Consider the following 142,780-nt stretch of genomic DNA (forward strand, 5'->3'; position numbering starts at 1 on the left):
CTTAGAGACTATTATACATGTTGTCGAAGAGATACAATAGCCTTCGAAACGATTTTCGCATAAATTTAGCAACCCTAATTAAGATTGACTGAAATTCTAGCTATTAATGGTTTTTTGTTCGTAATGTACACATATTACTATCTTCTTCATGTGATCTTAAAAGTGTTTTATATAACACATGCCATGAATAAATTAGGATTTGGAATAAAATTTTGATTTTAAATGCAGTGCTACTAGTTTCACAAATGAGGTTACATAAACACTTAATCAAAGTATCAATACACTTAACACAGATCAATAAATTGGGAAACATTCGAGACCATTTTCATATAAAACCCAATTTAGTATAAATATTAGATTGACTGGAAATTTTAGACTTAGAGTTAATTTTTTTATACTAATTAATGTGCATAATGTTACAAATTTTTGAAATAATATAGAGTACATACATATGTTAGGGCAAACAGATTAAAGTCATATTTTAAGAAAAACCGTTTTGAAAATTGTGTATTGTTCTCATAGTTTTCCAACGTAATCTATCATTTTACGTGTGTTTTGCGTGTGTGCATGTGTCATTAGCCCATTGCTCACCACCTCACTTCCATTTGTTTAATTGATCAAAAACAAAAATCGCCATAACACTTGATTTTTAATAATCTAGAGCTCTTGTGATTGCATTGGAAATGTACTTATAAATGTTAAAAATCTCGGAAACTAAGAAACTTTTGTCATTTCTATTTTCTAACAATCTAATTTAACCCATTACAAACTTAAGACAATTTTCTAAGAATGGAAAACCTTATACTTCCTAAATATAGAGAGAAAGCATAGGAAATAGCACCTGAAAAATATGACTATTTAAGTATAAAAATCATATTTGCATAACATAAAATGCTAAAATATTGCTTGGTATAAAGAGAACTTTAAATTATATAATATAATTTAGAACCCAAGAAGTTTTATATTTAAGAAAATTCTTATGTATAAATGAAGTATACACTGCATTTAGTCCACCGGCCCACTGTCACTGTTGCCACTATGTCTCTACTGTTGGAACTCAATTCAACACCATTCAAATTAAACTTAAAGATTTTCTTAAATACTACGTATTAAATTGAATTTAATGGCTGATTTAAACTTGTGATACATAAAATTTTGTAGCTGTTATCCACGGGCGAGATCGGAGCAATTTAGGAGGTGTCCAAATTCGGTGTCAGAAATTCACGAGACACTACCGCGTGCATCACAGGGTTATATAATATTGTTTCGACCCATATATGGCCATTATTTGGCTACGTAAAGGCCCGTGGAAGCTTATAGCCAATACAACAAGCATGTACGAAAATGGTTAAATTAAATGCTTAAAGGCAAATTGGATGGGTCCACCTACCCAAATGGACTCCCGAAGGGTATTAGGGTCCACGCAATCATCTCGGCAATTTTTATTTCCGGCCCAAAAAAAAAATCAAAAATTGACAAAAATGAAGGCTATTATCCACGTTTTTTGAAGAATTTTGAAGGTTACGGAGCCCGGTGGCGAAAAGTGTTGAGATCATAGGGGATACATCTCAGGGTCATATAATGTCGTTGGGAACCATATATGACCATTATATATATGTTGTCATAAATGTCCGTGGTGTAACTTGATTTTATGAAATCAGTGCAAGTTGTAATCGGGTAAATTGATTGTTTAAAGGCATATTGGATTGTTTTATCCACCCAAACGGGCTCCCAGAGGGTATTAGGGACCATGGTAAACATCTCGATAATTTTTATTTTCGGGCGAAAAAAGGTTAAAAAAATTCCAAAATTGAAGGCTATTATCCACACTTTTTGAGAAATTTTGAAGGTTACGAGGTCCGGTGGTAAAAAGTGTTGAGATCCTAGGGGATACATCTTAGGGTCATATACTGCCGTTTGGAACCATATATGACCATTTTATGTTGTCATAAATGTCCGTGGTGTAACTTGATTTTATGAAATCAGTGTAAGTTATAATCGGGTAAATTAACTATAAAGGCATTTTGGATGGTTTAATCCACCCAAATGGGACCCCGGAGGATATTAGGGACCATGGTAAACATCTCGGCAATTTTTATTTCCGAGGGTAAAAAGGTCAAAAAAATCCAAAATTGAAGGTAATAATCCATGCTTTTTGAGGATTTTGGAGGTTACGAGTCCTGGTGGCGAAAAGTGTTGAGATCATAGAGGATACATCTCAGGGTCATATAATGCCGTTAGGAACCATATATGATCATTATATGTTGTCATAAATGTCCGTGGTGTAGCTTGATTTTATAAAATCAATGCAAGTTGTAATCAGGTGAATTAACTGTTTAAAAGCATATTGGATGTTTTTATCCACCCAAATGGGCTCCCAGAGGGTATTAGGGACCATGGTAAACATCTCGAAATTTTTTATTTCCGGGCGAAAAAAGGTCAAAAAATTCCAAAATTGAAGGCAATTATCCACGCTTTTTGAGGAATTTTGGAGGTTACGGGGCCCGGTGGCAAAAAGTGTTGAGATCCTAGGGGATACATCTATGGGCCATATAATGCTGTTAGGAGGCTCGAGAGACCTTTCCGACAAAACATCGTGTCTTGCCGCTGGGTAAAGGCAGTTCCCCTGTGGTTAAACAAAAAACTTCCTCTTCACTGGTCCCTATACCCCAACCGGCATAAGCACTCGTAACTACTTTATTTTTAACATAAACAAGACTTTTGAACCATATATGACCATTATATGTTGTCATAAATGTCCGTGGTGTAGCTTGATTTTATGAAATCAGTGCAAGTTATAATCGGGTAAATTAACTGTAAAGGCATTTTGGATGGTTTTATCCACCCAAATAGGACCCCGGAGGATATTAGGGACCATGGTAAACATCTCGACAAATTTTATTTCCGGGAGTAAAAAGGTCAAAAAAGTTCCAAAATTGAAGGCTATTATCCACGCTTTTTAAGGGATTATGAAGGTTATGGGGCCCGGTGGCGAAAAGTGTTGAGATCTTAGGGGATACATCTCAGGGTCATATAATGCCTTTTGTAACCATGTATCACCATTATAGTTGTGATACATAAAATTTTGTAGCTAATTAAATAAGTTCTATATTAAGTAATCTTGGGTAGTGAGAGGTTTCATAGAGCTCAATGAATAATACAAGCACTTGTATAACTTGCAGTGGTTAATTTACAAGTTACTAAAAAACGAAAGAATCATTATAAGTTTTGTGGTTGCATTTTTTATATCCTATAAATCATGCCATAACAAATAAGGTGTTGTTCTCTTTAACTTGTAGACAATTAAGTTCAATAATAAAAACTACGGAGTAGTAGTTTTGAGAAAGACACTAGTGAATAGGCACAAAACAAAATTGTTTCTTAGTAGTTATAAGTATCAATTCTGAACAACAAATTTCATATTTAATAGGTTTCAATTGATATAATTCAACAAAAATCAATAAGTAACAATCGATTTAATTCAATAAAAATCAGTTCAATGACATGATCACATGCCTAATCCCCCAAACATTGATAAAGGAGGGTCCATTGAATTAAGGAAAAAAAAGGCTTGACTTCATATAGTTGGACCATAGCATGAAATACCAACATTTCATTTTCCATAATTAAACCTAGTTGCATTTGACAAGGACAAGAGTTTACCAGATTCATGCACTTACTTTCTTTCTTTCTTTCTTTATTTATTATTTTTTTTTTAATTTTTTTTTTTAGAGATTTTAACATTGATTTCTTCTTTGTTTTGTGAAATTGTGGAAGTCAGAATTTTCTTTTGTTGAGAGAAGTCTAGCTGGTAAAGGGACCAGCACTCAAGCCCAAAAAATATATGTACTCGGCTGGTCCGCCGGCTGTGAATGACAATCCAATGGGCCGAACTCAAGTCTAGCCCGCTATAGACCCATCATTGCACCACCCTTTGCCTGGTCTGTGGTGAATACATGGGTCTTTGTTGAGTAGTCATATACTCCTAGGCTCCTACTGTAGCAGATAGTAGTGTATAGTTTATAGCGCATGCACCTCATACGCAAGCACACGACATATTGCACTGATAACACGCACCTCACAAGGTTCACATAGTATACGTAAAGCACGCAAAGTTGCCAGGAGATGGGAAAGAGAAGAAGGATTAGTTACGAAGGTTGGATAGCATCAAGTAACCATGAGTTGTGGAGAAGAGCGAGATTACTTTAATAGTCTTAGAAAGGCTAATCGTGTTGCAGATATTTACTCCCTAAATATAAAATGTATATTTTTGTAATAAATTTGAAATACTGTTAAAGTTTAAACTCCCATTCCTCAGTCTCTTTAATGTGAGACCAAAAGTATTCTGTTTTGCTGCAAGAAGCCTAGTAAAGCCCCGAGCAGTTTCACCCAAAAAGAATAGATATAACCCCATACCTAGTAATAAACGACAGTACAATGATCAAACTCAAGTCCGGCACACTGCACAGTGGAGACCCTTCATTATGCTATGTTCGGTGTCTATGGTGATAGATAGGCATATGACTCCTGTAAGTAAGTCGTCATATCTTGCTCCCAAAAACACATACTCCTAACGGAGCATTCTCTACTATCTACTAGAGTATACCAGTGCACGCCTTAAAAGACCCTTCAAAAAGATTTGTCAATACAATACTTCCTCAGTTTGATCTCAAACTAAAATCATTGAATTTATAGTAAGTTACAAAAATGATATTGAGATATGGAAGTATGCAATATTTGCTCAGTAATTGGGAGCCACCCTGTGTAATGCAAAGACCGTAACCTAAACAAGAAATCTGCTCTCCACAAGCATGCCTAAAAAGCCGTTGAATGCTTAAGCATTGTAAAGCAAACAGAACAATGCATAGCGAACATCAAGATTCTATATTACACATATATACACAGTAATCCTTAATCAAGAACAAGCTCATCACAACAGCTAATGAAATTTCGGTGAAATAATTACTGACAAACCCCTATCTGACTAGAAACTAACATGTACTATACAAACCAAAATTTAATGATGGCATACTTAATAAAAGATTTACGATCAAAAGAATACCTGATCTACATGATGGACAAGGATTTTCTAAAGCAAATGGCCTAGCTCTTAATACTAAACAAAGAATATAGCAGTAGCAAATGTTGTCTCACTTTTTCTTTTTGCCTGCAGCCCCTTCACGTTGAGTACGGAAATGACTTAGAAGCTGCTGAGCCTGCAAATCCATATTCAAAACCTTGCATTATACTTTCAACGATTCATGTAACTCAATGAAAGTAGAATTCCTTGTAAGCACTTAAAACTTTCAAATAGCAGCTATTTAAAAACACCAATGCCAAGCTCTTTTCAAGTGATACAGGAAAGATGATAATTAAAATACTTGGCACATAGGCAATTTTGCAAAATTCGATTAATCTGCAACATTTAAGTTCAAAATCTACCACCCACGTGCATTTTACCCAGCACCAAAAAAAAAAAAAAAAAAAAACAGTAGCAGCAAAAATATGAGAAAGAAGTTACGAAATAGAATAATATCACTTACTTTCTCCTTAGCTCTAGGGGTTCCCGACTGAGATAGAGCAACAAGTGGAGGAACAGCACCTTCTTGGAGTACCAAGTTGCAAAACTTGGGACTATTGAGACACAATTGCAGCAGCACGGAAGCAGCATTTTCCTTTCCTCTTTGTGACCCTGACTCGACAATCTCAACAATCAACGGTATACCACCTTCCTTAGCAATTGCCATACGCCCTTCTGAGATTGTGGATAGATTTGCGAGAAGGGCTACAGATTTGTCAACCATTCCTGTGGGAGGGTCTAAAAGCTCAATAAGATGTTTCACTGCTCCAGCTTGAACTATTCGAGCTTTATTTTCATGACAGATAGATAGATTAAACAAAGCAGTTGCAGCATCCTTTTTCCCTCTGACAGTCCCCCTAGCAAGAAGATCGACCAGCACTTTGCTTGCTCCTGAGCGCCCAATCTTTGACTTATAATCTTCAAGAAGAGAGAGACTAAAAAGTGCTGCAGCTGAGTTTTCTTTAGCTGTATCAGTTCCTGTCTTAAGAACATGTATCAATGGTTCAATTACTCCTGCTTCTGCAATCCTTGCTTTGATTTCTTCATTAAGTGAAAGGTTTAGAAGGGCAGTCACAGCATGCTCTTGGGTTATCTTAACATCAGAGTGTAAAAGTGAGATTAAAGGGCCAACGGCCCCACACTTCCCAGCAATGATTCGATTATCCATGTTGTGCTTAGCAAGAAGTCGTAGCTCAGCTGCAGCTGCAGTTTGCAGTGCATTGGATGGACTTTTTAGATTTTCGACCAATTCATCAACATGGGATAGTGTAGTTGTTTCATCATGTCCTGACTCAGAGAATGAAAGTGAGTTAACTCTGGAATAATTATTGCTCCCATTCTCAGAACTTGTCTTTGCACTTTGAGATCCTCTTCCTGATAAAGAATTACATGTAGAACGCTCTGACATGATCTCGCCTACAATTTCATGTCTGTCAGATATCCTTGATATTTCAGTTGTTGATGAAGGCATGTAGTCACAGCTGGAAACAGCACTTGTTGCAGAGTGGCTCCTACTATGAGCATATGAGTGTTCAGGGGAACGGTTGTTGGACTTCTTGGCTTCCAAACCTTGGCACATGCTGGAGCTCACCTCATCAGATACAGAAGGACCATCGATATTTAGCCTTCCAACTGCATCTCCAACCTCTAAGGAGGACCTAGACATAGAGTCACTGCTATGAACTGAGCAACGGAAACTATCAGTACGGATTACATCTTGAGCACTGGTGCTGTCATCGGCATTAGTGCTGTCAGAGCTATTTGGAGGCTTCAGATTATTTTCCTGAAACCAATTTGCTATCAGTGCCTTGACAGTGTAATTTGGTATGATATTCGTGTGTGAAAGATATTGACGGGTTTTGGGGCAAGTGTTTAGCCCATGATCAAGCCATCTTTGGATGGACGACCTCTCAAATGTTTGGCCAGAAGCTACAATGACTGGATCTAACATAAAATCTAATGACAAAGGGCAGCGGAAGTATGAAGGGATAGGAACACCATCCATTGTTCCAAAGCATCCGTTTGATAGCATATAATCACGAATAAGAGCCAGGAGATCCACAATTTGGTTGATCTGATCCACTTTTTCTGTGCACTTGTTCACATAAACTTTCACCCTTTCCTTTTCAACAGCAATACTCTCTTTAAGTAATTCCTGATTTGATGCTAGGCTCAGAGACTCCACGATTTCTGCCAAGTGTTCACTGCAAGAAATCAGGCTATCATTTTTACTTTTTAGAGCTTGTTCAATGTGTACTGAGATTCGCTCCGGCTGCCAGCTTTGAAGTTCCTGGACACAATGCTAAAACGTCCTACAGAAGTTAGAGACTAGCCAAGAGCTTGAAAGTAGAATTAAATAATAAGATAAGGGGATATCTCAAGCTACCATTATCTCGGTACATACTTGCACACCAGCGAAACTAGATGAAGACGATGATGTCCGTAATAACCTACATAATATACCACATATCTCAAGGGAAGAACTCCTGATTCTTTTCAGCAATTGCTCACTTTGTGAAACCTGACAGTTTGAAATTGGTTATAAGATATTAAGGTATATTCAAAAGATGAAGAATGTCAGCATCTAGCACATAAATCAAATATACACCCCAGAAACACCAAAAAAAAAAAAAAAAAAGTAAATATACAACCCATAAAAAAAATAAAAAAAATTGCAGAAAAAACTAGAGCAGCATAAAAGGACAGAGAGCACACCCTTTATAACGAAAAAGACTAACCAATTACAAAATACAGTAGCCCACAAACAACAGAAATGTGCAGCTTATAATAAATAGTTCAAGTACACAAAAAAGTACATGTGATTAGAAACAAGTAACAAACGCCTAGATTCTGGAGAAATGAAGCTAACAAGGGAGTAATTACAGCCTAAACCATTACAATTTGGAACATCACTACAGCACCTATTGCAAAGATAGCAGCACCTTTAGCATATCTTAACTATAATGCACTGAAACTCTATAGATGGTCACATTTTCTGGAAACTCCCAAAACTTGAAGAAGCTCAGGGGAACCTCTTCCTTTATATACCAGTAACTTTCCTTCTTATAAATGTAACATCCATGTCAAAAACATATGCAAACTAACAATTACTAGTAAGAAATACTGTTCATAAAACACAAAACTTCATATCTCTAAGCAAGATAATTGATCTATGGTTTAAGATTTCTTGTTTTTTCAATGAAAACTGCATCTTCATGATTCTCGGTTGGGGAAAAGGGGGGTATTTTCTGAGCAAGATGATTGATTTATGGTAAAGGTTTCATGTGTTTTCTATCTTTCAATGAAAACTGCATCTTCATGTCTCTCTTTTTTTCTTTTTTTTTTTTTTTTTGGTGGTGGGGGGGGGGGGGGGGGGGAGCAGAAGGAATTCATTGACTCACAGTTAAAAGTTTACTCATTTTCGGTGACCATCGTTCCATAAATTCTCTTGCAGAATTGATGTAAGCATCCAAATCTTCACACTCCTTCCATAAATTTCCTTCTGAAGATATCTTGTCATCATCATTGATTTCATCAAGGACAGGTTTCAAATGTTTAAGCATAATAGCCAAACTCTCGAAATCATTTTGAGTAGGCATGGCCTTTGATGTCTGACATGACATTAAATGAATGAATCGAGAAATACTGTTGTTCAGACATCTCATATATGTAGTCTCCATTTCACCTGCATCAATACAAGAAATGATAGTTAGAATACTTAAAAGCCAATTAAAAGTAACAGTGACCATATTTTTTATGAACAGAAATCTAATTCTCAACCTAACAAGAATATTGAATACAAGAATCACAACATGATTATGATGAAGAGGTAACTAGACATACTGATATGCTAATAATTCATAAGCTAAAGACATCTTTCAACACAGTAGATCTGTTCAATTCTCTATTGTTAAAAGAAAGGCAGGCACTTACCCTACGAGTCAATTCGGAAAGCATTCTATTTAATGCATAGAGCTCCAAGCTAAAAAAGGACATATTAAGGAAAGGCTCAATCTAATAAAGTTAGGAACATAAACTTTGACACCAATGACAAACAGACTAGATTCTGCAGAGAATCAAAGTTTCGTAAGCTCAGCAAGAAGGGAAACAGAATTTCATATTGCTTCTGTACTGTGAGGTCCTGACAGCAATGACATACAGATGGAACTTTTGTGTCCAAAATATAGATCATAGAAAGCTCCTACAGACATCAATCTACCACAGCATACATGCCATCTCAATACAGAATAATAAGGATTACATCTAAAGCAAGCTTAATCAGACCAAGTTCCTAAGCTTCGAGCACTTGACAATAACAGCCTTCAGCTAATAATTCAAAGTTTTCCTTCTCATCAATTTGACGTTCAATAACCACACATATCTCAGCCCGATAGGTACAAACGAATGAGAAAACCATAAAAGCAGGAAAAGAGAAAAACTGAAAGAAACAGAAAATCTAACTCCAAATCTCTTATTAAAGTCAAGTTTAGTCTACAAGGCAATCATGTAAAAATAGTTTATGACAGCTTTTTACTGTAGCCCCTGCTTATGTCCCTTGAGTAAGTGTGGGGTAATGGCCTAAAAGGTTAGAACATGCGCTTTAAAAGATGTAGATGACCTTACAATTACAAAGCTAAATTATGTTTTGCACCTTTATGACCAGAAAATTCACTGTGTTCTTGTACGAATCCATAAAGTTCAGTAACAATAATTCTTTTCCATAGAGCTATACATGAAGCCACTTGGAAAATATATTCCAAACGTGGTTATATAAGGCATTCAGCCACTTCAAATAGAAGAAAGGCGATACGAATCCCAGAAACAGCTGGCTCCAACCCTTGAAGCCACTCCCATCCCGTAACTACTGCACACTGTTCCCAACTCACACTAGTATAGACTATAAATACAGATTACAAATCAATTTCAAATATACATTAGGAGGTGTATAGAATAATGAAGATCCGGGTTCAACAGCCCACCCCTCCCTCCTTTAGGGTCAATCAACAACAAGAGTATTATAACTAAGAATAAAAGAGAATTGTCAAACAGCATATAATGTGCATATTAAAAGATTCAGAAAAAGGCAACAAGACAAATTGGTGGTCAAATCTCAAATAATTTAGCATTGTTACTAAACTGATGTGTAACATCTTACCTACATCAATTTGAAAAGCATAAGCCTCGATCAATATGTAACCAACAACTCATCCATCCAGGATCAAACATTTATACAATGTAGTACAACTTAAATCAAATCTACATTCTACTTTATAACCAAAACAAGCAACGCGATTCGCTCAAACAGAAAGGTAAGCCCTTTCTCAAATAGATAATGATTACAATTGCCCGAAACTAACGGTCCAATTCATCAAAAACACCTGTTACTGACCTTTAACATCTAGGAAATCAGCTAGGTTCAGAAAAAGAGTTATTTCTTCACTTGAGGTAACAAAATTAGATGATTTCAGAGCATTTCTCATCAAATAAAACTTCACAATCTAAATTTCCTCTCAAACAACACAAAAAAGCTACATAATTATGAATAAATTGACACCAAATACATGCAACACCTATTTTCATAACACAAACATCATCAAGTTTCAATCTTTTTGAGATTCCCAGCTGTAAAACATCAAGAACAACAAAACCCATTTAAATTCTAATCCAAACAAATTTAGCTAACAACATTTTTAACAACCCAAATCATATCAATGGCAAAATAGTGAAATACCCATTAATAATCACAATATTGCAATCCCAAAATCATGAAATTATTTACAAAAAATTGAACAAAATTAAAAACCCAGAAAATTAAAAGGGGGGAAGGTCAAATGCAAGAAATGGTTGTACCTGATGCAGGGGAAGCTAGTAGGTGAAGGCATTAACAGACCCAGAAATGGTAAGTTCTGTTAGCATGAAATAACAAAATTTGTTGAGTCTGAAATTATATATAAAAAAATTTATATATTTAGCAATTTTCCCTAAAAAAATTCCTACTTCTGGAAAACCCTCTCATATGTACCTTGTTTACAACGCTTTCATGGTAATCAGAAAATTGAGAAAATTGTTAGAGGGGTGAGTGTATTTTTGTGTTTTTTGATTAAAGGAGTTGGAGGAAGCCCTTTTTTCTTTTGTTTTTCTGTTTTAGGGCAAATTTACAGATTGGCCCACATTGTATTGGACATGACACATGAGTGAATATTTTTTATACTTTATCTGTTTATCAATGGATGTACATGGGCCTGTTCACATTTACTTAATTTCAGTTCAGTTCAGCTCTAATCAGTTCAGTTCAGGTCCAATTAGTACAGTTCAGTTCAGCTCCAATCAGTTCAGTTCAGTTCAGCTCTGTTCGGTATATGTGAACAGGCCCTTCATTTCAAAACAAATGCATCAATTTGATGTTTAATGCTTGTAATTTGGTGGTTTTAATGTATAATTTCTTGATATTAAGTTTTTACGGGTGTCATTTATACTTATTGATAATTTCATACATAATTGGCCGAATTTCCATAGTCAAAGTGGAAATTTGATTTGGATTTGAAAAAAAAAATCCAATTTTAAATTGGATGGCAATCTTAAGAGAAAGAAATTCACCTAATTCCATGTGGATCTTATTTTTCATAATTAAAAAAAAAATGAAGTTTAAGTATTAATATTGACCACAATTATTTATTAATATATACTCATGAGATAGATGTCATCACTTTAATTGTTCATTTTGGGTAATCTAAGTGAGAGTATTCCATTAAAAAAAAAAAAAAAGTGAGTATATTGTTTAGATATCAAGATTAGTTTAGTTGGGTCATTCATGTAATTTTTCCATGTTAACAAAATTATGGATAACTAGGTAAAACCTTTAATTAATTAAACAAGCGTAAACAATAATTTCTACAATTTTTTATTTTCTACTATTTTTGTAATTTTACTTTTCTATAGATCTCTATCTCCACCCTACTCGAATAAAAACAATAAAACAAAATTGCATATAACCTAGAATAGTGTCATTGCGCATTTTGATAACCTACTAAAAATAGTTAGAACTATAATTCATTCTATCATTGTATGTTAACTCCATAGTTTGGATGTATTAATATATTTGTCCACAATGATATTTATACTACATTTTATTCTTTGGCCTATATGTACCAAATCAACTTTAGATAGTTGGAGTTGCCCTAACAATGAAAAAACGACAGATAAAATGTCACCAATTCTAAGTATTTTTTAATTAAAATAAGAGGAAGCATAAATATATGATTAACTAGGTTAGCAATTAGCCAATTATAAGGCTTTATCAGCAAGTGATATTATTATTATCTTATCCACAAAATTGTCACCACATTATCCAGTTGTCTTCCCTTTATTTGGTCAAATGCTTAACAATTCCGCTTATTTTTCATTTACAGATAATTAGAAGTAGTTGCCTTTGACATAATTATTGTCTGGACTTTTTATTTTTATCTAAAAAACAAATAAATAAAAATTATTCTCTCAACTTTTTTGCTAATAAAATGCTACTAGACAAAATATATGCATCCTTTGGAAAGACATTCCACTCTTGATATGACTCCATATGAGTAGTAAGCTACCAAAGTAATCAGAAAAATTCAAAATTTGTGCCTGAATTTTTTTTTTGTTGTAATCAAATATTTATAAACTTAGAATAGAGATTAAAGAATTAGAAGATTAGAAAATTCAGAAATTTGGGGTTTTTAGGGTTTAGATTGATTTTGGCTCCGATACCATGACAATATTAGAGAGAATAGAAAGAATAGAGTAGTGTGTATTCATTAGCATATGCACATGTGTATATATATACAACCTAGAGAGTAGGGCACATAACATAATATCGGCCCAATAGAGCTAAATACATCATATGGCCTAATATATCATTTTACAAAGAATACAGTACATACATGTACAAATAAATAAAAATCGGATAATAAAACGAATATATCTTTACTAGACTAAAAGCTCAGAGCTTAAAAAGTGAAAAGGTATATTGTCTTTTACTCTTTGTAATTTTGCGAAAATCAATCTACCATTTGATGATATTTGAAAAGTTGATAGTAAAAGTTAAGACAAGACTATTATTAGACGGAGGTTGTATAATGGTCAACCTCCTTACCATCTAACAATCAATCATAGGTTAAATATGCCGAAATTTATTTGTTAGTTGGTTTCGAATTTATAAGTAGACAATATAATATCACCAAGTTAAATGAGGTTGTACCTTTATATTCCTAATGACTCTATGACAGGCTTGCAATGATTTTTGGCTTCAAAATATTAAGATCCCATTTTCATATAATAATCAAAGTGGGTTCAAGGTTGGAGCTTGGTAAGCATGTAGGTACCACATACATTTATGTAGGTCCAAAACCATTTTTTTTTTTTTTTTTTTTTACTAATAATAATAAAAGAAAATAAAGATTGAATCATGTTTAACATTTGTTATGGGAATAGTGAAAATTTGCACACCACAAAGATGAAATTGGCTTGAAAGTTGATACGAAAAATCATTATTGTTTTTATAAGTACAATAATTGAAATCCACTACTAAACCAAACCCTTGGAAATATAATGTAAGTAGTGCTCAATATATATATTAAAAACAATTATCTCTACATTTGAACAATCATTTACAATTAATTTAATCTAATATGATTAGTTGAGTTAGTTGTGCTTTGACTTCTTATTACGAATACACAATTGTAGATGAAGTCATTTTATTCACCTTATCTCGATTTAATTAGATTATTAAGTAAAAAAATATCTTGAAATAGGTATATTGAACTATAAAAATATTCATTTATAACATGGTTATTATTATTAAAAACATGTCACCTCCAATTGTATAAAAGTAAAATTTTAATATATGAAGTATATATTATATTCATCGATTTTGGTGGATGACTATATCGATTGTATACAAATGCACATTTCTACAAGCATATAACTCGTATCTTTTAAGCAAGGACATACTTCCTATATCCGTACTTGTATTTGTTTTTCCTACTTTGACTATTATCACGAGTTCGAAATTTCGAATGTGAGTAGAAATGAAGGGCATTTTCAACCACATCTTTGTAGGAGTGTAGGACTAAGTCCATGGTACTGCCTAGCACTTCCTGGTTGCACTCTAATAAGTTAGTGGATATCGTAAAATCACAAAGAAAGATGGGGTCCATGATAAATATTGACTGCCGTTTACGCCATCCTGCCTCCAAAAGGGGAGCTCCAATAAATGAAAGGGGTGCACCTCCCATGTGGACTTTCTTGGAGAAAAGATACAGTCCTTCTCAACATTTTGATCTTCTATATATTCAATTATACTTTTATAATATAAAGTAGATCTTGTGTATTTATATACTAGAATTTTAATTTAAGATAATGACAAATATTGATATAAATTATAGCTAATAAGTGCTCATCATTCATAGGAAAGATTTGTATGGAGTATTTTAAAAGCATTAGTATGTAAGATTGAATCTCATTATCAGCACTTTGAAATTAGGAGTTACATATCATTCTCATTCACTCTTAAAACGTTTATCCAATTACCTCGAGTCGGGTTAACTAGTGAGAGATTTTAATGTGTTGAATTCTTTTCTTTATCTATAAAAAAAGACAAAAAAAGATGTATATAATGTCTCACATAATTCTAAAGGATTTCAAGTCAACTAGATAAATGATGAATAGATGTTCAAAGCTTTGAGATGGAAAAGTTCATGTGATATTTGACATATTTCTCCTATCTACTTATGTTTTATAAAAAAAACCTCACTTGACTTTGAACGTGGGTAGCCTCTTTTCTTGTACGCTTAGGGCCTGTTCTCATTTACTGATTGGAGCTTAACTGAACTGAATATAACTGAAATAAATATTTTATGAGAGAAGAAAATTAGGAGCTGAACTGAACTGAACTGATTGGAGCTGAACTGCACTGAATGTAATTGAAATTAAGTTGAAGTGAACAGGCCCTAAGGCTCAACAACTATGATATAACCTTTTGTTTCCAATATAATTGATCAGCACAGTCAAAATTACAGGCGTTGCAAAGTTAGTAGTTCAGAGAGAGAATTTGTATGTGCATTACGCTATGATGATCCAGAGAAACGTGTGGTTTCCGGTGATAGGCCTGCGTTGGCACATAAAATAAAGACTTTCCAACCCGACCATTTATTACTACCTCCGTTTCATATTATTTGCAATGATTAGAAAATTTCCACCCACACTTTATGTCAAATAGTTGCAAATAATATAAAACGATAATATTTCAAAATTAGTACTTGTTAGTTGTTATATTCTATTTTTAAGGTTAACAAATCAATTATGTTCAATGATAAATGACATGGTTTTCCACATACATATAGACTTGCATTTGAGCAAAAGCCCAATGTTCACTGGCCAAAAACACACATGTAAGATTTGGGCCTTAAACTCTTTCTTCAATCTTTTTCAGACAACATGCAAAAATGTAATTAACGTTACAAAAAAAAAAAAAAAAAGAAGACAATTATTTTTTCTTTCCCCTGAAAATTGAAAATGGCTTTAAACTCAATTTGCTTTTTTCTACCGTTGCGTTGATTTTGGTTGCTGCTCTTTCTCTCTCCTCTGACCCGCGTTTTTGAGCAGCTGGGGTTCTTTGAATCTCCAGATTTCAGTTCTCTTGATTTCATATTATAAACGTAAGTTATTCTGAATTGTTACTTTTTATTAGATGTTGTGAAATTGATTGGGATTTGGATTTTGGATTTATGGAGTTGAATTTGTAATTTTTGCTTGATTGATGTACAAATTTTATGGTTAATTCTTATCTTAGCTCTATTTTGTTGATTGATTTATGATTGGGGGTTTGTTAATTGAATTGGGTTTTGGGTTTAGGGTTCTAACTTCTAAATTTTAATATAATTTTGGTATGGGGATTACTTGATTTGTTTATTCAATTGGGTTTCCCACTAATCGAATTGGGGATTACAAAAAGTTGATTTATTTATCGAATCATAGTATATTTGTTAATTTTTTTTGGGGACTTTCCTTTGTCTCACTAATTAATTGAGGTGCCATTGATTTAAGCTTGAATTGACATTGCTTGGTTATGGTATTAGCCTACTATGTCTTCATCCTGTCTCTGCTTTTAATGATAGAAAATAGAAATTCGTGGTTTTCGAGAGGATTATTCTTCATGTAGAGATACTTAGTTCATAACTAACAGCTTACCACATGGGTGTTTTAGGACCCTTGACTTATAGCTGTGGATTTATATCACCTTTTTGAAGATTGAAATTCACATAAATGTTTTATTTCATCTTAATTAAGCTGTCAGATACTGAATGAATGCATTTGAAGATGGCTCTTTTTGGTTGGGTCTTGGGAGAAATACAGTGAAAATTTTCATTCTAGTGTTGATTGTTTATTTAACTGTCTGTATAGAGATTGACTGTATAGTCAATCTAGTGCTCTACCAAGGTGGATTATTGAACTATTGGTTATGTGCACTGAAATTGTGAAAGATTAAAACGAGCGATCGTGTTGCTATATTTAGTTAGTCAGAGTCTTAAGCAAGAAGATTTTAATGAATTTTGTCGATCTTACTTTGATATTTGATTCTCCTTAATTGCAATTGTGTTGCAGGCTTTGGTTTATAATATAACCCTTTAATGTCAGAACAAAACCATGACAATGGACCTTTTCTCCCTGGGTCCAGTGGCCGCCCTCCTGGCCTTGCTCAGGGACGGGCCTGGAAGGGGGTTTTGGAGAATTCGAACCAGGAGGAGAAATGGGTGGAGAGGGATTTTCTACAGTTGAGCAACAGTGATGGTGGTACTTCAAAACGAGAAGCTCAGGAGGATGTGAAGAGAGAGGAAGATGGTTGGAAGAAGCCTAAGCTTGAGACCCAGACACTTGACCTGTCTCTAGCTCTGCCTGATGTCTCTCTTTCTCTCTCTGCATCAAATGCCGCACCACCAAATTGTGATGCTGTTGTGCGTCCTAAGCCATCTAGGAGTGTGCAGTCTTTGGCACTTTCAAATAATAATAACAATAGTAATAATAATAACAATATCAATAATAATACTCAAGTAACATGCTCTGATGACTTTACAGCTGCTTCGTTATCGTACTCTTACTCTCACCCATTTTCACATAACCCTAGTTGTTCGTTAACTCAGAATTCTACTGAATATTATGAGAATTCGGTTGGTAGTTGTAGGAGGGATTGGAATTGTGGTGAAGGAACCAATGGATCTGTTCATAGTCGTTTTAAGCCAATTGGAGATGGAGTCTCTTTATCAAATCATGGTGGTGGTGTAGCTTATACTTTGTTGAACAGATCTCGTACCTTTAATAGGGATCCAGGTAACAGTCTGTATAGGGCGGCTGCCTCAGATACTAGTTCCTTCTTTCCCTCGGAATTGCCTGCCAAGCCAAGATCTGATTTGTGCTCTGTTGACTCCATGAGTAAATCTTTGGACCAGGGGCTGAATAATTTGGAGGATATGAGAGGACACAAGTTCTCCAGAGGAGAAAGGATTGTTCGTGATGTCATTACGGAACACACCACTGTTATGTCACAATTATCTCGTGAGCTTCCTACTGAAGCTATCGAATCAGCTAAGGAGTACTTGAACTGTCTAATGGCATCACCTGAGAGAAAAGATGAGTTAGTTTATCTGCAAAATTTGCTCGAAAAAAGGTCAGACCTTACAATGGAAACTCTTTCTAAGTCTGACAGACTACAATTGGAGATTCTGGTTGCAGTAAAATTTGGGCTTAATGAATTTGTTTCAGGGAAAGCACACCTCCCAACCAGTGAATTGGCTGAAATTTTCTTCTTCCAGAGATGTAGAAATATAAACTGTAAATCCTCACTGCCTGTGGATGACTGTGACTGTAAGATTTGCTCGACAAAGAAGGGATTTTGCAGCCAGTGTATGTGTTCTTTGTGTTATAACTATGATTGTGCCAACAATACCTGTAGTTGGGTTGGATGTGATGCTTGCTCTCATTGGTGTCATGCTGCCTGTGGTGCTGAAAATAATCTAATAAGACCTGGCCCTAGCTTGAAGGGGTCCTCTGGCAAAACTGAGATGCAGTTCTATTGTCTTGGATGTGGTCATGCTTCAGAAATGTTTGGATTTGTCAAAGATGTGTTTATCTTTTGTGCTAAAGATTGGGGTATACAAACACTGATTAAGGAGCTTGATTGTGTTAGAAGAATCTTTAAAGGAAGTGAAGATCTGAAAGGCAAAGAGCTATATCTTAAAGCTGCTGAATTGCTCACAAGGCTTGAAAGAAGGGCTATATCTCCGTCAGATGCCTGTCAAGTTATTATTCACTTCTTCACCACCAAGTCTGGTAAAAGTTCTAACAAATTTCTATTCATAAACTAATTTGTTTTAATTTGTTTACCCTTTGTTTTCATCAATGTCTTCTGGTTGTCCCATTCTCAATTTGTATTTAAGATGGCATACTTGTTAGTCTCATGCCTACCAAGTGCTAGGAATAGTTATTTTTGCTATTTTACTTAAATAACTTAAAGTTATTTTCCACTGGCATGTGAGCAATGTTTGATTAAGGAATTCGTTGGGCTCTGTTAATTGGTTTGTGTACGTGTATAATTAGAAGAGAAATTCATCACTAAATAGGGTGGTTTGTCTCTGGTTAGCAAAGCACTTTGCACTATTACATGACGTAGGGCTACAAAATTGACAGTAAGACCTATGTAGACGTCATTGTATGCACTGGTTATGGTTTTTGGGTGGAAATCCTATCTATATGCCAATATGGTTGGAAACTACTAAATTATGGTGAGTAGGATGTATGAGACCACTGTAGTCTGTGTTGGAGTGTATGTACAAGAGACTACCAACTTCATGTTCGTTGGTAAGAAGATAATCCATTTTGACAAAGTAATGTAGTCATAGGAGATAAAGATGACTATCACTGCCAAGCAAGTTGATGAGAAGTGTGTTTTATATTGAGAGAGGGTTCCATTAGTCGTACACACAAATTTGTGAAATACGGATGGTCTTCTTAGGATTTTTTGTTTTTTTATATGATTTTATGGATATAGGTAATTGACCATTCGACCTGATTATAACACTCTTATTTTGTGTTAAGTACCTTTCTTTGCCAACATTGATGATATCTGACTTCTGGTAAATGTTATATTATAACATAGGGCTTGAATAATAATTGATTTACAGAAGTTTATTGACTTGTTGGCAATCATGAACAAAAGATTACCAGCATACTTTGTTTGATGGGTGGCTCTTGGCCCTGTACCACTAGCTAAAAGATTGAATTCATCATAACTTCTGTGCTTGACAGAGGCAACATTGTTTGCTGATTGAAACTAATATGAAACTTGTCTTATATACTGATTATGTAACTTGTCTATATGTTGATTATGAAACTTGTCTACGCGTTGATAGTTTTTGTCCAACTGGTTACTTAAATGCTCATGGATTTCTTTTGTCACAGACAAGGACGACACAGCAGATTTTGCTGCTACTGGTGTTGGGGCAAACGAACTTACAGCCAGTCAAGGGCGTCGTCTAGATGGCGTGTTCCCTTCTCCATCCTCCAATTTGGCTCAAAAGTCTAGCTTCATTAACTCTGCTACCATGCTGCAAGGTTTGCGTTCTTATGATTTCCATCAAAGCAGTCCCAAGCTGAATTTATCAAGTGAGCGACAACTGGCTATCGAGTTGTCTGGGAAATTGTCGAACAAGGATGGATTTGACAGCTTGGAAAGTATCATCCGCTTGAAGGAAACAGAAGCCAGGATGTTCCAGAATCGAGCAGATGAAGCAAGAAAAGAGGTGAATACATATCGTCAATTGGTTGAGACAAAAACCGCGAAGCTTGATGTAGAGTATAGTGAGAAGCTTGCAAAGTTGTGCTTACAAGAGGCTGAAGAAAGGAGAAGAAAGAGATTAGAGGAGCTTAGAATTCTTGAGAATACGCACTCTGATTACTACAAGATGAAGATTCGAATGCAAGCTGAAATCAGCGTTTTAGTTGAAAGAATGGAGGCCACAAAGCAGCTGTGGGTCTAATAATCTTATAATCTATTTCTATGGCGCTTTCTTTTGACATATTTAAGTAATGGCGATGGTTGCCTATAAGGGTGATTACTTTGATTAGCAATTTTTTCTTTGTTTATTGTTTTCGAAGAGAGTCATTTGTTTCTCGACTGTTTCAAAGTGTACGATTTAACCAGGTGAAGAGACAAGTGAATCTATGTCGAATATACTTGTATATGTACTCTGTGATCTGTATTATGTAATGTTGAGTTGTTGATCATTGTTAGCAGTTCACTTAATTCAACCCATAGCTGTTCTTAGATTTGGACCATCTGTTGTTTAAGAAACATAACTACTACTCGTACTATTTTTGTATTTACTCGTAATCTTTTTGTTTTATGGTTTATGCTATTTTTGAAATGCCTAAAAGATTTATTATGCATCATTCGTTAATGATTTTAAAATTAGAGTGATTACGTTCAACATAGCGTTTCTTTTCCTACGCATATTTGTCAAGAGGATGTTGCAATTTATATTTTCTTACATATTTATACACAATTAATTAGTTGAAAACTGATGACATGTACACAAATTAATACGGACTATGCAGTATTGTTTTTATTTTGGTGTTTAGAGAGCCACAAAGACGGGATGAAAATCGATCCCACGACCTCTTAAAACCAGGAGGGAGCTCTAACTACTTGAGCTATTCTACGCAGTACTGTCGCTATTATTGTCAATCGTATTCAGACAACATTAACGTTACCAAAAAAAAAAAAAAAAAAAAAAAGAAAAAGAAAGAAAAAACAAAATTAAGTCTTGTCTCTCCTGAAAATTGAAAATGGCTTGCGTTGAATTTAATTGCTGCTCTTTCTCTCTCCGCTGACCCTCGTTTTTGACCAGCTGGGTTTTTCTGATTTCATCTGCTCTGTCTTGTATCTCTCGATTTCATCTCTCTTGATTTCATGTCATATACGTAAGTTTTTCTGATTTTTTAATTTTAATTTTATTTTTGATTAAATGTTGTGAAATTGATTGGGGTTTGAAATTTGGATTTATGGAAGTTTTTTGTTGATTTAGTAAGTTCATCGTTACTTCTTATCTTAGGTCTATTTTGTTGATTGTGGGTTCGTGCAATTGAATTGGGTTTTGGGTTTAGGGTTCTAATTTCTAATATAATTTTAGTATGGGATCACTTGATGAATTTATTGAATTGGGTTATCCATTATTCGAATTGGGTATTACAAAAAGTTGATTCATTTATCGAATTATAGTATATTTGTTTGTTAAATTTGGGGACTTTCCTTTGTCTTACTAATGTATTGAGGTGCCATTGGTTTAAGCTTGAATTGGCATTGCTTGGTTATGGTATTAGCCTACTATATCTTTGTCCAGTTTCTGCTATTAATGACAGAACATAGAAATTCGTCGTTTTCGAGGGTCAGCAATAGATTATTCTTCATATAGAGATACTTAGTTCACAACTAAAAGCTTACCACATAGGTGTATTGGGAATCTTGACTTATTACTGTGCATTTCCATGTTGTATAGCAAATTATTAGTATCGCCTTTTAGGAAATTGAAATTCACATAAATGTTGTAGTTCATCTTAATTAAGCTTTGAGATACTAGGTGAATGCATTTGAGGATGAACTAAATTTGAGCTCTCTTTGGTTTGGAATTGGGAGAAATACAGTGGAAGTATTGCAGTGGATTCAAGTTCCTCTATAGTTGGCCTAAGATTTGGGTTGGGCACTTTGCTCATTTGCATATCTTTTGGCTTGTGAGTGGGCGACTGGGCGGTGAAGTATATGGGAGTTTTGTCCTTTTGATATTTCAAGAATAGCTTATATCAAGAGTTCCACCTTCTTTGATTGATCTTTTTTTCAACTCTTATATATGTTATCCTCTTTAATGTCAAAAATGTTTCCGGTGTATGATTGGAAGCGATTTGGATGACTTCATTATATCTTTTCAATATTGACTAGTTCACCTCTTTGTATGTTATGTCTGAGAATAACAATGAAGTCTATCTCCAATTTCCCCATTTGTTATTTTAGTTGGTTGACTATGACTACACAACATTCTTCTTTTTAAAAAAAGTAGTGCTTGTAAGCTTAGATGTCGAGATGTTTACCATGGTCCCTAATACCCTCCGTGAACACATTTGGGTGAATAAAACCATCCAATATGCCTTTAAACACTCGGTTTCCCCTATTACAACTTGCACTGATTTCATAAAATCACGCTAGACCACGGACATTTATGACAACATATAATGGTCATATATGGTTCCAAACGTCATTATATGACCCTGAGATGTATCCCCTAAGATCTCAACACTTTTCTGCACCGGGCCCGTAACCTCCAAAATTTCTCAAAAAGCGTAGATAAAATAGCCTTTAATTTTGGAATTTTTAGACCTTTTTTCGCCCGGAAATAAAAACTGCCGAGATGTTTACCATGGTCCCTAATACCCTCTGGGAGCCCATTTGGGTAGATAAAACCATCCAATGTACCTTTAAACAATCAGTTTACTCGATTACAACTTGCACTGATTTCATAAAATCAAGCTACACCACGAACATTTATGACAACATATAATGGTCATATATGGTTCCAAATGACATTATAAGACCTTGAGATGTATCCCCTAGGATCTCAACACTTTTCAATACCGAACCCCGTAACCTCCAAAATTCCTCAAAAAGCGTGGATAATAGACTTTAATATTGGAACTTTTTGACCTTTTTTCCCCCGAAAATAAAAATTGCCGAGATGTTTACCATAATCCCTTATACCCTCCGGGAGTCATTTGGGTGGATAAAACATTCCAAGATGCCTTTAAACAGTCAAATTACCCGATTACAACATGCACTGATTTCATAAAATCAAGCTACACCACGGACATTTATGACAACATATATAATGGTCATATATGGTTCCAACCTGAGATGTATCTCCTAGGATCTCAACACTTTTCGGCACCGGGCCCCGTAATTTCCAAAATTCCTCAAAATGCGTGGATAATAGCCTTTAATATTGGAACTCTTTGACCTTTTTTCGCCCGGTAATAAATATTGCAGAGATGTTTACCTTGGTCCCTAATACCCTCCGGGAGCCATTTGGGTGGATAAAACCATCCAATATGACCTTTAACAGTTAGCTTACCCGATTACAACTTGCATTGATATCATAAAATCAAGCTACACTACGGACATTTATGACAACATCTAATGACCATACATGGTTCCAAACGACATTATATGACCCTAAGATGTATCTCTTTGAATCTCAACACTTTTCGGCACCAGGCCCCGTAACCTCCAAAATTTCTCAAAAAGCGTGGATAATAGCTTTCAATATTGGAACTTTTTTACCTTTTTTCGCCCGTAAATAAAAATTGTCGAGATGTTTACCATGGTCCCTTATACCCTCAGGGAGCCCATTTGGGTGGATCAAACAATCCAATATGCCCTTAAACAGTCTAATTACCCGATTAGAACTTGCACTGATTTCATAAAATGAAGGTACACCACAGACATTTATGACAACATATATAATGGTCATATATGGTCCAAACGGCATTATATGACCCTAAGATGTATACCCTAGGATCTCAACACTTTTCGGCACCGGGTCACGTAACCTCCAAAATTCCTCAAAATGCGTGGATAATAACCTTCTATATTATAACTTTTTGACCTTTTTTTGCCCCCAAATAAAAATTGCCGAGATGTTTACCATGGTCCCTAATACCCTCTAGTGCCCATTTAGGTGGATAAAACCATTCAATATGCCTTTAAACAGTGAATTTACCCGTTTACAGTTTGCATTGATTTCATAAAATCAAGCTACACCACGGACATTTATGACGACATAAAATCGTCATATATGGTTCCAAACGACATTATATGACCCTGAGATGTATCCCCTAGTATCTCAACATTTTTAGACACCGGGCCCCGTAACCTCCAAAATTCCTCAAAAAGCGTGGGTAATATACTTTAATTTTGGAATTTTTTGACCTTTTTTCGTTCGGAAATAAAAATTGCCAAGATGTTTCCCATGGTTCCTAATATCCTCCGGGTGCCCATTTGGGTGGATAAAACCATCCAATATGCCTTTAAATAGTCGGTTTACCCGATTAAAACTTGCACTGATTTTATAAAATCAAGTTACGCCACGAGCATTTTTGACAACATATAATGGTCATATATGATTCTAAACGGTATTATATTACCCTGAGGTGTTTCCCCTAGGATCTCAACACTTTTCAGCATCGGGCCCCGTAACCTCCATAATTCCTCAAAAATCGTGGATAAAACCATCCAATATACTTTTAAACAGTCAGTTTACTCGGTTACAACTTGTACTGATTTCATAAAATCAAGCTACACCACGGACATTTATGATAACATTTAATGGTCATATATGATTCCAAATGTCATTATATGACCCTTAGGTGTATCCCCTAGTATCTCAACACTTATGAAAACCGGGCCCCGTAACCTCCAAAATTCCTCAAAAAGCGTGGATAAGCCTTCAATTTTTGAACTTTTTGACCTTTTTCGCGTGGTAATAATAATTGCTGAGATGTTTACCATGGTCCTAATATCCTCCGGGAGCCCATTTGGGTGGATAAAACAATCCAATATGCCTTGAAACAGTCAATTTACCTAATTTCAACTTGCAATTTGCACTGATTTCATAAAATCAAGCTACACCACGGACATTTATGACAACATATATAATGGTCATATATGGTTCCAAACGACATCATATGACCTTGAGATATATTTTATAGGATCTCAACACTTTTCGGCACCGGGCCTTGTAACCTCCAAAATTTCTCAAAAAGCGTGGATAATAGCCTTCAATATTGGAACTTTTTGACCTTTTTTCGCCCGGAAATAAAAATTGCCGAGATGTTTACCATGGTCCTTAATACCCGTCGGGATCCCATTTGGGTGGATAAAACCATCCAATTTTCCTTTAAACAATCAGTTTACCCGATTACAACTTGCATTGATTTCATAAATTCAAGCTACACCATGGATATTTATGACAACCTATAATAGTCGTATATGGTTCTAAACGGCATTATATGACCCTGAAGTGTATCCACTAGGATCTCAACACTTTTCTGCACCGGGCCTCGTAACCTCCAAAATTCCTCAAAAAGCGTGGATAATAGCATTTAATTTTGGAACTTTTTGACCTTTTTTCGCCCGGAAATAAAAATTGCCGAGATGTTTACCATGGTCCCTAATACACTCCGGGAGCCCATTTGGGTGGATAAAACCGTCCAATATGCCTTTTAACAGTGAGTTTACACGATTACAACTTGCATTGCTTTCATAAAATCAAGCTACACCACGGACATTTTTGACAACATATAATGACCATATATGGTTCCAAACGACATTATATGACCCTAAGATGTGTCCCCTAGAATTTCAACACTTTTTGGCTCCGGGTTCCATTATCTCCAATATTCCTGAAAAAGGGTTGATAGCCTTCAATTTTGGAATTTTTTGACCTTTTTTCACCCGGAAATAAAAATTGTCGAGATATTTACCATGGTCGGGCTACATTTCCAAATCAAAGGAGTAAATGAAAATGAGGAGTACATTTGCACTTCTTAAAATAAGTAGTTAAGGGCTATGTTACTTGGACTTGGTGAAGGGAGTAAAAAAAAAACCGGTTAACCAACCTTAGTCAATTGGTCTTGGACCGGACCAACATCTTGTTTAATTTTTCCCTTGTTTTTTTGTTGATTGCACCATTTTCTTTTTAGGGAACTTGCATATCAATTGCACTATTTTTATAATGGGAATATTTTCATAATTTTTTTTTGTGCTCGCACACCAAATACCTATTTTACCCTTACTCACATTTGATTTTTACCTTTGTTACCTCACTTTTACTTTCTCTCCTTTGTTTGTAGTCACGTGGTTATTTATTTATTTATTTTATACCTTTGTTAAATTTTGTGCTCAACTCAAATGGTGCAATTATAACCTCTAGAATGTTTACATTTTACTTCAATATGTTAGGAAATGTCTTTGAATTTAATTTTCCAGTCCTTACTCCACTGAATAGCCCTAAGTCCCTAATAGCATTGCATTCTTCTGGTTGGACGACGTAACTAGAAGTTCTCCCTGATTTTAGATTGATTAGATATATATCTTTTTGGTAGGAAGATTATAATAATATATGTGCTATATGATTTCATGAATAATAGTGTACTGTTTAGGGTTCTTAATATGTTACTGGCATATCCTTCTGATTATTTGAGTAGCTCCTAATTTAAGTGATCAAGTATATGGCAATGTATTATTTTGATGTTTTAATTTCATCCTACCAAGTCTGGTGTTCAGATACCGTCACCATCATCTTCTGAATGCTTGTGTTCTGAAACTTCTGATTGTATTAATGAGCATGGTATATAGGTGGAGTTGGGGTCTTGTTTGGTTTTCTTTGTTTCTTGGTCCATGCTGCTAGATTTACTAGCAGTTTGGTGTCAAAGTTTGTGCATGTGAGGGATTGTTTAAGTGGGTGTGCATGTGGATATGTAAGTACAGCAAGTTCAAAGCTACCTCAATGTTGGGGTTGCTATTGTTGTTAATAATGTCTGCAGTGTACTATGTGTGCTCATGAGAGTGTTGTTGATGCACAGGGGTTTGAGTGGTGTCGGTGTCCTGGAACTTAAATTCATTATGATAATCGAATTATACCCTAATTCAAAACTAGAGTAATTGATAATACTTCCATTTATGCATGTTCTAGTTGTCTATTCAATATGATTCCCTTCATATTGTTATTGCCATAATTTATGACGTCATTAGTTATTGTTTAATTTGTTTTTATGTTTGCCTTGAAGAATGTCTTTTTCCTTAGCAATCAATTTTGTTATTGTTTTCAATTTGTCACATTTATTTTTTAATTTTTCCAGTTGAGTGTACTCTGAATTTTCCTTTGAAGCGGCTTGTGAGCTTTCTCTCCTCATTTCCTCAATTGAACAGCTACTGAGGCAATACTTTTGTTTTCTTTTTCTTTTGATAATCATTGAATATCAAGTTCACAAGCTAATGTTTATTGTTTATTTAAATGTCAATATAGAGTTTATAGTCAATTTAGGGTTCTCCCGAGGTGGATTATTGAACTATTGGTTATATGTACTGAAATTGTAAAAGATTAAAATGACCGATCTCGTTGCTATATTGTGCTGTTCATATCCTTAAGTAAATTTTCGATCCTACTTTGGTTTTTGATTCTTCTTAATTGCTAATGTGTGCAGGCTTTGGTTTATGATATAACCCTTTAATGTCAGAACAAAACCATGAAAATAGACCTTTTCTTCCTGGGCCCAGTGGCTGCCCTCCTGCCCTTGCTCAGGAGGAAAATACAAATCAGGAGGAAAAATGGGTGGAGAGGGATTTTCTACAGTTGAGCAACAGTGATGGCGGTACGTCAAAACGAGAAGCTCAGGAGGATGGCAGGAGAAAGGGAGATGGCTGGAAGAAGCCTAAGCTTGAGACACAGACACTTGACCTGTCTCTAGCTCTGCCTAATGTTTCTCTTTCACTTTCTGCATCAAATGCCGCACCACCAAATTGTGATGCTGCTGTGCGTTCTATGCCGTGTAGGAGTGTACAGTCTTTGACACTTTCAAATAATAATAACAATAACAATAATAATACCCAAGTAACATGCTCTGATGATTTTACAGCTGCTTCGTTATCATACTCTTACTCTCACCCATTTTCACATAACCCTAGCTGCTCGTTAACTCACAATTCTACTGAATATTATGAGAATTCGGTTGGTAGTCGTAGGAGGGAGACTGATCAAATTTGGAATTGTGGTGAAGGAACCAATGGTTCGGTTCATAGTCGTTTTAAGCCAATTGGAGATGGGGTCTCTTTATCAAATCATGGTGGTGGTGGTGGTGTAGCTTATACTTTGTTGAACAGATCCCGTACCTTTAATAGGGATCCAGGCAACAGTCTGCATAGGGCAGCTGCCTCAGATACTAGTTCTTTCTTTCCCTCAGAATTGCCTGCCAAGCCAAGAACTGATTTGTGCTCTGTTGACTCCATGAGTAAATCAATGGACCAGGGGCTGAATAATTTGGATGATATGAGAGGACACAAGCTTTCCAGAGGCGAAAGGATTGTTCGTGATGTCATTACGGAACATACCACTGTTATGTCACAATTATCTCGTGAGCTTCCTGCTGAAGCTATTGAATCAGCTAAGGAGTACTTGAACTGTCTAATGGCATCACCTGAGAGAAAAGATGAGTTAGTTTATCTGCAAAATTTGCTCGAAAAAAGGTCAGACCTTACAATGGAAACAATTTCTAAGTCTGACAGACTACAATTGGAGATCCTGGTTGCAGTAAAATTTGGGCTTAATGAATTTGTTTCAGGGAAAGCACGTCTCCCAACCAGTGAATTGGCAGAAATTTTCTTCTTCCAGAGATGTAGAAATATTAACTGTAAATCCTCGCTGCCTGTGGATGACTGTGACTGTAAGATTTGCTCGACAAAGAAGGGATTTTGCAGCCAGTGTATGTGTTCTGTGTGTCATAACTATGATTGTGCCAACAATACCTGTAGTTGGGTTGGATGCGATACTTGCTCTCATTGGTGTCATGCTGCCTGTGGTGCTGAGAATAACCTAATAAGACCTGGCGCTAGCTTGAAGGGGTCCTCTGGCAAAACTGAGATGCAGTTCTATTGTCTTGGATGTGGTCATGCTTCAGAAATGTTTGGATTTGTCAAAGATGTGTTTATCTTTTGTGCTAAAGATTGGGGTATACAAACACTGATTAAGGAGCTTGATTGTGTTAGAAGAATCTTTAAAGGAAGTGAAGATTTAAAAGGCAAAGAGCTACATCTTAAAGCTGCTGAATTGCTCACAAGGCTTGAAAGAAGGGCTATATCTTCGTTAGATGCCTGCGATGTCATTATTCACTTCTTCACCACCAAGTCTGGTAAAAGTCTTAACTAATTTCTTTTTAAAAACTAACTTGTTTTAGTTTGTGAACCCTTTGTATCATCAATGTCTTCTGCTTGTCCCATTCTCAATTTGTATTTAAGATGGCATACTTGTTAGTCTCTTGACTACCAAGTGCTGGGAATAGTCATTTTCTATAGGCTATTCTACTTGCATAAATAGCTTAAAGTTATTTTCCACTGGCATCAGTGGCATGTGAGCAATGGTTTGGATATGGGATCCGTTGTTTTGGATTTGGGAATTTGTGAAAGAACTGGATCAATGTTAATGTGGTCTCTGTTAATTGGTTTTTTATGTGTAAAATCGAGTAGTGAAAAAATCACTAAAATAGGTTGATTTATCGCTGGTAAGCAAAGATGACTATTGCTGCCAAGTAATTTGATTATCTAGAGAGGCTATAATAAGGGATGAGAAGGGTGTTTTAAATTGGGAGAGGTTCCATTAGTCTTGTCATATCAATTGGTACAATTGTTAGCAGGAATTTAAAACTCATTAATTCAGGAGTCGACGTTCATCTTTGAATGCACAATATGTGAAATACTGATGGTTCTTCTTTAAATTTTTTTTTTTTTTTTTTGTTTTTTTTTTATATAAGAATCTTCATGGGATTTTATGGATATAGTTCCATTGAGGGAGTAAATCAACCTTCCGATTATATTACTGTTATTCCGTGTTTAGGACCATTCTTTGCCAACGTTGATGATGTCTGACTTCTGGTTAATGTAATTTTATAGCTAGGGCTTGAATAATTGATGTTGTATATAAGTTTATTCTCTTCTTGGCAAAATAAACAAAACATTGCCAGCATACTTTTTCTGATGGGTGGCTCTTGGCCCTGTACCACTAGCGAAAGGTTTGAATTCATCATAACTTCTGTGCTTGACTGAGGTTACATTGTTAACTGCTTTGGATCAAATCTATGCAAGCTAATATGAAACTTGTCTATACGTTGATGATTTTTGTCCAACTGGTTACTTTTGCTCATGGATTTCTTTTGTCACAGACAAGGACACAGCAGATTTTGCTGCTACAGGTGTTGGGGCAAACGAACTTACAGCCAGTCAAGGGCGTCGTCGGGATGATGTGTTCCCTTCTCCATCCTCCAATTTGGCTCAAAAGTCTAGCTTCATTAACTCTGCTGCCATGCTGCAAGATTTGCATTCTTATGATTTCCATCAAAGCAGTCCCAAGCCAAATCTATCAAGTGAGCGACAACTAGCTATTGAGTGGTCTGGGAAATTGAAAAACAAGGATGGATTTGACAGCATGGAAAGTATCATCCGCTTGAAGGAAACAGAAGCCAGGATGTTCCAGAATCGAGCAGATGAAGCAAGAAAAGAGGTTGATACATATCGTCAAATGGTAGAGAAAAAAACTGTGAAGCTGGATGAAGAGTATAATGAGAAGCTTGCAAAGTTGTGCTTGCAAGAAGTTGAAGAAAGGAGAAGAAAGAAATTAGAGGAGCTAAGAATTATTGAGAATACACACTCTGATTATTACAAAATGAAGATTCGAATGCAAGCTGAAATTAGTAGTTTAGTTGAAAGAATGGAGGCCACAAAGCAGCTGTGGGTCTGATAATCTTGTAATCTATTTTTATGGCGCTTTCTTCTGATTAGCATGTCTTCTTTCTAATTTGTTTGTTGTTTGTGAAGAGTTCTTTGTTTCTCATTTGAAGTGAAAGATTAACCAGTTGAAGTGATTAGGGAAGATGAAGAGACAAGTGAATGCTATACCGAATATACTTGTATATGTACTCTGTATTATGTAATGTTGAGTTGTTCATTATTGTTAGCAGTTTACTTAAATCAACCCATAAATGTTGTTAGATTTGGACCATCTGGTGTTTTAGAAAAACTATTTTCGTTTATATACGATCCTTCCAAGTATAAAATTTTCATAAAAACCATTGCTGTTTCTGGTATGTAACCTCAACCACAGGGCACAAACTGTAGCCAGGCATTAACAGCAACTCCGCAATCAAGTATTTGCTGAATTATTATAAGGAATTTAACAAGTTTTACCAAGCAGTTAAGAGCATAATAATTTAATAAAAAAAAATTAAATAAAAAAAAAACTCTAGCATTGTATGCTCTTAAATTCCTAAATGCAATATACTTGTATGTACTTGTGATGATGATATATTGATCTATTCCTTTACGGACATTATGGTATTTATCAATATATCTGTGGTGTTGAGAGAATCATAAAGACAATGATGTAGACGAGATTCGATTTCAGATCTTGGATATTACCCCCTAAGACTTTAACTAATTAAGTTAGTTGATATCCACATGTTATCAATTATATATAGGACCAACAATATTTTGTTACATTTTATTGCATAATTTGAGATAACAAGATCACCAGGAGAGAACACCCCCCCCCCCCCCCCCCCCCCCCCCCCCCCCCCCCCCCCCACAAAAAAAAAAATAAGAATATCCAATGATCCACTCAAGTCTTATGTACAAAATCCTACCTCTTTTTCTATATATCTCCCTTTAACTTTAGATACCATAGAGTTTTACAATCTGATCAATCTCAGCTCTGCAAACGGGACAAATCCCATCATCGTCCTTAATCTTATTCAAGCAAGACATACACGAAGACACGTGCCCACAAGGGACACACGCTCCCTCAACTGGAGCTTCCCAGCATACTACACACACTGTCGATTCAGTAACAACAGGTTTTTGACCTGCAGATTCAGCAGCTGGTTTGGAAATTTCATCGATATCAGTAGTAAAATTATTGATTGGGGGAGCTGAGGGGATCGGAGGAGAAGCTACTGCCACTGCAGGGAATCTATCAGGTGTCTGCAAGGGTACAGGATTCAACTGTGTAGCACCCCAGTGGTTGCCACCATAGTGATTTCTGCGCCTTGGTGATTCGTGCACCCAAACATTGTTGTGGGGTGTCATGGGAGGCGATAAATTTCTGGGTGTTCTCCATGCAGGACTACTGATTTGGGATGCTGTATGCATTGGTGAACCAATAGCATCAGAGATCATTTGGGCCGAGGCTGGCATAACCTGCATACATGTCATTCGGAAAATGAAGCATTAAGTGTTCATGTTGAAGCTTGTCAATCCTTTGCACTTAATTTTGCTTAAGTAAGCTAAAATAAGCAATATCTAGTTGAAAAGAGGTCAACTAAGAGATGATTGAAAATGTCAGCACACAAGTTTCACCTAAGCTACTGAGCTCAAATCATACAGGGGGTTGTCAAGCTTATAGCTAGATAATATAAAACATGTCAGTCCAAGGAATACCTGGGAGATTCCTTTACAGGCATTGTACAACCGTCGAAGTTGCTGCTTGTCGCTGTAGGTAACTGATGAGAATTTATATTCTGAACAAGAAAACAAAGATCAGTATAAGCTGAAGTCCTACTTTTTTACCAATTGCTTCTTCACCTCGATTTAAACTCATTATATATGAACTTACTGGTCTGGTTGTTGACAATTGTCAAAGAAGGACTTGGTTGATCGAATCTTGGTGCTTTTATACTAGACCGTCTAAGAGAGATAATTTTACGAGGCTCAGCATCCTGCTCAACAGATTAAGAAGTGACACTAATATGTTAAAATTGCAACAATTGAATGGCACAAGCAGATTACAGTGCTTAACTGACAGTAGTAAAGTTGATCTATAACTGTAAAACCAATGCATATAAGGCAATATTTAGCAATTAGCATGAATGTGGGAACAATGCAGTCTAATTCCACCAACAAGCACCCAAAGAAATCCTGAAGAACATTTTTGAGAAGCCACTAAAAGAGGGAATAAAAATATGTTTCAAACCTGAAAATCGAGCTTGACAGACCCAAACCTCACCCTACAAGGCCTACATGATAATTATACCTCAAACTTGCATATTTGCACCTCAACCCGAAACTCAACCTGACCCAATCTGAGTGAACACATTGAAAGATCACACTAAACAATGATGCAAAAATGCACTTGAATTTCAAAAATACAGACTAAATGACACAAATCTGCCTTCTTTGGCACATAGTTACAAATTTGAGTGATACTAGTAGTGTATGCTAGTAATTAAAAGGGTTTTTCTAAGCTATACCCCTAAGATAGTTGAGTTTCTAAGGTGTACCCATGCTTTTTCAAGTTTCTAAGCCATGCCCTTCAACTTCTTATTAATACTAAAATGTAACCTTATTAGTTATTTAAAAGCTAATTAAGAGTGTGATTTCGTGGCTTCAGTTTTCGTTATTAGGGTTGTTGTGGTTAAGATTCCTTTCTCGTATCATTTCCTTACCTTTTATCATCTTTTTATTAAATTTATAGTTAACTTTAGGTGCCGCGGAAGTCCCAAGGAGGGTATCATTCATTAGTGGTAGTGAGTTGAGGGGCACAACTTAGAAATTTGAAAAAGTATGGGTACACCTTAGAAACTCAACTACCTTAGGGGCATAGCTTAGAAAAACCCTAATTAAAAATTTGAACAGTTGAAGAAAAATCATACTTCAGCAGTTGAGTAGATAACAAGCTCTATTTTCGGAGGTCTTGGAGGATTATGAGGACTGCGAGGTACTACAACAACCCAACTGCACAAGAACAAGACGACAAGATATAGTTTGATGTAAATATCACATTTGAGCAGAACATGCAAAGAAAGAATCTTAGTAAACAAAAAATCAGGCTCAAGTAAGATTACTGACATTATTCTAGATGAAGATGGTTGTGGAGCTGGTACATCAGACAATCCTGGGCCCAAATGTTCGCGTATTGGACCAGCAAAATAGCAAATACGGCTCTAAAAAGGGAAAAGAATTGATCAAGAACATTGAGGATCAAAAAGTATTAATTAACACACCTTAACTATGACAGTATTGTAGCAAGAACAACAAGAAAGAGAAGCAAGTCTAACCTCAATCTCTCTAACAACATGACTACGACCATTCTTCCTAGCAACATCCAGTGGAGTTTGATGCTCTCGATTCTTGACAAAAGGATTGGCTGTGCATTCATACAAGAGAATTAGTCTGTTGTTATAATGTGAATTGCCAATGATCTGAGATTTCTTATGATCAGTACTGATGGACTGTCAAGAACTTTCAGTACTGATGGACTGTCAAAAACTTTCAGTACTGATGGACTGTCAAAAACTAGCATTACTGATGATCAACTGTCAACCTAGGCTGGTTTGGAATCTCAAAAGTACACTAAAATCGGTACAAAAATACTTCAAACCCCGGATAAAGAAATAGGTTCACGAACCTAAACCCAACTCGACTGACTAATTTGACATATCCTGTACTCAGTAGTACATTTCGAAGTACTTCTAAAAATAGACATACCTCCATGTGTAAGAAGTAATGCAACAGTGCTATCAAGTCCTTCCTTTGCTGCATAATGTAGTGGAGTCCCTCCATGACTACCTATGATGAAAAACAAACCCGGATTTTAAGTAATTTTCTTGACCATCAAACTCTTGTAAAAAATGTCTAACATTTGATGAGCATATTTTTTAGACATGGGAAAATCCATGTAATTAATATTTGACTTTTTTTTTTTTCATTTTTATAAGTTTAGTAAAACCCCTAAAAATATGAACTTAGAAAAAAAAAAAAGAAAAAAAAAAAAGAGATTACCTTTACAATAAGCATTAACATTGGCACCCAATTCAATGAGAGTTTTGGCAATATCATACAAACCAGGATCCTTGGCTGCCACAATTAGAGAAGTTTTCCCTTCTTTATCTTTCCACTATCAAATTCACCAACAATTAAAATAAAAAAAAAATAAAAATAAAAAAAATCAGCATTAAATCTATGTTACATATAAATAGGCTACACGTAACATAAATAATACACGATCACACTAGATAATATAAGTCATCCTATCAAAATACAAGTAACAATTATATGCATAACACACCTACACGGCTACACCAATACTTTAGTATGCACCGTGCACAGTGCTCATCGTGCACCTGATTAAAAACGATATGTTATTGTATACGAAGAATAAGTTACAGTAGATAAATTACCTCTAGACCAGCGCCTTGTTTGGAGAGAAATTGAATACCACCAACATCTCCATTAACAACATAATGATACATCAACTTATCTCTTGATTGTTTTTGCCCCATTTTCACTTCTCTCAAAACAAATGAAAATTAATAACAAAAAACCAAAGAAAAAGAAATAAAAATTACATAAAAAAAAGGGAAGAAATAAAAAGAAAAACCCTTTAAAAAATGGGGTGTAAGAATATTAATAATGTAGGAGTAGTAACAGAGTTAAGGTATGAAAGCAGAGAATAATTCGCAGGTAAAGACAGAGTGATTGTATTGAATAAAGAAAGAGTCAGAAAAATATTAGAGATTGAGAAACAGGTGGGTTTTTTTTAGTCAAAAGGTTGACAATTCAAGCTTTATTTTATTTATGAAAATAATTTTGGGTTGGAAAAAAATATGGTTTATGAAAATGAAAGTTTTTATACTTCATTTTTAAAATTTTGTGAAGTTTCGACAATGTTTTTATGTTCCATCATAAGGTGTATGATAGAATAATTATACAAATTTTCTATTATCCGAATTTATTTTTTAACTATATGTGTGAAAAAAGAATAAAAAAAAAATAGATTTTGTTATGGATGAGAAGCTTAAGAGGAGAGAAATATTATAATATCAAATGTATTGTAGGTGTTCGCTAAAAAAAAAGTTTAACACTTTAAAAAAGGCCGCAATTGAAAAGTATAACACCTTTAAAAAAAAATGAAGGGAGTAAGAACATTATTTCATTAGTAAAAATAAATGGATGAATGTTTCAAAAAAAAAAAATAAATGGATGAATGTGATGATGGTTTATGACTTTACGGATAATAATTTTAGTTTTTTTTCATATGAGGTCTATGTCACTATGTATATGTAGGAAAATTCATAATTTCAAGGTCAAGGGTACACCATAACACCAAAATTTTAAATGTATGTCAACCAAATTATTGTATCTAGAAGTTACATTACATAAAGTATAACAGTTATTCTCTAATAATAAATAAACAAAATTAATTAATAAACAAAAGAGTTAGTAGTTGTTTAGGTATGAACTTGCTTGGTGTGTTGATGTACTAATTTCCAAGTTTGTGCAAAACTTAAATTTAAAGATCGAGGAACTTGCGTTTTTGTACAATATGTCAATATATCAAAATTCTAAGCGTTGAAAGACTTGTGCACTTAACCAAGAAAGACTTGTGGTACAAACCTTCTGTTAATTCCCGTCGTATATGCATTGAGTTGCTCGATCAATTTTTTTGGGTGTGTTATCCGGTTCACCCTTTTGGCTAATCCGGATTCAAGGATCAGTTCAATGAATGCTATCACATATATTAAACAATAATTCCTACTATTCTACATTACTTAAATCCAGGTAAAGGTAATTTATTTTTATTTTTTTGGGAAAAACCAGTTAAAGGTAATAAATGTAAATGGTTTTTGAGAAAATAAAAAATAAAAAATGAAACTTGAAAGGCGGTAATTGGCAAATTGATTGTATAAAAGGTAATAATTAACAAATTTTGCGAAGTATATGACTTGGTAGATATCTACAGCACATCTATAACTCTCTCTCTGTAAACATTCTGAATTCTGACTATACAATATATAGACAGACTAGCATAACTTTATGCAACTCATTGCACAAGTATAAAATAAAAATTGCATAATCTGGCCAAAAAAAAAACATCAAAAAAATGTCAAGCCCCCTTTCAAACAGCATATAGCCTGATAACCTGATCAATCTTGGTTCGGCACACCGGACAAAGCCCTTTCTTGGATTTGATTTCTGATAAGCAAGACATACAGCCAGCCATATGACCACAAGGAATGCAAGCCCCCTCAACTGGGGCTTCCCAACATATCACGCAACAGGGCTCTTCTGTTTTACCATTTGCTTCGCTGCTGGTAGCAGACAAGTCAACAGGGTCCGTATCGATTGCTGGATAGTGAATAGGCCCATCAACTACACCGTCCATGGGTAAGGGAGGAGCTGATGGAGTTGAAGGGATAGGTGCTGATGGGTAAGGGATAGGAGCTGATGGAGTTGAAGGGATAGGTGCTGAGGCGACAGTTGTAGGATTGACTGGGGGCATGGATGGACCTGAATTAGCATCAGCCCATCCATTTAATTCTTGTGCTGTGGGTTCATCGGCCCATCCATTTAATACTTGTGCTGCGGGTTCTTCAGCCCATCCATTGCAGCTTGCCTTAGTGGGAGGTGGGACACTAGATTGGCCCCATTCACTATGAGTCACATTGCTATCAAGGTCACCCCAACCATTTGTAGCAGAACTTGATTGAGAGTTCGAGCCTGCTGAAAGTTCTGGCTGATTGCTTGTGTTAACTTCGGGTTGTGAAGAGCTTTCGGCGCTGAACAGCTGAGGGGAAGGCATAACCTAGATAGCCAATTTCAGAGGTGGTCAGAATCCCAAGAATTAAGGATGCAAAAGATCTACTGAAGAGAAATAAAGAAAAGCATGCAGTGCTATTCAAAAAAAAAAAAAAAAAAAAAAAGAAAAGCATGCAGTGCAATTCAGAAGATAGATCTTGGTACTACTCCAAAGGGTGCCTCAAGGCTGGCTATAGCATAGATTCTATCCTACAACGACCGATGTTAGATATTTGAGATACATAGATTTGTTTTCTTCGATGGGTTCTGGATCTGTAAGCTACCGCTCAGCTGGTATTTACAGGCAACTCATGAGCAGCCTGGAGTTCTGATGAGTCTGATCTAGCCATCGGGTCTGATGTATAGCCTGGAGAATCAATACTTTTTGATGCACAAGCTACTGTCTTTATCCTATGAATATGAACTGTGGGCTGCATGCTCTGAAACTTCAACCAAGGAGAAACTCTGAGCACCCAAGCTAGAGGCTACATCATCTCAGAGTTACAACAGTTTGATGTAAGCTCAATGAGACCATCAGAGATTCAGAGGCCATGGCAGTACAATCTAGATGACAGGCCAACCACCCTAAGATATAAAGGCATTAAGTTTGGTACTCATAGGATTCAGAACTAGGACATGCAGGTCCATTTTCTGGAGCCGCTCCAGAGATATCCCAATCCAAGGGGTGAGATGTGGCAAGAGGTAATTATGTATAGAGAGAAAGCTTGGTTTGTGGTTTCAGTGTTCAGTGTAATGGCTTAAGGGAATGAAAAGCTATTTCAAAGACAATGGAAACAAAGGGGTAAGAATAAAATTCAGCTCCATCCATCATTACAAGCCAAACTTTTCTTCTCTTTTTTAGTCGGTACACGTTGTTTCAGTATAAGCAGTGGGGAGAACCGGAGAAGTTAAATGAAAAATCTCCAAAGCATACTTATTACTCTAAAACTTTGAGCAAATTGATCTTCAATACAAATTTTGCAAGAAGATTACTTGTATAAGTTATCCAAACATAATTATAACAAAAAGTCATGAAGTCACCAAAGCAGAAAAACTTTGGGTATGCCAGAGCACAAAAGTCACAAGGCATAGATCGATCCCAAATAAATACTAGATTACTTAGTACATACCTTAAGCAAACCTTTGCAAGCATTGTGTAACTGACCAAGTTGCTGTTTGTCTCCCTCAATGGCAGATAAAAATTTATAACGGGACCCTGAAAAGCACAGGAAGAGAAATTATGTACGAGAGACCCAGCAAAGAATTGGACAGGGGTGACAATCCAATACCAAAACTTCATCAGATTATTAATACACATACAGTACAAGCATACAGCTATCACAGGCAAACATAGAGCAGCCATGCAAAAAAGAAGTGAGTTTGGCCAAAAAAAATTAATAGTGATGAGCTTACCAGTTGACTCATTGATTGTCAAGGAGGGATCTGACTCATGAAACTTTGGTTCCACAATGTTGGACTTCCAAAGAGGAATGACAGTACGAGGCTGGGGATCCTGTTCATTAAAACCCTTTTTTAGATGATATAATAGGTCATTTATAAGGTAATAAGATGAATGATTTACAAAAAAACAATGTACATGTATAGCAACAGTACACACACACACATGACATAAAGGTACAAAAGTATTTGTTTAAAGAGCAAAATTCAAATCACAGTCCTTGAGGGCTTGAGTTCCTACGGATGGACAAAATTGAATATGACAATATTCAGAAGTGGAAACCTATAGTTTCAAACAATAATTCAGGTCACACTTAGGGTTTGTTCTCTTCACTTAAAATATAGTGTTCAAGTCTGAATTTTCTTAAGTGTGGTCTGGTCTGATCTGCATCATTCTAATCTGATTGTACTGATTTGACTAAACTTTGACCTTAATTGAAAGTCAATGTAAAAGAAGATGTCAATAAGCAATCAGAATTAAGAAGACTTGATCTGGTCTGGTCTGAATATTTTGATCCGGTCTGATTTGATTTAATATTAACAAGATTAAGTTATAAGTAATGAGTATAAGCTGAAGAGAACAAAGCCTTGGTCAATACATACCTGCGCACTAGAATACACAACAAGCTCCAATTTTAGAGGCCCTCTTGTATTTGGGAGACTGCAAGGAACAACCACCACCCAACACTTCCTGGAAAAGAAAGCAAAAAGGTAAGAGAAAGAACTTTGAAAAATACGTTCAACTCTCGGTCCCCTTCAACAAATTAGATAGAGACAACAACTCTAGATGAAACATGCAAAGTGCAAACAATGACAGAAGCATTACCTTGAGCTTTTTCTCGCTAATCGATGAGGCACCAAAGAACCTAGGATGCCTGGCACCACCAGAACCTCACGCATATCGCCAGAGAAATAGCATATATGTGCCTGAAGGGGAGAAAAGTTCCAAGGAGAAAAAGAGCATAAAACAAAAACCATATTTAGCTGTATATCTTCAAATTATGAATGTATACTTCATCAAGATCAAGCAAAAAGTAAGAACCTCAATTGCACGGACAACATTGCAGTAACCCTTTGTTCTTGCTACATCTAACGGTGTTTGACAATCATCATTTCTCGCAAAAGGGTTTGCTGCAAATTTATTCAACAGAGCCTATCATACATTAAAACATGTCTGACAATCCAAAATCTTTACTCAATTTAAGTCTCAAATAATGACTATCTCAAATGGATAATCTAGAAAAATCAGTGATAGCTATGAAATTCACCTCCATGCAAGAGAAGTAACTTAACAGTGTGGTCCAGGCCTCTCTTCACAGCATGATGCAAAGGTGTACCCGCATGAACCCCTGACATGAAGATGGAAATGATTTAAGATCACTGATGAGATAGAATTTCTGGCAATAAATTCTAAATTCATAAGAAAACACTTCATGCTTCTACGCGGTATATATAATATAAGATGTATATATTTTAGAAATATATTCCAAAACTTTGAATTACGAATGCTTTTGTATTGAATCAACTTTCTCTTCAAAATCTTATAGTAAATGCACTTCTATGAATACATATTCAGAGGGTACTTGTATACAGCCTAGAACTGTGTGCATTAGTATCATTACTATAAAAGACATTAACTTTTGATACCAAAGGAAGCATAATTTCTATAGATCTTTACTCAATCTTCATAATATATCTATTTACTCCCAAACTAAGTACATGCTTCCATTTATTCTACAGTTCCCATCAGAATATGAAGGGAAAGCTAGGGGGTCACGATGTCACGTTACATCAAACCACTCCCAAGTCCCAAACATCTATGTATATTATTGGCCAATAAGCAAACCACTCCCAAACATCTATGTACATTATTGGTCAACAAGCAAACCACTCCCAAACATCTATATTGGTCAACAAACAACCTACTGTTATTCAGCCAAATCAAGTAACAATTTTTGTGATTATAGACCTGCTAACACTTTGGAATAAATTAATCAATACATAAAAGAACACCACCCAATGACCCAATGAGTACCATAATCAAAGTTGAGCAAAAATACACTATTATAAAATGCCAAGTAGCTTAGTTGGTTAAAGTATCGAGGGTGGCACACAAGACCCGAGATCGAATCCCGCCTTAAGTAGCTATCTTTGCACCAATAAACTGATTCTAGCAAAGCTAAAGCAATTCTAAAGTGCAAACAAATAAAGGGTCCAATTGAAAAACATACCAGGGCGATAAGCATTAACATTTGCACCAAGTTCAATCAAAGTCTTGGCCACAATATAAAGTCTAGGATCCATACAAGCAACAATCAATGGAGTTTTCCCTTCTTTATCAATCCACTATAAATCAAACCCAGAAAATGGTAATCATAACATCAAAAAAAATTAAAATTTAATCATCAATTCACAAAAAATTAAAATTACAAAATTACAACCCAGAAAATTATAAGTATAGGATTGATGAAGAGAGATACCTCAAGTCGAGCTCCTTCAGTGCAAAGAGCTTTAATGGAATCAATATTGCCTTCAATTACTTGCTGATAAACCAGTTCATCTTTTGAAATTTTTTGACCCATTTTTCAATATTTTTTATTAATAACTTAGATGAAATACCCAGAAAAATATATCCAAGAATTCAGCTTTTTTCGAAGTGCCCTCAATCTTAACGATGAAGGAATTGAGTAACACTGGGAAATGGGGATGAGTGTGGACTTAGACAATTATCTGCGCGGGGTTGTTTGGTTTGATTTGGTTGAAAAAGTTTGGAAATTCTGGGATTTTTTTTATATTCCGAGGTTGATTTCTTTGTTTTTATTTATTTATTTATTTTTTTATTTTGGGAGCTTGTCACTTTTTTTTTTTTTTTTTTTCACCATGCCTCATAAGCTCTCATAAAAAAATAGGCTCATAATGGGAAAAAAACCAAAAAAAAAAAAATGAAGGGAGTAATTGGTATAAGCTAGGGATGTCTCGGTTTGGCGGGTGGTGGGGTAGGGATGGGGATAAAAAACATCAAAGTCATAATATCAATTTTGCAAAATATGTTGCCTTTACTATATCAACGCACGCACCACGGGCATATAGCGCTGGTTTTAAAAGAAGTGAAGACCTATTTCATGAATAGATTTAACGATGATTAGTTTTTAACACTTTTTAGATTCCATATTTCCCTTAGTGCTTTTTTCGAGGTTTGGGACCGGGACCAAGAATATGGTAATTTACCCCCAAAACAGGGTGATTGGGAGACAATTTGGGTTGTTGGTGATTGTTTACATGAGATAAGATATGACACTTACATTACAAGCATGAATAGTTTGTTCAAATATATCAATCATATCACATCACATCAAATCAAATAACACACATGTGAATAGTTACATGGTTATTCGTAGAACTATAGTTAAATCAAGCATCATATCATATAATGTGTTCATTTCCATTACTATTGTCAAATCACATCACAATTACCCTTAAACATTACATCACTATATTACCCATATTACATCACTTATATACTTTTATGACATCACTATTGTATATTTTCATGACATCATTATAGTCAAGTCACATCACTTCAATATACTTATATGACATCATTATATATATATGACATCATTATTATTAAGTCACATCACTTCAATATACTTACTACCTCCGTTACATATTAGTTGTAACTTTGGGCAATATTTGTGAGAGATATAATATTTGTGAGAGATATAATATTCCAAAGTTGCAACTAATATGTAACAGAGGTAGTATATGACATCATTATAAATATATGACATTATTATAGTCAAGTTACATCACATTATTACACTTATATGACATCACTATATTTCATGAATTTCAAAATAGAGTCAAAACTCATTGTTGGTACTATATGGACATTTTTATCGGTGTCTTATGGTTTCAAACCTTCTTATATGACCCCAGGAGTTATCCAACACATTCAGTTCATTTTTTGAAAAACTGTCAAAAAGTAACCCAAAATTGTGTATTATGGCCATTAATTTTAGCCAATTTTCCACTTATTTTGACAATAAAATAAAAATTACCGAGATGCTTACCATGGACCCTAATACACCCCGAGAGTCTATTTGGGTGGGTGCAACCATCTATTATGCCTTCTAACGGTCAATTTACCCGTTCGCATCTTGCACCGATTTCATGAACTCAAGCCTACCACATACATTTATGACAACATATAATGGTCATATATGGTTCCAAACGACATTATATGACCCTGATATGTATCCCCTAGGATCTCAACACTTTTCTACACAGGGCCCCATAACCTCCAAAATTCCTCAAAAAGCGTGGATAATAACCTTCAATTTTGGAATTTTTTTACCTTTTTTCGCCCGGAAATAAAAATTGCCGAGATGTTTGTCATAGTCTCTAATATCCTTCGGTAGCCCATTTGGGAGGATAAACCCATCCAATATGCCTTTAAACAGTCAATTTACACGATTACAACTTGCACTGATTTCATTAAATCATCAAATTACACCACGGACATTTATGACAACATATAATGGTCATATATGGTTCTAAACAACATTATATGACCTTGGGATGTATCCCCTAGGATCTCAACAATTTTCGGCACTGGGGCCCGTAACCTCCAAAATTCCTCAAAAAGCGTGAATAATAGCCTTCAATTTTGGAATTTTTTGACCTTTTTTCGCCAGGAAATAAAAATTGCCGAGATGTTTGCCATCGTCTCCAATACCCTTCGGGAGCCCATTTGGGTGGACAAAAGCATCCAATATGTCTTTAAACAATCAATTTACTTGATTACAACTTGCACTGATTTCATAAAATCAAGCTACACCACGGCCTTTTATGACAACACATAATGGTCATATATGGTTCCAAACGACATTATATGACCCTGAGATGTATCCCCTAAGATTGCAACACTTTTCGCCACCAGGCCCCGTAACTTCCCAAATTCCTCAAAAAACGTGGATAATAGCCTTCAATTTTAGAATTTTTTGACCATTTTTTGCCCGAAATTAAATATTGCCGAGATGTTTACCATGGTCCTTATTACACTTCGGGATCCCATTTGGGTGGATAAAACCATCCAATACGCATTTAAACAGTCAGTTTACCTGATTAAAACTTGCACTAATTTCATAAAATCAAACTACACCACGGTCATTTATGACAACATGTATTGGTCATATATGGTTCCAAACGGCATTATATGAACCTAAGATGTATCCCCCAAGATTTCAACACTTTTCGCCACTGCGCCCCGTAACCTCCAAAATTCCTCAAAAAACATGGATAATAGCCTTCAATTTTGGAATATTTTGACCTGTTTTGGCCCAGAAAAAAAAATTACCGAGATGTTTACTATAGTCCCTAATATCCTCCGGGATCCCATTTGGGTGGATAAAACCATCTTATATGCCTTTAAACAGTCAATTTACCTGATTACAAATTGCAATGATTTGTTAAAATCAGGCTACACCATGGACATTTATGACAACATATAATGGTCATATATGGTTCCAAATGGCATTATATGACCCTAAGATGTATCCTCTAGGATCTCAGCACTTTTCACTACCGGGCCCCGAAACCTCCAAAATTTCTTAAAAATCGTAGATAATAGACTTCAATTTCGGAATTTTTTGACCTTTTTGAGCTCGGAAATAAAAATTGCCGAGATGTTTACCATGGTCCCTAATACCCTCTTGGAGCCTATTTGGGTGGATAAAACTATCTAATATGGCTTTAAATAGTCAATTTACCTAATTACAACTTGCACTGATTTTATAAAATCAATATACACCACAAACATTTATGACAACTTATAATGGTTATATATGGTTCCAAACGGCATTATATGACCATGAGATGTATCCCCTAGGATTTCAACACTTTTCGCCACCGGGCCCCGTAACCTCCAAAAATTTTTAAAAAGCGTGGATAATAGACTTCAATTTTGGAATTTTTTTACCTGTTTTGGCCTGGAAATAAAAATTGATGAAATGTTTACCATGGTCCCTATAACTCCGAGAGCCCATTTGGGTGGATAAAACCAACCAATATGCCTTTAAACAATTAATTTACCCGATTACAACTTGCACCGATTTTATAAAATCTAGCTGCACCACGGACATTTATGACAACATATAATGGTCATATATGGTTCCAAACGACATTATATGACCCTAAAGATGTCTCCCCCTAAGATCTCAACAATTTTCGGCACCGGGCCTCGTAAACTAAAAAATTTATCAAAACATGTGGATAATAGACTTTTATTTGGAATTTTTTTGACCTGTTTTGGCCTAGAAATAAAATTACCGAGATGCTTACCATGTCCCTAGTATCATTCGGGAGCTCATTTAGGTGGATAAAACCATCCAATATTCCTTTAAGCAGTAAATTTACTCGATTACAACTTGCACCGATTTCATAAAATCAAGTACACCACGGACATTTATGACAATATATAATGGTCATATATGGTTTCAAACGACATTATATGACCCTGAGATGTATCTCCTAAGATCTCAACAATTTTCGGCACCGGTCCCCGTAACCTCCAAAATTTCTTAAAAAGCATGGATAATAGCCTTTAATTTTGGAATTTTTTTACCTTTTTTCGCTCGGAAATAAAAATTGCCTAGATGATTACCATGGTATCAAATATCCTTTGGGAGCCCATTTGGGTGATTAAAACCATCCAATATGCCTTTAAACAGTCAATTTACCTGATTACAACTTGCAATGATTTCTTAAAATCAGGCAACACCACGGACATTTATGACAACATATAATGGTCATATATGGTTCCAAATGGCACTATATGACCTTGAGATTTATCCCCTAGGATCTCAGCACTTTTCACCACCGGGCCCCGTAACCTCCAAAGTTTCTCAAAAACCGTGGATAATAAACTTCAATTTTGAAATTTTTTGACCTGTTTTGGCCCGTAAATAAAAATTGACGAGATGTTTACCATGGTCCCTTATACCCTCCGAGAGCCCATTTGGGTGGATTAAACTATCCAATATGCCTTTAAACAGTCAATTTACCTGATTACAACTTGCACTGATTTCTTAAAATCACGCTACACCACGGACATTTATGACAACATATAATGGTCATGTATGGTTCCAAACGGCTTTATATGATCCAAAGATGTATCCCCTAGGATCTCAGCACTTTTCACCACCGGGCCCCGTAACCTCCAAAATTTCTCAAAAGCCGTGAATAATATGCTTCAATTTCGGAATTTTTTAAGCTTTTGAGGCTGGAAATAAAAATTGTCAAGATGTTTACCATGGTCCCTAATACCTTCTTGGAGCCTATTTGGGTGGATAAAACTATCCAATATGCCTTTTAAATAGTCAATTTACCCAATTACAACTTGCACTGATTTTATAAAATTAATGTACACCACAGACATTTATGACAACCTATAATGGTCATATATGACCATAAGATGTATTTCCTAGGATCTCAACACTTTTCACCACCGGGCCCCGTAACCTCCAAAATTTCTCAAAAAGCGTGGAATTTTGGAATTTTTTGACCTGTTTTGGCCCGGAAGAGATGTTTACCATGGTCCCTTATACCCTCCGAGAGCTCATTCGGGTGGATAAAACTATCCAATATGCATTAAAACAGTCAATTTATTCGATTACAACTTGCACTTATTTCATAAAATCAAGATACACCACGGACATCTATGGCAACTGATAATGGTCATATATGGTTCCAAACGATATTATATGACCTTGAGATGTATCACCTAGGATCTTAACACTTTTCGGCACCGGGCCTCGTAAACTAAAAAATTTCTCAAAAAGCGTGGATAATAGACTTCAATTTTGAATTTTTTGACCTTTTTTGGCCTAGAAATAAAAATTATTAAGATGTTTACTATAGGGGAATATTTCAAGCACTATAACCCCAAGCTTGAACCCCACTGTGATCATACCCTAAAGTATGGTGGCGTTCCAAAGGGAAGAAAGCTAGAGCAAAAGAGTCGCCAACAAGTTTTAGGAACTTGTAAACCAATCACGAGGTGAAGGTTACACCCCTTAAACGATCCAGCAGATCGTCAACTCCATAAGGTCTTGAACCAAATAGGGTTCGGGGATGAGGGTACGAATCCAATCTACAAAAGAAAGGACCCGCCCTATAAAATAGGCCTCTACTTTGTTCTACTCGTATTCATGTGCGCTTTCTGACTAACATGCAAACATTATATTAATCCTAAACCTGTTTAATCTATGTTGGTTTAATATTAATGCACAGATATAACTATTATTGGCGATCACTTGAATTAAAATCATATTAGCCTAAACCAAATTATTAATTATCTTATTAAGCGTGATTTCAAGTACAAATTCCCTTTAACAAGCATAAAAGGTGTGATCAAGCAATAATAATAATATAAATATCAAGCAACATAATAATAATAATAATCAAGAGCATGTTAATAATAAAGCTTAATAATAATAACAAGATCCTAGGCATGATACTAACAAGATTAATAACAAATCCTAACATGTCACTAAACAATAAAAGATCAAAGCTTTAAACCTAACATGGCACTAACATGCTATTAGAAAAGAGTAAAAAACATCCTAAACATGATACTAGAAAGCATTAAAAACATCCTAACATGATATTAGGAATTAATAAATAATAAACATGCTTTCTACAAGAATAGAGCAATAAGATTACATACTTTGATGCCTCGTATCTCTTTCTAATAACAAAATACACGCGTTAGTAAACTTCAATGAAAATAATAAATCAAAGAATTAAATTAAAGAGTTGAAAGAAAGAGTTATAGAGTTTATACTGGATTTGGGACCAAACCCTCAGAAATTATCAACCTTTCACGTCTAGGGCGAAGGCAACTTCGAACTTGGCTAGATGATTCTAAATCTTGTGTATGCGGAATTGTGTTTATGAAAAGCTAGTTTAGTTTGAGAGAAAGAAAGCATATATTGCTCAAGAGAGAATAGAGAGAATTAAGATGATTGTTGATGAGAGTTGATTTGAAAAAGGGGAGATATGACCTCTATTTATAGGAAAAAAAGAGGGTCGAAGAATTAAGAAAAGAATCCGAATTCGAATCGAAATCAAACTCGTAGAAAGCAGTTTTTGCGAATTTTGTTTTTATCATATCTTTTGATCCAGAAGTCCAAATAAGACATATAATATTTCGTTGGAAAGGTCTTGAAGTCTACTTTCTAATGCAATTAGAATCAGATTAAAATCTTTTGTAGATAAAAAGATATGGCCGAAATAGTAGAACGGTGTTAGTTTTGGATAGAGTTTCGTATATCTTTCATATCTTTTTCGTTATAGCTCGGATTTATTATTATAATATATCATTGGAAAGATAATTTCAAGATATATCCAACCATATAAAATTTGGATAAAAAATATGAGGCACGAAAATAATATCTGATTGTCTTTGAACATGTTTAAATTCGAATAGAAAAAGGAAAGTTTTAAAAAAGGAAAGTTTATATTTAAATCAAATTCCTTAATCTTATCTTTTCAAAAAAGGATAATTAAGATATTTTAGAAACTTATAGAAGATTCTAATCAATCCTAATTAGTTTAGGAATAGGATTAAACCTTTGAACCCTCCTTATGATCATTGGGTCGTAGGTAAAATCCGGTTTGGGCCCAATTTAGTATTTTGGCCATAACTTCCTCATTATTCATCAGAATTGGGCTTATAATATATCGTTGGAAAGGTCTTTTCAAGCCCCATCCAACTACACCATTATTGGACCCTTATCATGGACCAAAATAAATTGGATTGGATGTTTTCATAAAATAGAGTGGGTTTTCGAAAACAGAAAGAAGGATTTTTAATAAAAACTAACCGCAACACTTTACTTTCCACACTTTCACCTCATTCGATTATGTTTCAACATGACAGGTATTCATCACTGAGTTTGGTTTTGGGGAGACACAAATGGGTGTCTACATTTACCATGTCCCTAACTCCATTCGGGAGCCCATTTGGGAGGATAAAAGCATCCAATATGCCTTTAAACAGTCAATTTACCCGATTACAAGTTGCCCTGATTTCATAAAATCAAGTTACACCACGGACATTTATGACAACATATAATAGTCATATATGGTTCCAAACGACATTATATGACCCTGAGATGTATCCCCAGGATCTCAACAATTTTCGGCACCTGGCCCCGTAACTTTAAAAATTTCTCAAAAAGCATGGATAATAGCCTTAAATTTTGGAATTTTTTTACCTTTTTTTCGCCCGGAAATAAAAATTGCCGAGATGTTTGCCATAGTCTCTAATATCCTTCGGGAGCCCATTTGGGTGGATAAAAGCATCAACATGTCTTTAAACAGTCAATTTATCCGATTACAACTTGCACTGATTTCATAAAATCAAGCTACACCACGGACTTTTATGACAACATATAATGGTCATATATGGTTCCAAACGAAATTATATGACCCTAAGATGTATCCCCTAGGATCTCAACACTTTTCGCCACCAAGCTCCGTAACCTCTAAAATTCCTCAAAAACGTGGATACAACTTTTTGACTTTTTTTGGGCCGGAAATAAAAATTGCCGAGATGATTACCATGAACCTTAATGCTCTCCGGGAGTCCATTTGGATGGGTGAAAACATTCAATTTGCCTTTAAGCATCCAATTTTACCATTTTCGTACATGGCTCTTGTATTGGCTATAAGCTTTTACAGGGCCTTTACATAGCCGAATAATGGTCATATATGGGTCGAAACAATATAATATAACACTGTGATGCATGCCTTATGTAGTGTTCCGTGAATTTTTGACATCGGGTTCCGGACACCTCCTAAATTGTTTCAATCTCGTGTACTATAGTCTTCATATTTGGCTTTCGTACATCATTTTTTCACCCGACAAGATTATGCATCCAAGTACTTCCATGGGTTCCTAAAAGGCCTTGAGAGTCATACATAGTGCCCGAAACCATCTCATTCATCCTTAATCATTGTGTCTTAAGGGCCTTGGGAGTCGTAAGTAGTGCCCGATACCAAGTATGCCTTGTCCTTGGGTGGTAAGATATGCATTTTGGGATCACAAAATGTTGTTTAAGAGTATTAAGACCATACAGAGTATATACATATATACTAGTCAGTAGTTAAATAAGTAGTGAAATTTTATGGACATAATTAAGTGAATAGAACTCACCATCAGATAATAATTTCAGTTCACCAAATATAATTTAAGTTCAACAAAAGTTAGGTGAAGACTCAGAAGCAACCGGGACCTAAATGGTTTCAAAGATAATTTTCAAAAACTATAAATTAAAAAATAAAAACAAAATGGTAGCAAGTGGCAAATTTGATTATTTACTCATTGAAGAATTTTCAAAATAGTATGCCTTGGTAGATATCTACATCACAGCTCTACTCTCCTCCTGTAAACATTCTGATTTCTGACTATACAACAGATAGACTAGAAAATGTTCACAAAAAACTGAATAGCATGACCACTCTACTCATTGCACAAGTATAGAATAAAATTCCACACTGGCAAACATCAAACCCAAAAAAAAAAAAAAAAAACAAAAAAAATGTCAAGCCTCTTTCAAACAGCATACAGCCTGAGAACCTTATCAATCTTGGTTCGGCAAACTGGACAAAGCCCTTTCTTGGATTTGATTTCTGATAAGCAAGACATACAGCCAGCCATATGACCACAAGGAACACAAGCCCCCTCAACTGGAGCTTCCCAGCATATCACGCAACGAGGTGCTGCTGTTTTACCATTTGCTTTGCTACTTGTAACAGACAAGTCAACAGGGTCCATATTAATTGCTGCATGATGTATAGGCCCATCAACTACACCATGCATGGGTAAGGGAGGAGCTGATGGAGCTGAAAGGACAGCTGCTGAGATGACAGTTGTAGAATTGACTGGCTGATTGCTTGTGTTAGCTTCGGGTTGTGCAGAATTTCCGGCGCTGGACAGCTGAGGGGAAGGCCCTACCTAGATTGCCAATTTCAGAGTTGGTCAGAATCCAAAGAGTTAAGGTTGCAGAATATCTACTGAAGAGATGCAGTGCAATTCATAACATAGTTGCATAAAAAACTCCACTAGCATGTATCTTTAACTCTATATTCTTTATACCTTGTATTTTATTAAAATGGCTGCTACTAGTACAAATTTTTGCTCCTAAAGTTTGGAAAAAACTCCAAAATATGTTCTCCTGATATGTCTTTATGTCAAATCCCTCATACTTTGCAGTAGAATGTGTCAAATCTCTTAATAAATATATGAGATAACCATTAGGGCATTAGAGTCGCATAATATAGTTTGTCCAAGTAGTGAGTTATAGTTTAAAAAAAAAAAAAAACCTCAGTGAAGGAGAAGCTGCAAATTAGGAGAATCAGAATTCCTCCAAAATATAAGTCAAGGAGATTCCCAAGTACATTCATCGTGAACTTGTGCTTAAAGAGAGGCTAGAAATTACTTTTTTAGCCACATACAGAGTTGAGTAGACTCCAGATCCTAGCTACGTTTGAAATTATTATCAAATTAAACCTACTCCGTAGTTAATAGTGAGCTATTTTCAGGATCTTGTCACACAATCAGAAGTTATAGGCTTCAGCTGAAGCCTTGGTAATCTCATAACCCAACCTACCATGAATGCAGGCTTCAACTTCAGTAATTCTAGAACAATAGTCATTCATCAATCATCACTGTGTATTATTGGGAGGCATAAAGAGAGTTGGGAGCCACAGCTCACTAGTAGCTAGAGTACATATTTTGGTACTATTCCAAAGGGTACCTCAAGGCTTTCCGGAATCATCAAATTATGTATCATACAACACTGTTCGGGATTGAGCTGGCTATAGCAAAATAGCATTGATTCTGCCCTACAACAACCGATGTTGAATATTTAAGATACATAAGTGAATTGTTTTCTACTTTTCTTTGATGTGTTCTGGATCAGTAAGCAAATGCTCAGCTGGGATTTACAGGCAAATAATTCATGAGCAGCCTGGATCTTTGATGAATCTGATCTATAATCAATACTTTTAAATGCACAAGCTACTGTCTTTCTCCAATGCATTTGAATCGTGGGCTGCATGCTCTAAAACAAACTTCAACCAAGGAGAACCTCTGAACACCCGAGCAGTAGGCTACATCATCTCAGGGTTACAATAATTTGATGTAAGCTCCATGAGACCATCAGAGATTCAGAGACCATGGAATGTACACTCTAGAGTCTAGATGACAAGCTGACCACCTAAGATTCATAGGCATTAAGTTTGGTACTCATAATCGTCGTAGGATTCAGAACTAGGACATGCAGGTCCAAATTTTCCAATAGGTGAGAGATAGCAAGAGGTAATTATGTATGGAAAGGAAGCTTGGTTTATGGTTTCAGATTTCAGTGTAAGGGTTAGGGGACTGAAAGCTATTTTTATTTACAATTTCTATTAACCCAACCTAATATTTTATTTATTTACATTTTTTACATACCAAAAATTCTTTTGTGGTGCCATTACAGAAGTTAGATGAAAATCTCCAAATCAGTTACCACTCTAAATTTGAGCAAATTAAATCTTTCAGATAAATATTTTTAAAAAGATCATGAGTTATTCAAACAATATAAAATATGAATTCAGTCACCAAAGCAAAAATGAAAAGAAAAAAAAACAAAAAAAAGAAGGGGGGGGGGGGGGGGTTGGGGTTATGCCAGCCAGAGTGCAAAAGCCACAAGAGAGAAATTATTGATCCCAAAGATATACTAGGCATCTAGGCTACTTAGGGCATACCTTAAGAAACCCTTTGCAAGCACTGTGTAACTGACCAAGTTGCTGCTTGTCTCCCTTAATGGCAGATAAAAATCTAAACCGGGACCCTGAAAACCGTCAGAACAGAAAGTGTGTAAGAGAGACCTTAGCAAAAAATGGAATAGGGGTGACAATTCAATACAAAAATCTTCATGAGATTATTGATTCACATACAGTACAACCATAGAACTACCACAAAGATAGTGCTAATCATTGATTATATTTCACCAACAAACCCGATAAACTTAATGATTAAAGATTTCCAAATATATAGAACCCAAAGCACATTATCTCTGATAGAAGGATGCAGCCAATATTAATGTGACCACTGACAGAAATTACAGACATTTTATGCCGCTTTTCTAGTTCTAACATTAAATTTACAAGCTTTTGAACAAGCATGACATAATCATGCATGGTACTCCTCCCCAGTCTTTTGCTTGTATTATAATTTATAGCTACCAGTATGAGGCATAACCTTATATCGATTAACAATTTAGAAGTAAAAACTACCCTTCATCACAGGACAACATAGAGCAGGCATGCAAAAAAGTGAGTTCGGCCAAATAGCAATTAATAATTTAATAGTAATGAGCTTACCAGTGGACTCGTTGAAGATTGTCAAGGAGGGATCTGACTTACGAAATTTTGGTTCCACGATGTTGGACTTCCAAAGAGGAATGACAGTACGAGGTTGAGTATCCTGTTCATTAAAACCTTTTTTAGAAGGTGTAAAAGGTCATTTATATAGTAATAAAATGAATGTTATACAAAAACATGTACATGCATGGCAACATTATTTAAGGTCAAGTCAGGTTAACACCACTCAAGCCCTTAATGTCATTTGTTCTTGAGTTTCAAGCAGAAGGACTAAACAAGACAGGCTCTTATGACAAAAACACACACTTAGTTCCTACAGACGGGCAAAATATATAGTTTCAAACAATAATTCAGGTCACACTTAGTCATAATGTTACATACCTGAGCACTAGAATACACAGAAAGCTCCAATCTTAGAGGTCCCCCTGTATTGGGGAGGCTGCGAGGAACCACCACCACCCAACTCTTCCTAGAAAAGATAGGAAAAAGGTAAGAGAGCTATAGCTACTTCAAAGAATACATTCAACTCCCAATCCTCTTCAACAAAATAGATAGAGACACCAGCTCTAAATGAAACATGCAAAGTGCAAATGATGACAGAGGCATTACTTTGAGCGTTTTCTAGCTAATCGATGAGGCACCAAAGAACCAAGGATCCTTGGCACCGGCAGAACTTCACGTATTTCACCAGAGAAGTAGCATATATGTGCCTGTGATGAAGGGGATAAAAATTCCAAGGAGAAAAGGAGGGCATAAAGAGAGAACTGTATTTAGCTGTATATCTTCAAATAATGAATGTATTCTTAATGAAGATCAAGCAAAAAGAAAAAACCTCAATTGCACGGACAACGTTGCAGTAATCCTTTGTTCTTGCTACTTCTAATGGTGTTTCACAATTATCATTACTCGCAAAAGGGTTTGCTGCAAGTTTATTCAACAGAGCCTATCATTTATGTCTGGAAATCCAAAATCTTAACTCAATTTATGTCTCAAATAACGCTACATCAGAAGGTATGCTATGATATTCACCTCCATGCAAGAGAAGCAAGTTAACAGTGTGGTCCAGGCCTCTTTTCGCAGCATGATGCAAAGGCGTACCCGCATGAATCCCTAGCATGCCAATGGAAATTATAAAGATCAACGAAGAGACAGAATTTTTGACAGAAATGTTCTTAAGAGAGTACTTTGATGCTTCTATGCAGTATATGTTATTTTAAATGAAAGTCATGTAACCATTCTTTAGTAAATTTTTTAAATAAAGTGCCATTTTAGAATTTCTATCCAAAATTTGAGTTGCGTATGCTAATGCACTAGACCAACTTTCTCTCCATAATCTTGTAGCAAATGAATTCTATGAATACATAATGCAGAAGGTTACATGTATAAAGACCAGACTAGTGTGCATTAGACATTGGTAGCATTACTATAAAAGACACTAATTAATTTATCAAAGGAAGCATAATTCTATTTATCTTTGCTCCATATTCATGATATATCAATTTACTCCCAAACCAGTCACGCTTCCATAGATTCACCCGTTGTTCCCATCAGATTATGAATTGGAAGGGGGCGCAGTAAGTAAAACCACTCCAAAACATTGTAGTGCAGTATTGGTGAACAAGCAAACCACTCCCAAACATCTATGTGACTATGTACATTATTGGTCAGCAAACAACCTACTGTGGTTCAGCCAAATTAAGTAACAAATTTAATCAAAACATACAAGAACATCCAATGAGTCCCATAATCCAGAATAGCAAAAGATACTACTCGTATAATAAATTGTCAACTAGCTCAGTTGGTTAAAGTATCGATGATGGTACACATGACCCGAGACCGAATTCAACCTTATGTAGCTATCTTTGCACCCATAAACTGATTCTAGCAAACTAAAAGCAATTCTTAAGTGCAATTAAATAAAGAGTCCAAATAAAAAAACATACCAGGGCGATAAGCATTAACATTTGCACCAAGTTCAATCAAAGTCTTGGCCACCATATAAAGTCTAGGATCCATACAAGCCACAATCAATGGAGTTTTCCCTTCTTTATCAATCCACTATAACAAACCCAGAAAATTATGATCATAACAGAAAATAAAAAAATAAAATTTTTTATTTTATCTAATAAAAATCAAAATAACAACCCAGAAAACGATGAATATAAGATTAAAAAAGAGGGATACCTCGAGTCGAGCACCTTCAGTGTAAAGAGTTTTAATGGCATTAATATTGCCTTCAATCACTTGCTGATAAACCAGTTCATCTTTTGATTCATCTTTTGAGATTTTTTGACCCATTTTCAATATTTTTTCATTAAAAACTTTGATGAAATACCCAGAAAAATAAATTCAAGAATTCAGATTTATTCAATTGCCCTCAATCTTAACGATGAAGGATTTGAAGGGCACTAGAAAATAGGGATGAGTGTGGGCTTACACATTTATCTGCGCGGGTTCGTTTGGTTTTATATGGTTAAAATTTTAAATTCGGGGTCTCGTTTTATTCCAAGGTTTTTTTTTTAATTTTTTAATTTTTTATTTTTTGTGTAAAGTTACAATGTGGATATTTCGTACGAAATTATATCGGCAAACACCAAACCTTAAAACCGAGCATGTGTAAATTGTATTGTGACAAATTGTTATTAAACCAATGTATACTACCTCCGTTTTTTTTAGTTGACACGTTTCTTTAGTCACGTTTGCCAATGCACAAATCAAAACGTTAATATCTTTAATTACCGATACGTAAAAATTATAAAAAGTTGATATTTTGAAAATATATTCCGTGACGAATCTAACAAGATCCCACATGACTATATTTTTCATTACGTATAAATCACAAAACATGGTCAAAGGGGAGTGTGTGAATAGTGAGTGCTAAAATCAAAACGTGTCAACTAATAAAAAACAGAGGAAGTATGATGAATTAGTTTATGTTTTCACATTACTTGGGGAAATTGCTCTGATATGATACGTAGTGGAACAACTAAACAAGAATCCAAACACCGAAGATATTATTGATCAATGAACCATCCCGGATTGGAATATTAGATAGTTACATAAACAAGATTTAATTGATTACTACCTCTGTTTCTTTTTAGTTGACACGTATTCCTTTTTAGGAAGTTTCTTTTTAGTTGACACGTTTCCTTTTGGGGTAAATTTTTACTTTGTATTTACAAGCTACCCCACTTGCTTTTTCATTCTCTCTCACTCTCTCTCCTCTCCTTAATATATGTGCCTAAATCAAACGCGTCAACTAAATAGAAACGGAGGAAGTATATTTTAGTAACATGGATTAATGTTCCAAGATCCTCATCTTATAATGTTAACTTTATAAAGCTACAAATCCAGCCCATGGTCGCTGGCTAGAACCCAGCAGCACAGGTGAATAACAAGGCTTGTTGCTACATTATATCCCTTACTACTACGTTTACAACGGGCAGGAGACGCTTCTGATTCATAAAACCTCAGACGGCCTGCCCAAGAAAACAAATACAAATATAAAAGAAAAGCAAAGCAGTAAATATAGCTACAAAGTACAAACTATCTATGACTGTTCGTTTGATCGCCAATAAACCAGAAATGTAAGAGTTAAGGGCCCTAAAGAGGATAGGACAAAACTGTATAGGTACTGTACAGCAAACAGATCCGCATGGTTGAAGCTCCATCAGAAGTTACCATTAAGTCTATATCCATGGCCTTTCACTCAGCTGCAGGATCACCATGCATTTTGTCGTAGAGTTTATAAATTATAGTGGACTTTGCCATTTGGGGTTCTTTTTCCAGCACAGAAATCACGTCCTTGACGGAGATACGTGGAGTTACTCTAGGAGGTGGCACGGCGACTTGGTTTCTACCACCTTGTTTCCCCACTCCTACAGCAATAAACCAGGTTTCATATTCAAACAATTATTTATTTTACCTCCAGAAGTTGACCTGGGGGTGTAAGTAGGGATGGTAATAGAGATAAAAAGGTACAAGGGTAAGTGAGAATTAAATTTCCATTATCGGGTATTAACAAAGTGTGTGTGTGTGTGTGTGTGTGTGTGTTACCTGATGCAGAGAGAGCAGCTGCCGTATCCCTTTTTCCCATTCCTCGAGTTTCCCTAACATTCCCGACAGAGGTTGTGAGTTGCTTATTAGTTGCATCTTTACCCGCCTGGGAGCTAGTTGGAATTTCAGGTCCACCATCACGCTTTTGGCGAGCCTGCTGTGCCATAAGCTGCCATTTGGACAGCATGTCATCACCTCCAACAGCAGCTCTGGCAGCAACATTTGCTGCTGTAGTGCGCAATTTGTCATCCTCCTCTTTGTTCACTGGCATCTGTACAAAAAATTATATAAGACTTAACTCTTCAATGGTATATTGGTAAATGTTAAAATTATGTAGTTATACCTTCAGTGACTTTGCACGCCCATCATCTTTTTCCTTGTCAACATCAACTATAGCACTGCTATCTGGCTGCTATGACCATATATATATATACATTAACTTTAATCATGAATTCCAATTACATCATTGGGAAAAAAAAAAAAAAAAAAAAAAAAGGTAATCTTAATGCAAGCATAGTAAGATGCACACTTCATTTTGTTTCCGAAGCTTCTCATCTTCAGCTTGTTTCTTCTCCCATTCTTCTCTGGCTTTTCGGTTAATCTCTAAAATTTGTTCTCGGACGTCAGAAGTGACAACAGTAGCGTGCCTTGACTTCTCAGAGTCAGCCCGCTGTTAGAACCAAAATTTTTTATTTAACTCAGGATGCAGGCAAAGAAAGAAAAAAAAGATTACTTTGACAAAAAAGAAGAGAGACAATACCTGTTTTGACACTCTGATCAGATTGCTTATCAAGGCACGTAGTCTTTCCTCTACACACTAAAGAGGAACTGATTAAAGGATACTGAAAGCATGGGAGAAGCAGAAGGATGAAGCAGTGAAAATCTTACTAGTGAGAGGCACCGCTCCACATCATTGCTCAAGTTCTTTAACCCACATTTTGTCACTGTCAGACACAGTAAAAAAAGTTAATAAGCAACAAGACATCTTTACCCCTACTAAACTATCATCCAGCAAAGTTACAGAATTATAAAAACAAAGATGATTGAATATTAACTTATTTCTGCTAACTTCTTCTGGAGTGGAATCTTTTGCAGAAGTAGTCTATCTTCTTCTTCTTGAACAGCCTTACGAGAAGCCTCTGATACTCTACTATCACCCTTGGGAACGGAAAATAACTGTTCCTCCTCTTCCTATCAAATCACACCATATAAGATATTGGGTTGAGGGTCCAGGCAAAACCAATTGCTAAATCAGCTACAGGTGCTGGGATAAGTAGCAGCAACGGAGATAAACGCCATACCCTCATATTAATTCCACTAACAGCAGCAACGTCATTAAGTTGTTCAATGCTTTGATCAGAGAATGCCCCAGAAGCTTTCTGCTTCTTACTGCAAGGTCATGAATCACGTTGGAAATTTTTTTTTCTTAGGATTTAAAAAAAACACTTGATAACCAGATCTGTAAATCCAGTCTCAAATCTAAAGCTCACCTGGGTAGAGGTGGTGAAGAATCAATTGCGTCAAGTGGCTTCTTCTGACCACTAGATGGCTTTTTAGCTGATACCTTGGAATTGCTCCCAATCCCGCCCAATGGGCTAGCAGCAATAGTCTGAGACCCTACCTAATAATCATAAAATATATAAAGCAGGTGTTCTACTTGTTAGATCCAAAGAATAAGGAATACATGGCATAGTATACAAACAAGTATAAGCCAACTTAGCGAAGGGACTGATTACTAAAATGCAAGGGACAAGATCAAATGTATGAAATGTATCATTACTAGACAGAAACGAAAACTAAGGAGCAACGAACAGAAATACTCTTCAAATATGGCGGAGAAATCAAAAGTAGTAAATAGAAGTCAGAGATACACAGAAAAGAAAAGCTGAAGCTTGTTGGCTTGATTAACAGTTCTTTTCTTCTACCTTAAATTCATTAAGTATAAGTTAAACATCAGATAAAGTAGCGAGAAAATGAAACATATTTGTTCAAAGTTGCAGTCCACAACTGCATTCTGTACATAATCTAGATGATGCCTGTCAATAACAGTGCATGCCCCACATTAAGTCCAAACCCTTCATCCTTCCATTTTAGAATGGAAATAAACTAATTAAACCACCAACACCACCCCCAGACAGTCCACATCCTTTATCCTTCCATATTAGAAAGAAAAATCTAGCTACAAACTACATACATATGCTCTTTCCAGAAATGAACCAGTTACCTTTGGACAGCAAACGACAAACAACAAAACCAAAGCAATATTCTGAAAATGATGGGGTCAGCTACATGTACCAAGAAGCTATCTTCTGTGGTCACAAAAATCTTTTTCCTCCATTTGCTTCACTCAGTGCACTACATGCTCTTGAGAACCCAGTTTTCCGTGTCACTTTTAATTCCCTCTATCCAAGTCATCTTTATTAGCATCCTACAATCAATTTCTCACATGTCCATAACAACGTACAAAATTCTCCCATATTTAACCTCAACATCCACAACTCCAACTTTCTTAAAGTGTCCCAACACAGCTACCAATCCATCAGAACATAGAAACCATATAACAAAGCCAGAATAATTGTCACTCTATATAATTACGCCTTTAACCTTACCAGTACGCAATGATTTCACAACAAGGCAAGCTGACTACTACCAACCAGTCAATTCTCCATCATGAATTACATCATTATATATCTCCATTCTTCTATATATCAATCCAAGCCTCCAAGGTATTTAAAATATCTACTCAAGGGTTGCTCCTTACAGACTTGTGTCACATCTTCGCTCCTTCTCCTTCCCAGCACTAAAATGACATTCCAAGTACTTGATTTTACTCCGTCTTGCCCTGAAAGTAGCTATCTTTTGTCTACATCACTCCACCTTAGCATAAACCTAGCTCTAGTCTCATCTACCAATACAATAACATCTACAAAAAACATATACCACAATATCTCAGAGGCAAAGAACAAAAAAAAAATGTAAGAATAAAAATAAAAAATAAAAATACAAGAAAAAAAATAGGTAATCCATTCTTGGTGCAATCCAACCGTAATGAGAAAATCCTTAAATACTCATCCCTAAAAGTGTGTTTGGATAAAGGAAAGGGAAGGAAAAGCAGGGGAGGGAAAAATGACGAGTTTTCTTTCCAAATCTCTCCATATCGCCTTACAATTTAATCCCTCCATTTCTCTTCCCTACAATTCCTTTCCTTCCTCATTTATTTAAGTTTGGCTCAACAAGATTAAAATTTTTGTTCGACCCTGTTCATCAAATCCACAAGCACGTTTCGACTGAGCAAGTTCACAAGCAATTCATGAGCTTATCATACTATCAGTTCATGCATTCCTAACAACAGTAATGGTAGTCCTAATTGGAAATTGCCAAGTGGAACAAGGCAGTGGATTGTGAATCCACCATGCGCGGGTTCAATTCCCGTTGTTCGTCTGTAATTGTATGTCAAGGCATCTATAAACCACTAGAATCATGCCAAAAGTTACCTGGAAGTCAGTATCCATGCGGGATGGAACAGAACCCATTGTTGGCATAGTTGCAATCCTCGATGAAGATTGAAAAGCGATTCCAGGATTATGTCTCTCTGACAACTCATCATTTGAGGCCACTGGAAGTGATTCTCCTTGATCAGCTAATACAGCGCCTGAAAAGGTAGGCCCCTGGGATGAAGAAACTTGGGGCTTTGGTTGTCTCTCAAGAGCCTGCTCAGAGGGCTCCTGTTTCACATAGCTTATGTTTGGAGAAGTTCCAATTTTCTGCTCTTTACTTACCTGCCATGGCACGGAAGTATGTTGTGTTACAGGAGTGGGCATGTTGGCCATGGTTACACCAGGAACTATTTTGGGATCATTAATAGAGTTCTGCCTCTCAACTTTAGGAGTAGTCATCACATTCATGGCCTGGCTGGTACCATCCCCATAAGCAGCAACAAATCCTTGATGAAGCTGACCTTGCCTTACTTGGGGGTCATGAGATTGAGGTTTAGCTAATGTTGAGGGTGTACTGACATTTGTGTTAGTGAAGGGAAGATAGCTACTGGCTCCATACATGGGAAAGGAACCCTGTGGAAAGTGCAAATGCTGTTGTTGCTGCTTTGAAAGGCCCTGTATTGAAATTGCTGAGCGGTCAGATGTTTGATTTGCTTGCACTCCATGAGAATCTGTCAACTTTTCCATCTCTCTTGATTTGAGCGAATTGCTGTCAGCCATTTGATGTCCCGAATCTTTAACTGGTTGCAAAACTGGAGCAGGAGTTCGTGTCACAGTAGGAGTGCTATGGCTCTTCTGATGTAGCTGTCCAAATGAATAAGGATCAGAGACCTGAGCTGCAGTACCAGTAGGAGGTCTCAATTGTGGCTGCTGACCGGGATTCTGAGACTGCAGCTGAAATTAATTAGGTCCTCATACCCTGAATAATAACTGCCTCTCTGGAAGCAAGAAGCTGGCAGCAGGCAGCAGACATTAGAATCAAAAGTCAACATACCTTTGCCTGCATCTTTACTACAGCCAACCTCAGCATTTGGTCCCCCACAATGCCTCTCATAAGCCTGACAAATGTTTCCTTCGGTATCTCATTTCTCTAGTAATCATCCAAAGAAAGCTTAGATAAACAAGAAAAGATACAATTTACATAGCATTGATGTACTGACACAGTTTTTTTGGGGGGGAAAAAAAAAAAAAAAGGACCCAAAAGGTAGAAGCAAACCCGTAATTTTCCATACAGAGTTTGGAGTTGCATGGCCCGGTCCTTGTCTAATTCAGGTAAAATGATTGGAAGCAAACTGCCGAAAGGGATTTGCTTTGACCGATTAGATGAGGTGCCAGCCTGCTCTGGTGCTGAAACTGGCTGATTACTAAATCTCTGCATATTTGAGAATTGAGGTTCACTGCTTGAATTCAGAATTCTGCTTGTTTCATGAGCCTGAGTGTGACTTGACCCAGATACTTGTGGTTGCATAGGCGTTGATGGCTGAGAATATTCTCCAGACTTAGGCTCCACAGGGTGTTCCTGACCATCAACTTGCACAGGCCTATGTAATTGCGACTGAGAAGCACTAGGTGCCTGAGTTTTATTGACTTCTTGCTGAATCTCCATATTAGATCCATGTTCTTTCATCTCCACGTCAGATGACTGTTGCTCTTGACTCCTTAAGCCTTGCTGCTGGGATTGGCTGCCGCTGTTTTCATCTTGGCTAGAAGGCTGCCATTGCGTATACATCTGACTTGAAGTTTGACTGTTCTCTTGAGAAAATGCTGCAGTCATTTCACCAGTATATAAATGTGGTAATTAAATGAAGACAAAAAGAAGAGATAACTAACGCTCAAATATAATTGAAAGAAAATACAAGAAACTCAGTTAGCAGGGATATCAATTATTAAAATAGTAAGACATAATATATGAAAATTTATCATCTAGTTATGATAGTCTGTATTAATTAGTTACTAACTCCGCCAGTGGGTTTCCCGCTGCCAGTCCCAAGCCTGGATAAAGGAGGAGGGTTACGGTAGGCCAGTGACAGCCAGTATAAAACTTCGTCACATCCCATGACATGAGCCAAACAATTCACAAAATGGAAAACAATAATGATCATTTTTCAATTAAATACAAGAAACAACCAAACAAATTCAAATTATAAATCTTGACCATGTAGCTTTCATCAAGGCTGCAATTATTCATAGATTCTAAATATCCAACATAGTGGTATTTTAAAGAGGGGAAAACTTACAAATATCTGGATGAACAGACCGAGAACTGGATGAGTCACCTTCTATATCTCTATTTAGAGCAGCAGTAAATGCCTCAACATCTGCTCCAGAATGCATCGATTCGTCCTAGCATTCATTCCCCCGGATAATAATGTCGACAATCGTTAGACATTTAAAACACAAAGCAACATACTTAGAAATCACTGGCAAGAGAGGATAGAATACCTCATCCTCCTCAAGTAGCTTCATGATAGAAGGATCCATTGCACAATTAAATACTTAATCAAAACTTCTACCAACTGTTAATCAAAATACCAAAAATTAACTCGAATCGTCGAACAAAGTGTCATAAACAGCCACAAATAATCAATAATAAACTGAAATTGGTGCATCCCAAGATTTCTCTTATAATTTCATTTCCTAACTAAATTCCCCAACAGTGCTCTTCAAGGTGGTAACTTTGACAATCATGGCTACACAATTCACCAATTTAACCCCCTATTCGATTCGGAACCCGGAAATAAATATGGGTATAAATTCATAACTTCTAATTCATCAGTAAAAATTCGTAATCAGCAAATCAACAATTCTAAATTTCTTAACCTAATTCTGTTCAAATTAGATACCGGACTCAACCATAAATTAAAAATTTTCGCCAATTACAATTAGAAGCATAATTAAGAACACCCAAATCGTAAAATTTCATTGAGCTTTCCAAAGTAAAAACAATTATATAAAATTCAACAAAAATTCGAAAAAATTGAGCAATTTGTAAGAAAATAAGAGAACGATGATTTACCTAACGTGTAAATGAGTTCGAATTTCTGGAAAACTTGGAATATGCCCTAATGTTTTGCTGCAAAATTGTGAATATGATCTTAAGCTCTTTTATTTTGGAGGAAGACGAAGCCTTTGGCCGAGCTCATAACTTGTACAAAACGAGTTATTTATTGGAAATTGTTTGGAGAGTTTTTTTAAATAATCCGTAATTTTTTTTTCATGCTAATGAATTGTATTTAGGGGGCGTTTGGTTCAAACAATGGTATGGGTTTGGAATAAGGAATGAAATTTGGGTGGTATGGGGTTGGAGCTTGATACTTGATTTCACGTGTTTGGTTTTTATCTAGGAATGATAGTTTTCCTTTTAATTTTAAACCTAAAGGTATGGGTATGAGTCATACCCACATCCCCCTTGGGTTTCAAAAACCCATACCTTGGGGGTTTGAGGTATGGGTTTGAAAAATGAAATTTCAAGAAACAAACACAAGGTATGGGTTTTGGTCATTCCAAACCCATACCTTATACCTAATATGCTTGAACCAAACACCCCCTTATACTTTATGAATAAACGAGTTTTGGTCCCCAATACTTACATATACGGACTAATAAAGTGTTGGCTCATTTAGTAAAATTTTTAGTTCTTAGCTTAGATTTTAGAGTTTAGGTTCGAATCCTACCAAGTAAGGGTGCTTAGGGGTAGGGATTCCCTTACTTTCCCCTGTATCTCCAAGTGTGTGGCTCGCAAAGAATTAGTTAGAAACATCTTTAATCACATAATGACACATTATTTGAGATTATAAGTTTATTTTGTTGACATGTACTTTTACTTTATGAACTATCTAATATATATATATATAAAGGGGAGTTTTTTCCCGAGATTTTAGAGAGCCATGTAGGATCTAATTTTCACAGCGCGCCATGTAGGATTATAAATCTTAGTAGTAGCCAATTAAATAAGAGATTATTAATTTCTTTTAGAATTAAATAATTCAAATGCCATGTAAGCAAAATTGGCGAATGAGATTTTTAAGTTTAAATTAATTAAATATGAAATATTATCTTTTAATATTAGGAATTTTATCTAAATATACAACAAATTTTAGCTCATAAAAAAAAAAAAAAAAAAAAAAAAAAAAAAAAAAACAAACAAACAAACAAACCGTGCGTTGCACGGGCTTCATCTAGTAATGTTATAAATAATACTTGAGATCTTCTATAGACTTTTAGTTGCATGATGACAACTTATTACGAAGGTGATAGATTATATACTTGTTCACTAAGATTATAGCCTTTTAATTTTTTAAATCTTTATCTTGAAAGTTTATTATTTTGAAATTAGGCTTATTTGGTTTATATTGATAACAGATTACTTTAGTATACTATACATAGTGAGCCGAGCCGAGAATAGATGGGGCTTGGCATGTTAAGATCTCATTTCTTGCAAGAAAGTTTGAATTATGATAAGGGCGGCTATCATATTCTTTTGATAAGTTCTATTAAGTTCAATTTGCAAACAAGTATGCATAACAAGAAAAATTCCGTCACAAATCCCGAATTTCCTTCCTAACCCAACAAAAAAACCAACAAAAATGGCAAGTTTAACCAAATACAAATTGGTCTCCAGATTCAAACATTTTGATAGGAGGGAGGGAAATAATTTATCAGAGCCTAACCTAAAGAACAAATAGCTCATTTCACCTAACTGAACACTGAAATTCAAAGCCAAAAAGGAGAAATCTCGTTAAACTGTAGACGGGTAAAAGTGCATTACTCATCAAGGATTACGTGGAATCGTTGCTGAGCAGACCAACAAGCTCAGACTTCTTCAACTTCAAGAACCCTTTCATGCCTCGAGATTTTGCAAGCGCCCATCAAGGATTACATGGAATCGTCGCTGAGCAGACCAACAAGCTCAGACTTCTTCAACTTCGAGAACCCTTTCATGCCTCGAGATTTTGCAAGCGCCCTCAACTCCGTTAGCTTCATAGCATTCAAGTCTTCAGTATGCTCCTTTTCTGCATCTTCCTCGTCAATAACATCTTCTTCGGCATCTAAAAGCTCAGCCTCTGACAATTTACTGACTGTAGGTCTTTCCACAAATTCAGCTTCTGCCTCCAAATCTACCTCAGCCTCCTCCTCTCTCTCCTCTTCATGTTCTAGCTCTAGCCCTGACTCCAGATCCATATCCGGCTCCAGATCAGAATCTGATTCAGCCTCAGGGTCAAGTTCACTAAGTGTCTCTTCATCCGTCCTTGCATCAAGATCTGAATGTGAGACGATTGGCTCATACTTGATCCTAGGAACTGGAGATCTTCGCCGGAATTCAGATGGTGGGCGTGTAAATGAAGGCTTATTAGTTTCTTGAGGCTCTTCCCTAACAATACTACTGGAACTGAAAAAGCTTTTGCTCTTATCCTCGTTGGATTGCCCACTCTGTCTTGGATGATCAAAACTGAAATCATTTGCACCACCACCATTCACTTTTCTTCTACCTTGCTCGACTGAATGCTTCCTCAAAAGCTTAAGTAAAGAATCAACTGTTTCACTCTCTTTATTTTGCCCTTTGACAGCTTCAAGTTTCTTCTCTTCCTTGACAACTGCTCTTTGTCGAAGTTGAGCCTGAACCTTCTTAAAGAGTTCAACTATTTCCCTTTCTCTTGGTCCTGGGGTAGCAGTAGCCTGGGACTTTGGGCTATTAGAAAGAGAAAGTAATGGCCCATTTTTAGTTGATAAGAACTCAGAGTCATCAAGGTTCTCAGAGCTGTCCTTCTCTTCATTAACCCGGTTCCTATTTCGGGAGTATCCAGACCTGTTATGCCTAGGGAAGTCTGGATTTCTTCTATAACCACCATTATTTGCCTGGCAGATAAAAGACTTATGTTTCAAAGAACATTTTGATGACATTATTTTCACTTGAGCAATTTTATATTCATTTCGGGGACAAGTTGATACACTGACTGCCCTTCCAGAAACTCCCAAGCACGGGAGAGAGGTGCTCTCAGATGGTCCATAGCCTACAAAATGGAGAAAAAAAAGGTAATAACACATGACTTCTGTAAACCAAATTTAACCAGACAAAAAGGGTAAAAGGAAACCTAATAACTAACCAGCACTATAGCACAAAAATCAGATCATAAGCTCAAACCAAATCTGTGGTCAAAACTCACTAGTATCTCCAAAAGCATTTATCAGTAAAACACTTTGGAATTTAGGATTTGACTCCTTTTCATTCATGGCTCTTCCCACACATCTTTAGCAAAAAAAAATTCCCCTTTTAGCCCAATTAATCAATCTTCTATGAGTACTGTGTATACGGATGCCCGCATCTTCAAAAACCTTTTGCACCCCCAATAACCCAACAAGTTGCTCCTAACCTCCTTGAGTCCTTGGCTCCAACCACTTCAAACGAAGACAGAAGTTAAACTATGGTATGGTCAGAGAAGCTGATTTGTTTGTAATAAACTTCACTGTCCATTACAACTAAAATCTAAACTTGTTGATGCATTACTCTCATCTTTCTCTTCATCAATTTCTCTTGACTTGGTAAGAATTATGAGTCAAAGATCTCTATTGACAATACTCCCATCTCTTCCTTCATCTATGCATAAGGTCTTAGACTTGTAATGTCATTTCCAAAAGTTTGTCGAAATCACACAGACACCCATCTAAGAACTGCTATTACAATTACAAAAAAAAACACTACTTTTGAGTTTTGAGCGGTTGATGCCATATCTCCACCAACGCAATTGCAATAAGCCATCCTTACTCATTAATATTTCTCATTGCAATAAGCCCCATATGAGCTATAAAAAATTCTACTTTACCATGTAAGCAGCCCTGAATACACCTAATTTTATCTAGGTTAATATAATGGCCCCAAAATTATCAAATAGCCCACTTTAACCAGGACTTAGACTACAGAAAATTAATGTCATTTCATCAAACACTTGGTGGGCAACATCTGTAACTCCCAAACACACCTAAATTCACTACTAAAAACCACATTTCAACGAAAAACAGCACCTTCCCACAAATCAGATAAACAATAAATGAAAACTCAGATGCCCATTTGACGAAATTCTAGCTACATAAGCATTAACCAAGAAGAAAATCCCAGAAATTAACACAAAAACCAGAATTTTTTTTTTTTTTTTTTTTCAAGAACATAAAAATTGAACAACAAGAAGAGGAAATATCGGAAATAGTACACAAGTAAAACAATTAGCAATTGAATTGAAGCTTGATGATCATAGACGATATATATAGACAATTTAGAGGGGATACTAGATTACTAGACGAAAATTGTGAATATAATCAAATAAAGAGAGTCGAAAAGTAATTGTATTGTTAGAAAGGTTAAAGAAAGTACCTTGAACGTTGTTGGAGATGAAATTTAGGGTTGGAGACATGACCTTGAAATGAGTATTTCAATGGCGGTTTTTTGGCATTTGTATACGATTAGGAGGTCTGCTTCAATTGAAAGCAAATTGACGGCAGAATACTAACTATATATCCGGTTATAAATGAAAACTAAATTAACTATATATCCGATTTTTTATTTCTATTTGGGGCAATTGGGAGTTTTCCTATGGACTTAAACTAAGGGCATGTTCTCTTACGTTGAAATTCAGTTCAATTCAGTTCAATTCAGTTCAGTTCAGTTCAGCTCAATTCAGTTCAGTTCAGTTCAGCTCCTAATTTCCTTCTCTTATAAAATATTCATTTCAGTTCAGTTCAGTTCAGTTCAGCTGAGTTCAGTTCAGTTCAGTTCAGCTGAGTTCAGTTCAGTTCAGTTCAGCTGAGTTCAGTTCAGTTCAGCTCAGTTCAGTTCAGTTCAGTTCAGTTCAGTTCAGCTGAGTTCAGTCAATAAGAACAGGCCCTAAGGGTATGTGACTATGTTCCGATTATAACTGAAGTGAACTAATTAAGGTTGAATTGAACTAAATAGAGCTAAAATGAATTATTTATGTTAGAAGTAAATTAGGAACTGAACTGATAAGAGTTAAACTGAACTGAACTGGACTAAAATTAAACTGAACAGAACAAGCCTTAAAATGTCTTTTGCGTATATTTAATCTGTTTACCAACTTTACTCAGTCGATCCACCTCAAATTAAATGTAACATTCTTTACAACACACAAGGTGTTACAAAGAACTTATTACAACCAATCTTTTTTTTTTTTTCCTTACAATAACCAACCTTGTTGCCACCCTTAAAATAATAGATTACGCAATAGCTCTTAATAAAATACCTCTAAAAATAATTCTATATTTTGAATTTGTATATTCATAAAAAATCATACAGTTTATAGCCTTCAATTTTGGACAATTTTCCACTTATTTTGACACGGAAATAAAAATCGCCGAGATACTTACCATGGACCTTAATACACCTCGGGAGTCTATTTAGGTGAGTGCAACCATCCAATATGCCTTTAAATGGTCAATTTATATGTTTGCAATTTGCACTTATTGCGTGAACTCAAGCCTACCAGTCTACCACGGACATTTATGACAACATATAATGGTCATATATGGTTCCAAACGGCATTATATGACCCTGAGATATATTCCCTAGGGTCTCAAGACTTTTTGCCACCGGGCCCCGTAACCTCCGAAATTCCTCAAAAAGCGTGGATAATAGCCTTCAATTTTGGAATTTTTTGACCTTTTTTTCACCCGAAAATAAAAATTGTCGAGATGTTTACCATGGTCCCTAATACCCTCCGGGAGTCCAATTGGGTGGATGGAACCATCCAATTTGCCTTAAAATGGTCAATTTACTCATTTTCGTACACGCCTCTTGTATTGGCTATAAGCTTTCACGAGGTCTGTACATAGCCGGATAATGGTCATATATGGGTCGAAACAATATTATATGACCCCAGGATGCATCCCGTAATGTTCCATGAAATTCCGACCCCGGGTCCCGACACCTCCTAAATTGCTCCAATTTTGTGTATATGATCACTTACAAATTAAGTTATCAGTAACATTTCTATGTTTCCAATATATAATTTCACGACGTAAGGGACTAATTTTATTTTTATTTTTTTATTGGCATTCATTTGAAGTTGATTTCATTAGCTGTTAATAAAGTATTTATCTGATATACTAAGATACTAGTTTGATTTTTTAATTTGCTTTAGTTGTTCACATCATAGTGTCTTTAAAGAGATATTCTGAAGCTTATAGAGTTATAGGCATTACTAGAGGTCCTTCGAGCTTAGAGCAGAAGAAGTTGAAGGCTTCTGCCTCAGTAGAAACAATACAATGCAAGCAGAAGCTACATGGTATGTCTATTATGGAGTCTGCAATATTCCATTTGGCTACAAAGGAACCATACGATTTTTAGGAACTCTTCAATTCGCCTTTATTATTCATGTTGGATTCTTAACATTTGGACATAAATATGGACACTTACCACTTCGTTACGAGCCAAAAGCCCAAAATCTAATATATATATATATATATAAAAGGGAGTTTTTTCCCGAGTTTTTAGAGCGCCACGTACTATTTAATTTTCTTAGAGCGTCACGTAGGATTATAAATTTTTGTTGTAGCCAATCAAATAAGAGATTATGAATTTCTTTTATAATTAAATAATTCAAATGCCACGTAAGCAAAATTGACGAATGATATTTTTAAGTTTAAATTAATTATATATAAAAATATTATCTTTTGATAGTGTGAATTTTATCTAACGTAGTTACGTAGGATTATAAATTTTTGTTGTAGCCAATTAAATAAGAGATTATTAATTTCTTTTATAATTAAATAATTCAAATGGCACGTAAGCAAAATTGACGAATAATATTTTTAAGTTTAAATTAGTTATTTATAAAAATATTATCTTTTGATTGTATGAATTTTATCTAAATTTATAACAAATTTAGCACATAAATTAAAAAAAACAATTATTTTAAAAAATTCTAAAAAAACCGTGCATAGCATATTGTTGTATGAAGCCAGATTACTCTTTTGGAGGACTCGGAAGAGTCTTAGATCACATAGCTTTGCTCCATATGACATGATGAACTCAGTAATTAATGAGTATGTGTAATGTGTTAGTGCAAATTTTACCTTTGGATTTTTGTGTGATTCCAAATTCTAAAATACAAGTATTTATAGAGAGATTTATCCTACACTTTAGGTAGGATTAGGAAATAAACCCCGTTGCTTGGGGCACAATCAAACTAAATATGAATTATTCTACAACACCTTATAATTTATGGTAATAAATTTTTTTTATTTTTTTTGGTCAAAATCTCCTTGTTTTATATTATTATTTGCATATAAAATTATGGAAAGTCGTTTGTTTTTTTTTTTTTTTTTTTTTTTTTTTTTTTTTTTTTTTTTGTGACGGTTTGTTTTAGAGATCTAGGTATGCCTACTTTCCATATATCAAGTTCTTCTCCTAAATTCTATCATAATCTGATTGTGTTAGTGTGTTACCTCATTCTATACTATTCTAATAATAGAACGAATTATTAACCAAGATACCCAACTGGATTAGAATAAATTGATACAATTGCTAGCATGGAAGCTGAGCTGGAAGGAAACAGTACAAAAGAGGATGAAGTGGCAGCTGAGAACGGAAGAATGACAGCTGGAGGAGGAAGCTTCACAGAAAGAGAGGAGAAGAATAATACAGAGAATATTAGCTAAGGATGAAAAGCTGTAATTTGTCTTTTAGCAAGTTGTTATATTGTAGAGGTTATGCTATTTTGTCTCTAGTGAGCTGAGCTAGTCAGCAGCTATTTTCAAGGCTATTTAAGCCAATCCTTGTAATGAACTAAGTAAGCTTTTATGAATGAAAATCCCCTATTCTCTGCATTCTATCTCTATCTCTCTCTCTATTATTGTTCATACAATTAATTCCAACGAGCTGCCTTGCTTTCTCTTTGGCTAGCTTCCTGGGTTAATTGATTCAGTCCTCCATTTTGCTTAGCAAAATCAGGTCTGAGCTTGAGTTGCTATCATTCGTATTAGAGCAGTACGTTCCTTGACCTTACCCTCACCATGCCTATCACTCGATCCTCATCAGATTCCTCTCAGCTTGGGAATACTGAGATGAAGAAACTGGAGCACGCCATGAAAACTTTACTGCTGGAGCAGGGCAAGAAGCTTGATAATGCCTGCAAAACCAACAGCTTGAACATTGACAAGAACTGTAAGTCGATTTCTGCGCTCAATGACCTCTTATTAGGGTTATCTATGCAAATAACTAAGCTGGTATCTTATTCTGCTAATAAATCTACTGAGACACTAGTTATCCATGATCAAGAGAATGAACCCCCCCTAAACATACTCACTACTCCACTAGGTTAACCAAGGTGGAATTTCCTAAGTTTAATGGTACTGATTTGAAGTCTTGGGTTTTTAAATGCAATCAATTTTTTGATCTTGATAATGTGAAAGACCCTGATAGACTTAAGCTAGCTGCTATTTACCTGGAAGATAAAGCTTTGCTTTGGCACCAAACCTATATGCAGAGAAGAAATCAAGTCATGCCTAAGTGGGATGACTATATTAAGGATATCACTACCAGATTTGGGGATTTGTATGATGATCCTATGGTAGATCTTAAGGCCCTTAAGCAGACTGGGAGTGTACAAGAGTACCATGACTCTTTTGATGCTCTAGCTAGTAGATTAGAGCTTTCTTAGGCACATTTATTGAGTTGCTACTTAGCAGGTCTGGAAGAAGATATTCAGCTGAGTGTAAGGATGTTTGACCCTAAATCCTTACAACAAGCTCTATGTCTTGCTAAGTTGCAGGAAGCAGCAGCCAAGGCAAGAAAACCTAAACCCCTACCCAAACAACCACCCTTACTACCCACACCACCCACTTTCAAACCTCTACCTCACATCCCACCATACAGATCAAACAGACCACCCCAAAACACAGCCAGAAAAACTAACCAGAACAACTCCATACCAAACAGCAACAGAAGAACTCTTACTCCAGCTGAGTTCAATGAAAAGAGATTCAAAAACCAGTGCTTTTGGTGTGATGAGAGATATGAACCGGGGCACAATTGCAAGGGTAAGAAACCCCAACTGTACCACATAGAGGTGGAAGAAATTGAGGATACAAAAGAAGAAGAGACAGAGGTGGAGCAGGAAGAATCTGAGTGTGCTCACATTTCTATGCAAGCTATGGATGGTATGGTCTCATTTCAAACCATGAGAGTAGAAGGGCATCATGGAAAGAAGAAATTGCAATTGCTTCTTGATAGTGGAAGCACTCATAACTTCATTGATGCTGCAAAGGCTCTAAAACTAGACTGCAAGGTGGAGACTATCGCACCCTTGTGGGTCAAGTTAGCTGATGGTAATCAAATTAAGTGTGAGCATATTATTAAGGGATTCAAATGGAAGATGCAGGGTTCAGAATTCACTGCAGATGTATTTTTGTTGCCTTTACATGGCAGTGATCTAGTCTTGGGAATTCAATGGTTTAGCCAACTGGGTCCCATTCTATGGGATTTCAGCTCCTTAACTATGGAATTCAAGTAGAGGGGCAAAAGAATCAAGCTCAGAGGGTCACACCCTAGGAAGTGGAAGCAGGTTCAAGCTGATAAGTTACAGAAACTTATGTCACAGGAAGGGACACTTTCAATGATGCAGATCTTGCCTGCAGAAAATACTTACTCACCAGCAAGTAATTCCAACACTAATCAGCATCCCACCTTGCTGGCCTTATTGGAGCAATTTCACATGGTATTTGCACCTATCCAAGGCTTACCACCAGCTAGAGAGAATTTTGATCATGTCATACCCTTAAAGGAAGGCACAGACGCTGTTAATTGGAGAGCTTACAGGTACCCTGTTCTACAGAAAAATATCATTGAAGAAATGGTACAAGAGCTCCTTGATCAAGGGGTAATTAGGCACAGTAACAGTCCCTTTGCTGCACCAATTGTACTAGTCAAGAAAAAAGATGGGGGGTGGAGAATGTGTGTGGACTACAGGTGCCTAAACAGTGCAACTGTCAAGGATAGATTCCCAATTCCTCTCATTAAAGAGTTACTTGATGAGCTGCAGGGCACTAAGTTCTTTTCTAAAATTGATCTCAAGGATATCACCACATTAGGATGCACTCAAGATGCACTCAGATGATATACACAAGACAACATTCAAAACTCACTCAAGCCATTTTGAATACCTAGTCATGCCATTTGGCTTGACTAATGCTCCCTCTACATTCCAAGCCCTAATGAACTCTCTCTTTAAGCCATTTCTAAGGAAATGTGTCTTAGTTTTTTTTGATGATATCCTAGTCTACAGCCCTTCTTGGGAAGAACACCTTAAGGATCTGAATGCTGTTTTGGAGATAATGAGAGATAATAAATTGCATGCCAATTTAAAAAAATGCTCTTTTGGTTTGATAGAAATTCATTATCTAGGGCATATAATATCTCAGAATGGGGTGGGTGGCTGCAAACCCTGATAAGGTTCAAGCAATGGTTTCATGGCCAAGACCTAAAACTCTTAGGCAGCTGAGAGGGTTCCTTGGTCTTACTGGGTACTACAGGAGGTTCATCAAGGATTATGGAAAAATCTGCAAACCACTCACTGAGCTTTTGAAAAAGGACAATTTTGGGTGGAATGAAGAAGCTGAAGAATCATTTATACAGTTGAAAAAGGTCATCACAACCCCACCAGTTCTAGCTATGCCTGACTTCTCTAAACCCTTCATTATTGAAACTGATGCATCATGGAAGGGCATAGGTGCTGTTTCTGTTAGAGCAGGGACATCCAATTTGTTTCTTAAGCAAGGCTTTGAGAGAGAGTTATTAGCTGTTGTTATGGCAGTGAGAAAGTGGCAACACTACTTAGTGTCACAACCATTCATCATAAGAACTGACCAGCAAAGTCTCAGGTATTTACTTGAGCACAGGCTAGCAACACCATTCCAACAGAAATGGCTATCCAAGCTAGCAGGTTTCACATATTCTGTGGAATACAAGTCTGGGGTAGAAAATAGAGCAGCTAATGCTTTATCTAGATTGCCAGGATAGAACACTATGGCTGCTTCTAGCATTCAATCTGATTTGTTAGAACAAATTAAGCAAGCTTGGGAAGGTGATGACAATCTACAGAAAATAATAGCAGACTTGCACTTAGGATAATCAGTATCTTAGGAGGAAGGGGAAGTTAGTGATTGGGAACTTGGCAGCTCTGAGAGAGAGATTGTTCAAGTGGTTACATGACTCATCCCAGGGAGGACACTGAGGAATTGAAGCCACATATCAGAGAATGAAGAGTCTATTTTATTGGAAGGGAATGAAAAAGGATATCAAGGCTTATGTGAGGCAATGTGAAATATGCCAAAAATGCAAATATGATCCTCAGGCATACCCAGGGTTGTTGTTGCAGCCTCTACCTATTCCAGAGTCTATTTGGGAGGAAGTCACTATGGACTTTATTGAGGGCTTACCCAACTCATTTGGGAAGGAAGTCATAATGGTGGTCATAGACACGCTCAGCAAATATGCACACTTCATTGCCTTATCACATCCTTTTTCTGCAATGACAGTAGCACAAGCTTATCTAGACAATGTTTTCAAGCTCCATGGCTTCCCTAAGACTATTGTATCTGACAGAGATATGCCAATTCTGGACTGAATTTATGAAGTTGCAGGGTGTCCAACATAACCTATCAACTGCCTACCACGCCTACCATCCCCAGACAGATGGGCAATCTGAGGTCTTGAACAGGTGCCTAGAGACCTATTTGAGATGCATAAGTTTTGAGAGACCACAAGACTGGTCATAATACCAACTATCACACAGCAAGCAAGAGAACCCCTTTTGAAATTCTGTACAACACCCCACCACCAATTCATAGACCCTACCTAGCTGAGACTTGTGTGATTGACAGTGTTGACAGAAGTTTACAGCAAAGAGATGCTGCAATTCAGATGCTCAAGGACAATTTGCACAAAGCTCAGAATAGAATGAAACAGATGGCTGATAGGCACAGAAAGATCCTTTGAAGTAGGAGATTGGGTATATCTGAAATTGCAACCTTATAGGCAATCCTCAGTCCAGGCTGAGGAAATGAGAAGCTCTCACCTAGGTATTATGGTCCTTACATGATACTCAGAAAAATAGGGAAGGTTGCTTACACTCTGAAGTTACCAGCTGCCTCAAAAATACACCCTACCTTTCATGTGTCTTTACTCAAAAAACACCAAGGTCCTGTTCCAAGTGACTCTGACTCTACCCAAATCCCTCCCTACCCATCAGAGCAACCTGTCACTAGAACCCCTATAGCTGTCCTTGGCAAGAGAAGTGTAAAGAAAAGAAACCATGTTGTAGTGCAATGGCTGGTGCAGAGGAAGCTACATGGGAAGATGCTGAGAAAATGGAAGAGCTCTATCCAAACTTTGATCCTTGGGGTCAAGGATCTCTTAATGGGGGAGGTATTGATACAATTGCTAGCATGGAAGCTGAGCGGGAAGGAAACAGTACAAAAGAGGATGAAGTGGCAGCTGAGAACGGAAGAATGACAGCTGGAGGAGGAAGCTTCACAGAAAGAAAGGAGAAGAATAATACAGAGAATATTAGCTAAGGATGAAAAGCTGTAATTTGTCTTTTAGCAAGTTGTTATTTTGTAGCCGTTATGCTATTTTGTCTCTAGTGAGCTAAGCTAGTCAGCAGCTATTTTCAAGGCTATTTAAGCCAATCCTTGTAATGAACTAAGTAAGATTTTATGAATAAAAATCCCCTATTCTCTACATTCTATCTCTATCTCTCTCTCTATTATTGTTCATACAATTAATTCCAACGAGCTGCCCTGCTTTCTCTTTGGCTAGCTTCCTGGGTTAATTGATTCAGTCCTCCATTTTGCTTAGCAAAATCAGGTCTGAGCTTGAGTTGCTATCATAAAAACATTCTTCTCATTCTAACAGCTCGAGTAACATCTAACAGAAATCATCCAACTCCACTTCCAAGTTTCAACCCACGATTTATCTTCTCATTCTTGCCATATTAGCCAAACCTCTAATTTCTTCACAGAAAGTATGTAGATATGTAATACATGGACGCTATTTAAATTAAATGGATAATCAACTGCGCATAGATGTTCAGAGCATTATTACTCAGATAACAGTTTAAAATCCGAAATCTGATACTGGCCATCCTCACATTTTCGAGAAGAAAACAGCATATTAACCAAAAGTGCCAATCTCATCAGCAACTCAGAATGATCTCTTCATTATTTTAGTTTCTTTTCTCCATAACGTAATTTTAAACAATGAATATTTTTCGCCACAAAGATATGATCAGAAAAAAGAGGGTACATACAAAACAATTCAGCAAGGCCCTAATTTTGCCGGGGTGTACGAGTTATAAGGGGGTTGGTTATGCATAACCCCATTCAACGAACTCTAACACATTGGCTGATTCAACTTAAGTTTTGTGATTCTTAGCCATTTCTTCAACATCGAGCTCAACTTCTAATACGGGCAAATCCTTCTTGACACTAAACTCGCTGAGGGAAAAATATTTCAACAAATTATTAAGCTAGTTGACAAAGATAGTTGGGTAAATTTACAATAAACGAAACATGATGAAGTAAATGGATGCACATACCTGTTTCGCACAGGACCATGATCAACAGCATTGCGCAAACAATATATAACTCTACCAATAATGTCTGACATCTGAACTGGGCCGAAAGTTCTACTGTCCTTGGCTTCCTGCTTCAGGGGGTTGGGGTTGGAGTGGGGGTAGGAGAGAGAGGAGAATAAAAGTCAGAATTTGCTTAGCATCTGAGAACATGGTAAATTGATCAAAATTGCAGTAATTGCAGTAAAAATAAACACAAACGATACTATTTAGGATGCTACTCACTCCAGTCCAAGCCCTCTCTTGACTTTCACAAAGTCTAGAGCAAGCTTCCACATCACATCCATTCCTATGTCCACAAATACATCCTTGTTTCATGGGAATGAATATGGAAAGAATTTGTACAGCAGATCGGGATCATAAACGCATAATTACTCCCAATGTCCCATATTATTTAGCACCCTACCCTTTATTGACAATCCCAAGTTAATTGCAGAATTGTCTTTGAAGTACATTTTCACTAACCGCCCCCTTTTTTCTTATTCTTTTTTCTCTCTCACCACTATTCATACTCTCCATACCAAAACAAGTCTGAAGTATAATATGGGATACAGTCTATAGAAAGGAGGAAAATCCAGAACGAACAAGAACAAGTTGCAAAAAAACTGTGCAATGAGTAATGGAATGAATGATAAATTTAGGGTCTGTTAAAATGGCAAAAATAAAATGAAAATATATCCATATGAAAGTCAAACATCAGCAAGATATTTAAACATATAGATAGTATGCCTACGAAATTCAAACACTGTTCTGTTAAAAGCTAATGCAAGTTTATGAGCAGGGTGCCATATGAAAGACATGGCAAAAGACAGTACCTTTGGCTTCAAAGCTTCATTGTCAGCAAGAACCCAGCATTCATCCTTGTCTAGGATGAAAGGCTCCTCTTTTTCATCCTTCGAGACCATTTCATATCCTTCAGTGGCAGCTAATCTTCTGACTAGATAGTCCTTTGGGCTTTCAGGGTCTTTCAGGACCACTACATCTCCAATGAAAACACGACTGTCATGGTAAAATAAACATTTAGAAATCTTAACCAGAAGCCAACAATAACAAAAAATTTCAGAAATCTCTGTTCTTACTTCTTAATATAATCAGTCTCATTATATACATAAAAAATTTCTAGATACTATACCAAATTATACAGAATTCCAGATCCTGACACAAGTTACCTATTTTATAAAACCGACCTCTTGACTTAAGATTTTTACCACAGTGAGTTTGCAATCAAACATATACTGACATGAGTCATATCTGACACCCTTAGCTCTGTGACCGTGCCCATTGAACAAAAAGTGGGATAATGTAAAGTGAAGAGTAAAGTAAATAAGTTTTTGTTAACTCTTAAGCTAGTTTTGAAAAAAAAACCATACATATACAGTTATCTATTCGATTTCTTGAGAAAGGATCACTAAATTAATTTTCTCCAGCGACGTAACAGTTGCTAGAAGTCTAGAGTTGACAATTGACAGTAAAATAAGCTCAAGAATGAAATATGTTTGATAAAGGGAGCAATGGATTGGACAGCACAAAATGGGATACGGATTGTGAAGAATGAGTAGTATCCAATCTTCTAACATGTCGATGCTCAAGACTGCGGAATGAAATCTTTAAATGACCACAGCATCATTAGAGTTGAAACAGAAAAATCCAAAGGGACTGATCTCAATTAACATAATTATAGCTTCTTAATCAAGATAATCAATCACCAAACTGCTCCGTCCCAAATTCTTTAGGAAATGTGCACTTTTTTTTTTTTTTTTTTTTTTTTTTTGGAGTGAAGGGGTTAAGTCATACAGAACTATATCTGAAGAGGAATTTTTTGTGGGGAAACATTTTATAAAACATGTTTAGTAATAATGGTGCCTTTTGGCTAGAATCCAATCTAAAAGTCAAACTTCTTGTTGTTTTACGACTTTTTTTTGCCTTTCCTTCTATTCCCACACTTGAAGTATACTCTTGTTACTCCTGTAATATTTCCTCAAACATGCTCCTTTCTATCTCCTCCCATTGATCTTACTCTAATCCTCTTTGTCTCTTCTCATCTTTCTCTCTCACTTTTCACCTCTCATCTTCTATAAGCCCTCTGATCTTGTTTTTATCTTCTTCCGGTCTCTCTCATGACATTATGGAAAACCCACTCATTTTTCTCCCTCTAAACTGTTTCTTATGTTTTTCCTCTGCCTCTCTTTCACTGAATTTTGGTTTCACAATAGACCAACATAAATGCCAAAAAAAAAGCACCCTTCAACAGAAAATTTGCCCCAAATATTGACCTCTACATGATCTCCTATTCTCCTTAACTAGATGTATCTCCGATTCTCCGTCATACATAAATTCCAAATCCTTTACCGATAATTTTGTGGTTTTGTAGCAATCGGTTAAAAGCTGCTCAAATTCAAAAGATTGAAAAAATATAATAGCATAATGGGCTGTATGGTGTTTGTTAGTCAAAATAGAACACATTCACTTCACTATACTTAGTTGGTCCAATATCTACTACATTTGATTAAGTTGAGTAAATAAATGATATTCATCCTCAATTTGATTTTCCAATTTTGGTTAAGGAGAATCAACCAAGATAGAGGGGCGAGAAATTTCACATTTTGGCTTGGTGAGAGTAATTTGCGTTAATATTAGAGTGTTAGATGACAGTACTCTTCCTTTTTTTTTAAATTTATTTATGTAGTCCCATATTCTTGCATGGTTGGACTTCGGAGTATTATTTTGATGATTTGGCAAGGCTTTGTTGCATTAATTTTGAGAAAAAAAGGTATTGTCACTTAAATTGAAGCAAAATGAGAGGGAGAAAGAGAAGAGAAAAAAATCAGGCGCACGACGAAGAAGATGAGAGAGATTAAAGAGAGTGAGCGGTCTAAGGGGGGAAACATGCACTTTACGTACATATAGTAGAAAATTAATAGAGGTAAACAGTTGAAAATTTGATCCTTTGGCCAGATTCTGGCCAAAATGTGTCAAGTTTAATACCCCATATCTAAAACTATTTAAGTACTTTCTCACAAATAATTTTAGAGGGTGCTATCTCACACATTTTGATTAAAATAAAATAAAATAAAAAAATCTAGTCTGACAGAATTTTCAATCAAATAAACACCAAGGGAAGGCAATCTTATTAAAGAAGACAAAACAAACCAAGCCTTCAGATAGGATATCACAAAGGCACAAAGCCATACAAAGAGAACCATAGAAAAACACTAGTCCTTGACATCACACCTAAACTTATCTATAGCTCTATAAGCCAATATTACCAATAAGAGAAAAGCCGGCAACTTGGTTCATGATAGAGAGCTCCACTTTAACTGTACCCTTAAGACTGAGAGCTTAAAGCCTTGAACAACAAGAATTTTCCCTAAAACATGCGTCCACTATCTTCTTCCATGTATTCACCACTAGCTAAATAAATAAATTTCCAAATTTCAGCAATACTGTTTGCCTTCAGCCTCCTCTTCCAATCTACCAATACATCTTAGTATCTTACACATTATCACATTAAACCCAACCAATTACATCAAAAAACCAAAAGTATATGCTTGCACAAGGTTTAATGACCACTACAGCAAGCTTATCTTTCCAATTCAGCAGTAATAGCAAAATCTACACATTGCCTTAAGGAAGCACATGATACATCTGAGGTGAAAATTACAGAGTACATACAAAAACCTGCTAGAACTTTGATTATCTAACGCTCCCAGTCCCACCGTCTCATATCTAACTAACCAATTTTCTATTCGAAATGTTTCAATAAATAAATTCCCATTTCTTTGTCACCTTAACTTTACTCTCTCTAACCATCAAATCAACCCTTTATCATCATTCAATTACAATACTTTCATCAAGTTTTCTCGCTTTTTTCAACAGCAATCTTTCATTCTGCTCTTAAATTTTTCTTAATGTACATGCCACTTAGAAAGCAAAAGCTCTATAAAGGACACAGAAAGAAATAAAAATCACCATTTCATAGGAAAAAAATCAACCCAAATTCAACTCCAAACAAGCAAACAACAACAAATTAAGAAATGCATACACTAAGAGCAAACAAAAGACCAGGCCTACTCAAAAAAATGCAAGGCTAAAAACATTAACATCCCCCACTGATCTCCATGAAAGATATGGTTGACGAGTGATAACATCCCACATACCAGTGAGAACTCAACAATACCAATTATTAGTATGCAAAAGCAAAAGGGTATGAAATTGATAAGCATTCCAAAAGAATGAAGAACAATAAAAAATAAATAAATAAATAAACAATTTGCAAATTACCTTGGGCCTGGAACTGGTATTTTTCTAACTAAGAGAGTTCCACCTTCGGACGCAATTGTAGGAGCCATCTCCTCTCCTTTATTCCAATGTAAGAAAGTTACCTTGCCCTGAAATAGGTTTTTCCACACGGTGTCTCCTATTTGACCTTCAGTTATCCGACCTCCTTTATAGTTCTTCAAACACATTAAACACTCCAATCAGAAAAGATGCACCCTAAGAATACTGGTAATGTCGAAACTAAACACTATCAATAATAAACGCAAGAAATGATGCAGAGAACATGGCATTTGCACATCTTTACAAAAGGCAAAGAATCAAAAGATGATGCAGAGAATCAGTAACAACAACCCATAAATTCTTCTGATTACTGTTCACCAGAGGCAACATAGATGGTTAAAATATATAAAACCTAATCCCTAAACAAACTGTAGAAGACAGAAATAGGCTATTTTCATGAAAGAAAAGCCATACTTAAAATTCTTCCACAGAATTTGTATGTTTATAAGAGATAGAAAGTTCTTCCTGAAAGATGAGGCAGCGCAACTTAAAATTTTGCAACAGACAATAATATTGATATCCCCACCTTATAATCATCAACTAATATTCCAAGACACACAAGCAAATAAATGTGCCACCTCCCACTCCATAACTATCAAATTCTCATTGCACCCCAAAAGACAAGTTATATGGATTATATGATCCCATTCCCCTCCTCCCTCAAGAACACTGGTGCAAACACATTGTAAACAAACAGGTAGAGTGAGTAATAGCAAAGAAAAGTTATGCACATATAATCCAAAATTGAACAAAGAGATTTAAACATGGCAGCTACTCAAATCTATACGCTTCGTACAACCTAAATATGAATGTTAGTAATTGAGCAAGGATAAAATGTACTACTCCGTACTATATTTTGCAAGTTATATCTATCAAAGACTCTTTCATTACACCCTTATTTCATTGTCATACTGATAACCATAGTAGAAATATAGCCCTTTTACTCAATGCAGGCATAAGAACCCAATAATTCACAAAGTATTTACTACAATCTTACAGATATCTAGCTAATTACAATGAGCAATGCGAAAAGATCGAACCTTTAACATCAAACAAACAATTATAGATCATAAACCCTAAACCCCAAAAGCATCAAATAAAAATCCCATCGTTTTACCAACAATTTAGGAGCAAAATCATAAAAACGACACCCAAACAAACGAAATTATTCATCCCAGATTCAAATTGAGGTTCAAGAACACCCTTTTCCGAGAAAATAAGCAAAACCCAACATCAACAAAAATACCCATTAACAAATTACTCAATAATTACACAAACAAATCACAAAACAATGAAAAATTGAATTAAAGATTGAATTTGGATGATTAAAAGAAAGAAGAGAGAAATAATGGACACCTTCCAGCTGACAGCCATGGAGTATTCAAGCTTGTGGGCGATGTAGCGACACCATGTTGATACAGAAACCATTGCTTTTTTTTTTTTTTAATTAAACTTTTTTTTGGGGGGTCTCTGATTAATCCAATACTAATGCTTCAAATTCACGAGAAAATTATTCAACTACTTGTATAATTATGGTGAAGGTGAAATAGAAGGTGCCATCTCCTTTCTATTTAATTCTTTTTCCTTTTTGGGTTTCCTAAAACCCTTCGATTCTAAACCTCCAAGGTGACTGTCAAATTTTCACCAAAATTAATTTTTTCTCGGGTCCGGCACGAGTACTTCGTGATCTATAAATCTTTAGGTAAAAAAAAAAATATTTGTTGTACTAAAGGGTTTGTTCTCATTGACTGAACTCAGCTGAACTGAACTGAACTGAATATTTTATAAGAGAAGGAAATTAGGAGCTGAACTGAACTGAACTGAACTGAACTGAACTAAATTGAGCTGAACTGAACTGAACTCAGCTGAACTGAACTGAATTTCAACGTAAGAGAACAGACCCTAATTTTGTTCTTCCAATAGTAAAAGTTACGGAGTAATTGTTTTTAAATTTTTGGTAGATAAAGAGAAGACACTCTACTGTAAAATCGGCCGGTTAAAGCCTCCCATCCCAAGTTGTTTATTAGTGGAATTTGTCCCATAACCATGAGGCAACAATCCTTACCATAGTAGATAGTGCCACTAGGTTGGTACAAGCTTCCATGATTACAACATGGGTGAATAAACTTTCTCATTTTCCAAACAATTCGTTTTCGAAGCTTAAGACTTAAAGAGAAGAAGAGAAAATGAATATGATTAGTACTAAATTAGCCATTTATTTCTAGAGTAAAACCATTAAAATCATTGACGATTGACAAGTTTATCATTGTTACACTCCGCAGACAACTATGTATATATCAAATATGTACTAGGATTTTCTCTGAAAAGAAATACTTGTAGTTTACTTTAATCTGATCTTTTGATTCTATTCACAAAGAAAAAGGAGTATAAAAATTGAAAGTGATCAATACAACATGTTAACTTATACCCCAATTAATAAGGATGATCGATATACGTGACAAATATAATGTTTTTGCTTAGAACTTGTTAATTTGTTATGTACTGACTCTAACATTTGTGCAATTGCACATATGTACACATCATATTAGGCTGTATTAATAATTGACAAAAAGATTGAGCTAAACTAAGATTGAGCAAGATAGATTACAACATAAGATTCTACCATTCTATGAATATAAAAAAGACACCCAAACAAATATAAAAATCCCAAAGTTTCATAAATATGAAATTTTGGATCAAATGTACATAAACAATGACAAAATCAAAAGTTGTCTCATTCTCTGATTTTCATCAGTAATCCTCAAATGATCCAGCTAGCTTAGACTCATTAATCTTCATATTATATAATTTCCTTAATTAAATACTTTGTATCACATTAAACCGTACCATATTTGTTCAGAAACCATTACCCCAAACTGCCAAACAGACCTCTAACCAAGATTCTACATTGTATTAATCACTTATAAAATTATATTAAAAACTATATATTACACAAATAAAATAAAATAAAATAAATTTCTACGTTACATTCTTTCTTTGTGTTTATAAACCTCTTTCCCTCAAACCTCCACGTCTCATTTCACATTTTCACACCATTGCATCAAAAATCTTCAATATTATTATTCTTTCTTTCTCCGGTCGAAATAAAGAGTCTTCTCTAGGGTGGATATGGGCGAGTTAGGAGCGAGTTATCGATTCGATAACCGGGGAGATAAGACGATGGTGACGAGTGGAAGAGTCCACGCTGCTGGATCATCCGAGCTAACGGCGTATCCGGTGCAGTTGACTCGGCCGAGTCGCGGATCAAGGAAGGGAAAGAGATGGGGTAAGCGACTCAGTAATCCGGAGGTGAAAAGGAAGAAAAGAGTTATAAAGTATAAGGTTTATGCAATGGAAGGTAAAGTCAAAGCTTCTTTTAGAAAAGGGTTGAATTGGATTAAGAATAGAGTGTCTTCTTTTGTTCATGGTACTTAAAAGTTTTGAGATTATTGTATGGTGGTCAAAGGAGGGAGAAAATTATAACAATGTAGAGTGGGTGATATGAGAAAATTCATGCAAAAATTGTAATTTTTTTTGGTAGTTTTTTGTTTATGGGATTTTATGAAATTCTCTTAAAAAGCCTCGGGAGTAATGATGCAGATGGAATTCGATTGCAGGTTTGGGTTCATAACCCGTTATAATTAATTAGATGTTGTTTATATTTTCGTTATTTGTGTACACTTAATTAATGACGTAACAATTGGAAAAAGTGGTGAGAAAAATTATCATCACTTGTATGCATATCGATTCTAAAAGGTATGGTATAACTAGTATAAATTCTTTACTTATACAATCAAAGGATTTGATTTGATTCATCAAAATTTGTAAATGTGATTATGAGAAGCTATTTCTTTCCTTAAATTTTTTTCCTACTAGGATAAAATTCTAATCTGATTACCCAATTCAAAGGATCAAGATTCAAGAATATGATAGATGGTATATGAATAATTAAGCTTTGGAATGTAGACACATTTGATACTCCACAATTGTAAAAGATCTTAATAACTCTTATAAAGTAATATTGATAACATAAGATTTTAATTGCTAGGGTTCGCAGATGGAAATAGGTGTACACGTAAAATCGTTGCCCACAAATAAGTCTAGGCAAGCCGAGTATTTGAGTGTACTATGCATATATGTTGGCGCTTATTCAATTGTTTGAGCTTGGAGCAGGCTAAGTGGTAGAATATGCTTCATCTTAAGAAAAATACGGAGTAATTCTTAATCAAGAATAAAAACATTTGGTTTTTAAAGACCAAGGGCCTGTTCTCATTAACTGAATTGAACTGAACTGAATATTTTATAAGAGAAGGAAATTAGGAGCTGAACTGAACTGAGCGAGCTGAACTGAATAGAACTGAACTGAATTTCAACGTATGTGAACAGGCCCCAAATACAATAATTAATAAGTAAAAATCAGTCGAAAAGAACGTGACTATAACCAAATGCCAAGAGAAACCAATATTGCAAATTAAAGTGTTGTTCTACCGCTGGCACAATGAAGTCAACATCCCATAGCAACCCAACTTACAACATAGCCTTGCACACAGCATTCTGCTAGCCCAACATTAGAAGCCCATACTATTTTAATAATTTTTTTTTACAGAATTGTATTTAAATAATGTAAAAAAGTCAAACATTACAAAAACAAAATACAATTACATGTGGAGTATGTTTGTTTAGACTCTTTTCCCCAAAGTATTACAACTTTGGCGGAATTAGACCTCCTTTAATTCAATAAATGCTCTATCGGTTATCAAAAAAAAAAAAAAAGTACTAATAAATAAAAAGGAGCTAATAACACTGTACCAATAAGACAATAAGTAAAGTTTATTTGATACTCCGTAGTAATTCATCATTTTACACACACAATTGACATAATTATATTGTGGTAGCTAGTGTGTCTAACATGTGCACCCGAGTGAACCTAACTTTGACAGAATGACAGATAAAGAGACAATTGCAAGGCGCGCCGGTCATGACCATGTTTCGAGCCGCGCAGTGCTCAGTTATGACCTTTTCAGTACAAAAATCTGTATTTCTTGTGAGTTTAAGGGCAAGGCAGTTCTTTTTACCTGTCTTAACGCATATGTCAAAGCTAGTTTTATTGAGAGCTATAGCATCTTGACAAATACCGTTGGCTCCTTGACCGAACTCGGCCTTACATTCGTCGGTACAAATGTCTTCGCTCGGGCAACCTCGCCCTTGGAGTATTGAGCTAGGTCTAGCACACGCTTTTCCAGAAAAAAAATACTATTTTATCAGAAGAATGTGTAACATGTAGTTTACAGAGTAATAGCTATAGAAGTGTTGCAATTATAAAAAAAACGGAGGAAGTATTACCTTCAATAGCATCGTTGACGATAAAAGTAGCTAAAAGCATAAGAAGCACAATTATGCATAAAATGATAAAAGTATGCTTGGTCATATTTGGGAGATAGATAAAGGTATTCGGGCTGAGAAGAAATTCTCTTAATAACAATTCTGAAGTGCTGAGGGCTTTTATATGGGTACTAATTCGCTCGGTTTTTATTTGAACTAAACTGTACTTTTTTTTTTGACAATCAGTAATCAAGGAATATATTAAAAAAGGTCCTTGTCACCAAGAATAGCAGGCCATACATCTGGAGTACATTCCTCCATCAGCACACGTAGCTCATTGTGATCCAAAGAGGATTTAGCAATGAGATGAGCTGCTTTATTACAGTTTCTAGGACAGAAATCAAAGCTACAAAAATAAAAAATGCTAGCTAGATTAAGAATGTCACAAACAATGAATTGAGCTGCTGACTTCTCTTTTATACTTCCCTGTAGCATCTTCACAAGGTGGAGACAATCTGATTCCACCTCCAACCTTCTTAAACCCGCATCATAAGCCAAAGTAATCCCAAACAAAATTGCTTGAGCTTCTGCTTCTAAAGGAGAGCACTTGAGAGAGATCCCCATGCTGGCAGTCATCATAATATCCCCCACAGCATCCCTGACAACCATCCCAGCCCCAACTTTCCCATCAGAAGGGACTGCAGCATCGGTGTTCAGCTTGAAATGGTTTACATGGGGCAGTTTCCATCTAGCAGCTTCACTTGCAGAGTGAGAATCAGGGGGGGCCTCTCGTATCATTGCAGCTTCATACTCCCCTAACCAAGCTAATGTCCTCGAACAAGCATCCAACGGATCTGACTTTTTCTTCTCAAAAACCCACAAATTCCTCATACCCCAGATTTGCCAAATAAACATCAACACAGTTTCCCAGCTTCGAGCAACCTTGCACTTCTCCACCATATCAGAACACCAGTCGTACATAGAGGAGAATTGACACAAAGCAGTATCCATTCTTACAGGAGAAATGCGCCATAACAACCTGCTCTCTATACACTCAAGGAATAAATGGAGGGTATTTTCATCACCTTCACCACAGCGAGGGCATATTTTATCCACATCTAAGCCTCGGGAAGCCAGATTTTCCATTATAGGGATCCCATTAGCCACTGCACGCCAAACTAAGTGCTTGACTTTTTGTGGCACATTCGAGTTCCAGATTTTATTCCAGAGCTTACTCTCATTTGTTGATCTCGAGCACCTATCCCCACCAATCTTTCTCTCTAATTCAAAGTGGTAAGCACTTTGAACATTGAACTCCCCATTTTTTGTGTGCTTCCATTGTAAAATATCTTCTTGCTTAGAATTCGGGATTCTCACCTTCTTAATAGCATCTATCTCTACCTCAGAGAGTATCTCTCGTAGTTCCTGTACCCTCCAAGTTCTGTCAGTGAGGTTAATCCAGCCATCAACGGTTGCCTTGCATTGGTCAGGGTGAGTAGACAGAGAATTAACTCTGCTGCCAGGGAGTGTAGGAACCCATTTATCACCCCACAACCGAACCTTTCTCCCATTTCCAATCAACTAGCACGATCCTTCCACTACCAGATCTCTTGCAGAGATGATAGACCTCCAAGTGTAGCTTGCATTTGGGGGGACTTTGGCATCCCAAAGTGTCGTACGCTGAAAATATTTGCCTCTAAGGACCCTTGCAGCCAAAGAGTCGGGATTGCAAGCAATTCTCCAGAATTTTTTGGCTAGAAGAGCTGTGTTAAAAGCTCTCAAGTCCCTAAAGCCAATTCCTCCCTCTTTCTTGGATTTGCAAAGCTTCTCCCAAGAAATAAGCGCCAATTTACATTCACTACCTTTCTGCCCCCACCAAAAGTTCTTGCACAGAGAAGTGATATTGCTAATAACTGATTCAGGGAGCTTGAAACATTGCATAGCATAGGTAGGTATCGCTTGAGCAATGGATTTCAGGAGCACTTCCCTTCCCGCTCTAGACAGATATATCTCTTTCCACCCCTTAACCTTCTTCCAAACTCGGTCCTGAATAACCTGAAAAACGGTTTTCTTGGATCTTCCTAGGTAAGTAGGCAGACCAAGGTATTTATCGTGTCCTTCGACCCTCGTAAAGTTTAACTTCGATTGAAGCATTTCTTGCGAATTATCACTAACATTACGACTGAAGGAAACTTCCGATTTTTCAAGGTTTATTTTCTGTCTCGAGGCTAGTTTATACGTAGATAGGATGTCTAATATTGTCTTAGCATCGGATTCACTTGCTCTCGTAAATAACAAGCTGTCATCTGCGAAAAATAGATGTGAAATAGCAGGTACATTCCTTCCCAGTTTCACCCCATGAATACATTTTCGGGCTTCAGCATTACGAAGTAAGGCAGAGAAACCTTCAGCACAAATTAAGAATAGGAAGGGCGAAATTGGATCTCCTTGACGGAGGCCTCTAGTGGGGAAAATTCTGTCCGAGGGAAAACCATTCACCAGCAAAGAATATGAAACAGACGACAGACAACGCATGATGAGAGCAACAAAATTCATATCAAACCCCAATTTCAGCATCATACCCTCAATGAAATTCCACTCCACCCTGTCGTACGCTTTACTCATATCAAGTTTCAAAGCCATATATCCCTTAACCCCATTTTTCTTTTTTCTCAGATAGTGAAACATCTCATAAGCAACAAGGACATTGTCAGTGATGAGCCTTCCAGGAACAAAGGCACTCTGGGTCTCACTAATCACACGCGGGAGGACAGACTTAAGTCTATTCGAGATTACTTTAGACACTATTTTATAAAGTACATTGCATAGACTAATAGGTCTGTAATCCTTAGTAGAATTGTTTTTTCTTCGGGATAAGAATGTTGGTCTGATTAATCTGATCAATCGAGCCACCATTGTTGAGGATGTTCAGAACATAATCGACAACGTCATCACCAATTACATTCCAAACCTCTTGTAAAACAGAGCAGGCATTCTATCCGGGCCGGGGGCTTTTGTTGGATGCATCTGTTTTAGAGCTTGAACAATCTCTTCTCTGGTGTACGGCTTTGTTAAGTCCTCATTCATATCATCAGTGATACGGCAGTCCACAACATCAATTACTTCCTGCATTTCATTGTCCCCAAAGGTGGTAAATAGGGTCTTGAAATACTCCACAAAGATAGCTTCTATCTCTGCCTCCGTTTTCCTCCAGTTACCTCCCGCGTCAAGGACACCTTTGATAGTGTTCCTTTGTCGACGTTGCTCAGCTTTTTTGTGGAAGAAAGCTGTGTTTTTGTCACCCTCTCTCAACCAATCTTGTCGACTCCGATCCTTTGGGCCCAGAAGACTTCCTCACATTTTTCGAGTTCATCAATCTCATTATCTATGGTTCGAGTCTCTTCCAGGTTTTCACTTGTAGGCTCCTTCGACATGGCAACCTTCATCTTCTCCCTTCTTAGGTTTATTTCAAAATTAAAGTCTCTGGGACGCTTGCTACTCCAGTGTTTCAAATTATTTGAGCATTGTTCTATTTTTTTTCTAACATCAAAACCTTCAAGCATGCTCCAAGAGTCAGCCACTATGTTGCCACATTCATCATCACGTAGCCATTCTTTCTCAAATTTGAAACTTTTGTACCTTTTCTTCTTTCTATGGTCAATAAGGAGCTGCTCTTTGATTGAAATTTTCAGAGGGATATGGTCAGAGCGCCGCTTCGGAAGGTGTTTCAACATAGTACGAGGGAACAGAGCAAGCCAGTCATCAGTTGCAAGGTATCTGTCCAGCCTCTCCATAATGTTTTCATCGGCCACCCTATGATTACTCCAAGTAAAAGGAAAGCCCTCAAAATTAATATTCAGCAGCTTACATTTTTCAATGGCTTCCCTGAAACCATCGATATCACTTTGCCTTATTGAATTGCCCCCTTTTTTTTCATCATGTGTGAGGATGCAATTAAAATCTCCAAAGCAAAGCCAGGGCTTTGTATTTGCTGCACCAAGCGTTTCAAGAAGTTGCCAAGTTTCATGTTTCATTCCATCATTCGGGTTGCCATAAATCCTAGTTAATCTCCAGACGAACTGATCATCATCACAAACCTCAAAATCCATATGATTCACAGAAAAAGATTTGAGAGTCAAGTCCAACGAGTTACTCCAGAACATAGCTAAACCACCACTGCGATGTCTCCCTGTTCCCGTACAATCCACACTCAAGAAGTTGCTGTAATTCAGCTTTCGTTTGATACCTTCCCATTCATGACCTTTTAACTTTATCTCCGAGAGGAAGACAAAGTGGGGATGCTCTGCACGAATAATGCCTTTCAGTGCAGTGACTGCCCGGGGACTCCCCAACCCCCGACAGTTCCAACTAAGGCCTATCATTGTTGTTCACGGGGTTGGTTGCAACCAACTCCCGCTACTTTTTCAATTGCTACAGCGTTTGAGACTCTAGCCTTTTTGTGATTTACATCAACATCCATCTCTTCAGCAGGTGAGACATCCTTCCTTTTACCACATCTTGGTTCCTGTAAGGCAGCATCATCCTTGTACTCGACTTCATTCCTTTTGAGTTTTACTCCTCTCTTTTCTACTTTTTTGGAATTACTTACACCAATAGCAAAGGTAGCAGGTAAAGAAGAATTATCAAGTCTGACATTTTCGTTCTCCTTCCTCTCTTTTTCTTTTTCAGTCCTCTTTATCAAAGTATTTCCCTCAAAAGCTGACAGAGTCAGAGCATTAGAATTGATTTTATTGTTGGTGGTTACAACAATACAATCATTCCCTTCCCCTATCTTCTCCACTCTATTTTCTGATGAACTATCTGCTACTATATTTTCAGTAAGAGCAGAACAAGCCCCCTTAACACACTCATCAGTTACAGGTTTCTTACTCACAAATAATACTTTCCTACTAGCTTTAACTTCTTCAAGCTCCTCTATCAGTTTCTGTCTACCTTTTCTAGGAGTGGCTCTCAATCGAAGACTCCATCCCAACCCCAAGCCTTGTTCATCTTCAGGCACATTGAGACAGTCTTTCTCACTATGGCCGATGATTCCACACATAAGGCAGAAAAAGGGAAGGCGCTCATATTTGATTCCCACTTGAATCACTTTCCCCTCTTTCCCCTTCACATTCAGAAAGCGTCTTAGTGGTTTTGTGATGTCCAAATTCAATTTCACTCTTCTATATTTCTGCAGTCCCAAGTCGTCGCTCTCAATTTCAATCGCCTCCCCCATTGAAGCGGTTATTGCCCTAACAATTGCATCTGATCTCTGATTGAAAGGGAGATTTTCCAATCTAACCCAGAAGGGAGAATGGATTAAGGTCACATCTGTTGGCTGTTCATCGCCATTAATTTCCTTTATGAGCAGAAGATTGTTTTCGGAACACCACGGTCTCCCGTCTAGCACTTTCTCTTTGTCCTTCCAATGGAAGAACTGGAACGCAAACAAATTCGTTCCTATCATACTGATAATCACCCTCTTTGATTCAGACCAAGCCTGAATCATTGTCTTTTTAAAAGCATCTAAATTGAAAGATCGATCCGACATCAATTTCCCTACAAGCATTAGGGAAACACGATATTTGGAGTCACAATCCTCTACATCTCCTATGTCAACAATTTCGTTCTCCGAGTCATGGATACGGAGATTGGCACACTGCTTAGTCAGTTCTTCAGCCATTGGTGGCCACGGGAACCGCCTCTCTCTCAAGGTAGGGTTTGCCTCTCTCACAAGGAAGTTACGACCCTCTCTTTCAAGGGAGTTTTATCTATCAAATAACATAACTAAACTGTACTTATTATTATTATGTAATATATATGATTGGCGATATTTTATTAAATTACAAGTGTATATTTAAAGGAAGTATGTACGACGTATAATTTTTTTTTTATGAGAGGCGACATTATTTAGCAATTACGGAATACTAACTACTAAATAATTTAGCAGTTAAGTATTTCGTAATTGGGTTGCTAATGAATGCCAAATATTATATATGAGTATACGATCATGCTCGTCACGTCTTGATGAACCCAGCTAAAACTGGTGCAACTTGCAATTATTTAGAAGCAGAGTTATATATACATAAAATCATGAAATTATAAACGCAAGCTTGAAATTTGACTCATTATTTTATATGAGATAAACTTACTCGTGTGCAGTGCGAAATCGTGTATACAAAAAGCTCTTTTGTATATTCGTTATAGGATGAAATTTTATACGGATCTCATTTTAGAGATTTCCCTTATTACAATAATTTACGATGTAAAAACAGAAAACCTAAGCCCACATAACATATACCAAAAGTGAAACTATTATAATAGTCATTTGAAAAGGGCTAACTTATTTAAGCCATATTCTAACACGATACATTAAAATATACTATCAAGCTAAATTTCTAACCATGAAAGAACGAAGCAATCTCTAGCTGACAAATGAAAAAAAATGTCAATCTTTTATCAGTAAACTACGTGCCAATTCAACCCATTTATCATGTTTTGTACTATATATATAGATTAGTAATATTTAATTTACACTATTAACGAACATTTTATGAGTATGTTGTTATGAAGCAGAAAAGATTAAGAAATAGAGAAGGAAGAATCATCTAAACTCCATTGAAATATGTGAGCAAGCTTCGTACATTTCAGAGAGGAAAGGAGAAAGATGAGAGAGAAGTATTTTCAGAAATCAGAAAATTATGTAATAAAAGAATATGCTAGAGTTTATATAATACTCTGCATTTATTACATCATCAGCTCAACTAACTCGAGCACTAACAACTAATAGCTCTAACAAACTTGCTGACGTGGCACTCAAGTTGTTGTAGTGCGTGCTGACTCATCAACTAGCAAACATATATTTCACATATGTAATAGAATACAAATTTTGTGTGGAAGCTAAGAGATATACTTCGTACTTCACTACTTCATACAAGTATAATATAAACATTAAATTGACACAAGATAGACCAATTATATATATATAAAACAATACATGGTACATGTAATGATGTAATTCAACCCCAAAAAATTCCTACACAATGTGAGAGGAATAAAAGAAGAAAATTATAATTGGGAAATTACAAGTATACTACTAAAATTAAATTAAATGGCATCAAGAAATTAAATCAATTGACCTATATACCTGATGATGATCAAAGCATGCAATCCATGTAAATTGCACGTAGTCACTAATACGTACACCTATTCTCCTTTATTATATATTTTCCCAATCAATGACAAAATTATAATTTCCTTCATATTTCCCTCAAAAAATTTTAACCATGAGACCATCAATATTCAATAAAACATGCATGAATTATGATCATGGATTCCTAAATCCTCATTTTTTTTGGTTGTATAATTCTATTAAAAGTTTTGGAGCCTCATTTATTTGTTGGTAAAATTTAGCAATGAACTTATCAGCCTTGTCATCGATCATCTCATCCCCTTCTAGCCCGTCGTAGTAAGCATCTCCATCGATCATCATACCCTCCTCCTCATCCGAATCCTCATCAACATTGTCAAGATCATTTAAACTTTGAGCTGAGGCGTACCTACTCATATCTCCTCTAGAGGATACTGAGCACGAGGAGGAGGAAGAGGACGAGGAGGCATCATACTTGGAATGATAAGGGGATGCCTCAATTACCTCATCATCATGCCTAGATAAAAGAAGTTGGGGTGTGGTGATGATGATGAAGTCATGCCACCAACATCCCTCTGAAGATGAAAGGGCCGAATGGCCCCCACAAAATTCGTTAGAGAGGTGTTGGTGGCTGTTGAGAGGGAGGGCGGCAACTTTTTACCAGTCTTGTCGCCCTTCCTCCTCAACATGTACAATACCACCTTGATAACATTCATTAGACTCCCTTTGAACATATTTTTTTGGTTCTTGGACGTTGGGAGTTTCTTATGATGGTTGTAATAACGATCATTGTTCTTATTTTTTGGATATCCAACATCGGAATTGGTGTTGGTAGCCTCGCTCTCCCCCATAATAACGAATTAGACGTGAATGATCTCTATATTTTTTGGGGGAATTTTTATTTTTCTCCTCACCCCGCGAAAAGCAGGATGAGAGGAAAAAAAAATTTAGGAGATAATCTATCTATAATAAAAATTTTAGGAGAATCATCTCCAGGAAAACAATATGTAGGGGAATTATGTAGATGCGTGATTTTTGGTATTTTTATGGGTTAACAGAAATAAAAATTGTTGGCTAAGAAAATTGAAGGATTTATTAGAATTGATAAATAAAATAATTTAATTGAGGGACTTTAGGTGTAAGGACTAAGGAGATTTAATTTCATAAGAGTATAACATACTATGGTATATATACTCCAAAACTTTGGGTTTCTTGCTCAACGTGTATGTACTTCTTATAGTTTATGGTATATACATACTTTCTCTGTTTTTTAATAGTTGCAACACATCTTTTATCACGTTTTTCGAGGAGGTCATTAGACTAGGTAAACGAATTAATTAAGCTATGAAATTTTAATCGTAGCAACTTAATTATCCCTTTCATCTTATTGTGTCGGTGGTAAAAATTTGTAATTTAATTTATCCATTTACCTAATCTAATATCTTCCTTAAAATGCGTGCCAAAGAGATGTGTTGCAAGTAAATAAAAATGGAGGAAGTATTTAACAGCTAACATTCCTGATTATGGGACACAAAAACTACTACATATATTTAAATTTTTTATGCCCTCAAATATTATGGGAGGATGGGCAATGAAAAAATAAAGGAGTATGTCGTAGAACGTTAAGTAATAAGTTAGCTAAGAGATTATAGACACAAAATTCGTATCTATTATTATACACTCGAATGTACATACTGCTAATTAAAAAACATAAATTATTAGCAATACCTTTCAACATAATTTTATGAAATAAATTTCTGCATCATCAACAATAAACTAATATAATTACCATCAAATGAATGAAATTTCTACATCATCAACAATGTTATAATATGATGTAATAACAGATTGATCACCTGAGAACATGCTACCATGAAACATGTACCCTTAAAACTAACATTATATCACGTCCATTTGATTGAAAACCGCGGTTTATAAGAGTGATTGGGTCCTACACGATTATGTAAGTCTCCATAGATTACGACCTCTACTAGTCTCTACTTGCAACCACGGTCGGCCGGCAAGATACTAGTGTAACACTAATATAATGCAATGATGTACAACATTTAAACCTATTTTCATGCCAGAATATATAATAGGGGTCGGGTACATGTCCAATTGTCCATGCATAAAAGGATGTTTCAATTTTATTTTCACCCTCTATTTTCGTGTAAAGTAGACATCATTCTTTTTTTACCTCAACTTACAGTTGATTTACCTAATAAGAAAATTAAAAATACAATGGTACATAAGAATTGGTAAATTTTTCTCGTAGAATGGGAAGATGAATGAGTGAATTTTTATATATTTATTATTTTGTAATATGTAGTGAATAATGTGATGAATAAATGAGACAAAGAAGATGAAGTTAGGCCCTGTTCTCTTACGTTGAAATTCAGTTCAGTTCAGTTCAGTGCAGTTCAGCTCAGTTCAGTTCAGCTCCCAATTTCCTTCTCTTATAAAATATTCAGTTTAGCTCAGCTCAGCCCAGTTCAGTCAATGAGAACAAACCCTTAGAAGTATAATATGTGTAAATAATGGGAGTAGGGAGATAATTTAGTTGTAAGGACTTATGAGCAAAAATATTTGTCAATTGATTCACATGCAAGATGAACCAGTAGATGATTTTAAGCCGAAAACATGGAATACTAAACCAAAGTCAAGCCCATATTGTTGTTGGTCCATTTTCTAGCTAATGACAGTTAATATCTCCAAGTTGTGCCCAAAAAAAAAAAGTTGTGCACAAAAAGTTGTGTAGAAAAATCTAATTTTGTTTTATAGAGATCAAATAAGGATTTCTTTGCAGTTTCATTACACGTACAATTGTTCATTATCTTACGTAAAAAGTTCACATATAAGATGATGTGTACACTCAAGTTTAAGAGGAAAATTTTGAGATTCTTTAGTTTATTAACGATTTAAATTTTTTCATTGAGTAAATAAAATTTAGATCAACCAATTTAGATTAGGATTAAGTTAAAAAGGTGATCGATATCAGCATAGCCCTTAAGTTGGCTAACGATCCAGAAAGGATATTAGCTTGAACATACAATACAATCAAGTAAACCATCCAACCTAATACCCGGAATCAACCCAATTCAAACTGATTTACTTAGAACCTGAGTGCCAAGGCGATTAGTTTCCGGGTTCATACCAAGCGCTTGTTTGCTCACAGCTTAAGGTTCAATTACTTGGATACTTCCACAACATAATAAGGCCAAACATAACAGTCACGAAGCAACGATCTAAATTCGTAACAATAGCATAAAAAATAACTCAAGGAAGCAACGTTGTAATCATTGACATAGAATCAAGGAATAATTGATTAATGGGGCACAATGATGAACGTCTTAATCAATAAACATTGAATGTAGCAAAGTCTTAATTCATAAGTCATAGATTTGGTTAACCACAATTAAACAAGTACATTACGTGTTAAGTTTTAGTCACTGAATTCCATTAAACTGAGATGCCATCATCCCATAACCTGACAACTACCCATGTTATTTTACTTATTAATCCTATGTTCTTATATCATGTTCACACAAGACAAAGTAAAAAAATTAAAAAAATTTATGTACTACATTCTCCTGGATTTTTTTTTAAAATTCACACTTTAGATTATTTTGTCGGGAAAAAATTATTTTTGCTGAACTTATTTGAACTTATCCAAGAGTACTAAATGCAAAAGTGTTCAACTTTGAACATTTTCCTATGAGCAAGACTTTTCGTACACAAATTCTTAATGCGCATAAATACACATAATAGGATCAGAGTGTAACATATAACTACTTTAAAGGTCATCTTTATTCATTAAGGTCTTGTTCCTAAGTTGAAGATAAGATCTAAATTATGAACCGTACTTCTTAAAGTGCAAGGCAAAATCAATAAAGCTGACTAAGACATTAAACAGACCTTCACAGATGCTATAAATTATTGTAAGTCCGCCTCGCAAATTTTCAAACTACGTTTCGCCTTTAATTGATTAGATAAAGCTGGAGACCTTTATGTTTTGTAAAAGGACAAAAATGTTTGATTTTGAAGAAGGATAGGGGGAAACATCGAAAGCAGCTGCCAAACAAAAATCCAACCAAGATGTTTGAAATTCAGGTTACTCAACTTTTAATTTTGGGGGGTCCTATTATTATCCAACTCATTTTTTCTGTATATCTATTTATGTCCTTTCATTCATTCGACTTGCCTAGGATTTTCAGATGCTTTCTTTTTATCATTAAGGTGAAGTATCATTTTATTTGTAATACAGTAGTAAGGTTCAAAGGGAATTCGAAACAAAAAATTTATAGTGCTATGAATCAGGGTTATATAATGCTAGTACTTAACCACAATCAATATTATTTGGACGTAAATCCAAATGGGAATATCTATTATGTTCTCGAGTACACCTAAAACTATCCAAAAATTCAGATGATTAAAAATATAGCATTACTACATAAGGTACACTTAACTCTTAGAAAGTTAGAATATTACTAGTAATTGACTAACAGACTGCCATTGCATTCAGTTTTTAGTTCCAAAAACTCTAAGGTTGCAACTTGCAAGTTGTAGTCACTTGACATGCTACGATTATACGGTGACTCGTCCATTATACCTTTGACACTTTTCACATACACAGTATACCATTATTGGCTGTATATGGAGTATATTAATACGAGTATTAACTAACAATCTTGTTAGATTCGACTCAATATATTAACTACATTAATGATATTAAATATAAGTTACCTTAAAACGTAAGAATATTACCGAGTATATGTAACAACTTAGAAAAAAAAAAACACAATAAAATACTTAATATTTAGTGGTAGGTCCAAAAAACTTATGAAAAAAAAACCTAATGCTATAAAAATAAAAAATAAAAAATGAAAACATAGGGCTGTATGGCCCCACAATACAGCCGTGTTCCCACCCTTTACATTTTCTCACTCCAATCACAACGCGTAAATTCCTTAACTCGTAATTCTGCCTCACATATAAATACACACTCAAACTTCAACTCTTTTCATCAAACATCTCAAACAACCAACAACCAATAAAGCAATAACATTTTTGTACCAAAAAAGAATTGCACAAAAAAAAAAAAAAAGTTCATCCACTTTTTATAGCACCAAGAAAGCAAAAGAAATGGGCAAGAAGAAGAGTTCATGTGAAGCAGCAGCTCGCCGAGCATGGCGACGCCTTCGGATTATATTGTTGTGGGCTCAGGAGGGGGGTTTGCTAAAATGTAGGCTAATGGCCGAGTTACGGCACATGCCTAAGCAGCTCAAGGGACATTACAAGAAGTCTAAGGATATGATTCAGTATGGTGAGCGTCAGCTCTCTTTTGATGAGACACCAATGATACATTTTAGGATGAGCCGACCGTCCTCTTTACGGTTCAAGATCCCATGTATCTCCCCTGAGGTTACTGATTTCGACTATGATTTTAGTAATGATGGTAATGGTCATGATTATGATGATGTGAAGTATAATGCTTATGGTCCAAGGAGGAGTTTCCTAGGGAGCAATGTCGAGGATTGTCAAGAGGATGAGAATGAAGTGCGTGAAGAAGCAGTAGTTTGTGGAGACTCGAGGATTGACGACAAGGCAGACGAGTTCATTGCTCAGTTCTATGAGCAAATGAAGTTGCAAAGACAGATTTCCTATCAACAGAGGTATAATACCATCAAAGCACATTGAAAGATCCTAAAAAATACAGTTCGAAGATTTGATTTGTTCTTTCTCCTTGTTCGGAGTTTTTGTACACTGAGGCATTACGGCATTTTGTAAATACCCGAGGCCTCGTTTAGAGAGTTTTGCAGTGAATTTTATTAATGAAAATAGATATTCTATTCAATAATCATTTTTGCAGAATGAATTTTGAGAAGAAACATAGTTATGCAAAGGATTCAACTGATCTAATACTCTCAAAACAAGATTGAAATTCTTTAAAACGATTGTGTAGATTCTGGAGTCCAATGGAGTGGTTATTCCAGAGCTACTATAACCAACACCAATATTTTCTATCCAAAACTTCCTATTGAGCACAGAAAAGAAATTACTGACTTCTATTCTGATACCCATTGATACAAAAAACGATGCGCTTAGAGCTACAAACGCACCTCTTGATCAGAATAGGCACAAAAATCATGCAGCAACCCTTATTCTATGTCTATCATTCCCTGAAAAAAAGGGCAACTACTGCGTTAGCTTGCTCCAACCCTTCAAGTAAACAACAGATAATCTAACAGCTTTTTACAGATATAGATGCTTACCGCTGTAAGAATTAAACCTATAAGATGCACCAATGTAAATTTCCACACTAGTTACCATTCTGATCTGTCTTCAAATAACCCTCTAATTGATTGGTTGCTGCCAAAATCAGACCTATAATTGCAAAAAACAGGTCAAAACCAGGCCTCAACTGCTTGTGCTCAATCATTTGATGTGTTGCTAAGTGCATACATGGTTTTTATTCAAGCAATCATGGAATGCATGTTACTACTCAACTAAACCGTATATCTAGTGCAATTCTAGAATCGTTGCTACTGAAAGGTTCTCCATATCGGGTTCAATCTATCTCAACTACTCCCTAGTGAATAGAAACCAGAAACAAGCTCCTCAAGCAAACATCCAACTTAAATGCAAAAATTACACAAAGTATTGAACTTCCAATGACAAAACTTGACCAAAGAGTAGTATGAAAGGCAAGAAAATGGTACAGCAGAATTTACCTAAGAACGGAGCAGAAGCTCTCCCAGGCCTTGATTTGAATTCTGGATGAAACTGCACCCCTACATAATATGGGTGACCAGGCAGTTCCAAGATCTGCACAAAAGGCGGTAAAGATTGACATATTTGAAAGTATTTACTAAAAAGCAACCGTATCTCAACTTAGCGTCTTTTTCCCATGCAGATTTTTCTCATGTATCATTGAATACAGAAAACCTCCACAGAAACAGAACCCATAAAAACCACACTTGATGCCACAATTTTACAACAAAATTCATTATTTACCTCCATTCGTTCTCCACTTTCATCCCTTCCCACAAATTTTAGACCACCATCTTCCAAAGCATTTACTAGATTTGGATTAACCTGCAACATACATTTCAAAAGTTGTCAGTAAACAAATCTGTATACAAAAATGGTAAACACAGAAATCAAGAATCAGGAAATGGACCTCATATCTGTGGCGATGGCGTTCGTCCACAAACCTTGAATTATGATACCTAATCCAGGGAAACATCCGAACAAAATAAACTATCATTAAAAAGGAATTCATTTCATTTAAACAGAGCCCTTATCTCAAATTCAGATATAAAATATAAAGCCTCTATAAGGTGCCAAGAACTAAAATAAAAAGTGTCAAACTTACAATTTAGAGGTCACACAATGGGGGGTCTTAAACAATGTTTTCCGAGACCCTAATCTCATTGTGTTTCCCATATGTGTTCTGGAACCCTGCGTGCACAAGTAAATTGGTAACAACCACAAAATAATCTCGTTCTTCGCTAAGATTATCAACTAGATAATTTCATGGGCCATGGCATACCTCTGGCATAAACTTGATCACAAGATTGGAAGCTTTCTCATCAAACTCTTCACTATTAGCATCTTCCCAACCCAAAACCTGCAACAGATAGTAAACAAATCCCATATTAAACCAATCTCAAGAAATAGAAAATTGAGTTTTTAAGTTTCTTTGGAATAATTTACTCACGGATCTCGCAAATTCTATAACAGAAATCTGCATGCCCAAGCAGATTCCCAAATATGGAACATTATTTTCTCTAGCATACTTCGCAGCTAATATCATTCCTCCGATTCCACGATCACCAAATCCACCCGGGACCAGCACACATGAAGCACTCTGTACAGATAAGTTCATGTGGTTGATTTATTTTATAGGGATTGAATTCATCCTAGTACATTTGCCAGCCAAAAAGTTGTCCTCTAGTAATTAAAACGTAATAATCATCATTTTGTGAAATGATAAGGAAACTTAGAAAACAAAAAATTTGCACAAAACACACCTTTAAAGGAGGAGGAAAAAAAAAAACCCATTACATTGTTTAAATTATAATTTGAAGACTTTCCAAAAAAAAATTAGTGGTACATCTAAAACCTCGTATTTCATCCCACATTGGAAGAAAAATTAGATAATGCTTGTGATAAAAACTAAAGTAATGCTTTTGGGAGGAAGCGAACAAAAGGGAAGAAACACTAGATAGAATGGGGAAATTTATAAGACTAAAATCACAAATTCAAACCTTTAGAGTCTTCCATGCAGAAGCATGGGCTTCTGGTGTCTGCACCAAAATAAAACAAACTGTCAAATATATCTTCAGAAATTAAGCCAAAGTTGCAGTTGCAATACAACACTTGCAACAACCTTCTGCAGAAATACAACAGAAGATAACATAAGAGATCTTGGTATAGGGGCTAGCTACCGATTTGGCACTTTCATCTTCAAGGTCTGAAGCTGCAATCCAGTCAATAGCTGGCTTCATGGAGCACGCAATGCAGGCATGTAAAAGCGCCTATAAAAGAGATCACCATCATGTAAGTAGAATTATAACAATATTGTCATTAGAGCTTCATAGGCAGTGGCATAGAATCTGTGTAAACAATGTATAGCATTGATGACAAATCTTCATGTGGTAATGAAAAAAAAGAATCAGATGTCTCACTAAACAAACCTCCATCATTCTCATTTTTGTATTGTGATAAGCCGAACAATAGTCATACAAACCCACTTTCTTCGTGTCATTCTTAACTCTCTCTATTTGGCCTCCCTGGGCAAATCAATAGAGCCGGCTCTTCCTTATTTTATCCTCAATATCCAGAACTTTTAACTTGTTCCACATATCTATTTTCCTACTTAAATCTCAAAAGGTATTCCCTCACATTCATCTGAACATACACCTCTTCTACACTCAGTTAATTGACATGCTCCTTCCTATATACACGACATTTTGACCTGATTTCATAAAATGAAGCTACACCTTGGACATTTATGACAACATATAATGGTCATATATGGTTCCAAACGACATTATATGACCCTGAGATAACACTTTTCGCCACCGGGCTCGTAACCTCCAAATTCCTCAAAAAGTGTGGATAATAACCTTCAATTTTGGAAGTTTTTGACCTTTTTTCGCCCGGAAATAAAAATTCCCGAGATGTTTACAATGGTCCCTAATACCCTCCGGGAGCCCATTTGGGTGGATAAAAACTATCAAATATGCCTTTAAACAGTCAATTTCCCTGATTACAACTTGCATTGATTTCATAAAATCAAGCTACACCACGGACATTTCTGACAACATATAATGGTCACATATGGTTCCAAACGGCGTTAAATGACCCTGAGATGTATCCCCTAGGATCTCAACACTTTTCGCCACCGGGCTCGTAACCTCCTAAATTCCTCAAAAACGTGGATAGCCTTCAATTTTGGAATTTTTTGACCTTTTTTCGCCCGAAAATAAAAAATTATCGAGATGTTTACCATGGTCCCTAATACCCTCCAGGAGCCCATTTTGGTGGATAAAACCATCCAATATGCCTTTAAACAGCCAATTTCCCCGATTACAACTTGCATTGATTTCATAAAATCAAGCTACACCACGGACATTTATGACAGCATATAATGGTCATATATGGTTCCAAACGGCATTATATGACCCTGAGAAGTATCCCCTAGGATCTCAACATTTTTCGGAACCACGTTCTATAACCTCTTAAATTCCTCAAAAAACGTGGATAATAACCTTTAATTTTGGAAGTTTTTAAGCTTTTTTCGCTCGGAAATAAAAATTGCTGAGATGTTTACCATGGTCCCTAATACCCTCCGGGGGCCCATTTGGGTGGATAAAACCATCCAATATGCCTTTAAACAGTCAATTTCCCCGATTACAACTTGCATTGATTTCATAAAATTAAGCTACACCACGAACATTTATGACAACATATAATGGTCATATATGGTTCTAAACAACATTATATGACCCTGAGAAGTATCCCCTAGGATCTAAACACTTTTCGGAACCACGTTCTGTAACCTCTTAAATTCCTCAAAAAGCGTGGATAATAACCTTTAATTTTGGAAGTTTTTGAGCTTTTTTCGCTCGGAAATAAAAATTGCTGAGATGTTTACCATGGTCCCTAATACCCTCCGGGGCCCATTTGGGTGGATAAAACCATCCAATATGCCTTTAAACATTCAATTTACCCGATTACAACTTGCACTTATTTCATAAAATCAAGCTACACCTTGGACATTTATGACAACATATAATGATCAGATATGATTCCAAACGGCATTATATGACCCTGAGATGTTTCCCCTAGGACACTTTTCGCCACCGGGCCCCGTAACCTCCAAAATTCCTCAAAAAGCGTGGATAATAACCTTCAATTTTGAAATTTTTACACCTTTTTATGCCCGGAAATAAAAATTGCCGAGATATTTACAATGGTCCTTAATATCCTTTGGGGGCCCATCTGGGTGGATAAAAACTATCCAATATGCCTTTAAACAGTCAAATTACCCGATTACAACTTGCACTGATTTCATAAAATCAAGCTAAACCACAGACATTTATGACAACATATAATGGTCATATATGGTTCCAAACGAGATTTATCCCTAGGATCTCAACACATTCGGCACCGGGCCCCGTAACCTCGAAAATTCCTCAAAAAACGTGGATAGCAGCCTTCAATTTTGGGTAAATTAACAATATATAATGGTCATATATGGTTCCAAACGACATTAAATGATCCTGACTCTAAACTAACACCACTTTTAGTCTCATCAACCATCATGATATCATTCGTAAACATCAAATATCTTATCTTGGATAGACAAAGAGGAAAGGACTTAGAGCAGATCCTTGGTGTAGCCCAACCATGATAAGAAATTACTCCGTTCTCCAAAAATCCTGATCTTTGTTTTCACTTCTCAATACATATCCTTAATTAGGTCAATATACTCACATTGATTTTGTGATAATTGCCACCAAGGCACCTATTTCGGTAGCTAATCACATGCCTTCTCTAAATTACTCCCAAATAAAAACCATGAGCAACTCTTTCTTTCTCACCCTACAACACTCCATTTCAACCTCATAAGATTATTAGCTTATTTGGTAGATTATCCCAACATGAACCCAAACTGATTGTCCAATATAATAGTACATTTCCTCAATCTATGTTCTATCACTCTCCCACAATTTCATGGTATGACCATCAATACTTTAATTGAGCTTCTCCTTTGTCCTAACAGATATGGAATCCAAACATATAGTAGTAAAGAGTAAGTAATTGTTACCATATTAAAAATTAGAAGATATCTTTATCTTAATGTAACACATTGATGGTCATAATAGAGATAATTTGACAACTAGGAAGCACGATTTACATAGAAGAATTGTTAAAGCTCTGGAAATTACGCATTACCTTTACTACGGACAAGTAAGAATCTGTTAAACCAACATACTTTCCAACCATAGCAATCCTAACCTGCCACCACCAAACTTTAATTAATACACAAGAGAAGGTACACCAGAAGTGAGAAGATGAAGTAATTAGGAACTAACAGAGTTGGAAAGGTTATCATATGTCTCAGCCCGAGTTGTCCACTCTTCTAAATTGGGAGTTTCAGCAACACTGAAATAAATTCAACCTGGTTAGCGAAAAAGAATCTCTCAAGAACTCAATCCCTTGATCCCACAAAGTCTTTATATATTGTTCTTAGGCAGAACCAAGAAGGCGCAGATGACACAAGATGATTAAAAAAAAAAAAACATTTTAATTATATATGCCCTAATTGCACCAAAGCTGGGCATTTGGGACCAATCATTTGCAAGCGAAACCTCAAAGACCAACGTTAACATGAAATATATCTTGTTGTTGAACCAATACATACAAAGCAGGGATATGAAAAAGAATATCTTACTCGCATAAGTTCAGCTGTCTCAATATAGCAGAGTGAGCATTTTGATTCTGAAAAATAGAGCATAAAAAATTCAATAAGACCCTGTCATGAAGAGGTGTTGTAATGGAGCATGTGAAATTTAGAAGTTTGAAACATCATTAATATGAAGAATAAACCAACCCGCAGTAGAAGTGGGACATGCCAGATATTGGGAACATCATGGACATTAAGAATATTTTCTGCCTGCAGAGTCAAAAAAGGGGGAGTTAAGGACACCAAAAACTATCACATGGAGCCTTCCAAAGAAGCAGTCAGTTACCGGAACATGGCAAAATTGTGAAAGCTTCTCCTTGGTATTTTCTAGCAAAGGCTGCTCAAAAAAGAAAAAACAATTACACAGTAGCCATATAAGCATCTAAAAGGCTAAAATTCTTCAGAATCTAATGAGAAAAGGCTACATTCAGACTGCCAAGAACCAAAATGTCATTAGGAAATAAACAATCGAAATCTGCAAAGTTTAATAAGTTAGTCTCACACGTAACGGCTGCTAAATTAAGAAAAGGATCAACCTGTGCAGATCGGCATGCAAGTAAATGAGGAGTCAAGCCTAGTGCCCTCAGTTCTCGCACACTATGTTGAGTAGGCTTCGTTTTCTAAAAAGAAGAAAGAAAGAAAGAAAGAAAACACAAAGGTCACAAAGACAAAGAAAGAATATGCACTCAGAAAATAGACTAAAGAAACATGCGAGTCTTGATATTTGAACAAAATATAAAACAAATTAAAAGAGTCCATAAATCATTTTAGGCATCAAAAAGTACCTGCTCACCCACAACACCCAGAACAGGAATCAGGCTGACATGAATGAGGCAGAAATTTTCTTTTCCTGGAAATTCATAAAAAAATAAGTATATGATGGAAAGGACCATGAAGTATCAAGACTATTAAGCAATAAACACTGCAAATCCAGTTAGTTGATTGACTATTGAATAATATTAAAGGTGATTAAAAAATCGGGCCGGGCCTTAACACAATTCCTCGTGCCCAAACCCGCAAAAAAATAGCGGGCTTGTCGGGCCAATATGGGCTTTTTGGGACGGATTCAGGCTTTTTAACTAAAAAATGCGTTTTATGCTTGCCCAAACCCGCCCTATTTTCGGGTCGGGCCGGGCATCTTAACAAGAACACACACACAGAGAGACCCTTAAAGTTACTAGGTAACTGCGTTGCACGGACTCGGCCCATCACCCAGCCATACCGGCGTCGACACAACGCGACCCCGGTGCGGACACGGAATACGAGTCGGACTCTTGGGAGAGAAAGTGGACTCGCCTAATTTTGAACAAACATAATTAGGCGGAGTTTTCCCAAGGGTCGGACCTGGATTCCTCCATAAGGGCTGCCATTTTTTTGTGTTTATTTGTATTTTTTTTGTGTAGGATGAAGAAGAAGATGAAGCGTCTTTTTTGTACAGTAAGAAGATGAAGGACAAGGAAGAAGATAAAGCATCTTTTTTAGATTAAATTTTAGCTTTTTTTTTGTGTTTATTTGTTGTGTACAGTAAGTTATCCAAGTCCAAAACAGCTGTAAAGCTTTGGTAAAGTGGAAAACAGTAAATGCCCATTTAATTATTTTCATTTATTTTATAATTTTTTTTTTTTACCCTAGATGCCTTACTAGTTACTAGGTGTTACAGTAGAATAAAGTAACACATTTTCCTACAATTCTACTACGTGTGAAGAACCCTACAATTCTATCTTTTTTTTTTAATTTTTTTTATTTTCTGAGGGAACCCTACAATTCTATCTAATAATATTATAATTTTGACAATTGTATTTAATGAAGTGTAATCTTTAATTCTTTATTAATATTTTCCTTTTTATTCTCAAATATTTTCCTTTTATTTTCAACATGCTAGTCTGTACATACTCCATATCTTTTAAATTGTGTAGTTGAAAAGTCATTTTGTTTATTAGTTTCCTTTTCCTCAAAAAAAAAAGTACTCCTAGGAATTTAGTACTACCTATTTAAGATTAGATATTTATATATTTATCATTTAAAATAATAAAAAAAAAAACTTGGATATTTAAATTAGAAATCATCATATTTAATCCTTGGCTACATATTTAAGAGTTAAGATTTTTTTTCTTTTTTGAAACCATTTAAAACTTAGGATTCGAGACAAAGTACCTGTTTTTTTTTTTTTTTTTTTTTTTTACAGTCGATACAAAGTACCTAAATTTGATATCATATTATTTTATTTTTTTTTAGAAAAAAGATAATATAATAATTAAAATCTTGTACAATGTAATTAAGATTAGATACAACGTATGTATAACTTCCATCCAAAAAAAAAAAAAAAAAAATTCAAATTTAGAAATGATAACATTTTAATTTATTTTTTTTACTAGAGAAATCATAACATTGTATAATTTTTTACCACACATTTAATATTAGACATAAACAATACAAAATATATACTACATAAATTAGAAATCATAGTGTACTTTTTCTTTAAAAAAAAATAGAAATGATAAGAATTTTTTATACTAGAGAAATCATAACATTACAAAATCTAGTACTACATATAATAGATACAAAGTATGTACGACATAAATTAAAAATCATGGTATAAATGACAATTTTTTTTCAAAAGAACTCCTAACATTTCAAAATCTTTTACCACTACGTAAATTAGAATAATCATAGTATTTTTTTTTTTACAAAAATTACACTACATTGCTATGTCGCGGAAAAAATTAGGGGAAAAAACTTTATATTAGAGGGATGTTAATGATAAATATATTTTCTATGTTGCAAAATTTAGGGGGGGGGGGGGAACCTTTAAATTTGTAACAATGAGCATCAAAAAATTTAATTATTATATATATATATATACATATATATACTACATATACATATATATATACTAGGGGATCCTACGCGCGCGATGCGCGCGGTATAGGTAGTGTTTCAAGTTGAGTTATTGCAGTTAGTCTTAATACCTTATGCATGTTTGCATATATTTTATTATAACTATTTGTACAAATGCGATTTATATATTGAATGTCATGTATCTTAGCAATGCTCAAAACTTTAGCAAATTACTCTAGAATTAGTGCAGGAGTTGTATAAAGTATTGAGTTCTAGACATGGAGATGTTTGCTATATTTAAAGTACAGATTGAAATGGTTCAATTAGCAGGACATCACATGTCTATATTTTTCTTGTATTCATATAAGATACCAATACACCTCACTTTAAGTTTTAATCGGTTAAAGCTATGATCGTAATAATTACAGTAAATGTCATTTAACAATGATTACAGAGTAAATTAATATTATAAGTCATTATTTATTTTATTAAAGTTACAAAAATAATGAAGTTATATTCTTGAATCGGTAAAAAATGCAGTGGATAAAATGGACCAAGTAACCTCAAAAACTAAGGGTTTGTTCACATACGATTATTTTCAGTTCAGTACAGTTCAGCTCTAAGTTCAATTCAGTTCAGCTCCTAATTTCCTTCTCTCATAAAATATTCATTTCAGTTTAGTTTAGTTCAGCTCTAATAAGTTTAGTTCAGTTCACATATCTTAATGCTTTTGGAATCAACGAACATAGTGTGTCCTAAGTCGGTAGCAAGATCAGAAGGCTCTAAGAACTCTGGATAAAGATTGAAATCTTGAACTAATCAAAACTCTCGTTCAATTCAGTTCAGTCAATGAGAATAGACCCTAAGTTAAGTGGAGAAATAAGGTCCAAGGATTAATAACAGTAGATGTTGAGTGATTGACTGTGTGAAATTGTCAATCAAGTTCATTCCCAATTCAAATTTCTACCAAGCTAGTTTTCAGTTCAAATGAGTAAAAACTTGGGCAATTATTGCTGAACCTTAAGAGTCACCAAACTAACTAAACTATCTCAATGGCATTAATACCGCAATCTCTTGAATAACTTTCTGGTTATTGTATTTGACCAACCTTTGTCTTAGCTTCTAGTTTTTTTTTTTTTTTTTTTTTTTTTTTTTTATTATTTTTTTTAGAACTACTCATATGATCTTTTGGATTTCACTTTCATGAACTTTTTTAAATGAACCAATACCCTTGTAAACTTATATCAAAATCATGGACATCGGTTTTCTCTTATTGTCCGAAATATAACCGATTCACCAACCCACACTTGAGCCTGATTTCTCATATATCAATTTCAGTTTCAAGTTGCTTTTGCACTATATTGGACAAATGCTTGCTTCCATAGTTCCTTGTGCTTCATATAGGAAAGAATGTAAAATCAAAACCTCTCATAATCATACTTATGAAGGTTAGGTTTTAAAAAAAAAAATACTTATGAAGGTTAGAATAATTAAAGCAATCCTAAATTGATTATACTGACAAGTGAGCAATTAAATTAATGATAAAAGCCATGTTGTGAAATTTATCAATAATAACAAATTAGCAATAAAATAAATACATTGATTATTCATAAACTACTCATACAACATTAATGGGGGTATAAAGGTAATTAAACATTTTCAGGGTTAAAAATGTCCTAACACTATTCATAAGAGTATTTTCCCACTTTTTATAAGGTAGGGATATATATATATATATATATATATATATATATATATATATATATATATATATATATATATATATATATATATATATATATATATATATATATATATATATATGTACATATACATATATATATATATATACATATATATATATATAAAAGATCTTTTGAAATATTGATAGGTCAACCATTAATTTAAATCCGATAAAATTATAAATAAATTAAAAATGATTAAGAGTAATTTGTATACATATTAAATTTCTTTTCCTAAAAAAAATACATATTATATTTGTTAGAAAAATATATATATTCTTTGCAAAAAAAAATGTTATATATACATTAAAATGATTAAGAGAAACAACATTATATTATATTATATTTTCTTCTTTGAAAAAAATGTTAATTCTTTGCGACCTTCAATAATTATTTTTAACTATTATAAAATTCTAAAGGATTATTAAAAATAAAACCAAAAACAAAAAAAAAAAAAACAAAATCCTTCATTTTCACTCAAATGTACGTTTAATGTTATATTGTTATATATGTAGGCTCAAATCAATTTTTAATAAATCCTTCTTATTTTTACTCATTCAAGTGTACGTTCGTTGTAAAATTTTTTTTAAAAAAAAAAACTAATTTTTAATTAATATAACACTCGAATTATTAAGATTAATTGTATAATATTCACTCCAACATAGATTATGATAACTTTTGTAAACCTAAATAATCCTAATCACCCTAAATCCTAAACCCTAACCTAATCCCTAACCCTAAACCCTAAACCTAATCCCAAACCCTAAACCCTAAACCGTTACATAGGCTATGATCATTATAATTCATCATAAACTAAGCTAAGCTAACTAATATCATTAGATCATAACTATTAAACTTAACGTTACGTAGGTTATGATCATTTTGTAAAGATCATTGATCCTCGATCTATAATAATGCAATATAAGACTACTAATATCATTTTATCATAAACTTATTTAAAGTTACTTATTCAAACTATGATCATGCCATATAACATATAAGGTTAACTAGTATCATTAGATCATAAGTTTTATTAAACTTAACGTTACGTGGGTTATGATCATTTTGTAAAGATCATTGATCCTCGATCTATAATAATGCAATATAAGACTACTAATATCATTTTATCATAAACTTATTTAAAGTTACTTATTCAAACTATGATCATGCCATATAACATATAAGGTTAACTAGTATCATTAGATCATAAGTTTTATTAAACTTAACGTTACGTAGGGTATGATCATTTTGTAAAGATCATTGATCCTCGATCTATAATTATGCAATATAAGACTACTAATATCATTTTATCATAAACTTAATCAAATTTAAAATTACTTATTCAACTATGATCATGCCATATAACATATAAGGTTGACTAATATCATTAGATCATAAGTTTTATTAAACTTTCCGTTACGTAGGGTATGATCATTTTGTAAAGATCATTGATCCTCGATCTATGATTATGCAATATAAGACTACTAATATCAATTTATCAAATTTGATATTACATTTTTAAAATTTATCAATTTATCATAAACTTAATCAAATTTAAAATTACATTATTTTTTTTGAAACAATTTTAAATTACTTATTCAATCTATGATCATGCCATATACATATCATTTTATCATAACTTAATCAAATTTTTAAAAAGTTGTACTACATACTAGATAGGAGTACTATACAATTATACATAAAAAGATATGTCCTACACGTATATCAAGTAGGAGAAGTTTATCCTCCCAAAGCACTATCATTATCATCCATCTACTACTCCCATTAAAATTATTCATTCCCTAAACAATCACATTCAAGCTTCCTCTGCTCCCAAAATATGGCGATTACAATTCTCTTAGCTTTAGTCTCCCCAGCTATCAAGTACTCATACTATTTAAACGACATCCATGGATCTCCAAATTCTCACACCTCGAATGAAATTTTCTTCAATTGTATCATCATCCCTCAGTATCAATGTCCTCACCAAACTCCTCCACGCCTAACCCCCAAAGAAATTCAGCACCAAAAAGGCCTAGTCCTAACCAATTTTCATCATTCGATGACAAACCATTATGGAATCATGTAACTATTGTCGGAAACGCAACTAGTGGTGGTAATAGGAAATGGACCTGCAACTATTGCCTCAAATTAGTGACTGGTTCATACTCAAAAGTGAAAGCCCATCTCTTATGTTTGTCGGGTCAAGGTGTCGAAGGATGTAAGGGTATGTCCGATCAAGTTAAGGCACAATTGCAGCAAGAGCATGAAAAGGCAGAGAATTTGAAGAATAGAGAAGCGTATGAATCAAAGAGGAAATTGGATTATATGACCCTCCCTCCGGGTACTGATTTAATCCAGCCGAAAAGGAAAAAAGGAACTGTGGAATTCTGTTTTAACGCTGCTGACAAAGATGAGTTAGATAAGGAATGTGCTCGGATGATTTATGCTTCCGCACTTCCATTTTCACTAGTCAGGAATCCTTACTTTCGCCAGTTTTGTCTTAAATTGGCGAACAGTAAGTGTGCTGGTTGGCTACCTCCACCGTACAATAGGTTGAGGCTCTCTTTACTTGAGCAAGAGGTAACACATGTTGATACTCTTAATCAGCCTTTCAGAGATTCTTGGAAGAAGGGAGTATCATTATGCTCGGATGGGTGGACTGATCCGGCAAAAGAGGCCTCTCATCAATGTCATGGCAGTGTCGGGTGAAGGATCAATGTTTCTCAAAGCTTTTGACACAAGTGGTAACATAAAAGATGCAGATTATGTTGCTAGTCTTTTTCAGAAGGTTATTGACAAGGAAGGTGCTCATAATGTGGTGCAGATTATCACTGATAATGCTGGGAACTTCAAAGCAGCAGGTGAAAAAATTGAAGCAAAATATCCTCACATTTTTTGGACGCCTTGTGTTGTGCATAGTATGAACTTAGCACTCAAAAGCATATGCGAGCCCACTGCCAATTCAAGTCAGTATGATGACTGTAAGTGGATCTCTTCCTTACTGTCAGATTGTGATGCCATTGTTATATTTGTTTTGAATCATCAGAAGGCCCTTACTATTTTTCAAAAATATTCAAAGCTTGCACTTCTTAAAGTAGCAGAAACACGTTTTGCCTCACATGTTATCATGGCAGAACGTTTGTTTGAAACAAAAAATGCTCTTGAAAAAATGGTTTTAGATGTTGAATGGAAAACATTTAGGAAGACACAATTAGAAAGCAGGCTGATCAGGTTAAGGAATGTGTGATTTCGGATAGATGGTGGGACAAAGTTGAATATTTTCTGAGTTTTACAACCCCCATTAATAATATGTTGAGGAAAGCTGATCTTGATACTCCATGTTTGCATCTAATATATGACATGTGGGATACCATGATTGAAGAGGTTAGAGAGAAAATTTATGAGCAAGAAGGCTTAGATAGAATTACTGGAAAATCCTCTTTTTTTGATGTTATTCAAGGTGTTTTGGTATCAAGATGGAATAAAAGTAATACTCCCCTTCACTGTATGGCTCATTCATTAGTTCCGAAATATTATAGTGAGGCTTGGTTACAAGGAGGTAGTGCATTGGTTCCAAGGGTTGCACCTAATGTTGATCGAGAAGTATCTCAAAACAGAGATTTGTGTTTCAAAAAGATGTTCAAAAATTCCGATGATCTTAGAAAAGTTTATGCTGAATTTGGACAATTCTATGGGACATTGGGCTTTTTCAGTGAACATCGTGTAATGGAAGCTAGGGCTCATGAAGATCCTTTGAGTTGGTGGGCTAGTTATGGTTCATCAACACCAACTTTGCAAGCATTGGCTTTCAGATTACTATCACAACCTGCATCTTCCTCCTGCTGTGAAAGAAACTGGAGTTCTTTCTCTAATATTCATTCCATCGCGAGGAATAGGCTAACTTCAAAAAGAGTGGAAGCTCTTGTCTATGTCCATACCAATTTAAGAATGATGTCTAGGAAGAAAGAAGAGTACAAAAGAGGTCCATCTAGTTATTGGGATGTCGGTGAGTAATTCAGATTATATTTTAAATTACTCATAGTTTCAACAAATATTAATATATTTAATTTAGTTTTGGAATACTGATTTTTTTTTCATTATTTTTTAGGTGGAGATTCACTATTTATTGATGATGAGTATGTTGAAGGTTTTGAGAATTTATTTCTTGAAGATACTGAAGATGGATTTTTTAATGATGAAGAGCAAGAGAACTAGAATCTAAGATGATGGACTTTTTGAAGATGATGAACTTTTTGAAGATGATGAATAAGTGGAGTTTTTGACGTTCTAGAGCTTTAGGCTATGATTCTGTTTTTTTTTTTTCTTTTCTTTTTTGTTTGGTTAAGTTCAAGTTTCATTAGACTATGATGTTTTATTTCTGTTTTTTTCCCTTCTTGTTTGCTCTAAAAAAGTGGAACTACAACTTTATGTATTAAGATTTTCAATCAGTAATATAGTTAAAATTTCCATTATTCTGATTTTTAATATCAAAAATATATGTTAATGCCTTGGTTAAAAAAATATTATTTTATCAAAAAAAAGAAAATATATATATATATATGGATTATTAAACACCGTGTCCCCGAGTCCATATCCTAAATTTAGACTCTTTTAAAACGTGTCCCCGGATCCTTGATTTTAGAAATTTTCGAGTCTGACACTTGGACCCGTACCCGAGTCCGACACCCGTACCCGAGTCTGTGCATCCTAGCTAGGTAAGACTTATGGAAACAAAAGCAAGAATAAAACGAAGGGTTGATATTCTACAAATCAAAACAGTCACAATGTTCACTTCAGAGATGGAAAATTTGCTAATTTATTTAGACATACCAACTGTGATATAGAGAAACAAAAATAATTATAAAACAAGTGGATTGATATCCTATAAATGAAAAGAGTCGCAATATTCACTTCAAAGATGGAAAAATTGCAAAAAATATTTAGACATACCAACTGTAAAAGATAATTGTCGTAGAGCTTCGATAAATGGCATTGACTCAATGTCACCTACAAAAGACCCAGAAAGAAGTTCTTACATCTGGTTCTTAAAATATAGTAAAGCAGTTGCAGAAAAAGAATTGGAAGTGGAGAAACCCTACCTACAGTCCCTCCCAACTCTATAACACAAACATCAGCAGGCTCATTATTTCCATCGACAGGGATATTTGCAACTCTTTGGATCCATTCTTTAATGGCATCAGTTATGTGTGGAACAACCTGTAGGAAAAATAGAGAAGTCATTGTGCATGACAAGATGCTTAAAATTGCAAGACACTAGGGACTCGTAAACTAAAAATATGAAACCACCTGCACAGTTTTTCCAAGATAATCGCCTTTTCGCTCCCTTTCAAGGACAGACTGCAGTAAGGTATAAAAAGTTGATTATTTAAGAAAGTTAAGGATAAACTTAAATCGACATTAATACTCATTTTTTTACCTGATATATCTTCCCAGTGGTAATATTATTGTCTCTTGTAAGAGTCACATCAAGAAATCTCTCATAGTTTCCCAAGTCTAAGTCAACCTTTTATGAAACAAGGGGTAAATTAAATTCTATGTAAAAAGGTCAGATTAATAGCCAAGATTAAGCTAGAAACCAGAATGAAGAGCATATCTTGGAATGCAAAAGTACAACTATATATTATAGGGGCAAGTGAAGTAATTAAATCTTCAATTATATTGCAATAGTGTTTACTTTCAAGTTTATTGGTATCCTAGTGTAGTAATGAGTAATGTATCTATTTCTTGTCTTACTTGGATGTCTTAGATATTCATTTTACCTGTTGCTTACATCTGTCAAACATAATTGTTGGGCTATATATACTTAAAAAACTTTTAAAGGAGTGAAGCTAGATACCAGTAAACTTGAAAGTAAATGCTAAAACAAAATAACTAATAATTATTATACATGTTTTCCAATGTCTCATAATGTAACACAGATTGTTTCTATGAATTCTTTCAAGTGAAAGATGAAACAGGAGTTAATATGTAAGTAACAGAGTAAATCATAAACAAACGCACATAAACAAACAAATGAGCATGCCATCCATGAATATATCATTAACTCATTATCGAGTATCAGTGCAATATGGACATTTATTTGTTATAAAACCTAAACTAAACATGCAGAAGACAATAGAAACAAAACAAAACCAAACCTCTCCACCATCATCAAGTACAAATACTTCTCCATGCTCAAAAGGAGACATAGTGCCGGCATCGGTATTCAAGTAAGGATCTGCAATGTAAAGAAATTGTGGCCATAAACAATCGTCCCATACATCAAAGAGCTCAAAGACAAAGGTTATAAATGGATAAACATTCAAATATCACTCACAACAAAAGGTACACTTCAATATGATAAGCAACTCTATAAAAATTCATATAGGGCAAAAACAATTTTCTTTAGAGCCTCACTATTTCTTCACGAAAATCATACAAGTTAAATGAAAATATATAAGTCAAGTATAACCAATATGAGGCATATGTAGAGAACATGATAAACCTTATTAGCAATAACTATGTGACAAACCAACAAACAACAAATTGATAATATAATAACCTTATATTAACAGCAAAACATGCAATTACCACAATATAATTTTTCTATAAAAATCTTGGAGTACCAAGTAATAGTAATATTTAACCTCGATATAACTGTAAGTATATATAATAAACCCCACTAATTTATAACAAGACTTGATTACAACTTGCACCAAATTCCAAATTCATTGCATGAGTTTGCAAATTAACAAGGATGAAACAAGAATTATCTCATGTGTTCATCACAAAGACCCTCAACCACACACTACAATACAAACAAGTAAAACAACTAATCAAATAAACCAATTACTACTCATATAAAGTGATGACAGCTTAAGCAAAACCTACAAATGACAATACAAACAACTTAATCAGAAATGCTATAAATCAATTACCAGACACCAGTTAAAGTAAGTGATGACAACTTTGTTCTCAAAAAAAACAAAAAAAAAGTGATGACAACTTAAGCAATACCCACAATACAAGAATATCAAACAAATACAATCAACCCATTACAGATTAATTCCCAACACATGCAATCATCCCAACACAAATTAAGATAAAATAAAAGGTGACATCTTTAGCAATACCCACAAATCAACTCATTCACAATTAAAAAAAAATGCAATCAACCCATTACAAGGTAAAGTTAAATTTGACATCTTTAGCTATACCCACAAATCAAATTACAATAAAAAACCAAAAAAATCAAAAACCCATCAAAATTTAATAAAAATTTACTAAAATTACATTTCAAAAAACTAACCAATCTTAATAGAAGTGACACGAAGACCACAAGCTTTAAGCACAACACCTATGCTACTAGCAGTAACACCTTTACCCAAACCACTAACAACACCACCAGTAACCAAAACATACTTCATCTTTCTTTCTCTCTCTTCAATATTTTTTTGTAATTCCAAATTTAACCCTCTATTGGCAGAAGAAGAAGAAGTACAAAAAGGGGAGGAAAAGCGGCAGACAATGCTAATGTAGGGCAACTGTTTGATAAAATGCGTAGCAGAGCGGGAAACAATTGTTGTTGTTGTAGTAGTTGTTGTTGAGAATGAGGAGAGAGAAAGTAATGATTTTGATAAACAGTTTAACTTCAACATAACATTTAAGGTCAAATTGTGAAGAGAATCTGGGTTTTTTTTTAATTTGGAAAAAATAAATAAAAAGCTGCTATGAAAAAATTGAGAGTATATTTATATGAGAGAGATAGTGGGAGAAAAAGAAAGATTGAAGGTGGATAAAAGAAAAAAAGATTCCGATGCCGGGAATCGAACCCGGGTCTCCTGGGTGAAAGCCAGATATCCTAACCGCTGGACGACATCGGAATTTGTTGTTATTTGTTTCACTTAAATAAATATGTACTGATAGCACAACGGCAATACAAATAAAGGTAGAACTGGGAAATGATTTTGACATGCCAAAAATAGAGGTGATCAATATCAGTCCGGCCTAAAATAGGGCAGGTTGGACAAGCCTAAAATGCATTTTTAAGTAAGAACCCAGTCTGAAAAAACCCAAAAGCACACTATGGCCCGAGATATGTTGTTAAGGCTTGGCCTGATTGTTTTTATCACCTCTAATCAAAAATTAATTTTGGCTCATCTCTATGTGAGAAGAATACAGAAAATTATGTTTTTACAATGGTGTGTCAAAATCATTTCCCTCAACTAAGGAGACAAACTGATTAACTTCTTCACAATTTGAATAAAAAAATGACTGCTTATTGAAAATTTTTAATTACTAGGTATAATTTATATTTTTGAGAGAAAATTTTTTGACTCATATTTATTAATTAGTAAATGGGACAAGCAAATGGAGATGACATATTTTCATAATAGGTGAATGTCAACTTCACGAAAAATTAACAAGATACTGCGTAAGTTGTATTGATATCAAGTCAATTATCCAACTTTTTACATCCAATGTTGAACAAATCAAAGACCCAAAATTGGGGATGGACCACAATACACAACAGTTCCGAAACATGTATTTTGTTCACTTTCCTCCATAACAATCCAAGTGTTTGAAGGTTTCATAACAGCAGTTGTATTTTAAGGAGCACTTCTTCTACAGCCCTCACTAAAGATGAGATTTGAGTAAAAAAAACTCGACTTTTTTCTTATAACAATCAACTCAAAGTATCAACATTTCTCGAAACTTGCTATCTCTTATGTCAGCGTAAAAATGTTTACAGCAAACCTAGAATGTCCTTGAGAATTTCCTAATCTCATGAATAATTAATTGAATAGAGACGAGATCCTTGTTCAGTGCAGACCCTCCCTGCACCTTCTTTACACACTCGGACAGCCGTGTGTAGTAAAGCAGCAACTGGGTTAGTGAAGTTCTCAAGATCTCCATACCGCACAAGAAATTGCTGAAGGATGTTATCACATCTTTGTGCATCAGCTCAATTGCATCTTTCCATCTGCTAGCAAAGTCCTTCACGAGTGGCTCAACTTCACTTACTGATATGACCTTCTCAGAATTCGAGCTTTGATCCTCGGCTAATCGATGATTACCAAACCAGCATTCAAAGTATTAGTATCCATGAAGAAATGGAGATAAAGCAAAGGATAATTTACACATAATCACCAGTATAAATCTATGATTTTCACTTCTTTAAATAAGTTACTTTGAGAAGACGCATATAGTACTCACATGCCCTGGTCTTCACAAACTTAATCAGATCACTGAAGTGCTCCAGCAGTAGTTCCTCCTGAATAAACAAAGTAACAATCAATGTTTATACAGCCACATAAAACCACAGAGTTAAAATCACTAACAAAATCAAATACAGAAATTAGAGAGCCAACATGGAAATGCTAGAACAACACCTCATAGAAAACTTTATGCTGGTCACTTACCACATATATAGTTGTTTGGCTCTTCAGGACCTCCTCAAAATGCATCTGAATCTTACCACCATCAGGACCAGCTTCCTGAATTTGAAAAAAAAAGGTTATGAAATGAGGCTCTCAGTTGAAGCAGGTAGTCCATTAACCAATATAACCACTTTTACCTTTAAGACTGCAATCGTCATATCATAGTTATTTATAAGAAACACACTTTGCAGTTTTGATTTAAGAAACTGCGTAGACAGCTTCATAATCAAATCATCAACTGCCATTCTAAGTCTTTCCAAGTTCATCTCCAGCTGAAAAGAAACAGAAATCAATGTAGTCAAGTAATTATATGCACAGATTACAGCAGTGATAATTCTTGGAGCATGAGGATATGAATTAGCAGACCTGGCCATCTCCGTAGTCAACGTTGAGATGAATGAGGGAGGCAGTAAACTCAGCATAACGCCTCATAACATAGTGAGGACGAACATCATCTTCCGACAATGTTTTCACATTTGCATTACGTAGACTGTTGATGTGCATGTCAAAGACCATCTTAAAACGGGGCCATAGTGCGATGTTCACCTGGTCACATAAAAGGTAACAGGAAACCATTATGTTGCAGTTGTATATGAATAGGAAGGTTTGAAGGTTCAAGTTGCACATAAGTATTGATGTAAAGCAATTAAAAGGAAATCAATTATCCAGTTAAAGGAGGAGTCTTTTTATTCAATTCATGGCAATAAAAGTTACTTAAAAGAAACACACCTTATCCAAGTATGAGTCCAAGCAAGGAATCCGTCTTCTTGACATAATAAGCTGAAATAAAGACAGAGAGTCAATTGATATGACATAAGTCACAGGTTAGCAAGATAATAGTAAATAAATAATATATAACAGAAAAGTACCTGGTGCTGATGGGTAAGGCGAATCATGAGCATTAGTCCAATAGCGTCAAAAGAATTTGACAAAATTGTGTTGAAGTGCTCATCGATTACTGCAAATGGACCTGCCAAAAAGGAGCAATAAAATCATCACAGTGCTGGTATAAAACTTGGGTTATTGATTTAGTTAGATCAATTATCTTAAGATGGAATTAAGAACAATCAAGAAGTCCATATTTGGCATGGTACAGGGGGATAGTGGCTTTGATTTTTGGACCATTTTCATTGAATCAGGGCATGGGAATCAAGCTTTAGAGCATCATTATGGAATTTCCAGAAGTTCTAGATGTTGAATAACTCGTTGCCTTTATGTCATTTTGACTTTCATCTCCAATGGAATTACATGATATGGTAAGGATAGAAATGCCATTTTGATATTCAAACCTTTAGAGCCAAACACTGCTGCAGGCAGAGCTTGACCGTGATCCTTGCAGCTCCCACAAGGTTTTCCGATGACCAACAAAGCCATATCATTGATTTGGTCTTGCACGTGCTAGTGCCTTATGTGTACAATATAATACCCTTCGGTAATTTGCATTGGATTTGGTTATCATTTAATTTAAGCATTAAGATAACAATATGAGGTTGGGATAAACTACTTAAGGGTTTCTTTAAGGTTTTGCTACCCCCTACAAAAAAGCTCCGGCCCTCCATGCAATGAACAAACATTGCTAATTGATGATTGAAAACCTTTTTGTTCCCTGAGAACTATCGCTTGCCTTATGATAATGAGGAATGTTTTATTGGTAATTCAACCTTAAGTTTTTGCAACTCATATCAATATCTTTGGTTCGTATTACTACTACATACTTGTCAGCCCCTGAAGAGCCACTAGGTCTAATACCTTGTATAAAGAGTATTACATTAGTGAAACTGTCAGCCCCTGAAAAGGATGATAGATTGAACAGGTTAGCTTATTCCTATTTCAATTTTCCTTGTTTTTACTCTATAATTTCAATCAAATAATCATACAACATTTTCTCATAGTAGAACTCCAAATTTCTCCCCAAGACCCCAAGACACAACTTCTACCCCATTCGAGATACAACAACTTGATTAATTAATTGCTTGATTAAATAAAAAATATTCAGCCTCAAGGCCAATAACATATATGGATGAGATTATGTTTTCTCTTGAAACTTTTCGTTATGCTAATGATGTAGAATGTCATATATCTACCAACTAATCCCACTCTAATCGTGATACACAAAACATCAAGCACAGGGTGCAAGATGCCAAGTTAAGAGGCATCGTGGACCATGGTCTTGCACTAAAACAGTACTCCGATAGAAAATTAGAAAAAAGACCATGCATTGACTCTAGCTAAATAGATTCTAAATGTCTTCAAAACACCAGCCACTTGAGAAGGCACAGCAAACTAGCTGATACAGCATTTCACTCTCCTAGAATAAAACAATCACTATATTGGGTTATAAGTTGAGATTTCTCACACAAGGTGACTTGCATATCATCCTCATGCATCTGGTTGACTCCCCCCCTCCCCCTTTCCCTTTCATTAGTCATTACAAGATACCACACTACTGACTTGAATTCTTTAGATAAAATGAATAGCCTGAATGATTACCTGCAAATATTTCAGTAAATAAGGACTCTTCTCCAAAAAATTCATCGCAGAAAAGATACCTGGAAGGTAGCAGATTTGATCAAGTTGCATACAAACAATTCAAAGTAAAACCTAATAGTCATTGAATTTTAACGATGCAAAATGGCATTCTAGTGCATACTCAGAACTGGCAGTGTCCATCAACAACTTATGCAGGCTCCGGAAAAGAACTTCATAAGGATATTTCTGAGAGCTCGCTTCTGCTATATGAGGAATCAATGCAGGTTGATCAATTTCCTGAAGGCGACGTGCAGTTTACAAATATGAAGGTCAACAGCAAGCAAACATCACATTTCAGCAGAGATATAAAAATAGCATTAAATGATGAATCATCACAACAAGCCAAAAAAAGATGAGCTTTATACATTAAAATCCAGACACAAGGACAGCCAGAGGAGTGGACAAATGCAATAACAAGAAATTCCTTGCTAAACCACAATGAACAAGGAGCTAATCTACAGGCTAGCCCTCTTCTGAAAAGATTATGCTGTGAGCTTTTTGTCATATTATGTGTTCCATTAATTCGTTGAATTTAAAAATTGAAGGCAAAGAACAATAACAAGAACAAAATACGAGTAGAAAGTTCCATTGTAGGTAACATGCAGGGAAGGATAATATACACTGTATAACTCTGACACCAGAGTAGCAAATGCAACTGCCGCCTATTTTACAGTTTCCCTGCTTATTTTATTGTAAAATAATTCTATGTATAAATTCGGAAAATTTGCCAATTACTACCGCGTATTAATGCGTATTTGAAAATTACTACCGCGAAATAAAAAAACTTGTGACTTACTACCGTAAAAACTTCAAAAAATTTGCGATTACTACCAATCTCCATTTTAAATCGTTTATGACGTCACTAACCCACGTTAAACCCATGGTTAACCTATTTAACCACCTAAAAATAAAAGAAAAATAATAAAAGGCCTAACCCATGGTTAACCCCCCAACTACCCAATTCAATTTCCCTCCTCTTTCTCTCTCATACCACACAAAATATTTGCAGCCTCTTGTATTGTTCTCCGCATCAAAGTCTGGACAAGCTACAAACCTCCTACCAGGGTTTTCTTTGGTCCAGGACTTCATAATTGAAGTGTTCAACCCACATTTGCATTTCCAACCCTTCCACCTTGCCCCCCTAAACATCTCCCTGTTGAGTCAACAACAAAAACATAAACTTTTATCACTTATTATCTTTAAATCTTAGTTTAATTCAAAGAAGTATACAATACCCCTAAATTTGTCAATCAAAATCGCACTCCAAAACCCTAAATTGCGAATTCCAAAAATGTCGTTAAACCCTAGAATTCTAACACAAGTAAACAACACGTTTGGGAGCGAAATTAAACAAATTGAGAATTTACTTGAATCGATTTGAGGACACCTTCGAGGTATTAGTCTTCAATTTTGAGAAAAAGCAGCAATTTGGAGAAATTTCTAAGTTGCTCAGTTTTCTAAATTGGGGGAAAAGAGTGAGGTTGTTGGGGGGGTTAACCATGGGTTAGGCCTTTTTTTATTTTTCTTTTATTTTTAGGTGGTTAAATAGGTTAACCATGGGTTTAACGTGGGTTAGTGACGTCATAAACGACTTAAAATGGAGATTGGTAGTAATCACAAATTTTTTGAAGTTTTTACGGTAGTAAGTCACAAGTTTTTTATTTCGCGGTAGTAATTTTCAAATACGCATTAATACGCGGTAGTAATTGGCAAATTTTCCTATAAATTCAACAGTTGTTTTTTCCCCAAAAGATTTACCAAGCACATAAGAAACTCATAGCAAAATATGTGCCTCACAATTTATTGGGATGAAAAAAGAAACTTATCAGGCATACAATCATCTTTATAACGCCAGAAACCCTTTGATATGCGCTTTTTGCAAATTTTAGTAGAGATTAGGATTATAATTTTAGTGAAATGAAATACAGTGATTAACTTGAGTGATAACAATTACTTTAAAATATCTAGGAATTTGTACTTCTTCCATAAACTGCTACAAGTATGACAAAACAAGTAGTGGGGATCTAAACTTACAACAAGTGATCAGGATTAGCCAGGTTGCAAAGTTAGATGAAAAAAAAAAAAAAAAAAAAAAAAAAAAAAAAAAAAACATGCACGAAACAGCAGCAGAAAGTCCAAACACCAACCACCTGACGAGGATTAACCATGAATAGTCTTTATGGGAAAAAAAAATACCTTTAAAATGTTTATTCTATCCCCCAGAGAAAAAACAGAAGAACGGTTCTTCAAAGGCTCTCTTCTGGTTGAGAAAAGACTGGTGCCTCTGGCTTCAACACCAATCAAATCATTTGATGTTGCTATATCAAGTTGCAGTTTCTCCAAGGCTTCTATATAAGCACGGAAATGTGCACTCAAAACCTGTAACATTGGCCGAGTTTAATTACCGTCAAATTTAGCATAAAAGACAAACAAATACAGGAGAGCATTGTTCTGCATCAACACTTAGCTCATTAGAGAGGGAAAAAAAATGATCTACCCGATCAAACTCTTCTGAGAGGCCCACAGAAAAGCTTCATTCTTTTCCGTTCCTTCACTCTTCCCCCCCCCCCCCCCTCCTCCACCTCCTCCACTCACCCAGCACCCAAAAAAATGCCATATCTGTTCTCCAAACAGAGCTTGACAAAATCATCAGCTCTAACTATGATTAAGGTTAAGGTTATATCTTAAATGTAAACCGCATAATAATTCTATCTATGAAGGATACAGTTACAATTCTAGAACGTGAAATTATTTCATTTCTGGGTAAAAAACCTGAGATTAATGGCTTGTTTATAGTCACATATTTCCAACTTTTGAGGGCTCAAATAGATAAGCTGCACCTTGTTCATTGTGTCAAGGTAAGCTGCACGGGCTTACCTTGACACAATGAACAAGGTGTACCACAAAAGGTCACCATATACAAATTTGACAGTAAGATCATTTTAGCAGATTGATGTGCCATTTAAGATATCAAAGATTCAAAGCATGACATAAGATCGTGGAATAACAAGATGCAACAGAAGCTTCATAAACTTAAGTGAAACAGGAGGGATGCATATTGCGTTAATGCTAGAGGTCAACTAAAAAGAAACCTTGGAAACTGCCTTCTGCCGAAGTCTTTCCAACTCCGGTTGAACATCTTTTAAAGCCATTGATGTCTTCACCGTTGATTCTGAAGTCACAAACTTCAACTTCTTACTGAGTATCTCTAATGTTCTCATGTACTCCTCATTGACCTGGATAAAATAAAATATAAGCTCTACTGCAACCATGAAGCACCCAAAGCACCAGAAGTTGCACGTACAAAGTTATCCATAAAGCAAGTGAGAAGCTGTTGGTAAAAGACTTTTTGAAACCCCATTTACACACAAAGCGCCTAATTTGTCAGTATTACAAAGGAAAAATAGTTTTTTTGTAATATGCAATAAACTGGCTGATTGATGGTGGATCTGTTTAGAGTCTTAGGACATGCACAAAATAGAAATAAAAAACAATAAGGCCTGATGTTACTTTAGATATATGTCATCTACAAAATTAGGCTAGAGATTAATCCATATTAACTTCAGAAGGCATGCAATCTCTTAGTCAAAAACATACTCCAGAGTCCAAAGTAGAAATATATCAAGATCAATCAAAATTTTATGTGATTTATATGCTCTTCCTTACCATTAAAGAAAAGGTTGAAATTAAAAAAAAAAATTAAATAACAATCTGTTGGATGACTCCAGTCTACCAAAAGATTCTTTAAATTATCTCCTTATGATCGATTTTTTTTTACATCAAAAGAGAATTCAAAATTTTGCAAAAATATGTAATGCACGATAGATGCGAAAGGAAAAAGAGGATCTTAGAGGATGACCACAGGAGATAGACTCAGAAGGCAGCCAAACCCCTATCCTTTAGGGAATGAGCCTTTGATTTTGTTGTTTCAAAACTCTTTTAAAATATCAAAGTATGCAAAGATTATCACTGCTCTTTCTCTAAAGTCAATGAAATAAAAATAAAAAATAAAAAAACCCCACAAGTAGTAGCAGTATGTACCTCACCATCGACGATAATGTCAACCATCCTTGGTGGGACGATGATATCTTCAACAAATTTGGCCAATTTTGATTCTGCCATCTGTTAACGGGAAAACAAACATATAATATTAGCAGCCTGCTGTTGAGTTGAATAACAATAGACTGAGAAACAAAACTATAAGTTGAATAAAGATCCCACAAGCTACATTATAAGATAGAAACAAGAAAGGTAGAAAAAAGATAAGATCAATGCACAAAACAATTGTGATTTGGCATGAGAAAGTACTTGGGGTACAGAGTAATAAATGTATATACCAATTTCGGGATAATTTACAGTTACAGTTTAACTTTTGAAAGATGAACTTGTAAATGATTAAACTGTTATACCTTGCGGTTCTTCAGCTTCAAGCCCATGTCCATTGACTTCTCTTGGAGAACTTTTATGTCTGAACTTATGGAACCAATCTCAGCCTACTCATATCAACAACATATTGTTAATTTAAAAATAAAAAATAAAAAATAAAAAAAAATTGAAGGTTACAAAAGTATGGGCAAACCACAAACATTACAAATCACCACAAACTGTCACTTACACAATATACCAAATTAAAATATATTCTACTGACCTCTCCAAAAATTCACTTATGGTTCGTAAACAATAGCTTCATAAAAGAAGTTCTTCCATACCTGAAATCCGCTTAGAAGGGACTCCATCTGTGACAAGATGGTGTCACAGTCACGAATTTGGTCATGAAGTGACACAAGATTATCACTTTCTTTAATATAATCCTGCATGGTTAAGAAGCAAAAGAACCTTGTAACCTTCAACAATTAAACAGACTTCAAGTATTTGAGGAAAAGAGCTTGTGATAGAAAATTAAAGTAAGGCCCTGTTTGGTAATTAGCTGGAAGCTAATTGATATAACTGGTTGTATTAAGTGGCTTGACTAGCTGGTTGTAACTGGTTATGTAAAAGTATTTGATAAGTAGTCGTTAATATTAGCTGTTTAACTATTTAAGTGTATGTAATAACTAAAAAGTTAAATATCCAATAAGCTAATTATAAAAAGCTCTTTTTTTGAGCTTTTTCAACAAGAGCTTTTAAGCTTACCAAATCAGGCCTAAATTAACAAGCACAGCGAGAAAGCTATTTAACCATTTAATCAATGCATAATTTCTCAAATATGACTGACAGGGGTAGAATAAAGGAAGATGTTTGTCATAAGGATAAGCTACAACCTACAATTCCATGGACCCGCATCATCCATCTTTAGGCAAGCCACTCTAAGAAATTTCGGATTCAGTAAACTTGAAAGCCATAATATACAGTTCAAAGCAGAAAAACTGCAAATACAAGAAGGTGAGTTCCACTATGCAGTCCCTTTCCAAGGTGTAACACCCATTATCAGGAGCATTTTTTTAGTCATGGAGCAAAACCATCAGAACCACAAGATTAAACCAGGAGCCAAACACTACACTTCAGCAATCCCAACACTACATTCTCTATGGAGAATCAAAACAAAAGATGATACATCCAACAACTCAGCGACCGAATCTGCTGGTAACTTTTGAAAAGCAAAGAAAGTCAGACATCTTCAATTGGACTATGAAACATGCAAACCCATCTTTCTTGTTAACTTTAGCCTTACTCCAACATGATAAATATTGTTACAAAGCCTTTAGGATGATTACACCCAACCCATACAAAATAATAACAAATAAACTATAATTTATTTACCACTTACAATGAAAAAGAGGAGTGATTTAAACAAAAAGGTTGCCTGAATATACAATCAAAACGATACAAACCTGTATAGAATCTAATTCACCTTCACGTAAGTTCTTCTCAACAGTCTTTGTATAGTCACGCAGTTTAATACCTTTTGACAGGATGTTAGCCACAACCTGCATGGAATAATAAATTTACACTGATTTCAACAGACAAGGATTAAACTAAACCAGGCTAAGAATAAATATAGCCACACAAATCAAGAGCTGAAAAGAGAAGAGATCAGCACATTGACTCATAAGACCTGGTTGCTTTGAAAATGCCAGGATATAATTATCAACAAAATGCAAGCTGGTTATTCATTCTTCCAAATGTAGGATATGATCAAGACGGTTTTTAGGCCAAAAATTTTAGGTATAAAAGAAAATTGAAGGAAACAGTGCTTTGAAAATTTTATTGCATCAAAACCATATGCCAGAAACAAAACTGTTCAGCAATAATATTCTTTACATTCTAACCACAGGGAGAGAGTCCAGAATTGCAACTTCCAACTGATAGTCCCAAAGCAGCTTGATTAGAAGGAGATAGACTTAATAACTCCTATTATCTATAACATGATTTCTTTTTCTTATTTGATGGATCAACACACACAAAGCCACCGATCACATGATTCATATCACGATTACACCCATAGAAAATATTCTAGGCAATTCAGATCCAAGCTCATCACATATTCCTTAAAGTATCAAGTTAAGGAATTCTACAACAATGATTTTAGATGATAACATGTGCCCTAAATAGTTCACTATATTTCATCAATGTTACAGGTGTCTAAAACAGCATCAAAATCTACAGATAACTTAAATTTTCCAGCTCATTAGTGTAAGACATTCAACCTCCTTGAAAATAACCCCACCCATCAACAGATAGTAGAGTAAATCTTCAATAACTTCTAGCAATTTTAAGAAATGCCTAGCTAGTAGCTACACATATACATCATCATCCACACTCCCAAAACTAAGCCAGGACAACTACCAAAACACAAAATACAAGACACAACTGAGAACCTTACATTTCCCTCTACACATAATAGTATAATACTCCTAGCAAGGTTGAAAAACGCTTTGCAACTACACAGATACATCATTCACATTCTTCCAAAAGTAAGCTCCGACAACTACCGAAACTGAATACACCAGCATTCAAGCAATATAGCACATAAACAAGATTCATCTGTTAAGACATATTGACTGGTAACTGGGTTCAGTGTAGTGTAGAAAAACTTACTCACTAAGCGATATGAAATCCTAGCTCAATCCATTGCCTATTAAATCGATTTATGCGTGATAACATTGATAATCAAGTCATGCCAGAAACTACAATTGGAAAGCCGAGAAAATCATAAACTGTAATAAAAAAACTAAAACTAGGTTCCATACTTAACATTGATCTTGTTTCTCAGACAAGCAAACATGGTAAACTTGCTAAACTGTCAACTTGGAATTAAAATTCTCAAACATAGAGTGCCCTTACATCATCATGAATACATTCTTCTAGCTCTTGTTGTAGCCCTTCAAGTGACACATCATCACTGGAAAATAAGAATAAATTTTGTGTCACATACTACTAGCAAAACACACAACATATACATACATTGTGTTACAAAATGCAGTCACCATTCATAGTCAGGAAGCCAGCAAAAAAGGATCATGTCAACTATGATACAACAATGCTTTAGCCCAAAATGATTTTGGGTCGACCAACATGAACCGTCACAAGGAACCGTTCAACTATAGTACAAAGCAAAGAAAAAAACATTAACCATTCATTCGATGCAGTTGATTATCTTGTACACACGAGAGCATGATGTGCATTATGCTTGCGGTCTTTTGTACTGTATGTGCTTCCGACATCATGCTCACGGGTGTATGATCTAATTTGGGCATTCGGGTTTATACAGACACTAAACAAGTTAACTTATTGGGTGATCAACAAAACAGAATCAAAATCTAACGATACCCCAGATCCAAAATAGGCTTGATAATCACAAAAGATATCTAAATTCATGTTTCAATCACATTACCCATTTCCTAAAATCGATCAAGGTTACAAATTTTACAGCATAATTTGATGAATTTATAAGAGAGAAGGTTACCTGGCGCCATCGTCCTCCATGGATAAATCTCCCACAAAAGCCCCTAAATCAAGGACCTCCATTTGGGACATTACTGGAAAATCCAAGTGGGATTCAGTTGATATGCCCCAATTTGATTTCTGGGAAAAGTTTGGATTTGATCGAAATCCCTTTATTTCAATCTTCTTGTTTGTTCTTCAGATTGAATTGGGTTAAAAAGATGGAATTGGAGGTGAATTGGGATTTGGGAATAGGATTGTAGGAAGGAGATGATTCGTGACGCTTTTTTTTTTCACCCAGCAAGAAAATTTACATGAATACCCCGAGTTAGGAATTTAGGATGCCACACGGGAGGTGAGCTTTTCTATGAAATTGTAAATTTGCAATTTACGCCTTAATGGTATAATATCCCGTGTCGTCGGTTAAATTTGAAAATTATATGCAAATTGTTACTTTTCTTTAATTTGTTTCTTATGTTAAGAAAATGTTGGCACTTGAAATTTTATTTACAATTGATACATTAAGGGTCTGTTCACATTTACTGAATTGAGCTGAACTAAACTAAACTGAACTGAAATTAAGTAAATGTGAACAGACCCTAAGTACATACATAGATCTTTTTAGTTGTTATATCTATTGTAAAAATCTTACCTAATGAGTGAGTAACACTTTATTGGTCAATGAGAATATGAGATTGAGAAGTACTCCATAGTCCATACCTATTACTTAAGTATTTTTTTATTTTAAAGGTTTTTTTTTTATTTTTAAGGTTTTAATAAAACTTTAATTTAGATTGCAAAAACTTATGCAAAATATGTAAAAAGTAATAATGAGGTCAAGCCCACTCAATTATTCCCTCATAGGAGTTTTGTGTAAACATATACGTACATGCGTGATTATACTATGGATGTTGTTTAGGTCAAAATTTGATTGCCGTATAAGACCAGACTCAATATGACAACAGCTAGATTAATTTGAATGAGAATGACAACGCATGCAGGTTCAAGGAAACAAGATAAACGGGAATGCAAAGAACGGGAAAAGAAAAGGGAGAATAGACATGAAATGGTGACGTTGACCCCATAAATAAGGGTAAAAACTGCGGGTGGCAATGAGTCCATCAATCCACTAGGTTGTTAGGTTGAAACAAATACAACTTAGGTTTACAACTGGATAAGAACAATGTGCTTGGAGTAGCCAGAGGATACTTAAATGCTATGAGTAATAAGGTTGGAATATTTGTGATGCCTTTGTACAATGATTGTTCTCCTATTTATAACATAAGAAATAATGGGATAAAATTCAACGGCTCCATTCCGGATTCCATGGAATCCGGGGACTAGAGTTAGTGGGTTGAGGTAGTTCCTACTTCTTCGCCCTTATCCTTGAAGACTTATCTGTTACAGTTTGAATTGGTCTTCACTAACGGCGTGATGGTACTTCGTGGTCCCGATATTCTTGGCAACTCCTCTTGACTTAATCTGCTCAGGATATTCTTTAGAAAGATCTGTATTTGACTTCGTTGAATACCTGGAGCTAGATAGCTAATCATATGGCAACCTGTAACCTAACAACCTGCGAATAAGTGAACCTGAGATTAAAATTTAGGCATAACAATTTGCCCCCAGCTTGACTCTTAGATGTTTAAGTGACTTCTACTAGGCAAGCTTAATTACCAAAAAAGACAAGCTAAGATAACTAATGGAGAAATATCCAAATCAAAAGATAAGTGCAAATTTTCGAATTTGTTGCAAATGATAGACTCCCTTGAAAAGATAACTTTGTGTCGTTAGACCTATTTAATACATTATAAATAGATACTGAAGTGTCTCCTCAAGTCAATCATCTCAAGATAATTTCAAAACTTAGAAAATCTAGGGTTTCAATTGCGAAAATTAGGGAAAACAAATCGACACCAGTGCAGCACAATTTAAGCTGGGATTTTGCAGTAGTGGAGTCAAGCTTTGCTAATTCTCTTTACCCTGGTATGTCTTTGCTCTCTTTATTCTTTCGATTTCATTGTTTTTGTTGTTTTCTATTGCAAAATTTGTTTCGATTAAAAATGGTAAAAATTTTATTTTATTTTATTTTAACGTTAAACTTCCAGTTTATCTTCGAGTCACAACTTTATACATTAATTTCTACGCCACTTTATTATTTTATTCATTTTAAAAAGGAAATTTTGACAACTACGTACCACCTTCTGTTATGTCTATTTTAGCGATTACCACCTTCTAATTTTTTTTTTTTTGAAAATTACCACCTTCTATTTTCAAAAACATCAAAAGTTACCACCTTCTTGTCTCCCAACTACCACATGACATCATTTTGGGCTCATTCTTTCCCTTTCCTCCCTATTTCCCTCACATTTCTCATTCCTAACTCGATTCTCATCCCCCCTTTCACTTTTTTCCCCCCAAATAATCAAAAACACTTCAATTCACTCCTCCAAATCAAAATTGACGAACAATTATTGGTGGTTTGGGGGAAAAAAGTGAAAGGGGAGATGAGAATCCAAATAGAAATGAGAAATGTGAGGGAAATAGGGAGGGAAGGGAAATAATGGGCCCAAAATGACGTCACACACGTGGTAGTTGAGGGGCAAAAAGGTGGTAACTTTTGATGTTTTTGAAAATAGAAGGTGGTAATTTTAAAAAAAAATAAAAAAAATAGAAGGTGGTAATTGCTAAAATGGACATAACAAAAGGTGGTAATTGTCAAAATTTCCTTTTAAAAATTAAAGAAAATGATTAGGTTGTGAGAAGAGATATATTCACAGAGTTAGGGCCTGTTCTCATTGACTGAGCTGAGCTGAACTGAATATTTTATAAGAGAAGGAAATTAAGAGCTAAAGTGAAGTGAATTTCAGCGTATGAGAACAGGCCCTTAGAGTGAAAGTTGAATTTACCCGTAACTTAATCAAACTTGGATTTTCTCATTTATAGTTTGCCTCAAGAGATTTGGCCGTTATTTTCTTGGAGCAATTTCTGAAAAGTTTCCTTTATATGGTCTGAATTCTCAACAGGACGAAGAATGAGAGCTCAGTATTCCTTCCCAAATTTCTCCTGATGTCAGCTTGTCTTCTTCATAATTTACAATTCCCAGAAAATTTAAGAAGCCAGACAAATTAGAGGGATAATTTTTGGAAAAAGAAACGAACTTTCTGAATTCCTAAATACCCAAAAAAAAAAAAAAAAAAAAATTACAAAATGGGATCAGAAACCAACTCTCCAACACCATCTCCAAGTGGGAAGAGAAGCAGAGATCCTGAAGATGAAGTTTACATCGACAATCTTCATTCTCATAAGCGTTATCTCAGTGAGGTCTCTCTCCTCTATTATATAATTGTATTTAATTATTTATATACATTCAACAAATATAATTTGGTTATGAACGATTGATATATTATTGAACAATTTGTATGTTGTATTGATCAATGTCTGCCTGATTGTTTGAGTGTAGTCAAATGAAAAAATACCAAATAATTTCGGAATTCATGACAAAATCACGTGTCGATGTGTTATTATACTCAACCATCCTTAGGGGGTTGTTATTAATTTCCTAATTAATATAGTAAAGAAAAGGTGAAGACTTTGGTATGATGATGCTGAAGATATGGGATTTTGATTTGTTTGCATAGTTTCTGTCTGTCTGATAGTGTAGAGCTCAGTAGTTGTTGCTCTTGTTGATTTAAGGGTTTGAAAATTGTGAGAATATTTTCAGATGATGGCATCAAGCTTAAATTGTTTGACTGTGGGAGACCCAATTCCTGAAAATCTGTTGGATTCTCCGGCGAGGTCTGAAAGCATGTTTTATTCAAGGTGAGGTGGTGGTTTGGGGGTTTGATTTCATGCATTTTATCATTTGTGTTCAATATTCAAATGATTATTCTTGTTTCCCCATGTTACCTGCAACGTGCATTGAACCTTGTACTCCCGTGTTAGATATTCAATATTTTGACTTGAATAAAACAATGATTGTGTGTACTTTGGGTGGATATTATCGCTTGTTACATGTGTTAATCTGTCCTGATGATATATGTCAGTATGCAAGAATGCAGGGTGCTGACAGAGATTGTTGTGATCCTGAAATAGTATGTGTAATACAATTGTGCTTTAGTCGATGAGAACTAGCATATCTGCTCTCTGAAACTTTTGGATCAATGGTGTAGATGTCCATCGGCCTCATGAGTAGATGATCTACCACACATCAACATTCCTATTCCCTAAAAGAGGTTATTTTGTATGAAGTTTTGAGTTTGGTAAAATTTAGAAATATTATTGGTGCAAATGAGGTGCTGGCCCTGTATTAACTATAAGAAAGTAAAATGGAAATTAGTTATCCTACCGAGTGCTAGATAGTGCCCTTGCAGTTTGGTTCCTTTACACGAAGTGCAATTTCACAGTGAATCCTAGGGTATCATACACATCTCTCATTATAAACCTTAATTACCAATTTGCGTAAGCAAAGTTTCATTCAGGTCAAGTTTCCTTGACAGGGCCATGAGCTAGGCTTTAGAGAGGTGAAAGCTTTAAAGATTAGCAATGAAGGCTGAAGCAAAAGCAGCCAAGGTATTCCTTACAAGCCTTTGCCTTCAGCCAACAGTGGACTAACTTTCACTGCACTATTTAATTTTAGAGCCACCCAATCAGCTGGCGCCTGGCAGAAAAACCCACCTTATGAAGACTCCTACCGGACCATAACTCTCCTTCCATTAAAGTACTTTTCTCTCGAAAAACTTTTTTGGTTTCTTCTATACAGTATTACTAAAACAGCAAAGGGATTAATGGGTTTATCCTTTGCTTATTGCACACATAATATTTTGTTTAGATATTGAGATTTCATTCATTCATGCTACAACAGTGCAAGAATAATATGGATTCAAAGTACATGAGTGCATAATGTTATCTTATCTTGTTAAATACATAAGCTGGCAAGATTTAGCTAAATAATGCCGCGCTACACACCTCCTGCATACTAAAGTTGATTAGTGTGTGCTTTTGGCCTTTCAAGCCTTGCAATGGAAGCATGAGAACCACTCTGCCTCTTTCTGTAACATGACCAGAATAAATCACAGAAGATTTTGGTTCCAATTTCTGCTTATGTATAGAATTCTAGAATCATTATGTCCTACAGTGAGGAATCTGAGGGTATCATACACTATTACACTTGTTAAATTCACAAAAGGAGCTTTACACAATTTGCAATTTCCACAGTTTGTCTTTTTTCTTTTCAACTGGGAAATCAACATGTTATTTGCTGAAATAGTCGTATGCCAAGAATGGGAGAGTTGACTTTAGGCACTATGACCAGTTTTGCTTCTCCTTCTTATCGCAAAAAAGTGGTATTCAAGGCGTACTGATAATGCACAATTCTACCTCATTGGCATCAAGGATGGAAATGGAAAATACTATTGTTCAAACCTCAAAGTATGTTATGCTGTAAATACTTGCCTTTATATGTGCAGCTTACATATCCCCTGGGGAGAACTATTGGGTAAAACCTAACATTTGATTTCTGCTCTATTAGAGTCACATCGCTGCCCTATCCAGAAAACTTAATCATCAACTCAGATTCCGATTGATTTTCCAACTATTATTTGGTTCTCTTTTTTGCAAATTGTTTGGTCACTTGGTGTTTTGGAGATAATGTCATTCTGATTTATAACACTTTGATTCTATGTATTGTAATAATTTTCACCTAATATTGCTTTTCTAACCTGTCCAACCAAGAAAGAAGTAAGGAACAACCCTTGAAACCCTCATTCGTACGCATATATTAAACGTTTTGAATGTTTGATCTAACATCTGTTTACACTCATTGCAGAGATGAATTGTCCATACAGTATTCACCCATGTCTGAAGACTTAGATGATGCACGATATTATGAAACTCCCATGAGTGCCTGCTCATCGCAATCTGAAAGCCGTCCTACTAGTCCAGTCTCCCCGTATAGATATAAACCAGTTGGTGCATTTTGCTCTAGTCCTCCTACCACCTCACAGCCTTCAAATGGATGCAGTACCTTCTCGGGTTCTTCTCAACCTCGTCAGAGAGGTTCTGATACTGAAGGAAGATTCCCTTCTTCACCGAGTGATATATGCCACTCAGGGGACTTAAGGAAAGCTGCTCTTTTACGATCTGTGCAGATGAGAGCCCAGCCTTCATGCTCATCAACATTTGATCTAGGATTTACAGGAGCTCAAGAGGGAATGCAGAATGTTGAATCTGAAACTCGACCATTCTCATTTTTGAAACCTTTGGATGATGAACGTGAGTACCATGATGAAGGATGTCCTGTCATACCTTCTTCTGATCCTGAATTCGATGAAAGAAAGGATTCAATGGCAGTGACTATGGTTGAGAGAATCATATCTCTGGACTAGCTGTCATATGAAATCGGTTTATTGATATCAGTGTTTGATGTCTGATGCTTGTACGGCCCACATATGAAGATTGTATTTCTTTTCTTTTATCGGTGAAGACATATGAAGATTGTTGGTGCGAAGTTATCTGTTGTGGGATTAATGATGAGAAAAGCTATTAGTTGACCGCATATTTGAGACTCTTAATGCTGGAACAAATTGGTTACCCCACTCCTAGATCCATTATAACAACAGCCTAGTATCAATTTCGTTGAGGTTAGATCTGGAGACTTCCACGTGTACGCAGCTTAATTCCTAGATATGTTGTATACTTGTAATTAGTTAACTGATGGTGGCCTTATTGGATTAAAATTCAAAGGGGGCTGTAACCCTGCTCTTTGTTCCAGATGTCAGACTGGCAAGTTGAATATTTGATGTTTGCTGCTGATATTAATCATCAATTTGACTGTTGGAAAAATCTGTAAGTTCAATCTCATTTTTTTCTTCTCCTTCCATGGTTACGACCCTGTTCTCAATTCTGTTTTTCATCTATTTCTTGCAAAAGATGGCTTGGAAACCTCAGTGCCCGAATATATGTTGATTTATTTTTTCTGTTATCATGCTAGTCTCTGAGATTTTTGATCTTATGATGGTAGCTGAACTTAAGACTAATTGGTAACTAGCTTTAGATATACCCAAGGCTGTAACCTGCTCATTTGGAAACTTATTTGCTCATCATTATGAGCTCCTAAATGAGAAAAACACGGCTGAGCTGGGCCACAGCTGAACACAATCTGGTTTAGGGAATTTGGTACACCAGCATGATAATGATTTATGAGACGCTTGAGCAGGTGCTGGTTTAGGGGTTGAAAAAATCTATGAATGTGCATAGTGGCAGAAAGTTCCAGTTTAAAGGTTGTGATTTGATGGTTTAGGATATATTACTTTCAACTTCACAGAGATATGTTGAGGTTGTATGTCAAACATGGTCTTTGAGCAAGCTTTTGTTCTGAAGTTCAGTTGATTCAGCTATGTATAAAAGACCTGCTGTAAGCCAATAGGGTTCCCCTTTTTTAATTGAAGGTGTCTTTTGGCTTTAATTAAAAACTGCCCGATGTTTGTTCAATCTTCTGGTAAGAAAAAACTTTAGAACTTAATGGACCTGCTCTAGAATTGCAATATAAGTTTATAAGAAGTATCCTTTCTACGGATTCTACCTGTTTTTCATTATGATGGAATGGTCACTACCACCTTAAGCTACTATGCCCTAATTAGACCAAGATTTTTTTGTGTGACATTTTGTTCCCTCTCCTCACTAAGTTGTAAAATTTTGCTAAGATTTTCTCTGTACCTTTTCTCTACAGTCGGAACCCTCACTCACTCACCCCCTTTTTCTCTCTACTTCTCCTGCTCAATTTCTGTGCCCTTAAGGAATGTTGGATTTGCAATAATCCAAGAACTTGCAAAGATTTCACTTTTTATTACATTTTTTGGGCTATTAGCAGTTTTCTATTCTGCAAAAATAACTTTCAGTTGTTGGCGTCAATTTACATAGAACTAGACACACAACTACACAAGACCTTCTGTGCTTTCTCCTTTTAGCCAAAAGGAGGAATACTCTGCTCATCTCGGAAGAAGTTACTTGGATCAATTCTTCTCTTCGCCTTAGCCAACCTCTCGAAATTATTTTTGAAGTATTTGGTACCCCAAACTCTAGCTTCCAGATAGCTTGTAGTTCCATTATTCCCATTAATGCCCAAATCAAGGTCCCTATAATTAAAATAGGCAGTTCTCGGAGACTTAGAAACATATGGACTCATAAACGTATGAAGCATTCTTACCCATTGAATATGCCTTCTAGCTTCCTCAGCCTCATTCACCTTCCACTTCACTATATACTGTATGTTATATAGGTTTCCTTCTCTATGAGGGAAAGCTAATTGTGTTTCCGGTATGCGGTTCATCATCCCACCAAGTGGTTCCATCACCATGTAAGCCTCATCTACCTGTAATTGTCTCTCCCATGCTTGTTGAAGGGCAGTTACAGGTATGATTTGGTTTACAAAGTCAGATTTCGCCTTGAAGTAGCTCTTATAAAGTTGATGATCTCTGTCTAGGAGAACTTCCCTTGACGTGCCGCTTGGTGCCCAGCAAAGTATAGAATTGATTCAATCCAACTCACTTCTTTGCAGTCTTTTGCCTCCACTCCCAGCTCTGGGAAGATTAACTTCATCACTGAGATTAGGCTGTTGTTGCAAGTGATAGAATTTCAGATAATGTCAGATTTCACTATGGAAATAGCAAGAAACAACATACACTTGATACTTTATTAGGAGTTTAGATCAAAAGCATTCAAAATTTTTAGAATATGGCATGACTTATATTTGGCCACGAGTGCGTGTCCAACATTAGTAGTCGAGTACTCGAGTCAAGTGCCTTAGTTTGGATGAAAATATCTCTCTACTAGACTACTAGTCAGCTAGTCTAGGTATGAGACTGTATACTGGACCTTGTTTGAATGGTGGGAGTTTGTGAGAAGATTTACTGGCCTTTGTTTGAACATAAAGGTCAAACAGGAAAATGATGTATTGAATTGACACTAGGTTGGCTTTTGTGTACACAAATAAGCAGGTGTGTGAAAAGAGTAGACTTGTATATGCATGTTATTACTGATACCTCTGAACATTCCCAAGAAACATAGAGTTGAAAGAAGCTTGAACAGTTTTCTTTACCCCATAACTTCCACCACCCACATTCTGAACTATGATCCTAATGAACAGATCATCTGGCAACTTGTCTGCAATCCGTTGCCATCGATCAACGAGCTTATTAGCACCTTGCTCAAGAGTTTTGTGAACTGTAAAGACTGTTACAGTAAGTGGAACTGGAACCATTTTGATTTTCCATGCAGTAATCACTCCAAAACTTGCCCCTCCACCACCTCTAATAGCCCAAAACAGTTCCTCTCCCATTAACTTCCGGTCTAAAACTCGCCCATTCACATCAACCAAGCGAGCATCCACCACATGATCAGCTGCCAGACCATACTTCTTTGTCAGAGCCCCGAACCCACCCCCACTGATATGGCCTCCGACTCCAACTGTGGGGCACACACCTGCAGGGAAACCATAGGTACTACTTCTCTGTGCAATGTTGTAATAGAGCTCCCCTAGTGTTGCCCCGGACTGAACCCATACCGTCTGATCCTCCATGTTGATCCTGATCTCGCGAAGGTGGACAAGATCAATGAGGACAAAAGGAGCTCTGCTCCAGTAGGATAGGCCCTCGTAGTCGTGCCCTCCACTCCGAACTCTCACCTGAAAGCCATGCTCTCTGCTGCAGAGGACAGTAACTCCAATCTCAGGTTCATGAGATGGGGTTACTATGTAGAGGGGTTTAAAGGCCAAGGTGGAGTTCAGCCACCTTGGGTTTTTCTGTGATTTTAATAATAGTGAGGGGTATAAAGTTGATTTTTTTGTATAAACATTAGTAGTAGAGAACTTAGATGCCATGCATTGAAGAAAATCTTTGCAGTTTATTGGTTTAGTAAACAGTAAGATCATAAGCAGGAAAATTGTTGGCATAAGGTTATTCATCTGAAGTTTTTAGGTGCTGAGATTTACAGAATTTTAGTCCCTTAAACTGTGTGAATATTATTTGAGAGCTGTAAATTAAAGTTGGATTGTATGGAAGATAGATATCTGAAGATTAACTAGCTAATCTATATATTTGGATTTGAGGAGTCTTGGTTAGGAATTTTATGTGAAAATCATGCATCGTTCTGTATAATTAATTTTCTCAGCTATACTAGTTAATAATTTAACATCTGTAGACATTACATTAAGGTTTTGTATATGCTTAACTGAGTACACACAACAAAGTTCATTAAACGGCGTATGCGATGAAAGTTATGATGTGATCAAAGTTGTATTTTATAATGTAATGCTGAAGCTGGGTAGTTTGAGCTACATTTTTTTTTCTGAACATGCTGTAAGGCTGAATATCCGCCGTGACCTTCTCTTTCCAAACTCCGATCTATCGCTCACCCCTCGGGTAGGGGGTGTAACTGAGTGAGTGATCTACCTGCAGCTTATGCCATGCACACTTGTTCCATGTGTTGAAATAGCTTCATGCACCTGTCATAGGGAAGATCTTGGGCATTAATGTTATTTTTTCTGTTGATTAGTAATGGTTGGGCACAAACTACTACAAGTTCTTAGGAAGAATCCAAAGGATACATAAAGATATATAGACATGTAAACAATTCTAATGTTATCATCTTTATTCTAGGGTTGAAGCACAAATGGGAGTAATGTTGGGTTTGCTGATGAAGAGTATGTTGAGCTGGGGTTTGTACATATGTTATAATGTGTTGTATTTTGTGATTGTAACTAGAAAATTACCACTCTATTTTTGGGCAATTTTCCAAAATAGATACAACTCGCAATCCGTAAGAGTATATACATTTGTTCTATTCTGTTTTTGACAATAATAAGTACGAATAATAAGTTTCTAAAATAAATTGAAGAGAATTAGTTCTCCAAGATTTGTTACCCACGTCATCGAGCCACACCACTCTACACCGACTTGTGAGTTTCGTGTTGGTCCCAACTAAACCATCGGCTTTAATACCACTTGTTGGGCTGGGCAATCCACTTTGTTAAGCCACATGGACACCACAACTCCACATTAATAAATATGATATTGTTCTTTTGAGCGCTAGTCCACAGGGATTTGTTTTTGGACATTTTTCTAAAAGACCTCATACTAATGGAGTTGGTAGACGCTTAAAAGCAAGTCATAACTTCCTTATTTTCTTTATCCATGTGAGACCTTGATTGCATACCCCAGCAAGTTAATCACACTATTGTTATTTCATGATGTTGTTAGTAGTTTGTATTTATATATTCACCATCTTAATACATTCATTGCTAAAGGCCATTAGACGTATAGGCAGATTGCATATTTTTTAAAATATAAATAAAATTAAATTGTAAAGGTTAAATTACTTGTTATTACATGATTTTTTACAAAAAATTGTTACTTATGTGTTATGTCTGTTACGTACTTACGTGATTATAAAATTAGATATTTAAAATTTGCTCATGCATTTACGTGCATAGAGTGCTAGATAAATGGATCAAGAAGCAAGAAAGACAGATCGAGATCAAACAAAGAATAAAGTAAACAACTTGTAGAAGATGTTCCATGACCTTTCATTGTTATATATTGAATATACATCCCAATCGTTCTTAGGAACTTTTTGGCATACAAATGGCATAAACCATTTTGTATCCAAGAATGTGTTGAGCATTTTCACGAGCCACATGCCAATCTGTTGATTATGGCCGCCCTTATTTTCCTCTAACTTAAATGCTCTCACCCTCTTTACAACCTAGCTTTAGGAATTTGATCCTTAGATCAAGATTTTGTGGTCCTTTACTCCAAGTGGCTGCCCTAATTTATGTTCATTTAACTATTACAATCCAAACTAGGTAGCACATAGTAATAGTTTCGATCTCAATCGAGTGTGCTAGATTGCATGGACTTAGATCTAG

The 142,780-nt window shown here is 35.5% G+C and overlaps 13 protein-coding genes, 1 non-coding gene and 2 pseudogenes across 19 annotated transcripts; 4 read left to right on the top strand and 12 right to left on the bottom strand.

The window, feature by feature from the left end:
- Window positions 1–4,865: 4,865 nt before the first annotated feature.
- Window positions 4,866–11,190, bottom strand: LOC145597592 (U-box domain-containing protein 3-like). 3 transcript variants are annotated; one of them, XM_081653791.1, is made up of 6 exons: window positions 11,103–11,190; window positions 10,931–10,986; window positions 8,482–8,765; window positions 7,467–7,601; window positions 5,544–7,382; window positions 4,866–5,216 (listed from the first exon to the last, which is right to left on the bottom strand). In XM_081653791.1, exons 3-6 carry the CDS (start codon window positions 8,758–8,760, stop codon window positions 5,151–5,153), a joined length of 2,319 nt encoding a protein of 772 aa, XP_081509917.1. In that variant the 5' UTR covers window positions 8,761–8,765; window positions 10,931–10,986; window positions 11,103–11,190; the 3' UTR covers window positions 4,866–5,150. The 3 variants fall into 3 exon arrangements, with proteins under 3 accessions (XP_081509917.1, XP_081509918.1, XP_081509916.1); XM_081653792.1 differs by having other exon boundaries at window positions 7,485–7,601; window positions 10,931–11,164; XM_081653790.1 differs by having other exon boundaries at window positions 10,931–11,164.
- Window positions 11,191–15,604: 4,414 nt separating this feature from the next.
- Window positions 15,605–20,395, top strand: LOC145598628 (protein OBERON 3-like). The gene is made up of 3 exons (XM_081655004.1): window positions 15,605–15,774; window positions 16,721–18,442; window positions 19,571–20,395. Exons 2-3 carry the CDS (start codon window positions 16,747–16,749, stop codon window positions 20,146–20,148), a joined length of 2,274 nt encoding a protein of 757 aa, XP_081511130.1. The 5' UTR covers window positions 15,605–15,774; window positions 16,721–16,746; the 3' UTR covers window positions 20,149–20,395.
- Window positions 20,396–20,957: 562 nt separating this feature from the next.
- LOC145597670 (protein OBERON 3-like) lies at window positions 20,958–30,976 on the top strand. The gene is made up of 4 exons (XM_081653892.1): window positions 20,958–21,091; window positions 27,074–27,151; window positions 27,419–29,119; window positions 30,146–30,976. The coding sequence occupies exons 3-4, from the start codon at window positions 27,445–27,447 to the stop codon at window positions 30,718–30,720; spliced, it is 2,250 nt and encodes a 749-aa protein (XP_081510018.1). The 5' UTR covers window positions 20,958–21,091; window positions 27,074–27,151; window positions 27,419–27,444; the 3' UTR covers window positions 30,721–30,976.
- Window positions 30,977–31,648: 672 nt separating this feature from the next.
- On the bottom strand, window positions 31,649–35,254 carry LOC145597392 (putative E3 ubiquitin-protein ligase XBAT35). Its single transcript, XM_081653547.1, has 9 exons — window positions 35,153–35,254; window positions 34,755–34,869; window positions 34,461–34,541; window positions 34,031–34,119; window positions 33,822–33,916; window positions 33,626–33,707; window positions 32,590–32,692; window positions 32,415–32,494; window positions 31,649–32,174 (listed from the first exon to the last, which is right to left on the bottom strand). Exons 1-9 carry the CDS (start codon window positions 35,252–35,254, stop codon window positions 31,650–31,652), a joined length of 1,272 nt encoding a protein of 423 aa, XP_081509673.1. The 3' UTR covers window position 31,649.
- A 1,386-nt stretch (window positions 35,255–36,640) lies between these two features.
- LOC145597391 (putative E3 ubiquitin-protein ligase XBAT35) lies at window positions 36,641–41,793 on the bottom strand. Its single transcript, XM_081653546.1, has 9 exons — window positions 41,489–41,793; window positions 41,240–41,354; window positions 40,277–40,357; window positions 40,051–40,139; window positions 39,835–39,935; window positions 39,612–39,699; window positions 38,964–39,063; window positions 38,681–38,766; window positions 36,641–37,557 (listed from the first exon to the last, which is right to left on the bottom strand). The coding sequence occupies exons 1-9, from the start codon at window positions 41,588–41,590 to the stop codon at window positions 36,871–36,873; spliced, it is 1,449 nt and encodes a 482-aa protein (XP_081509672.1). The 5' UTR covers window positions 41,591–41,793; the 3' UTR covers window positions 36,641–36,870.
- An 8,662-nt stretch (window positions 41,794–50,455) lies between these two features.
- Window positions 50,456–55,742, bottom strand: LOC145598702 (putative E3 ubiquitin-protein ligase XBAT35). Its single transcript, XM_081655083.1, has 9 exons — window positions 55,629–55,742; window positions 55,388–55,502; window positions 54,474–54,554; window positions 54,277–54,365; window positions 54,054–54,154; window positions 53,826–53,913; window positions 53,445–53,547; window positions 52,827–52,912; window positions 50,456–51,030 (listed from the first exon to the last, which is right to left on the bottom strand). The coding sequence occupies exons 1-9, from the start codon at window positions 55,740–55,742 to the stop codon at window positions 50,629–50,631; spliced, it is 1,179 nt and encodes a 392-aa protein (XP_081511209.1). The 3' UTR covers window positions 50,456–50,628.
- Window positions 55,743–56,759: 1,017 nt separating this feature from the next.
- Window positions 56,760–64,183, bottom strand: LOC145598085 (transcription initiation factor TFIID subunit 4b-like). Of its 2 annotated transcripts, none has more exons than XM_081654385.1 (15): window positions 64,014–64,183; window positions 63,440–63,513; window positions 63,235–63,340; window positions 62,214–62,761; window positions 61,992–62,087; window positions 60,995–61,885; window positions 58,991–59,121; window positions 58,802–58,889; window positions 58,556–58,691; window positions 58,389–58,444; window positions 58,261–58,317; window positions 58,030–58,170; window positions 57,844–57,909; window positions 57,501–57,771; window positions 56,760–57,322 (listed from the first exon to the last, which is right to left on the bottom strand). In XM_081654385.1, the coding sequence occupies exons 2-15, from the start codon at window positions 63,476–63,478 to the stop codon at window positions 57,150–57,152; spliced, it is 2,799 nt and encodes a 932-aa protein (XP_081510511.1). In that variant the 5' UTR covers window positions 63,479–63,513; window positions 64,014–64,183; the 3' UTR covers window positions 56,760–57,149. The 2 variants fall into 2 exon arrangements, with proteins under 2 accessions (XP_081510511.1, XP_081510510.1); XM_081654384.1 differs by having other exon boundaries at window positions 57,844–57,912.
- Window positions 64,184–65,530: 1,347 nt separating this feature from the next.
- On the bottom strand, window positions 65,531–68,503 carry LOC145598945 (uncharacterized). The gene is made up of 2 exons (XM_081655345.1): window positions 68,364–68,503; window positions 65,531–67,008 (listed from the first exon to the last, which is right to left on the bottom strand). Exons 1-2 carry the CDS (start codon window positions 68,401–68,403, stop codon window positions 65,873–65,875), a joined length of 1,176 nt encoding a protein of 391 aa, XP_081511471.1. The 5' UTR covers window positions 68,404–68,503; the 3' UTR covers window positions 65,531–65,872.
- An 8,733-nt stretch (window positions 68,504–77,236) lies between these two features.
- LOC145598830 (mitochondrial ATP-independent inner membrane protease subunit 2-like) lies at window positions 77,237–83,487 on the bottom strand. Of its 2 annotated transcripts, none has more exons than XM_081655223.1 (5): window positions 83,329–83,487; window positions 81,916–82,088; window positions 78,450–78,633; window positions 77,599–77,708; window positions 77,237–77,497 (listed from the first exon to the last, which is right to left on the bottom strand). In XM_081655223.1, the coding sequence occupies exons 1-5, from the start codon at window positions 83,398–83,400 to the stop codon at window positions 77,416–77,418; spliced, it is 621 nt and encodes a 206-aa protein (XP_081511349.1). In that variant the 5' UTR covers window positions 83,401–83,487; the 3' UTR covers window positions 77,237–77,415. The 2 variants fall into 2 exon arrangements, with proteins under 2 accessions (XP_081511349.1, XP_081511350.1); XM_081655224.1 differs by having other exon boundaries at window positions 77,238–77,497; window positions 77,599–77,705.
- A 6,765-nt stretch (window positions 83,488–90,252) lies between these two features.
- Window positions 90,253–91,676, bottom strand: LOC145597260 (uncharacterized). Its single transcript, XM_081653402.1, has 2 exons — window positions 90,934–91,676; window positions 90,253–90,643 (listed from the first exon to the last, which is right to left on the bottom strand). The coding sequence occupies exons 1-2, from the start codon at window positions 91,674–91,676 to the stop codon at window positions 90,253–90,255; spliced, it is 1,134 nt and encodes a 377-aa protein (XP_081509528.1).
- Window positions 91,677–99,483: 7,807 nt separating this feature from the next.
- LOC145598101 (uncharacterized) lies at window positions 99,484–100,311 on the top strand. Its single transcript, XM_081654407.1, has one exon. The coding sequence runs from the start codon at window positions 99,587–99,589 to the stop codon at window positions 100,139–100,141; it is 555 nt and encodes a 184-aa protein (XP_081510533.1). The 5' UTR covers window positions 99,484–99,586; the 3' UTR covers window positions 100,142–100,311.
- Window positions 100,312–100,393: 82 nt separating this feature from the next.
- Window positions 100,394–118,749, bottom strand: LOC145598100 (uncharacterized). The gene is made up of 23 exons (XM_081654405.1): window positions 118,314–118,749; window positions 117,163–117,242; window positions 116,442–116,528; window positions 116,312–116,362; window positions 116,104–116,221; window positions 115,955–116,011; window positions 107,207–107,271; window positions 106,958–107,041; window positions 106,708–106,758; window positions 106,569–106,631; window positions 106,410–106,456; window positions 106,051–106,120; window positions 105,911–105,973; window positions 102,895–102,984; window positions 102,715–102,753; window positions 102,165–102,314; window positions 101,997–102,074; window positions 101,820–101,905; window positions 101,625–101,673; window positions 101,459–101,539; window positions 101,176–101,269; window positions 100,717–100,828; window positions 100,394–100,623 (listed from the first exon to the last, which is right to left on the bottom strand). Exons 1-22 carry the CDS (start codon window positions 118,660–118,662, stop codon window positions 100,764–100,766), a joined length of 1,917 nt encoding a protein of 638 aa, XP_081510531.1. The 5' UTR covers window positions 118,663–118,749; the 3' UTR covers window positions 100,394–100,623; window positions 100,717–100,763.
- Window positions 118,750–118,815: 66 nt separating this feature from the next.
- TRNAE-UUC (transfer RNA glutamic acid (anticodon UUC)) lies at window positions 118,816–118,887 on the bottom strand. The gene has a single exon. It is a non-coding gene; the product is annotated as a tRNA-Glu (tRNA).
- Window positions 118,888–119,423: 536 nt separating this feature from the next.
- LOC145598099 (vacuolar protein sorting-associated protein 52 A-like) lies at window positions 119,424–131,196 on the bottom strand (annotated as a pseudogene). The gene is made up of 17 exons (XR_014103477.1): window positions 130,880–131,196; window positions 130,258–130,315; window positions 128,805–128,900; window positions 127,683–127,784; window positions 127,383–127,466; window positions 127,015–127,095; window positions 125,814–126,209; window positions 125,170–125,352; window positions 123,095–123,210; window positions 122,935–122,993; window positions 121,314–121,414; window positions 121,174–121,224; window positions 120,811–120,990; window positions 120,582–120,716; window positions 120,427–120,501; window positions 120,221–120,278; window positions 119,424–120,066 (listed from the first exon to the last, which is right to left on the bottom strand). The product of XR_014103477.1 is annotated as a vacuolar protein sorting-associated protein 52 A-like (transcript).
- A 2,650-nt stretch (window positions 131,197–133,846) lies between these two features.
- Window positions 133,847–137,859, top strand: LOC145598806 (uncharacterized). Its single transcript, XM_081655195.1, has 3 exons — window positions 133,847–134,181; window positions 134,582–134,679; window positions 136,685–137,859. The coding sequence occupies exons 1-3, from the start codon at window positions 134,068–134,070 to the stop codon at window positions 137,241–137,243; spliced, it is 771 nt and encodes a 256-aa protein (XP_081511321.1). The 5' UTR covers window positions 133,847–134,067; the 3' UTR covers window positions 137,244–137,859.
- A 961-nt stretch (window positions 137,860–138,820) lies between these two features.
- On the bottom strand, window positions 138,821–140,818 carry LOC145597261 (berberine bridge enzyme-like 22; annotated as a pseudogene).
- Between the last annotated feature and the right edge of the window lie 1,962 nt (window positions 140,819–142,780).

The sequence above is a fragment of the Chenopodium album genome, chromosome 20 (assembly GCF_948465745.1).
Source record: "Chenopodium album chromosome 20, dcCheAlbu1.1, whole genome shotgun sequence".
NCBI classification, from domain to species: Eukaryota; Viridiplantae; Streptophyta; class Magnoliopsida; order Caryophyllales; family Amaranthaceae; genus Chenopodium; species Chenopodium album.

What these genes read in the sequence shown, in the direction of transcription:
- LOC145597392 (XM_081653547.1), bottom strand. Translation starts at nt 35,254, where the DNA reads ATGGGGCAAAAACAATCAAGAGATAAGTTGATGTATCATTATGTTGTT. An exon ending in ATTACTTCTTACACATGGAG is followed by an intron (nt 34,120 to 34,460) that starts GTATGTCTATTT and finishes ATGAATGCACAG; the next exon opens with CCAATCCTTTTGTCAAGAAT. An exon ending in AATTGTCAACAACCAGACCA is followed by an intron (nt 32,495 to 32,589) that starts GTAAGTTCATAT and finishes TTTCTTGTTCAG; the next exon opens with AATATAAATTCTCATCAGTT.
- LOC145598702 (XM_081655083.1), bottom strand. Translation starts at nt 55,742, where the DNA reads ATGGGTCAAAAAATCTCAAAAGATGAATCAAAAGATGAACTGGTTTAT. An exon ending in TGTTAATGCTTATCGCCCTG is followed by an intron (nt 54,555 to 55,387) that starts GTATGTTTTTTT and finishes TTGGCATGCTAG; the next exon opens with GGATTCATGCGGGTACGCCT. An exon ending in AATCTTCAACGAGTCCACTG is followed by an intron (nt 52,913 to 53,444) that starts GTAAGCTCATTA and finishes GACGGTTTTCAG; the next exon opens with GGTCCCGGTTTAGATTTTTA.
- LOC145598101 (XM_081654407.1), top strand. Translation starts at nt 99,587, where the DNA reads ATGGGCAAGAAGAAGAGTTCATGTGAAGCAGCAGCTCGCCGAGCATGG.
- LOC145598085 (XM_081654384.1), bottom strand. Translation starts at nt 63,478, where the DNA reads ATGGATCCTTCTATCATGAAGCTACTTGAGGAGGATGAG. An exon ending in TTAGTGGAATTAATATGAGG is followed by an intron (nt 58,692 to 58,801) that starts GTATGGCGTTTA and finishes GTGATTTGATAG; the next exon opens with GAAGAGGAGGAACAGTTATT. An exon ending in GGCGTGCAAAGTCACTGAAG is followed by an intron (nt 57,772 to 57,843) that starts GTATAACTACAT and finishes TTTTTTGTACAG; the next exon opens with ATGCCAGTGAACAAAGAGGA.
- LOC145598100 (XM_081654405.1), bottom strand. Translation starts at nt 118,662, where the DNA reads ATGTTGAAGTTAAACTGTTTATCAAAATCATTACTTTCTCTCTCCTCA. An exon ending in TACTTGATGATGGTGGAGAG is followed by an intron (nt 116,529 to 117,162) that starts GTTTGGTTTTGT and finishes GTTTCATAAAAG; the next exon opens with GTTGACTTAGACTTGGGAAA. An exon ending in CTTACTTGTCCGTAGTAAAG is followed by an intron (nt 102,985 to 105,910) that starts GTAATGCGTAAT and finishes TCTCTTTTATAG; the next exon opens with GCGCTTTTACATGCCTGCAT.
- LOC145597670 (XM_081653892.1), top strand. Translation starts at nt 27,445, where the DNA reads ATGTCAGAACAAAACCATGAAAATAGACCTTTTCTTCCTGGGCCCAGT. An exon ending in CTTCTTCACCACCAAGTCTG is followed by an intron (nt 29,120 to 30,145) that starts GTAAAAGTCTTA and finishes CTTTTGTCACAG; the next exon opens with ACAAGGACACAGCAGATTTT.
- LOC145598830 (XM_081655223.1), bottom strand. Translation starts at nt 83,400, where the DNA reads ATGGTTTCTGTATCAACATGGTGTCGCTACATCGCCCACAAGCTTGAA. An exon ending in ATACCAGTTCCAGGCCCAAG is followed by an intron (nt 78,634 to 81,915) that starts GTAATTTGCAAA and finishes TTACCATGACAG; the next exon opens with TCGTGTTTTCATTGGAGATG. An exon ending in ATGAAGCTTTGAAGCCAAAG is followed by an intron (nt 77,709 to 78,449) that starts GTACTGTCTTTT and finishes AACCCCCTGAAG; the next exon opens with CAGGAAGCCAAGGACAGTAG.
- LOC145598628 (XM_081655004.1), top strand. Translation starts at nt 16,747, where the DNA reads ATGTCAGAACAAAACCATGACAATGGACCTTTTCTCCCTGGGTCCAGT. An exon ending in CTTCTTCACCACCAAGTCTG is followed by an intron (nt 18,443 to 19,570) that starts GTAAAAGTTCTA and finishes CTTTTGTCACAG; the next exon opens with ACAAGGACGACACAGCAGAT.
- LOC145598945 (XM_081655345.1), bottom strand. Translation starts at nt 68,403, where the DNA reads ATGTCTCCAACCCTAAATTTCATCTCCAACAACGTTCAAG. An exon ending in CATCTCCAACAACGTTCAAG is followed by an intron (nt 67,009 to 68,363) that starts GTACTTTCTTTA and finishes TCCATTTTGTAG; the next exon opens with GCTATGGACCATCTGAGAGC.
- LOC145597592 (XM_081653791.1), bottom strand. Translation starts at nt 8,760, where the DNA reads ATGGAGACTACATATATGAGATGTCTGAACAACAGTATTTCTCGATTC. An exon ending in AAATGAGTAAACTTTTAACT is followed by an intron (nt 7,602 to 8,481) that starts GTGAGTCAATGA and finishes TCAAACTGTCAG; the next exon opens with GTTTCACAAAGTGAGCAATT. An exon ending in AAGTATGTACCGAGATAATG is followed by an intron (nt 7,383 to 7,466) that starts GTAGCTTGAGAT and finishes AGGACGTTTTAG; the next exon opens with CATTGTGTCCAGGAACTTCA.
- LOC145598806 (XM_081655195.1), top strand. Translation starts at nt 134,068, where the DNA reads ATGGGATCAGAAACCAACTCTCCAACACCATCTCCAAGTGGGAAGAGA. An exon ending in ATAAGCGTTATCTCAGTGAG is followed by an intron (nt 134,182 to 134,581) that starts GTCTCTCTCCTC and finishes GAATATTTTCAG; the next exon opens with ATGATGGCATCAAGCTTAAA. An exon ending in GAAAGCATGTTTTATTCAAG is followed by an intron (nt 134,680 to 136,684) that starts GTGAGGTGGTGG and finishes CACTCATTGCAG; the next exon opens with AGATGAATTGTCCATACAGT.
- LOC145597391 (XM_081653546.1), bottom strand. Translation starts at nt 41,590, where the DNA reads ATGGGTCAAAAAATTTCAAAAGATGAACTGGTTTATCAGCAAGTAATT. An exon ending in CTGAAGGAGCTCGACTTGAG is followed by an intron (nt 41,355 to 41,488) that starts GTATCTCTCTTC and finishes TTTGATTTATAG; the next exon opens with TGGATTGATAAAGAAGGGAA. An exon ending in TGTTAATGCTTATCGCCCTG is followed by an intron (nt 40,358 to 41,239) that starts GTATGTTTTTCA and finishes TCTTCATGTCAG; the next exon opens with GGGTTCATGCGGGTACACCT.
- LOC145597260 (XM_081653402.1), bottom strand. Translation starts at nt 91,676, where the DNA reads ATGATAGGCCTTAGTTGGAACTGTCGGGGGTTGGGGAGTCCCCGGGCA. An exon ending in GACCATAGAAAGAAGAAAAG is followed by an intron (nt 90,644 to 90,933) that starts GTACAAAAGTTT and finishes AATGTGAGGAAG; the next exon opens with TCTTCTGGGCCCAAAGGATC.